We start from the raw sequence: 144,179 nt of genomic DNA, 5'->3' as shown, positions 1-144,179 counted from the left end.
AAAAGGTTGGTGCATAAAATGAGAATGCTTGGACTGGGGGAAAATCTGTGCAAGTAGGTAAGTAACTGGCTCTGTGATAAGAAACAGAGGGTTGTTATTAATGGAACTTATTCTGATTGGGTGACTGTTACTAGTGGTGTACCACAGGGTCAGTCTTGGGTCCTGTTCTATTTAATATATGTATTAATGACCTTGTAGAGGGGTTGAATAGTAAAGTAGCAATCTTTGCAGATGATACTAAACTCTGTAAAGCGGTAAACACAATAGAGGACAGTGCACTGTTACAAATTGATCTGGATAGGTTGGAGGTTTGTGCTGGGAAGTGGCACATGAGGTTCAACACTGATAAATGTAAGGTAATGCTAATTGGGAAGAAAAATCCTGGCTTGGATTATGTATTTAATGGGAGAACACTTGGGAAAACTGAAAATGACTTGGGAGTCTTAGTTAATAGTAAATTTAGCTGTAGTGACCAGTGTCGGGCAGCTGCTGCCAAGGCAAATAAAATCATAAGGGGCATCAATAGGGGCATAGATGCCCACAACAAGGAAATAATTCTACCGCTGTACAAATCACTAGTCAGACCACACATAGAATACTGTGTACAGTACTGGGCACCAGTGTACAAGAAAGATATAGTGAAGCTGGAGAGGGCTCAAAGACGGGCAAACAGAGTAATACGGGGAATGGGAGGACTACAGTACCCAGAAAGATCAGCAGAATTGGGGTTATTTAGTTTAGAAAAAAGAAGGCTTAAGGGAGACCAAATATCTATGTATAAATATATCAGGGGACCTTAAAGAGATCTCTCATGTGATCTATTTGTACCCAGGACTATATCTATAACAAGGGCATCCTCTACATTTAGAGGAAAGAAGGTTTCTACACCAGCACAGACTGCACAGAGATTCTTTACTGTAAGAGCAGTGAGACTGTGGAATTATCTGCCTGAGGAGGTGGTCATGATTAACTTGGTAAAATAATTTAAAAGGGGTCTGGATGCATTGTTGGAGAATAATAACATTGCTGGTTATGCATGTTGATCCAGAGATTTATTCTGACTGCCATATTTGGATTCAGGAAGGAATTTTTACCTCTAGTATGAGGGTTTTTTGCCTTCCCCTGGATCAACTCAGTAGGGACTCATTAGGGTTTTAGGTTGAACTAGATGGACTCTGGTCTTTTTTCAACCTTACGAACTATGTTACTATGGACAGAATGTTGATCCAGGGATTTATTCTGACTGCCATATTTGGAGTCCGGAAGTATGAGGTTTTTTTTTGCCTTCCTCTCTATCAACTCAGTAGGGACTCATTAGGGTTAAAGGTTGAACTTGGTAGACTCTGGCTTTTTTCAACCTTATGAACTATGTTACTACTATTCATACCTGCTTTTCATCACTATTGTTTTCATCATGAGTGATTATCATTGGTACAGTCAGCACTTTGATGCACCACCATTATCTACAATTCATGTTCTTAATTTCAATCTTTTTTATTCACATACAAAAAATGTATGGTTCAATATAGATGTATTATGAGTATGGCAATCCACATAGTTATGATATTTTTCTAAAAAAAAAAAAAAAAAATACATTTTTTATATTAATTGCATTATTTGTTATATTTTTTTATTCTCTTTTTTTTTGTGTGTATTTACAATGTAAGTATATTAATTTCTCACCGAGTTCTCTTTATTGGCACTCTGCACCTTGCACTTACACTTTCTATGTTTAGTATGCATTGTGGTTGGTTTTACACTTTCCACTAGAGGTTAATATAACTGCGCATGGGTCCTTTGAGATGAGGTCCTGCAGAATGTCAGATTCTTACGTCTCCTAGCAGTAGCTCATTCCTGTTCACGTGACATGCGATCATATGACCGGAAAGAAACATCGCAATACTAGCTGTGTGGTCTACAACAGCTGTGAGGTCCTGGTGAACACTCACACCGGATGCCGCTCACGGCACTGGGAAGGTAATTGTCAGCATTTAGGGGATGGTAGATTCCGATGAGATGAGACATTAGCGGTGATAGGTGTTTCAACAGTACTGGGATATAAGGAGGTCAGCAATAGGTTTTAGTGTGATATATTAAAGGGGTACTCCAGTAGAAAACAATTATTTTTAAATCAATTCGTGCAAGAAAGTTAAACAAATTTGTAAATTACTTTTATTTAAAAATCTTAATCATTGCAGTACTTATGCTCCAGAGGAAGTTCTTTTCTGATAATTGCTGATAATTATTAGAAGGATTAAGATTTTTAAATAGAAGTAATTTACTAATCTGTTTAACTTTCTGGCACCAGTTGATTTAGAAAAAAAAAATTGAATTGAATTCACACTTGCGATCTGCGGCTATTCTGGGTCATACGGGTCTATGGTGACCCGGTGACCCGGAATATAACGGGGATCGCGGTTGTCCAAGACACCCACGATCCCCCTGAACTGATAGAAGTGAGGTGGCAGGGGTGCCACCCCTCCTATCCCTGCTATTGGTGGTCTAGACGCGACCACCAATAGCAGATCGGGGGCGGGGGGCTTTACTTTCGGCTTCCCTGTTCTGCCCACTCACAATAGGCAGGGAAGAACGAGGAAATGGCAGAGGATCGGCGCCGAAGATCCACTTACCCCGCGGGCGAGGCTGCGGGCGACCATCGGTGGAGGAGATCGGAGTCCGGCGTTGTTGTGCGGCAGGCTCCCTTTATCCGACGCAAGCCGGTAAGTTGCCTAGCAACATCTGGAGGGTACAGTTTGAGACCACTATACGGTGGTCTCTAAACTGTAACCCTTCAGATATTGCAAAACTACAACTCCCAGCATGCCCAGACAGCTGTTTGGGCATGCAGGGATTTGTAGTTTTGCAACAGTTGGAGGTCCACAGTTTGGAGATCTCTAAATTGTAGCCCTACAGATGTTGCAAAGCTGCAAATCCCAGCATGCCCAAACAGCAAACAGCTGTCTCGGCATGCTGGGAGTTCTAGTTGTGTACCTCCAGCTGTTGCATAACTACATCTCCCAGCATGCCCTTCGGCGATCAGTACATGCTGGGAGTTGTAGTTTTGCAACAGCTGGAGGCACACTGGCTGGTAAATACTGAGTTAGGTAACAGAAAGTTACTTAACTCAGTAACCTAACTCAGTAACAGGTAACAAAGGGTAAAACACTACATATACACCCCCTTACACTGTCCCCCCCCCCAATAAAGATTAAAAACGTCTTGTACGGCAGTGTTTCCAAAATGGAGCCTCCAGCTGTTGCAAAACAACAACTCCCAGCATTTCCGGACAGCCACTGACTGTCCAGGAATGCTGGGAGTTTAGCAAAAGCTGGAGGCACCCTGTTTGGGAATCACTGGCGTAGTATTCCCCTATGTCCACCGCTATGCAATCCCTAATTTAGTCCTCAAATGCGCATGGCGCTCTCTCACTTCGGAGCCCTGTCATATTTCAAGGAAACTGTTTAGGGCCACATATGGGGTATTTCTGTACTCGGGAGAAATTGCACTACAAATTTTGGAGGGATTTTTCTCCTTTTACCCCTTATGAAAAAGAAAAGTTGGGATCTACACCAGCCTGTTAGTGTAAAAAAAAAATACACTAACATGCTGGTGTTGTCCTTTACTTTTTATTTTCACAAGAGGTGAAAGGAAAAAAAGATCCCCAAAATTTGTAACGCAATTTCTCCTGAGTCCGGAAATACCCCATATGTGGGCGTAAAATGCTCGGTGGGGGGCACAACAAGGCTCTATGTACATTTGAGGACTAAATTGGTGATTTGCACAGGGGTGGCTGATTTTACAGCGGTTCTGACAAAAATGCAAAAAAATAAATACCCACATGTGACCCCATTTTTGAAACTACACCCCTCATGTAATGTAATAAGGGGTACGGTGAGCATTTAGGCCCCACAGGGGTCTGACAGATTTTTGGAACAGTGGTCTGTGATAATGAAAATTGTAATTTTTCATTTGCACAGCCCACTGTTCCAAAGATCTGTCACACGCCAGTGGGGTGTAAATGCTCACTGCACCCCTTATTATATTCTGTGAGGGGTTTAGTTTCTAAAATGGGGTCACATGTGGGGGGGGGGTCCACTGTTCTGGCACCACGGGGGGGCTTTGTAAACACACATGGCCCCTGACTTCCATTCCAAACAAATTCCCTTTTCAAAAGCCTAATGGCGCTCCTTCTCTTCTGAGCATTGTAGTGCGCCAGCAGAGCACTTGACGTCCACACATGGGGTATTTCCATACTCAGAAGAAATTGGGTTACAAATTTTGGGGGTAATTTTCTCCTATTACCCCTTGTAAAAATGTAAAATTTGGGGGAAAACCAACATTTTAGTGAAATTTTTTTTTTTCATTTACACATCTGACTTGACAAAAAGTCTTGAAATACCTGTGAGGTGTTAAGGCTCCCTGTACCCCTTGTTACATTCCTTGAGGGGTGCAGTGTTTTTTGCTGTTCTGGTACCATAGGGGCTTCCTAAATGTGACATGCCCCCCAAAAACCATTTCAGAAAAACTCACTCTCCAAAATCCTTCCCTTCTGAGCCCTCTACAGCACCCGCCGAACACTTCACATACACATATGAGGTATTTTCTTACTCGAGAGAAATTGAGTTACAAATTTTGAGAGGATTTTTTTCCTTTTACCTATTGTAAAAATTCAAAAACTGGGTCTACAAGAACACGCAAGTGTAAAAAATGAAGATTTTGAATTTTCTCCTTCACTTTGCTGCTATTCCTGTGAAACTCCTAAAGGGTTAACACACTTACTGAATGTACTTTTGAATACTTTGAGGGGTGCAGTTTTTATAATAGGGTCATTTGTGGGGTATTTCTAATATAAAGGCCCTTCAAATCCACTTCAAACATGAACTGGTCCATGAAAAATTCCGATTTTGAAAATTCAGTGAAAAATTGGAAAATTGCTGCTGAACTTTGAAGCCCTCCAAAAGTAAAAACATGTCAACTTTATGATGCAAACATAAAGTAGACATATTGTATGTGTGAATCAAAATATAATTTATTTAGAATGTCTATTTTCCTTACAAGCAGAGAGCTTCAAAGATAGAAAAATGCAAAATTTTCTATTTTTTCATAACATTTTGGAATTTTTCACTAAGAAATGGTGCAAGTATCGACAAAATTTTACCAATAACATAATGTAGAATATGTCACAAAAAAACGTTTTCGGAATCAGAATGATAGGTAAAAGCATCCCAGAGTTATTAATGCTTAAAGTGAAAGTGGTCATATGTGCAAAAAACACTCGTGTCCTACAGTGAAAATTGGCCTGGTCCTTAAGAGGTTAAGGAAGCCTGGGCCCAGTTTTAGGCATGTCCCCTGAAAATCTCAGTAGGAGTGAAATGATCGTTGGGGTCACAAGTGCCCCAGGAGTGGTATTCCTACACAACAGACATTGTGGTTGGTAATCTTGTTTGGACATATCTTTTTTGCAGGGTTTACCCATATGTGTACTTTAACATTGCATCTCCACTTTTTCATGTATCCCTACCATGTGTCTGTAAATCTATGCTCTGCTCAAATAACGACTTGGGTGTTGACCTTGTCCACCTGATCATATATTGTTTCTTTCTCCTTTGAGTTAGCGTTTGTCTTTGGGGATGGGAGAGGGTTGCTGGTGTTTTTAATGTTTGTATTACACTGTATATGTGTTTTTTTCAATTAAAAGCCATGCTTTATCTATATAAATTTTGCAATTTGTGCAAATTGTTGGTGTATATTTTTGCAAAATGTGTTACACTGCCATTGGACAGCACATTGTGATCTACGCAGATTGCCAACTATTAATATATTTGTATCAATTGTTTAGGGACTGCATATAGCATATTACAACTACACAAATGGATTACTATAATTGTATTAGTCAGATAGGAATTTGTACTTTTATTGTTTGGAGACATAACAGTGGACATTATCAGTGTGTGGGGGCACTACAATTTAAGGGCAACAAGAGAGGCCTTATTACTTCATGGGATACTATGGATAAAGGTTTGTGTAGGTGGTGAATAGGTAAGGCGGATAGCATATATGTGAACTGCCTAAAATGATATATTCCATGGAGTCATCATGGCAGTCTACGCAATGTGGACAAAATGGGAAAAATGGTTAACTCTGATGAAAGAAAATGTTGTCTATGACTCACTGAATGTAACTTTACTGTGATCACTATTACAGTCTGCAGAGCCTCTGTAGTGATTTTATCTACCACGAAATGGTCACCAAATGGGGGTAATATTGATTATATGGTGCTCATATAGTGGTAGCATGCACCTTTCCCTGAAGAGTGAGCACACACATGGCTCTGTATGATCATCTGTTTATATGTACACATTTTTTCCTTCTTGTGTTGAAGGTTTGGTTTAGTCTAGGGAGTGGTAAAGGATGTGATCAAATAATGCAAAATTGCTACAGCCCATTGTGCACCACTGTTTTTCTTCAATATACAGTGGAAGGTGACAACGTATGTGGGCTGATATCTAGGAGTTAAAAAGGGTATAGCTCCTTATGGGACAGTATGTAACAAGTGTAGATCAAAGTGTGCTCAACTTTTGTTTTTATGCGGCAGACATAACACAACTGTAACAGCGTATGGTACGTAGAAAACGGTGTAACCTCCCGGTCTGTGGGCTGGAATCTCTCCAGGTCGGTCTGTAGTACTCACAGGGCATATAGGAAAAAAATCTGGGTTCTGTTGGCGCTACCATATTTGATTAAAAAACACAGATCCAAATGTATATAGGATCCTATGATTTATTAGCCTATTCAGACACAGTTCGAGACATACATCCCTTTTTTCAATGAACAAAGGCATACCTATGTGCCTTTATTCATTGAAAAAGAGACATATGTCTCAAAACGCATCCGAATAGGCTAATAAAACATCGGATCATTTATACAGTTGGATCTGAGGTTTTGTATCGGACAAGGTAGCACCGACGGAACCCGGAATATTTACTGCTTGCCCTGAAAATATGTGGACTGGTGGGGTTTATGTGTCTTGCCATTCCCCTATGCAGGTAGAATATTTGAGTAAGCATCTGGTGATAATCATTATTGCTGTTATTGTTATTTTTTTGCATGTTGCATAAATTCATTTAGACATTCCTCCAGGACAAGTATAAAAGCAGTATATCCATTCCACTAAGTTAAAGGAGACTTCTAAAGTGAATTGCATTTCTCCTGTTGTGTGACTCTCTGTGACCCACTTCCAGTTTAGCTAGTAATTCAAAATTATTGTCTCCAACAAAGTAAGTGAATAAATCCCTACCGGCTTGTTTTACACATACAGAAGACAGAAATGTACTGATAGATGTGGTGATTTCTGTGCAACGGTTGCTCCTAACATTAAAAAAAGAGAATATATCTATGAAATACAAAGTTTGATTCCTTCAGGATAAAAAAATAAAAAAGCACATCTACCAGAATCTTTTCTCTAAAGACTTTTGCTGTAAACAAATAAAAATTCAAGCTAAAGATTTACAGTGTACTGTATTTATACTATATACAAAAAGAATCCGAACTGACACCTTACTGTACTGCCTGCCGTCATGGCTACATTGTGTCTACATATGATCCTAACATTATAGCGGAATACTGGAAATGCCAAACAACCACACACAAAGAAAAGAGTAACTAAAATACCGCTTGAATAAATGCAATATCTTTATTGAATCAATAAAATATAACAACATAAGACCAAAATGAAGCTGGAATGAACAAGGACCTCAAAAACACAGGCCGAGCAACAGTACAGAGACACGGACACTATTGTAATAACACCACCATTCCCAGTAAGATCCATCCCGGATTGGCTTTCCAGCCATACTACAGCAACAGTGTCAGTCTGCATCACAGCACAGACACTGGACAATTATTACTTCACCAAGGCCAGGAGCCTTGGTGACACATAATGACCATCAACCACAATGCCGTTCACCTTCTCACATATCCCCCCTTGTGCAACAGTGGGCTTGTGATAGGGCACCGGCCCTGTGTTCAACCCTAAACTCGAAATTCTGAAAGGACAAAAACCACCTGGTGACCCTGACATTTTTGTCCTTGGCTTGGCACATCCACTTAAGGGGGGAATGATCCGTCATGAGACAAAACTTCCTCCCCAACAGATAATAGCGGAGAGAATTGAGTGCCCACTTAATGGCCAGGCACTCTCTCTCCACTATACTATACCTGGTCTTGGCTGGGGTCAGTTTGCGGCTGAGAAAGACAAAGGGATGCTCTTCCCCATTGACTTGCTGGGAGAGTACAGCACCGAGACCTACCTCAGAGGCATCGGTCTGTACCACAAATTCCCTTTTGAAGTCAGATGTCACCAACACCGGAAACCCACATGGGGCTGACTTCAAAGTGGAAAACGCATGCTCTGCCTGTTCGTTCCAACGCACCATTAGGTACTTGCATCCATTCAGGAGGTCTCTTAAGGGCGCAGCCACCGTAGCAAAATGGAGGATGAATCTCATATAGTGACCCACCATTCGCAGAAACGACTTCACCTGATGGCCTCTATTTTGTTTGCCCTAATACATACCCCAGGAATTCCTACTGACATACCCCAGGAGTCTACCACTGCCTGCCCTTTTAGAAGGTGACTTTCCCAGTCTGTACTGGGAATGATGATATCATCCAGATAGGCTGAGGCATACCGATGATGTGGCCGGAATACAATATCAATTAGCCTTTGAAACGTAGCAGGAGAGTCATGTAGACCAAAGGGTAACACCTTGTACTGGAATAAACCTTCTGGTGTAACAAAGGCCGTTTTCTTTTTGACAGCCTCCGTCAATGGTACCTGCCAGTATCCTTCTGTGAGGTCCAAAACAGAAAAATACTGAGCCTGTCCTAGCTTCTCAATAAGCTCATCAACTCGGGGCATGGGATATGCATCAAACTTGGAAACCTCATTAAGTTTGCAGAAATCATTACAGAACCGCAACGTACCATCTGGCTTGGGTATTGAGACTATCAGACTGGCCCACTCACTCTTCGATTCCTCGAAGACATCCAATTTTAACATCTGTTGTTCTTTTTCCGAGATGGCTTGTTACCACTACTAAGGTATCGGGTATGGTTTCAACCGTATTTTTACCTGGGGTTCAGTGACAATGTCATGGTGGATGACAGAAGTATGTCCAGGAAGGTCTGAGAACACATCGGTGTTCCTACTGACAAACTCCCTGGCCTCCTGAGTCTGTGCAGAGGAAAGGCTGTCAACAATTTTCACTGTCAACTGCTTTCCTCGCACCAGACTGAGGGATGAGAAACTCCACCCCTAATAAACCTGGCCGGGGGCTGTCATCCACACTAGCCTCCCTATCCATTCAAGGTTTCAACAAGTTTACATGGTACACTTGCTCTGGCTTCCTCCGCCCGGGCTGACGTACCCTGTACGTCACCTCCCCTACCTTTTCGATTACTTCATAGGGACCTTGCCACCTAGCCAGAAACTTACTGTCAACCGTTGGTACCAGAACCAAAACCCGATCCCCAGGTTAAAATTCCAAACCTGAGCCTAGCGATTATAAACTCTACTCTGAGCTCGCTGAGCTGTCTCCATATGTTCCCTAACTATGGGCAACACTGTTTCCATCCGCTCTTGCAACTGAGTGACATACTGAACCACACTTTTGTGCAGCGTTGTTCCCACACCTCTTTGGCTATGTCTAACAGACTGCACTGATGTCTGCCGTACAGTAGTTCAAAGGGCGAGAAGCCAGTAGAGGCCTGGGGCACTTCTCGCACTGCAAACAAGAGATAGGGCAGCAAAAGATCCCAATTTTTCCCATCTCTAGCCATCACTCGCTTTAACTTATTTTTTAATGTTTGAGTAAACCTTTCTACCAGGCCGTCCATCTGTGGGTGGTACACACAGGTCCATAGCTCTTTTACCTGCAGTAATTTACTGAGCTCTTTCATTACCTTTGACATAAACGGGGTGCCCTGGTCAGTCGACACCTCTTTAGGTAAGCCCACTCAGGAAAACATCTCCATTAGCTCCTTAGCTATGAGTTTGGCCGAGGTATATCTCAGAGGTAGCGCCTCTGGATACCGAGTAGCATAGTCCAGGACTATCAGGATGTGTTGGTGCCCCCTAGCGGATTTCGGCAACGGGCCTACAAGATCCATAGCGATCCATTCAAACGGAACCTCGATAATCGGGATGGGGACCAGGGGACTACAGTAATGTGGCTGGGGGCTAGTTATTTGGCATGTTGGGCAGGATTCACAATACCTTTCGACCTCCTTATACACGTTGGGCCAGTAGAACGCTGCAAAATTTGGTCCTGCGTCTTCTGCTGGCCCAGGTGCCCCCCCAGAACATGTTAGTAGGCTAATTCTAACACAAGCCTCCGATATGCTTTAGGCACCACCAATTGTTCCACACTCTCATCCTGTACCTGGTTTACCTGGTACAGCATCCCTTGGCGGACCACAAAATGGGGTATACAGTCTCTGCTCCCGGTTGTTGTGGTGTACCTTCGGGTCCTGGTGCTGTGCTGTACCAAAATTTTCTCCTGAGACATTGAGGTCTGCCTGACAGCATTTCCTCCACATCTCCTACCATTACACTCAGTGGAGACGACACCTCCTCTTCCACCTTAGTGGTGGTCACCCCAACTGCTGTCCCTTCTGACTCAGGTTCCCAGGGTTCCGGGGTAACCCCTGAGTATGGTCAGTCTATTGGGGACACCCCTGCCTCACGGGTTCAGGGGACTCCTGTCAGAGGCCACAAAGACATGAACTCTGAACTCTCTCTCACAATTATCAACTCATGTGGCAACTTCGTGGCAATTGCCATCTCATGAGTCCACCTGCCGGTCACCGTTGACAGTTACCAGGGCAGTAGGATAGCTTTCAGGTCCCCGTGAATGCAAACCACCCTGCTTTTTGGCCTGTATACTCGGTGGGCTATACCAGGTAGGATCTCACTAGTGTCACCATGCTACCGGAATCTATCAGGGCCACCATGACACTATCTCCCACCCTCACTTGGCAGAGATGACCAGAGTCCACTGCCCATGGGCTCTTCCTGCTGGGGACAGTTGGCCCTAACATGTCCAGGTTGTTGACCCCCCTAACACAGCAATGGGGCAGGGCCTTTGGGAAACACCTCTGGGGATGTTTAGGGCTTATAGTCCCACTGATGAACCCACTGGGCCCGGACCAACACATTCACCCCCAGTCTTGCCAAGATCTCACCCTTGACGACCTCGTAGTCAACAGCCTGGTTGTCGGACAAGTCAAAGTATGCCTGCTGGGGTCCAGATGTCAGGAACGGAGCGATGACCTTGGCCCACGGTTCTCAGGGTAACGTCTCCCTCATGGCCACTTTCTCAAAGTCTGCCAGGTAGGTCTCGACGTCATCCGAGGGGGTCATCTTGGGGATCATCAAACGTACAGCTTTCCGGGTATCAGGGGCGTTCCTGGTTGTCACTGCTTCTAGAAGTGCTCATTACATGCTATAGTAACAGCTGGTTGGTTTCCTGCTGATGCTTGTTGGACTCCTGCTGTTGCTTGGTGGACTCCTGCTGGTGCTTGTTAGTTTCCTGCTGGAGCCTGTTGGCCTCCCGCTGTTGCAAGTTGGCCTCCATGAGCGCTTTTATAACAGCCTCCATTTTGGTAACACTGCGGTCACTGGAACACTGCTTTGCCTTGACTCACTGGAGAAAACACTCCTACCGTACTGACAGTCATTATCGTAAGGATCATTGACCCTAGCAACAACTCCAACGGGTTATCCCAGGCTTGGTTCTTAGCAACAGCGTGCTGCAACTCAATCGCTGACCTCACTGCATTGCCCGCATCCTCCACCAAATGTGATGACTCGCTCTTGCAGACAAATGCGGTTGCAGTATTGAGGCATGGAAACAGGACTTTTCAAATCAAAGCTCAGTGTCACACTTGGCAAACAACAAACAGTCTTATATGCAGATCAAAGAAAAAGTAACAAAAGTCCCCTGTGTTCCTTAGGTGTTTGTTCATACCTGAGTTCATGCCATGCAGCATCAAGCAAGTCTTTTCCAAGCCTCCAGGCACTCTGATTTCCAGCTTCCACACTCCACAAGGAAGATTAAAAAACTCAGCTTTCTGGCAGTGTGAGCTGCAACAATCAAATCCCCTTAGCTAGTGGAGCAGCCTGCCTTTAAGGCCAACAAAAGGTGGCCTGGATTGTGGGGAATGGCCCCCACCCAACACTTGACCATTCCCAGTAAGCATCATGCCGGATTGGCTTTCCAGCCATACTACAGCAACAGTGTCAGTCTGCATCGCAGCACAGACACTATACAATTATCGACTCTTACTTCATCAAGGCCAGGAGCCTCGGTGACACATACCGACCATCAACCACATTGCCCTTCACCTTCTCACAATATATATATATATATATATATATATATATATATATATATATATATTAAAAATAAATACATATATATATATATATATTTATATATTATTTTTTTCTATTCCTAGACAACCCCTTTAACCCCTTAACGATGCAGGACGTAAATGTACGTCCTATACATAACCGCGAGCATCGGATCGATGCTCGGGTCATGCGCGGCAGGTCCCAGCTGCTGATAGCAGCCAGGGACCCGCGGGTAATGGCTGACATACGCGATCGTGTGGATGTCCTCCATTAACCCCTCAGATGCCGTGATCAATACAAATCACGGCATCTGCAGCATTGCGGTCACTAAAATGGATGATCGGATCGCCCGCAGCGCTGCCGCGGCGATCCGATCATCCAGAACGGCAGACGGAGGTCCCCTCACCTGCCTCCGCTGTCTTCCATGGGTCTTCTGCTCTGGCCTGAGATCAAGCAGACCAGAGCAGAAGATGACCGTTAACACTGATCAGTGCTATGTCCTATGCATAGCACTGAGCAGTATTACCAATCGAATGATTGCTATAAATAGTCCTCTATGGTCCTCTAAGTGTAAAAATAAAAGTTACAAAAAGTAAAAAAAAATTGAAAAACCCCTACCCTAATAAAAACGTCAATTGTCCCATTTTCCCTGTTTCACTCCCAAAAAGTGTTAAAAAAAAAATGTGAATATACATATTTGGTATCGCCATGTGCGTAAATATCCCAACTATTAAAATAAAGTGTTAATGATACCGTATGGTGAACAGCATTAATGTAAAAAAAAAAAGTCCAAAATTGCTTCTTTTTTTTATAACATTTTATTCCCAAAAAATTGATAAAAAATGTATTAAAAGTTTTATATAAACAAATATGGTATTAATAAAAAGTAAAGATCACAGTGCAAAAAATGAGCCCTCATACCGCAGCATATATGGAAAAATGAAAAAGTTATAGGTTTTCAAAATAGGGGGATTTTAAACGCACTAATTTGGTTAAAAAGTTTGTGATTTTTTTTAAAGCGCAATAGTAATAGAAAAGTATGTTATCATGGGATCATTTTAATCGTATTGACCCAAAGAATAAAGAACACATGTCATTTTTACCGTAAATTGTACGGCGTGAAAACAAAACCTTCTAAAATTTTTAAAATTGCGATTTTCTTTTTAATTTCCCCACACAAATAGTATTTTTTGGGTAAAGTGAGTGATGAAATTACAACGGACAACTGGTCGCGCAAAAAACAAGCCCTCATATTAGTCTGTGGATGACAATATAAAATAGTTATGCATTCATTAGTATATAAATGTTACAATTGCCTGGTATCCTTGCCATGATTAAGGGCTACTTTTGAGCCTGAAACACGTAGTCGTTTATCACTCATACTGTTACATGTTGCTTTTGTTTCATTTTTAACCTGGATTATTAAAGTTTAAAGATTTTATAATTTTTTCTGGGAGATGGATATTCACCCTTTTATTGTTGATAAAGACTGATACCCTGCCCTGCCCAATGCACAGCGCTGGTGAACCCCCAAATTTTTCAGGGGAGTACAAACTGTTATATAACAATCATTCGGGAGAAAAACATTCAACTTTCTAAAAATTTTCAATAGTCTGATATATTTTTCCATCTTCTAAAAACAATCTGTATCAAGAGATTTATCTCCTATCTCTCTTTGATGGTTGCTGCCTGTTTAAAGTCTGGCATAGGAGTAATATGATCTACGGCTGTCATGCTCCCTCCCATAGACATGAATGGAGGTAGGCATGACGTGACGTTACGAGGGGGCGTGGCGTGATGTCATATCTCTCGTCCCAGAAACACATAGGTTTCCCAGACTGGAGCAGCATCCCCGCATAGAATGCTGGTGCTGCACGGAGATCGTGAGGGGTCCCAGTGGCAGGCCCCTCTGCGATCAGACATCTTATCCCCTTATAGGGGATAAAATGTATTTGGCCAGGATACCCCTTTAATCATTAAAGGACATCTGCAGCGGAAAACACTTATCCCCTATCCTCAGGATAGGGAATAAGTGTTTGATCGTGGTGGGTCCAAACGCTGGTACCCCCTGCGAACTCCTGCACGGGGCCTTGGCTCTGCCGCGTAAGTTTGTTCAAAATAACTTATATAGGAAAGATGTGCAAAGGATACATGTGTAAAATGTAGCATCATCTGTTTCCGTTGTTTCTACTTGTCGTTGCATTTTTAGATCTAGGAACCTGAATACAGCAAATGTGAGAAACATTGGTTTATTATTCTGCACATTTGAAGAGTGAGCACTTTTTCCCATTGTGGTTTTTAAGAAGCTAATAGTCATTTAAGACAAGTCATTTAAGACATTGGCCCTGATTTACTAAGAGTTTTTCAATGGTATTTTTTGTAAGTTTTCTCTACATTTTGCACTTTTCCCTACATTTTGCTTTTTTTTTTTTTTTTTACACATGCTCTGATCTGTCAGGTTGGGTTTTTGTGAAAATGTTGCGGCCACTCCCCCTTTTCGGCGACCACGCACAACCTGACAAAACATGTTGGATTTACAATAGTAAATCAGGGCCATTCTATTTACTGGTGCATTCTCTTCTCTGATTCTCAAGACTGCAAATAAGAATACTATGACCTGATAGGTGGTTTAGTAAATGCTGTAGAGTTTTGGATCCTTTTTAATTAAAGGGGTACTCAGGTGGAAAAAAAATTTCTCAAATTACTTCTATATAAAAATCTGTATCCTTCCAGTACTTATCAGCTACTGTATACTACAGATGAAGTTGAGTAGTTCTTTCTAGTCTGCCTACAGTGCTCTCTGCTGACACCTCTGTCTGTGTCAGGAACTGTCCAGAGCAGGACATTCCTACTCTGGACAGTTCCTGACATGGACAGAGTTGGCAACAGAGAGCACTGAGGTCAGACTAGAAAGAACTACTCAACTTTCTTTATAGTACGCAGCAGCTAAAGTACTGGAAGACTTCAGATTTGGTTAGATAGGGTCACCTGTGTTGTATTTTGTTGCATATTTTTCTTCATATTTTCCAACAAATTAAAATGAATGGGCACCAAAATTAGCTTAAAAAAATATGCAGAAAAATATGTGACAAAATACAGCACACATAACCTTACCCTAATCAATAAAGTTAATATTTTTGAAAAGGAGATATCATTTTGTAGGGATTTGTTTTTTCTGTCTACACAAGCTAAATCCCCTAGGGATCTCTGGGCCAACTTAGTAATAAACAACCTACTTGGGGAGATCAATCCCCTCAGCGTAAACCCTGACTAAAGATCCCCTAAAAATAATGCTTCTTTAAAACATTTATTGAGTTGTGTAATTAACATTTCTTGCCACAAGATGGCAGTGGTGTTTTAAAATCTTAAACGCTGTGCACAGCTAACTCCATACTATTATACTGATAGTACAGAGTTAGCTGTGCACAGCGTTTAAGATTTTAAAACACCACTGCCATCTTGTGGCAAGAAATGTGAATTACACAAGTCAATAAATATTTTAAAGAAGTATTAATAAAAGTAAATTTTTAGGGGATCTTTAGTCAGGGTTTACCCTGAGGGGATTGATCCCCCAAGTAGGTTGTTTATTATATTTTTTCTGTTAACCTTCCATAAGACCACCTTCTGTGCTGTGTGTTCATAATAAGTAAAGAAAAAAAAAACTTATAGCATAGTGCAGCTGTTAGTCCTAGAGCACTGAGACCTAGGCATTCACTGCATTACTTAGCTTTGGCTAGATACACATTCGTACTGGGGCTCAGTTTGGGGCCTCTGTGGTGGTCCATTGCACAACAAACACATATGAATCCCAATGAATGTGGAGAGATGAGGTCTGTCAGGGTTTTCATCTGGTGTCCGAATGCAGTATTTTTTTCCCTGATCCAATCTTGCAATGTAAGTGGAACCTGCCATCGAACCCCCCAAATGCAACTCTCATAAATTGAGAGCATAAGTGGAAACAGTAAACACACTGACACATCCATTAAAGGGGTTGTCCAGGAAAAAACTTGTTTTTATTTATCAACTGGCTCCAGAAAGTTAAACAGATTTGTAAATTACTTCTATTAAAAAATGCTCTCTGATGACACGTGTCTCGGGAACCGCCCAGTTTAGAAGCAAATCCCCATAGCAAAAATCTTCCACTCTGTGCAGTTCTCGAGACAAGCTGAGATGTCAGCAGAGAGCACTGTTACCAGAAAGAAAACAACTCAACTTCAGCAGCTGATAATTATTGAAAGGATTAAGATTTTTTAATAGAAGTAATTTACAAATTTGTTTAACTTTCTGGAGCCAGTTGATATAAAAAAAAATAAAAATAAAGTTTTTTCCTAGAATACCCCTTTAACGACGAAGGACGTATATTTACGTCCTCCGCCAACTCCCGCGATATGCCGCGGGGTCATCGGCTGGGACCTCCGCCGGCCATCAATGGCTGGGACCCGCGGCTAATACTGGACATCACCAATCACGGTGATGCCCTGTATTAACCCTTCAGACGCGGCAATCAAAGCTGACCGCCGCGTCTGAAGTGAAAGTGAAAGTATCCCGGCTGCTCAGTCGGGCTGTTTGGGACCGCCGCGGTAAAATCGCAGCATCCCGAACAGCTTACAGGACACCGGGAGGGCCCTTACCTGCCTCCTTGGTGTCCGATCGGCGAATGACTGATCCGTGCCTGAGATCCAGGCAGGAGCAGTCAAGCGCCGATAACACTGATCACAGGCGTGTTAATACACGCCAGTGATCTGTGTAAAAGATCAGTGTGTGCAGTGTTATAGGTCCCTATGGGAGCTATAACACTGCAAATAAAAAGTAAAAAAAAGTGTTAATAAAGGTCATTTAACCCCTTCCCTAATAAAAATTTGAATCACACCCCCCTTTTCCCATAAAAAAAATACAACAGTGTAAATAAAAATAAACATAAGTGGTATCACCGCGTGCGTAAATGTCCGAACTATAAAAATATATGATTAATTAAACCGCACGGTCAATGGCGTACACGTAAAAAAAATCAAAAGTCCAAAAAAGCATATTTTGGGTAACTTTTTATACCATTAAAAAATGAATAAAAAGTGATCAAAAAGTCCGATCAAAACAAAAATGGTACCGATAAAATCTTCAGATCACAGCACAAAAATGAGCCCCCATACTGCCCTGTACGTGGAAAAATAAAAAAGTTATAGGGGTCAGAAGATGACATTTTTAAACGTATACATTTTCCTGCATGTATTTATGATTTTTTCCAGAAGTACGACAAAATGAAACCTATATATGTAGGGTATCATTTTAACCGTATGGACTTACAGCATAATGAGAAGGTGTAATTTTTACCGAAATATGCATTGCGTAGAAACGGAAGCCCTCAAAAGTTACAAAATGGCGTTTTTTTTTTTCGATTTTGTCGCACAATGCTTTTTTTTCTGTTTCGCCGTAAATTTTTGGGTAAAATGACTAATGTCACTGCAAAGTAGAATTGGTGACACAAACAATAAGCCATAATATGGATTTTTAGGTGGAAAATTTAAAGGGTTATGGTTTTTAAAAGGTAAGGAGGAAAAAACAAAAGTGCAAAAACTGAAAAACCCTGCGTTCTTAAGGGCTTAAAGCTTTGCTGAGTTCAGGCGATTTTAGTAAAGAAATTACAATACAGTTAACATACAGTAACTGCTCTAAAAGCAACGCTAAAATGCTGATTAAAAGACCAAATGTTTTTCTATTTATTAAAGACAAAGCAGTACTTACAGAAGATTTTGGTATTTGAGTGAAGTGCAGTATTTACACATCTTAAAAAGGGACTAATGTTTTACTGCTCCATCCTGCAAGTGTAATATAAAGCCAAGACCTAAGGATTGACACTTCCTAAGTAAACACACCTTTTACTCCAGTATGCCTCAACTTTAAGTGTAACTTTCTTAAGTAAAGGTGATTTAAGTTTAGACAACAGCAATGCACAGTATATCAATATAGAAATATACCACTTGGTGGCACCCTAGGAAAAGAAAAGAATCCATTACCTTTCTCCCAAAAGTTCAGTGAATCAATAAAATCTATTCTGTAAAAAATTTCCTCAAGTTTTACAAATTTGCACTTAGTAAAAAGAATGTTATAGACAAGGTCTGTACTAACTAAAGTTAAATATTTTTTGATAAAAACTATATTAAAACATGAAAAATGTTAACTTTATTTGAACTTTGGACTACAAGTCAGAGAAATATAAACCTAACAGGTTTTGTTCAAAAGATCTAAAGCACAAGATTGTTACTAGTAATAATAAGATTGTGCTTCTGGTTAAATAGTTTTTATTAAACATTTTCAAAAATACAGAATAAGCACAAAAGAAATATATAAAGCAAATAAAACAACAATTTTATAAAGGATATATTACTGGTTTACTTGACAGATGGCAGAAATCGAACATTAACCTCTTCCGGATGCAGGGTGTACAGGTACTCCCTTGCCAGCTGGGACTTAAAGGGGTATTCCAGGCCACAACTTTTTATTATATATCAACTGGCTCCGGAAAGTTAAACAGATTTGTAGATTACTTCTATTAAAAAATCTTAATCCTTCCAATAGTTATTAGCTTCTGACGTTGAGTTGTTGTTTTCTGTCTAACTGCTCTCTGATGACTCACATCCCGGGAGCTGTGCAGTTCCTATGGGGATATTCTCCCATCATTCCCCATGACGTGACATCATCATTGAGCAGTTAGACAGAAAGCTTCAGAAGCTAATAACTATTGGAACGATTGAGATTTTTTAATAGAAGTAATTTACAAATCTGTTTATCTTTCCGGAGCCAGTTGATATATATATATATATATATATATATATATATATATATATATATATATATATATTTATATATATATATATATATATATATATATATATATATATATATAAAGGTTTTGCCTGGAATACCCCTTTAAGACACAGGGCGTGCCTGTGCGTTAAGTGACTTTGAAGTGAGCTCATGAGCTGTTCTAGCTTAAGAGCAGTGAGTGTCTGCTACTGTCAGTATTCAGACACTCACTGCTAATATCAGGCAGTGGTTATCCAGCGCTGCCCGACATTAAAGGGGTATACCAGGATTTTATTTATTTGACAATGCTACAGGGGCTGTAAAGATAGGGCCGTTTATAATACAATGTCTTTACCTGTGCTTTATGGTAATTTCACAATTCTTGATCCACAATTCTTGATTTCACAATTTTTGACCCAAGGTTTATTTTTAACAGCATACAAAATGAATGTCATCTTTGTTTTTCCCAGGTTGCAGTGCGGCCTAAGACATTACTTCATTAGTCAGGTGTTCAGAGGGAGCCTGTCTTTGTTTCATTGGGTGGAAGGTAGATCATTCTGCAGTGAATTGTGGGTTTGCAACAGCTGGAGGCACCCTGGTTAAAAAAAACACTGGTCTATTGCATTGATGGGAGCACAGGTGTGTTACAATGGGTGGGGTGGCTGATGTGTCAGAAGATAAAAAATTACCTCACACTTACAAACAAGGAATTATGGGATATGCAGTTCAAGGGAGGGAACTCCAACAGAAAATAGCCAGTTAACAAAAAGATAAACACAGCATTATGGTTGACTCAGAACATAGCCGTTTAGCTCCAAGAAAAGCACATATCCTTCCTTTGCATGCCCATTAAAGGGGTACTCCTGTGGAAAATGATTTTTTTTTTTTAAATCAACTGGTGCCAGAAAGTTAAACAGATTTGTAAATTACTTCTATTAAAAAATCTTAATCCTTCCAATACATTTTATGGGCTGTATGCTACAGAGGGAATGCTTTTCTTTTTGGATTTTTCTGATGTCATGACCACAGTGCTCTCTGCTGACCTCTGATGTCCATTTTAGGAACTGTCCAGAACAGCATATGTTTGCTATGGGGATTTTCTCCTTCTCTGGACAGTTCCAAAAATGGACAGCAGAGGTCAGTAGAGAGCACTGTGGTCATGATATCAGAGAAATCCAAAAAGAAAAGCATTTCCTCTGTAGTATATAGCCCCTAAAATGTATTGTAAGGATTAAGATTTTTTAATAGAAGTAATTTACAAATCTGTTTAACTTTCTGGCACCAGTTGATAAAAAAAAATAAAAATAAAAAAGTTTTCCACGGGAGTACCCCTTTAATGTCTGGTAGGTAAGTACTAAAATCCCCTTATGGTGGATAACTCCTTTAACCATTTAGATGCACAATGATGATGATCATTGCTGATCACGACATCTAAACTGAAAGTAAAAATTGCAATTAGCTAAGTGGAGCTTATCTTACATCCCTAAATTGACCACGGAGGTACCATCAGCTAAAAGACGGCTAAGGAGGGTCCCTTTACCTGCCTCCTGCTGCTGATCTACTGATGCAGCCTGGCTTAGATAGGCTGAATCAGTGGATGGCCAATTACACTACATAATGCTACCTATCACCACTGGAAACTGTGCAATACTGTTCAATTAAATGTATTAGCAAGTGGTTAAAACATTTTTGATTAGATTTTTTATTTGTGTCACTAAAATGGTGACTAAATTTGTATTGACTAATTTATGAATTAACTAAAATACAACTGGGACATGTGCTTGCTCTATATTACTATAGAGATATACTTTATGTAGATTTCCCCCATATTGTCAAAAGAAAAGATAAGCAGGCCAAGTCCGTTGTACCCAGTCTCACTCAAAACTTTGCTGTGACAGTGGCATGCGGAACATTCCATCATTGCCAGACTTGGCTCACCTGAGCCTGGCAACAGCCGAAATGATAGCAGAATGGATGAGGAACACATGACCTTTTGGCACCTCAGTGAATGGAGAAAGTACTAGGAACACTGAGATGACATCAGGGTAGCCCAGCATACCATGCAGCTTTCAGCAAGATAACATGACCCCAGGCTATACAATCATTGCTTTGTAATGTTTGCTCCCAGCTCCCAGACCAATAAGGACACAGCATATGGGTGGGTTTAAGAATCTAATACAGCTCGATGCACTGCATTGTGGCCGCCATTTTAACGAGAGAAAGCTGAGAGAGCAAGAACTATTGATCCCAGAAAGCCTTCAAATTTTAAGCAAACTGAGCAAAACATTAATCAGTGTGCGGATCTTAGAAAGAAACCTCCTTTCACCTGCAGTTCTTTGTACAGTTGGTGCACTACAAATCCCAGCCAGCAGTGAAAGAGTACATGAAAGCTATCACATTACAAACAGAGCAAATCATTGATCAGTGGGCTGACCTCGGACAGTGACCTCCTGTCACCTGCAGTACTGTGTAGAAATGGCAAACTACAAATCCAAGCCTGCAGTGAATGAGACAATAAAAGCTTTTACATTACAAGCAGAGCAAAGCATAGATCAGTGGGCTGACTTGAGGCAGTGCTATCATAATCAGGGTTAAATTTAGCTGTTCATGATAAGCGAGCCTGTCAGGATATGATGCTGCTGTTTAGGTATGATACATCTACTGACAGACTCCCTTTAACCCCTTAACCCCTTAAGGACGGAGCCCATTTTCACCTCTAGGACGAAGCCCTTTTTTGCAAATCTGACCACTGTCACTTTAAACATTAATAACTCTGGAATGCTTTTAGTTATCATTCTAATTCTGAGATTGTTTTTTCGTGACATATTCTACTTTAACATAGTGGTAAATTTTTGTTTAAACTTGCATCCTTTCTTGGTGAAAAATCCCCAAATTTTATGAAAAAATTTAAAATTTTGCATTTTTCTAACTTTGAAGCTCTCTGCTTGTAAGGAAAATGGATATTCCCAAATTTTTTTTTGATTCAAATATACAATATGTCTACTTTATGATTGCATCATAAAATTAACAAGTTTTTACTTTTGGAAGACACCAGAGGGCTTCACAGTTCAGTAGCAATTTTCCAATTTTTCACAAAATTTTCAAACTCGCAATTTTTCAGGGACCAGTTCAGGTTTGAAGTGGATTTGAAGGGTCTTCGTATTAGAAATACCCCATAAATGACCCCATTTTAAAAACTGCACCCCCCAAAGTATTCAAAATGACATTCAGTAAATGTTTTAACCCTTTAGGTGTTTCACAGGAAAAGCAGCAAAGTGAAGGAGAAAATTCAAAATCTTCATTTTTTACACTCGCATGTTCTTGTAAACCCAATTTTTGAATTTTTACAAGGGGTAAAAGGAGAAAATGTATACTTATATTTGTAGCCCAATTTCTCTCGAGTAAGGACACACCTCATATGTCTATGTAAAAAAAAAACACATGGCATACCATTTTGGAAACTAGACCCCTTGAGGAACATAACAAGGAATAAAGTGAGCCTTAATACCCCACAGGTGTTTCACGACTTTTGCATATGTAGAAAAAAAATAATGTTTCACTGAAATGTTGGTTTTCCCCCAAATTTCACATTTTTTAAAGGGTTAATAGCAGAAAAGACCCCCAAAAATTTGTAACCCCATCTCTTCTGAGTATGGAGGTACCCCATAAGTGGACCTGAAGTGCACTGCGGGCGAACTACAATGCTCAGAAGAGAAGGCGTCATATTTGGCTTTTTGAGAGCAAATTTTGCTCGGGGGGCATGTCGCATTTAGGAAGCCCCTATGTTGCCAGAGCAGCAAAATAACCCCCACATGGCATACCATTTTGGAAACTAGACCCCTCACAGAATATAATGAGGGGTACAGTGAGCATTTACCCCCCCCCCCCCCCCACTGGTGTCTGACAGATCTTTGGAACAGTGGGCTGTGCAAAATTTTTCATTTTCACGGACCACTGTTCCAAAGATCCGTCAGACACCTGTGGGGGTGTAAATTCTCGCTGCACCCCTTATTACATTCCTTGAGGGGTGTAGTTTCCAAAATAGGGTCACGTGTGGGTGTTTTTTTTTTTTGCGTTTGTCAGAACCGCTGTAACAATCAGCCACCCCTGTGCAAATCACCTCAAATGTACATGGCGCACTCTCCCTTCTGTGCCTTGTTGTGCGCCCCCAGAGCACTTTGCGCCCACATATGGGGTATCTCCGTACTCGGGAGAAATTGCATTACAAATTTTGGGGGGCAGTTTTCCCTTTTACCTCTTGTGAAAATGAACAGTATAGGGCAACACCAGCATGTTAGTGTAAAAATTATTTTTTTACACTAACATGCTGGTGTAGACCCCAACTGTTCCTTTTCATAAGGGGTAAAAGGAGAAAAAGCCCCCCAAAATTTGTTAGGCAATTTCTCCCGAGTATGGCGATACCCCATATGTGACCCTATTATGTTGCCTTGAAATACGACAGGGCTCCAAAGTGAGAGAGCGCCATGCGCATTTGAGGCCTGGATTAGGGATTTGCATAGGGGTGGACATAGGGGTATTCTATGCCAGTGATTCCCAAACAGGGTGCCTCCAGCTGTTGCCAAACTCCCAGCATGCCTGGACAGTCAATTGCTGTCCAGAAATGCTGGGAGTTTTTGTTTTGCAACAGCTGGAGGCTCCATCTTAGAAACACTGCCATACAATACGTTTTTCATTTTTATTGGGGAAGGGGGGTGGTGGGGGGGCAGTGTACGTGTGTATATGTAGTGTTTTACTCTTTATTTTATGTTAGTGTAGTGTAGTGTTTTTAGGTTACATTCACACTGGCGGCGGATTACACTGAGTCTCCCGCTAGGAGTTTCGAGCTGCGCCGAAAAATTTCCCGCAGCTCAAATTTGTAGCGGGGAACTCACTGTAATCTGCCGCCAGTGTGAATGTAGCCTGTACATTCACACGGGAGGGGGGTCAAAACTACAACTCCCAGCATGCACTGACAGACCATGCATGCTGGGAGTTGTAGTTTTGCAACAGCTGGAGGCACACTGGCTGGAAAACCTTGAGTTAGGTTCTATGACCTAACTCAGTATTTTCCAACCAGTGTGCCTCCAGCTGTTGCAAAACTACAACTCCCAGCATGTACTGATTGCGGAAGGGCATGCTGGGAGATGTAGTTATGCAATGGCTGGAGGCACGCAAGTACAACTACCAGCATGCCAAGACAGCCTTATGCTGTTCCTGAATGCTGGGAGTTGTAGTTTTGCAAGATTTAGAGGGGTTCAAGCTGTAAATCACTGTCCAGTGGTCTCAAAACTGTGGCCCTCCAGATGTTGCAAAACTACAACTCTCAGCATGCCCAGACAGCAAACTGCTGTCTGGGTATGCTGAGAGTTGTAGTTTTGCAACATCTGGAGGGCTACAGTTTGAGACCACTTAGTGATCTACAACCTGAACCCCTCTAAATATTGCAAAACTACAAGTCTCAGTATGCCCACACAGCAAACAGCTGTCTGGGCATGCTGGGAGTTGTAGTTTTGCAACATCTGGAGTGCCACGGTTTAGAGACCACTGTAAACTGTGGCCCTCCGGATGTTGCTAGGCAACAACTCACCTAGCAGGACCCGGAAGCCACCGCCGCAAGTGGGGGATCCCCGCATGGAGGATCGCGCTCCGGGATCCAGGTAGGAACCTTTGGAGCCGACCATCCCTGGACGGTTCCCCCGTTTTGCCCTGACACCGATAGGTGGGCAAAGCGGGGGAACCGAACTTTAACCCCCCCCTCCCCCGGTCTGCTATCTGTCGGTCGCTCGGCCGACCAATAGCAGGAATAGGAGGGGTGGCACCCCTGCCACCAAACTCCTATCCCTTTAGGGGGATCGAGGGTGTATCGGACACCCCCGATCCCTCTTATTTTCCGGGTCACCGGGTCACCAGTGACCCGTATTACCCGGAATCGCGCAGATCGCAGGTCTGAATTGACCTGCGATTTGCGCGCATCGCGGTTATGGGGGGTCTCAGGACCCCCCTCGGCGATGTGCCGGGATGCCTGCTGTTAGATAACAGCAGTCATCCCAGTCCGATCACCGCTACCGGTGACGCGGCGCTCCCGGAACCCTGCGACGTACATACGTCGCCGCACGCCAAGTGACACTGTACGTCGTTCGTCGTGAAGGGGTTAAGGACCGGGGTTTTTTCCGTTTTTGCATTTTCGTTTTTTGCTCCTTGCCTTTAAAAAATCATAACTCTTTCAATTTTGCACCTAAAAATCTATATTATGGCTTATTTTTTGCGCAACCAATTCTACTTTGTAATGACATCAGTCATTGTGCCCAAAAATCTACGGTGAAATGGAAAAAAAAATCATTGTGAGACAAAATTGAAAAAAAACCCCGCTGTTTTGTAACTTTTGGGGGGCTTCCGTTTCTACGTAGTAAATTTTTTTGGTAAAAATGACACCTGATGTTTATTCTGTAGGTCCATACAGTTAAAATGATACCCTACTTATATAGGTTTGATTTTGTCGTACTTCTGGAAAAAAATCATAACTTCATGCAGGAAAATTAATACGTTTTAAATTGTCATTTCTGACCCCTATAACTTTTTTATTTTTCCGTGTATGGGGCGATATGAGGGCTCATTTTTTGTGCCGTGATCTGAAGTTTTTAACGGTACCATTTTTGCATTGATAGGACTTATTGATCGTTTTTCATGATATAAAAAGTGACCAAAAATGCACTATTTTGGACTTTGGAATTTTTTTGCGCGCACGCCATTGACCGTGCGGTTTAATTAATGATATATTTTTATAATTCGGACATTTCCGCATGCGACGATACCATATATGTTTATTTTTATTTTTATTTACACTGTGGTTTTTTTTATGGGAAAAGGGGGGTGATTCAAACTTTTAATAGGGAAGGGGTTAAATGATATTTATTCACTTTTTTTTTCACTTTTTTTTTTGCAGTGTTATAGCTCCTATAGGGACCTATAACACTGCACACACTGATCTTTATCTTTGATCACTGGTTTCTCATAAGAAACCAGTGATCGATGATTCTGCCGCTTGACTGCTCATGCCTGGATCTCAGGCACTGAGCAGTCATTCGGCGATCGGACAGCGAGGAGGCAGGTAGGGGCCCTCCCGCTGTCCTGTAAGCTGTTCGGGATGCCGCGATTTCGCCGCAGCTATCCCGAACAGCCCACTGAGCTAACCGGCATGCTTTCAGTTTCACTTTAGACGCGGCGTTCAACTTTGAACGCCGTGTCTAAAAGGTTAATAGCGTGCGGCACAGCGATCAATGCCGCGTGCTATTAGCCACAGGGCCCCGCCTTATAGATCGGGAGTGGACACATGACGTTCCAGTACGTCATGTGTCCTTAAGGGGTTAAATGTCTTTGCCCACTGTAGGTCTGACAGAGGTCATGACAAAACAAAATGACCCCTTTCATCATTGTAAATATTTTATTATATCTTTTCATATGACAATACTGAAGAAATCACAATCTGCTACAAAGTAAATTAATGAGTGTACAGCCTTAATAACAATGTTTAATGTCAACCCTCAAAATAATGCAGCACACAGCTATTAACCCCTTAATGACGCAGGACGTATATTTACGTCCTGCGCTGGCTCCCGCGATATGAAGCGGGATCGCGCCGTGATCCTGCATCATATCGCGTCGGTCCTGGCGCTCATCGCGTCACGCGGCTAATACCACACATTGCTGATCGCGGCGATGTGCGGTATTAACCCTTTAGAAGCGGCGGTCAAAGCTGACCGCCGCTTCTAAAGTGAAACTGAAAGTGACCCGGCTGCTCAGTCGCGCTGTTCGGGACCGCCGCGGTGAAATCGCGGCATCCCGAACAGCTGACCGGACACCGGGAGGGCCCTTACCTGCCTCCTCGGTGTCCGATCGACGAATCACTGCTCCGTGCATGAGATCCAGGCAGGAGCAGTCAAGCACCGATAATGCTGATCACAGGCGTGTTAATACACGACAGTGATCAGCATAGGAGATCAGTGTGTGCAGTGTTATAGGTCCCTATGGGACCTATAACACTGCAAAAAAAATGTTTAAAAAAAGTGTTAATAAAGGTCATTTAACCCCTTCCCTAATAAAAGTTTGAATCACCCCCCTTTTCCCATAAAAAAAATAAAACAGTGTAAAAAAAATAAATAAACATATGTGGTATCGCCGCGTTCGTAAATGTCCGAACTATAAAAATATATCATTAATTAAACCGCACGGTCAATGGCGTTCACGCAAAAAAATTCCAAAGTCCAAAAAAGCATATTTTGGTCACTTTTTATACCATTAAAAAAATGAATAAAAAGTGATCAAAAAGTCCGATCAAAACAAAAATCATACCGATAAAAACTTCAGATCAAGGCGCAAAAAATGAGTCCTTATACTGCCCTGTACGTGGAGAAATAAAAAAGTTATAGGGGTCAGAAGATGACATTTTTAAACGTATAAATTTTCCTGCATGTAGTTATGATTTTTTCCAGAAGTGCGACAAAATCAAACCTATATAAGTAGGGTATCATTTTAACCGTATGGACCTACAGAATAACGATAAGGTGTAATTTTTACCGAAATATGCACTGCGTAGAAACGGAAGCCCCCAAAAGTTACAAAGTGGCGTTTTTTTTTCGATTTTGTCGAACAATGATTTTTTTTTCCGTTTCGCCGTGCATTTTTGGGTAAAATGACTAATGTCACTGCAAAGAAGAATTGTTGATGCAAAAAATAAGCCATAATATGGATTTTTAGGTGGAAAATTGAAAGGGTTATGGTTTTTAAAAGGTAAGGAGGAAAAAACGAAAGTGCAAAAACGGAAAAACCCTGAGTCCTTAAGGGGTTAATGCCTAAACCTTGGAAACAAAAGTGAGTACACCCCTAAGTGGAAATATCCAAATTGGGCCCAATTAGCCATTATCCCTTCCCGTGGTTAGTGTTACAATTCAGACTACACCCATGTTGGGTGCGTTTTTTGTCCTGCAATATGCATATCTGTGTATGTATATATTTTTTCAACAAGGAACTTGACCATGTGCAATATTGGAGCATTTTGTATAAGTTATTTTGATTGTGTCCATGCCTTCCAACACAGTATATAAGAATATAAACATACCTTATAAGCCAGTGTTAATCTGTTACGGGATTTGGGTTTCTCCCAGGTCCAATCCAGGTTTTTGTTTCTGTCTGTGACATCACCAAGGGGATGGTCAATTATTTTAGTATATATATATGTGTTCTTACTTGTGAATAGTTACTCTATGACTAAGCGCAACAGCACAAAACGCGTCAGAGGTGTTCGTGCAATGTAAACTGTCTTCTACTAATAAAGTACCCGTTATTACCGCATCCTGATGCTGGACGTACTTTTTATTGTTCCTGATTAGAGCCAGAAGCCGGGCTGGTGGATCCAGAAGGTGTGGGACTCCTGGGTGAGCGGTCTATCCTTCTTCTTTTGTGTTTGAATATATGCCGCGAGACATAGCTCCCCAGCTATACGTGCGTTAATTTTGAAGACAGATGGCTACTATGGAGGACGCCACTCCAAGCACGATGGAAGCTGCAGTGGGAATAGCCGGGATAAACATACAAGAGATGAGCACGAGGCGTGACACGGAAGCCCGCTTAGTGTTTGAAAGCAAACCGGCGAACCCAGAAAAAGCAGCTCCCGAGGACATGATGTTCTTATTTAAACAAATGGAAATTTCACTGGCAAAGGAGATGAAAGTGTGGTGGAACCACAAAACCTTGTCTACATACTTATCAAAAGACATTGTTCCTAGAGGATTGCGTCTTAAAAAAAGACCTATAAAGATCTACTCTCCAAGATTTGAGGCCAAGTGGGATGCGGCATTACTGGATTGCTCAAAAAAATTTATGCTTTACATCATACAGGAGGAGCAGTTGGAATTAACTCTGCTACAGGAAGAAATGACGAAAGTCAAAACGGAGCTAGGACTGTTCCAAGAACATAAAGATTATAAATCTATGGAAAATAAAGTTCGGGAAAAGCTGGAGGGGATTGAAGATAAAATAATGGACATAAAAAAATCCAAGTTTCAAAGAGACACTGATGACTACCAATATGATAACATTTTTACGTGGTTCTTACAGAGAAATAATGAGCTATCTGATAAATCAAAATCTATTCTATAATCTATTGAGAACCCCAAATCTACAAATGATTCAGAAAAGCAAAAAGTGGAGCCACAAAAAACAAAAACAGAAATAACAATAATAATAAAAAATCGGAAAGAAGAGTGAGCTTCTCAGATAATTCACAGGATGACAGCAATGGAAGACCACTTTCATCATCTTCTATGGAGTCAATCAACATGTGTCATCGCTTGGATGCAAAGGGAGGTGCGATTTCAAAAAACCGCACAAACATGGATGCCGAAGAGCTGGTCACAAACACAGACGTCAACAGATATCCTCTCCGGTCAACTTTGAGCCAGAAACCAACACATCCTGTATCATATCTACTTCACAATTGCAACTCCTAAGCAAAGGACTAAACTTTGTTCCTTCTAATGATTTCAACCTTTTTAACAATATCCTCGACGTGAACAAGTTTGCACGAGACCTTACGCTGCAGAGACATTTTGCACAATTGGAAGAAACCGAACCCGACATAATACCCACATTAGGTCATCAGTTCCCCCAAAATAGTAGGCAGGTTCCCCACAATAGTAGGCAGTTCCCCCACAATATTAGGCAGCTCCCCCCAACAATATTAGGCAGCTCCCCCCCACATTAGGTCAGCAGTTCCCCCACAATAGTAGACAGTTCCCCCAACAATATTAGGCAGCTCCCCCCAACAATATTAGGCGGCTCCCCCCCACAATATTAGGCAGTTCCCCCCAACAATATTAGGCAGCTCCCCCCCAACAATATTAGGCAGCTCCCCCCAACAATATTAGGCAGCTCCCCAAACATTTGTAGGCAGCTCCCCTCCACAATATTAGGCAGCTCCACCCCAACAATATTAGGCAGCTCCCCCCCACATTAGGTCAGCAGTTCCCCCACAATAGTAGGCAGCTTCCCTCCACCCCACAGACATACAGCTTCCAGCCATATACAGTGTATGGCTGGAGGCTGTATGTCTGTACTGCTGCCCCCACAGTGTTCCGGTCACCGCTCCTCCGGCCCGGGGTCACATCTACTGCTATGGCCTATGGACCATAGCAGTAGGTGCCGGGACCGGAGGAGCGGTGACCGGAACACTCAAGAAGATGACGCGGTCACTTACCAGGCCCCGGCCAGCGCGCGTTCTCCTGCGACGATCCTGCGGTCCTCCTGCATCTCTATGGTTGTACGCACAGGACGTCAGTGACATCCCGTGCGTACGACCATAGAGGCAGAGAAGCGAGGGACCGAAGGAGGATCGCAGGAGAACGCCGGGGAATGGTGAGTGACCGGCGGACATCCTTATGTCCCGAAAAGATTTTTTGGGACACAGGGATGTCCGGGATAGGAATACTTCTTTTTATGTGCCTGGGCCGGCTCCCGTGTTTTGCTGCAGGCGGGGGCCGACCAGAGCATATAAAACCTAATACTGTATACTAAAAACCAGGGGGCCTCCAGCTGTTGTGAAACTACAACTCCCAGCATGCCCGGACAGACTTTGCTGGTCCGGGCATGCTGGGAGTTGTAGTTTCACAACAGCTGGAGGCCCCTGGTTTTTAGTATAGAGTATTAGGTTTTATATGCTCTGGCTGGCCCCCGCCTGCAGCCACACATGGGAGACGGCCCGGGCACATAAAAAGAAGTATTCCTATCCCGGAGAGTGCGCCCCCCCAGATGTTGCGCCTGGTGTGGCCGCCCCCCCTGCACCCCCCACGAGTGCCTCTGCCACTGGAAGTGTTTGTAACTTGATCTGTGGGCGGGCAGGGGAGGTGGGTCATTATCGGCACATTTTTTGTTGTTTCGGCATTTCCCCGAAATAGCTATTTTCGGCTGATATGTATCGGCCGCCGATATATCGGTACATCCCTAATTGTAATACATCTTCGTGGTATATCATGCAGCTTGCACTGTATGCAAAAAGCAATATGTGGGCTGCACGGGCAATCATTTAAAAGAGAGAATCAGAAGACATATCGCAGATGCCCGTACGGATAAATATAACATCTCTGCCCTAAGCAAACAGTTCAGAGATGAACATGGGGGAGAGGTCAATTACCTCTCAGTCATGGGCATCGAAAAAGTTAAAGGAGACATTAGAGGGGGAGATTTACAAAGAAAATTACTGAACAGAGAGACATATTGGATGTTCATCCTGAACACCAGATATGCTCACGGTCTAAATCATAGACTGGACCTTATAGTCACATATTAGTTCATATCTCTGGTGGATCGGGCGAACATCCCTATATGCAATAAACAACATCTTGCATATTTAATTAAATAAATAAATGCATAACTAACCATAACTAAGTCACATATCCAAGAGGTGAAGCCTGTATGATCATGCACAAACAAAATACAAGTAGAATAAATAATAATAACTAAAAGCAAAACTATGTAAGTTTGTGCATGCTCACATCCTCCATATTTATACACAGAACAGATTTCAGACTGCATTTATGTCCAATGCGGCTTTGCTGCGATTTTGTACTTATAAATAGAAAATGCACTTTTTATGTAGTCTGGGAGTAATTTGTAGCAAAATGAATATCTATAGATATAGAATTAATAACGAACATATTAAATATTAGTAAATAATTATTTATAAAACATATATCTGAGAAGTGAAGATCATGTGATATGCAAAGATTAAAATAAAAGCATTACCGATCATAGTAATGAAATAAAGTACACTAGTTTGAACTTGCATGTGCTCTTCACTTTCAGATATAGAATACAATTCAGACTACACCCATGTTGGGTGCGTTTTTTGTCCTGCGATATGCATATCTGTGTATGTATATATTTTTTCAACAAGGAACTTGACCATGTGCCATATTGGAGCATTTTGTATAAGTTATTTTGATTGCGTCCATGCCTACATACACAGTATATAAGAATATAAACATACCTTATAAGACGGTGTTAATCTGTTACGGGATTTGGGTTTCTCCCAGGTCCGATCCAGGTTTTTGTTTCTGTCTGTGACATCACCAAGGGGATGGCCAATTATTTTAGTATATATATATATATGTGTTCTTACTTGTGAATAGTTACTCTATGACTAAGCACAACAGCACAAAACACATCAGAGGTGTTCGTGCAATGTAACCTGTCTTCTACTAATAAAGTTCCCGTTTTTACAACATCCTGGTGCTGGACGTACTTTCTAGTGTTACAAGGTCGTGTGAATCAGGAGCAGATTTTTAAGTTTGTGTTATCACTCTCACAATCTCTAATACTGATCACTGGAAGATCAACATGGCACCTCATGACAAAGAACTCTCTGAAGATTAAAAAAATCTATTTTTGCTCTACATAAAGATAAAGACCTAAGTTATAAGAAGATTGCCAAGACCATGAATCTGAGCCGCAGCATTGTGAGCAAGTCCATACAGTGGTTTCACAGAACAGGTTTCACAGAACATACCTTGCCGTGGTTGAGCAAAGAAATTAAATGCATGTGCTCAGCATCCTATCAAATGTGGTCTTTGGAAAATTGATGTATAAGTGCTGCCAGCATTGCTGCAGAGGTTGAAGGGGTGGGGTAAGCCTGTCAGTGCATGACTGTCACCCTAAAAGGAAGCCTTTTCTAAAGCCCACAAACAGTTTGCTCAAGACAGGCAGACTTAGGACATGGATTACTGGATCCAATGCCCTGTGGTCCAATGAGAATAATATTATTTATTTGGCTCAAATGGTGTCAAGCATATGTGGCAACAACCAGGGGTGGGAGTTTCATGGTCTGGACCTGCATCAGTGCTGCTGGCACTAGGAAGCTACAGTATATTGAGAAAACCATGAATGCCAACATGTACTGTGACATATTGAAGCAGAGCATGATCCCCTCCGTTTGGAGACTGGACCAAAGGGCAATATTCCAACAATATTTCAAACACACCTCCAAGGTAACCACTGCCTCGCTAAAGAAAATGAGGGCAAAGGTGATGGACTGGCCAATCATGTCTCCAGACCTTAACCCTATTCAGCATCTGTGGGGTACTCTTGGAAGGTGGAGGAGCACAAGGTCTCTAACATCCACCAGCTCTGTGATGCCATCATGGAGGAGTAGAAGAGTACTCCTGTGGCAACCTGTGAAACTCTGGTGAACTGCATGCCCAAAAGGCTTAAAGGATTGCTGGAAAATAATGTTGGCCACACAAAATATTGACACTTTGGGCCCAAAAAATGTATTTCCACTTAGTGAGATTATATTTACTGTTGCTAAAATTTAGTCATTATGGCCTATAGGCCATAGCAGTAGGTCCTGGGACCGGAGGACAGAGCACTGAAGATGACATGCTGCTGGTAACTTACCATGCACATGTCCTTGCTGCTCCGCTCTGCTCTTTCTAAGGGCACACGCACAAAATGTTAGTGCTCCCTCCCGGAGGCCCTTACGTTTTTAAAGTTAACATGGGCCCGAAGAAAGGTAACTGGGACATCCTTGTGTGCCGAAAAGATCTTTTGGGACACAGGGATGTCCCGAATGTGACGGGAGAAATTAATCTGGGGGGTCAACGGGGCGGGTGCTGTAGTTGGCAGTCCTGGCCAACTGCAGCACCCGACATAGAAGACGACACCCGGCGTAGAAGACGACACCCTACTTTTGGGAAGATTTTCCAGGGTTAAAAAGTTGTCTTATACCCCGGAAAATATGGTAAGTTTAAGCCTGAAACACTGCAGTTTAAAATTGAGCCATGACATCAATGGAACCACTGGCAGCATGAAACAGGGAAATCATAGTTTGCTCAGCCAGCTTAAAGGCTGATGGAGCAGGAAGCTGCTGTGGGGACACCCTTCATGACTATTTACCCTGTTCCTGGTGGTATGAAAAACTGAAAAGCCTGGGCGGTTGAGTTTAAATCTTGATACAACTACCTTTCCCTGTTTCATGCTGCTCCTGGTTTGGGTAGCATGAAACTAATGACATGTTGACAGGTTTCTTTTAAACAAAGAAAAGGGGTAAAAGCATCATACAAAGAAGTGCTAAGGCATCATCTGATGGGAAAAATCTTCCAATTTCTGAGAATGAACATTTTTACCATAAATAGGCTCAAGGTAAGTCTATGGAAAAAAATACAGACAAATTTACCAGCCATGTACATTTTTGGCATGTCACTTATTTACGCGGATATATAAAATATATCAGTTACTTTCCCATAGAGCATATTAATGTTAAAAATGTGGCTGCAGTTATTTTTGAGGATGCATTTTTGCATGCAATGTTAAAAAAGATTGTGTGACCATAACCTTAAGATTAACCTAATATTTTTCTATTGTCCCTGAGATATTGGTATAAAGGCAAAGATTCAAACCTAAACATTTAGTTTTTCTGACCTTATGTCACTCCTTATCTTTGATTCATCAATGTATTGATGTCAATGAGTACATTTTGCAGGAAACAAAGAAATGTAATGTTTTTTTTTCTTTGTAGTAGTCAGCCACAACTGTGCTGTCCCCAAAAAAAGGATACACACAGGACAAACTGTACAAGAACATAAATAGATACACATGAATGCATAGAAAAACATGCACAAGGAGAAGCAAACATGCATTGCATCAAGGCACAAGTTAGCACAGTGTCAACAGTATTGTACATATGAATCTCAATATCCAATGCATATGGGTATAAGGGATCAGATGTCACACACACACACACACACACACACACACACACACACATATATATATATATATATATATATATATATATATATATATATATGTGTGTGTCTGTGTACTGTACATGTACTATAACCCCTATGTAGCCACATACGTATAGGAAAACCACCACAACTAACATGGGTTTGGCATAAACAGTCTTTTAGAAATGTCTAGTAATCTATTATGAGTACCAACTCAGCAAATACTAAAATCATATCTTTATGTATGTACTTCCATGTAATTTTTATGTCTCCCATGCACTGCATAAACAGAGAAGAGAAGATCCTGCTCTATTTCTATAGCACAAAAGCAACAGAAGCCTAGAGGACATTATAGAGCAGTACTGAGACAGTAAAGGTAATCTGTCAGCTGCAATTAATGTTCCAAAACTGTTCAGTACTAAGGTCTGGAACTAAAGGCTCCCCTTTCATCTCTGTTCCTGCTTGATTAATAGTCAGCTGGAAATCGAACCCTGCTTCGAAATCTCACACTTACACACAATTTGTATGCAAAACACAGAAACACGATCTGGAAACAAACCTCAGCAGTTGAAGCTGAGGCTGAGTTAAGCATGGACAGGCAGCAAGGGTACATTCACATGGGCGGATTACCCACATTCGCAGAAAGGAAAGATCCGCAATAAAGAACATTGACCTCAATGGGGTCTGTTGAGGATTTTATGTCACAAAAATTTTGCTGTGGAAATTACACAGCAGCTCAAACAAAAGTGGGAAACACAGGGGGTGGACAGCCCATGTAGATGTACCCTAAGGAGCTCCAAAGCTTTCATAGTGGCTCATGCTGTAAAATATATTTATTAATGCGCTGGCGGGGGGTATATATTTATAAATGCGCTGGAGGGGGTATATATTTATAATGCAACAGTGGAAATATATATTTATAAATGCGCCGGCGGGGGGTTTTATCTTTATTAATGTGTTGCAGGGGGCATATTATAAATGCGCTGGTGGTCTAGATATATAGGCTATATGTCTTCCCCCCCTTGCAGTACTATATATCTTGTCCCCCACAGCACTTTTAATATTCATATGGCCCCCGCTGCCACTCACAATGTTCATTTTAACCTCTTAAGGACCCAGGACGTATGGGTACATCCTGTGTCCCGGTCCTGCGATATAACGCGGGGTCACACGGTGACCCTGCATCATATCGCGGCGGGCACGCCGTCATAGTGAAGCCGGGACCCGCCTCTAATAGCGCGCAGCACTGATTGCTGTTCCCCGCGCTATTAACCCTTTAGCTGCGCGCTCAAAGCTGAGCCGTGCGGCTAAAAACGAAAGTGAAAATGCCCGGCTAGCTCAGGGAGCTCTTCGGGATCGCGGCATCCCGAACAGCTGTAGCACAGGAGGAGGTCTTCTTACCTTCTCCTGTGCTGTGCGATCGCCGAATGAATGCTTCAAACCTGAGATCCAGGCTTGAGCATTCAATCGCCGAAAACACTGATTGATCCATTCCTATGGAGATGGATCAATCAGTGTAAAAGATCAGTTAATGCAATGTTATAGCCCCCTATAGGAGCTATAATATTGCATAAGAAAAGTGTAAAAAAATCATTAACCCCTTAAGGACTCAGGGTTTTTCCGTTTTTGCACTTTCATTTTTTCCTCCTTACCTTTTAAAAATCATAACCCTTTCAATTTTCCACCTAAAAATCCATATTATGGCTTATTTTTTGCGTCGCCAATTCTAATTTGCAGTTACATTAGTCATTTTACCCAAAAATGCACGGCGAAAGGGAAAAAAAAATCATTGTACGACAAAATCTAAAAAAAAACGCTATTTTGTAACTTTTGGGGGCTTCCGTTTCTACGCAGTGCATATTTCGGTAACAATTACACCTTATCGTTATTCTGTAGGTCCATACGGTTAAAATGATACCCTACTTATATAGATTTGATTTTGTCGCACTTCTGGAAAAAATCATAACTACATGCAGGAAAATTTATACGTTTAAAAATGTCATCTTCTGACCCCTATAACTTTTTTATTTTTCCACGTACAGGGCGGTATGATGACTCATTTTTTGCGCCGTGATCTGAAGTTTTTATCGGTATGATTTTTGTTTTGATCGGACTTTTTGATCACTTTTTATTCATTTTTTTAATGGTATAAAAAGTGACCAAAATACGCTTTTTTGGACTTTGGAATTTTTTTGCGCGTACGCCATTGACCGTGTGGTGTAATTAATGATATATTTTTATAGTTCGGACATTTACGCATTTGGCAATACCACATATGTTTATTTATTTATTTTTTTACACTGTTTTATTTTTTTTATGGGAAAAGGGGGGTGATTCAAACTTTTATTAGGGAAGGGGTTAAATGACCTTTATTAACACTTTTTTTTTACATTTTTTTTACAGTGTTATAGGTCCCATAGGGACCTATAACCCTGCACACACTGATCTCCTATGCTAATCACTGGCGTGTATTAACACGCCTGTGATCAGCATTATCGGCGCTTGACTGCTCCTGCCTGGATCTCAGGCACAGAGCAGTCATTCGTCGATCGGACACCGAGGAGGCAGGTAAGGGCCCTCCCAGTGTCCGATCAGCTGTTCGGGATGCCGCGATTTCACTGCGGCGGTCCCGAACAGCCCGACAGAGCAGCCGGGTCACTTTCAGTTTCACTTTAGAAGCGGCGATCAGCTTTGAACGCCGCTTCTAAAGGGTTAATACCGCACATCGCCGCGATCGGCGATGTGTGGTATTAGCCGCGGGTCCCGGCCGTTGATGAGCGCCAGGACCGAAGCGATATGATGCAGGATCGCGGCGCGATCCCGCGTCATATCGCGGGAGCCGGCGCAGGACGTAAATATACGTCCTGCATCGTTAAGGGGTTAACCCTTTCAATTATCTCTTCCCCTAATAAAAGTTTGCATCACCCGGCATTTCCAAGAATAAAAAAAACACAGTGAAAATAATAATAAAAATAAACATATGTGGTATCGCCGCGTGCGGAAATGTCCGAATTATAAAAATATACTGCTTTTTAAACCACTCGTTTAATGGCATACGCGCAAAAAAATTCCAAAGTCCAAAATAGCGCATTTTTGATCACTTTTTATACCACAAAAAAGTGAATAAGAAGTGATCAAAAAGTCTGATCAGAACAAAAATGGTACTGCTAAAAACTTCAGATGACGGTGCAAAAACTGAGCCCTCATAGCGCCATGAACAAAGAAAAATAAAAAAGTTATAGGGGTCTGAAGATGACCATTTTAAACGTATAAATTTTCCTGCATGTATTCATGATTTTTTTCTGAAGTCAAAATCAAACCTATACAAGTAGGGTATCATTTTAACCGTATGGACCTACAGAATAAAGATAAGTTGTAATTTTGGCCGAAAAATGTACTACATAAAAACAGAAGCCCCCAAAACTTACAAAATAGTGTTTTTTCATCAATTTTGTCGCACATTGATTTTTTTTTACCGTTTCACCGTAGATTTTTGGCTAAAATTACTAATGTCATTACAAAGTAGAATTAGTGACGCAAAAAATAAGCCATCATATAGAATTTTAGGTGAAAATTTTTAAGAGTTATGATTTTTTAAAATTAAGGCGGAAAAATTGAAAAGGAAAAAACGGAAAAAGCCCGGGTCCTTAAGGGGTTAAAAACCCAGTGGAGAGCCCCGAATGGCTCCTTGGTACCGGCCATTCAGGGCTCCCCATGGGGGATTAAAAAATGAAAGTTAAAACACATGATACATCGCACGGTTGTGGACCATGCCGCCCGCTCCCCTGCTTAATAACTTCAGATCGCATTGGGTCTCAGAAGTGAAACCTGATGCAATCAATCCCTCAGCCCCTGTACTACAACCCCATTATTGAACAGACTCTGTTCCATGATGAGGGTTGTAGAACAAGCAATAATGTAGCCTCCCCAGCTGTCTGCAGACTCCCGCAGCCAGGGAATTACTACTCCCATCATGGAAACAAGTCTGTTCCATGATGGGAGTAGTAGTAGTCCCTCAGCACTGCAGGAGTCTGCTGGTGTCACCTCTTCTGAGCATGCTTAGAAGTAATACCGGATAATATAAACCAGGTGCAAACGGATGACAGAAAGGATCATCCCTTTGTCATGTTGACTTCAATGTTAAAAATAACGGCCTTTAATGTATCCGTTTCTTGTCACGAAAGAAAAATTTGTGCATGTTCCGGAAATTCTTCCGTCACAACTAACGTATGTTAGTCATGACGGACTATAACGGGTCATAACGGATAATCAAAAAATCCCATAGACTTTAATGGAATTTTGTAACGGATGTTTAACATCCTTTTCTAAAGCTTTTCTAACAAACGTTTATAACGGATCTTTTAACGGATGAATTTTATAGTGTATGTCAAAAGGACACACTTTTAGCATGCATGTAGATGCTACTGGTTCTTGTATACTAAAACATGAAGCTGGGTTTACAGAGCAATAGTGGTGTGGAATCATGTCAAAAGAATATGAATATATGCTGTTTTTCTGCAATTTTACCACAGTTATGATTTGTGACAGAAACGCATGTGCATTTTTTATATGAATTTTATCTCATAAGATGATCTTATGATGTCTCATCTACTGCTTCAAAGTCTCCAGAGGAGAAAACAGTATGGCATACAGTATTCAACATTAAACAATATAGGTCACAGTATGGTACACATTATAGTGTGCTGCAGCAGGCAAACAAGCCATAATGTTATATTAGAGAAATACTTGAAAGGTAATGATAAGCAGGGCCGGTTTTAGGCTTAGAGTGGGCCTAGGCAAAATCAAAAGAGGGGCCCCAAAAGTCGTAATAGTGCACTAACCAGATTTGCAAATTTTTGGTCACTTCAAACACCATAAAAATATCTAAAAAGTCACATAAAAAAAAAGGTCCCGATAAAAACTACAAATCAAAGCGCAAAAAATGACCCTCATTCATCCCCATATACAGAAAAATCAAAGAGTTATAGGGATCAGAATAGTACAATTTTATATTTTTGTATAGTTCCCCCAAATTAGGTTGGCAGTATAGTTCCCCCACATTAGGTTGGCAGTACAGTTCCTCCACATTAGGTTGGCTGTTAGTGTTGAACGGCATAGGCCATATTCGAATTCGCGAATATTCGCGAATATATGGACGAATATTCGTCATATATTCGCGAATATTCGCATATTCGTTATAGTCTCGTTTTATTATCGCATATGCGAAGATATGTGAATATTAGCATATACAAAATTAGCATACGCGAAAATTCGTATATGCGAAAATTAGCATATGCTAATTTTCGCATATGCGAATTTTCGCACGCCAGTCTCACACAGTAGTATTACAGCCTTCTTTACACCACACAAGCTGGAAGCAGAGAGGGGTGATCACTGTGATGTGTACTGTGAAAAAAAAAAAAAAAAAACAACGAATATTCGTAATTACGAATATATAGCGCTATATTCGCGAAATTCGATAATAATATTCGAATTGCGAATATTCGTGAGCAACACTATTGGCTGTATAGTTCCCCCACAGTAGGTGCAGCACAGTTCCCCCCACATTAGGTGCAGTACAGTTCCCTCCATGTTAGGTGCAGGACAGTTCCCCCCACGTTAGGTGCAGTACAGTTCCCCCCGCTTTAGGTGCAGTACGGTTCCCCCCACATTAGGTGCAGTACAGTTCCCCCCCACATTTAATTCAGTACAGTTCCCCCCCACATTTGGTGCAGTGCAGTCCCCCCCACATTAGGTGCAGTACAGTTCCCTCCATGTTAGCTGCAGGACAGTTCCCCCACAGTAGGTGCAGTACAGTTCCCCCCACATTAAGTGCAGTACAGTTCCCTCCATGTTAGATGCAGGACAGTTCCCCCCATGTTAGGTGCAGTACAGTTCCCCCCACGTTAGGTGCAGTACAGTTCCCCCCACATTAGGTGCAGTACAGTTCCCCCCACATTTGGTGCAGTACAGTTCCCCCTACATTTGGTGCAGTACAGTTCCCCCCACATTAGGTGCAGTACAGTTCCCCCCACATTAGGTGCAGTACAGTTCCCCCCATATTAGATGCAGTACAGTTCCCCCACATTAGCCGCAGTACAGTTCCCCCTTCATTAGGTGCAGTATAGTTCCCCACATTAGGTGCAGTATAGCTCCCCACATTAGGTGCAGTATAGCTCCACACATTAGATGCAGTATAGTTCCCCACATTCGGTGCAGTATAATTTCCCACATTAGGTGCAGCATAGTTCCCCCACATTGGGTGCGGTATAGTTCCTCCCACATTAGGTGCAGTATAGTTACCCCACATTAGGTGCAGTATAGTTCCCCCACATTAGGAGCAGTATAGTTACCCCTACATTAGGTGTCGTATAGTTTTCCACATTAGGTGGAGTATAGTTCTCCCCACATTAGGTGCAGTATTGTTCTCCCCACATTAGGTGCAGTACAGTTCCCCCACATTAGGTTGTAGTTCCCCACATTAGGTGCAGTATAGTTCCCCACATTAGGTGCAGTATAGTTCTCCCCACATTAGGTGCAGTATAGTTCTCCCCACATAAGGTGCAGTATAGTTCCCCCACATTAGGTGCAGTATAGTTCCCCCACATTAGGTTCAGTATAGTTCTCCACATTAGGTGCAGTATAGTTCGGAGCTATACTGCACCTAATGTGGAGAACTATACTGCACCTTATGTGGGGAACTATACTGCACCTAATGTGGGGAGCTATTAGCTCCCCACATTAGGCGCTATATAGTTCCCCACATTAGGTGCAGTATAGTTCCCCCACAGACATACAGCCTTCAGACATACTCAGTGTATGGCTGGAGGCTGTATGCCTGTGTACTGCCCCACTTCACAGCAAAGATGATGTGCTGCCAGCTGGTGCTGGTGACTTACCATGCCGGCTGGCACTTGTCCTCCTCGGTGCTCCGCTCCTCCTTTGCTATGGGCACACGCACGGGATGTCAGTGACGTCCCTGCGTGCGCTGCCTCCCGGTGGCCCCTGCGCCTTTAAAGTTAAGGCGGGGGCCGCCGCAGAAAGGTAACAGAGACTTCCTTGTTTCCCAAAAATATCTTTTGGGACACAGGGATATCCAGAATGTGATGGGGGCCCTCTGCGAGCTGCTCAGTGGCAGCCAGGGATCCCCACTGGGCAGCCGGCAGGGGGCCCCCTGGGGATGGGGGCCCTAGGCAATTGCCGGCCCTGCTTATAAGTATTAATTCACACACCTACCATTCAAGAAGAGAATATCTGCTTAGTAGTATGTAATTTTACATTAAGTGTTTTGTCCAAAGAAACAAAACAATGTTATATGCATTACTGTAGCAGTAGACTAACATATCTTCTTAGATTATGTCACTATGTTTAAGTGATTGTTATGTTTTGTATATATTTTGCTTTGAAAAGAACTAAGAAAAAAGAGAGAAACAATGGCCTTATGTGCTGCCTGTGAATAAAAATAGCCTGAAGACCAAAAATAATTTTTTCTGCGTCTCATATGTGACTCAGGATCATTTCCTGGATTGGCTTGAAGACTATGTGCAGCAGACTGTAACTTCTATTTTAAAAGGAAATACCCCAAAGAAACCTTTATCAAGTTAGAAACATATGATAACATATCAATATAATGAAGATTAGAGTTCCTCCACCAGTTACAAATATAAGCTAATGTCTTTATTTGCATTTATTCAGGTCATAGAACATAGATATTCATATAATTTGTAATTCTACACAGTAAACACTAAAGCTGGTAGTTCATTCCTATGTCTTTAAAAAACTAGTTTCTTAAAAATCATATAGCAAAATATTTTAAAAGTACAACGCACTTATAAGGCACGATTTCTGAATTGAATGAATCCGGAATAATTGCATTCATACTAATTATCCACTGGAGTGCTATATGAGACACATTTAAAGGGGTACTCCGGTAGAATTTTATTTTCTTCATATTAACTGGCTCCAGAAAGTTAAAGGGGTACTCTGCTGTAAAAATCTTATCCCCTATCCAAAGGATGGGGGATAATATGTTAGATGAGCGTCACACTTCCTCCCATAGACATGAATGGAGGGGGTGTGGTTGATGGCCGGCATCGCCAGTCATCGGGCACGGAGCAGAGTTCGCTCCGTGCACCAATTAACTGGGGTGCCACAGCGGAGATTGCGGAGGTCCCCAGTGGTGGGACTCCCACAATCTAACATATTATCCCATATCCTTTGGATAGTGGATAAGATGTTTACAGCAGAGTACCCCTTCAAACAGATTTGTAAATGACTTCTATTTAAAAAAATCTTAATCCTTCCAGTACTTTGTTGCTATACACTATAGAGGAAGTTGTATTGTTCTTTTCTGTCTGACCACAGTTCTCTTTGCTGACACACCTGTCCGTGTCAAGAACTGTCCATAGAAGGAATAGGTTTGCTATGGGAATTTGCTCCTGCTCTGGACGGTTCCTGTTGGTATAAGAAAATTAGGGATGAGTGAATCGAATCTGACACATACAAATGTAATAAAAATTTCAGGAAAAATTTGCATTGTAATGAATGTGAATATTGCCACATTTTGATTGCGCAAATCGCTTAATTAAACTCCATTTAGTGTGGTCCAGGCTCCAGGGCATCTAAAATGGTGGATCCACATGTGAGGACATGGGGCAAGGAATCCTGGGAAGGCAGGAACAAGTGTCGGCAGAATGACCCCGAATCACATGCAGCTTGCAGCCTATCAGCAGCCAGCCACCCCTGTGATGTTAGAGAGAGAGGGACAGAGAGCAGTGTATTGCACAGAAAAGCATTTTTTACAGGAGCAATTCACCTCCCAGTCATATCAGCGTTCTATTGCAGAGAGAGACAGAGAGCAGTGTGTTGCACAGAAAACTTTTGTACAGTAGAGAACTAATAGGGCGAGAGTAGGGCCTTACAGGATAATTTTTTTATGCCCACCTGCTACAATGAACAATATGTTGTTCACTTCCACCTTTTCGAGGAAGGTGTTATTCGTCTTTAACCCCTTAACGACGCAGGACGTATATTTACGTCCTGCGCCGGCTCCCGCGATATGAAGCGGGATCGCGCCGCGATCCCGCATCATATCACGTCGGTCCCGGCGCTAATCAACGGCCAGGACCCGCGGCTAATACCACACATCGCCGATAGCGGCGATGTGCGGTATTAACCCTTTAGAAGCGGCGGTCAAAGCTGACCGCCGCTTCTAAAGTGAAACTGAAAGTATCCCGGCTGCTCAGTCGGGCTGTTCTGGACCGCTGCGGTGAAATTGCGGCGTCCTGAACAGCTGATCGGACACCGGGAGGGCTCTTACCTGCCTCCTCGGTGTCCGATCGACGAATGACTGCTCCGTGCCTGAGATCCAGGCAGGAGCAGTCAAGCGCCGATAATGCTGATCACAGACGTGTTAATACACGCCTGTGATCAGGATGAGAGATCAGTGTGTGCAGTGTTATAGGTCCCTATGGGACCTATAACACTGCAAAAAAAAAGTAAAAGAAAAGTGTTAATAAAGGTCATTTAACCCCTTCCCTAATAAAAGTTTGAATCACCCCCCTTTTCCCATAAAAAAAATAAAACTGTGTAAAAAAATAAATAAATAAACATATGTGGTATCGCTGCATGCGTAAATGTCCGAACTATAAAAATATATCATTAATTAAGCCGTACGGTCAATGGCGTACGCGCAAAAAAATTCCAAAGTCCAAAAAAGCATATTTTGGTCACTTTTTATAACATTCAAAAATGAATGAAAAGTGATCAAAAAGTCCGATCAAAACAAAAATCTTACCGATAAAAACTTCAGATCACGGCGCAAAAAATGAGTCCTCATACCGCCCCGTACGTGGAAAAATAAAAAAGTTATAGGGGTCAGAAGATGACATTTTTAAACGTATAAATTTTCCTGCATGTAGTTATGATTTTTTCCAGAAGTGCGACAAAATCAAACCTATATAAGTAGGGTATCATTTTAACCGTATGGACCTACAGAATAAAGATAAGGCGTAATTTTTACCGAAATATGCACTGCGTAGAAACGGAAGCCCCCAACATTTACAAAATGGCGTTTTTTTTTCGATTTTGTCGCACAATGATTTTTTTTCCGTTTCGTCGTGCATTTTTGGGTAAAATGACTAATGTCACTGCAAAGTAGAATTGGCGACGCAAAAAATAAGCCATAATATTGATTTTTAGGTGGAAAATTGAAAGGGTTATGATTTTTAAAAGGTAAGGAGGAAAAAACGAAAGTGCAAAAACGGAAAAATCCTGAGTCCTTAAGGGGTTAAAAGGGCAGCCCCACACAGGAATATTTCCATCTAAAAATAATGGCAGTGTTTGGTGGAAATAGGGAGAGGTTCCTGTGTGGGGCTGCCCTTTTTAGGCCGAGTAACACTTGCCAAGAAGGGAATTAATAATGCGAGAGTAGGGCCTTACAGGGGAAGTTTTTACCCCCACCGGTTACAATGGACCATACTTTGTTCCCTTCCACCTTTTAGAGGTCTTTGCATCACATCAGTACTTAGTGGTGTAGGTGGCACATGGTGTTTTTTGCACTCCTTTCCTTTTGTTTGAGTAAAAAAAAAATGTGGGTATATATATATATATATATATATATATATATATATATATATATATATATATTATCCTAACAATATTATTAAAAGTAAAATTTTACGTAATGCATATTCTCAATGCTTACTTGGACACACTATTACTTTTACAAAAGAGACCGTTTTCTTCTACCTACCTGACTCAGCTACTATTCTGATCGTGCCACCTGCCTGATGCCACACATCTGATGCCAAGTTCTCCTTTTTTCACCCACCTTTGTCACCGGGTACTGGTATTGCCACCCACCGCCCCACCATGTCACCGGGTCACTTTTAGGACTCCTGATGCTGCCGATGCCACCTCCAGGATGTCTCATACTGCCACCATATGTTCTCCTCATGCTGATGCGATCTTCAGGCTGTTTCATTCCGCCACCATATGTTCTCCTCATGCTGCTTCCATCTCCAGGCTGTCTTATTCAGCCACTATATGGTCTCCTCATGCTGCCGCTAACTGCAGGCTTTGTCATTCATCCTCTGTATGGTCTCCTCATGCTGCAGCCAACTCCAGGCTGTGCAATTCAGCCACTGCATGGTCTACTCTTGCTGCCGCCAACTCCAGTCTGTGTCATTCAGCCACTATATCGTCTCTGTATGCTGCCGCCAACTACAGGTTGTGTCATTCAGTCACTACATGGTCTCCTCATGCTTCCACCACCTCCAGGATGTTTCACTGTAACGCCATGTGGTCTCCTCATGCTGCTGGTGTCACGATTCGGCTTACAGGTTGTGGATCCACTGTGTCAGCGAGGGATTGGCGTGGACCATGCTGGTGGACCGGTTCTAAGAGGCTACTGGTGTTCACCAGAGCCTGCCGCAAAGCGGGATGGTCTTGCTGCGGCAGTAGCAACCAGGTCGTATCCACTAGCAACGGTTCAACCTCGCTGACTGCTGAGAAGGCGTGGGACAGAAGGACTAGGCAGAGGCAAGGTCAGACGTAGCAGAAGGTCGGGGCAGGCGGCAAGGTTCGTAGTCAAGATGGATAGCAGGAGTTCAGGTAACACAGGCATTGGACAATACTAAACGCTTTCACTGGCACAAGGCAACAAGATCCGGCAAGGGAGTGCAGGGGCAGTGAGTAGATATAGCCAGGGAGCAGGTGGAAGCTAATTAAGCTAATTGGGCCAGGCACCAATCATTGGTGCACTGGCCCTTTAAGTCTCAGAATGCTGGCGCGCGCGCGCGCCCTAGAGAGCGGAGCTGCGCGTGCCAGCACATGACAGCCGGGGACCGGGACGGGTAAGTGACTTGGGATGCGATTCGCGAGCGGGCGCGTCCCGCTGTGCGAATCGCATCCCCGCCGGCAATGTCAGTGCAGCGCTCCCGGTCAGTGGGTCTGACCGGAGCGCTGCAGGGAGAGAGGCGCCGTGAGCGCTCCGGGGAGGAGCAGGGACCCGGAGCGCTCGGCGTAACAGTACCACCCCCCTTAGGTCTCCCCCTTTCTTTGTCCGGCAACTGCTTCCCATGGGATGAGGACACCGGGAGTGATTGAAGGGTTTCCTCAAAGGCAGGCCGTACAGCAGGAGTGGGAATGGGGAGGGAGGGCAGAGGGTGAAGCTTGGCACGGGGCAGGGTGTCACCAGGACGGGGGCCATGAGGAGGCAAGGCACAGTCCAGATAAGCCTTGGGGGAACCAGGTGTGGGAGGAGGCACTGAGGCTTGCCTGACGGGACTGGGAGGGGGGGAGAGGCATTTCTTGTGGCAAGCAGAGTCCCAGTTCTTGATCTCCCCGGTGGTCCAGTCAAGGGTGGGAGAATGAAGCTGGAGCCATGGCAGACCGAAGAGGACCTCAGGGGTGCAGTTAGGAAGGACGAAAAATTCAATCATTTCGTGATGGGGTCCAATGCACATTAAGAGGGGTCTTGTGCGGTAACGCACGATGCAATCCAATCTAACTCTGTTGACCGAGGAAATGTAGAGCGGCTTGACAAGACGGGTCACCGGGATGCAGAATTTATTCACCAAAGAATCCAAAATAAAATTCCCAGAGGCACCAGAGTCCAAGCAGGCCACGGCTGAGAGGGAGGAGTTGGGTGAAGGAGAAATCCGCACGGGCACCGTGAGACGTGGAGAAGCAGACTTTGAACCAAGAGACGCCACACCCACGTGAGCTGGGTGCGTGCGTGCGTTTCCTAGACGTGGAGGACGAATAGGGCAATCCACCAAGAAATGCTCGGTACTGGCACAGTACAGACAAAGATTTTCTTCCCTACGGCGATTCCTCTCTTCCTGGGTCAGGCGAGACCGATCCACTTGCATGGCCTCCTCGGCGGGAGGCCCAGGCGTAGATTGCAAAGGATACTGTGGGAGAGGTGCCCAGAGATCTAAGTCTTTTTCCTGGCGGAGCTCCTGATGTCTCTCAGAAAAACGCATGTCAATGCGGGTGGCCAAATGGATAAGTTCTTGCAGGTTGGCAGGAATCTCTCGTGCGGCCAGCACATCCTTGATGTTACTGGATAGGCCTTTTTTAAAGGTCGCGCAGAGAGCCTCGTTATTCCAAGATAATTCGGAAGCAAGAGTACGAAATTGGATGGCGTACTCGCCTACTGAAGAATTACCCTGGACCAGGTTCAGCAGGACAGTCTCGGCAGAAGAAGCTCGGGCTGGTTCCTCGAAGACACTACGGACTTCAGCGAAGAAGGACTGGACTGTGGCTGTGGCAGGATCATTGCGGTCCCAGAGCGGTGTGGCCCAAGACAAGGCCTTTCCTGAAAGAAGGCTCACTACGAACTCCACCTTAGACCGTTCTGTAGGAAACAAGTCCGACAACATCTCTATATGCAGGGAACATTGAGACAAAAATCCACGGCAGAGTCTAGAGTCCCCATCAAATTTGTCCGGCAGGGACAAGCGGAGGCTAGGAGCGGCCACTCGCTGCGGAGGAGGTGCAGGAACTGGCGGAGGAGATGGTTGCTGCTGTAGCAGAGGCAGAAGTTGCTGTAACATGGCGGTCAACTGCGACAGCTGCTGTCCTTGATGGGCAATCTGCTGCGATTGCTGAGCGACCACTGTGGGAAGGTCAGCGAGACTTGGCAGCGGCACCTCAGCGGGATCCATGGCCGGATCTACTGTCACGATTCGGCTTACAGGTTGTGGATCCACTGTGTCAGCGAGGGATTGGCGTGGACCGTGCTGGTGGACCGGTTCTAAGAGGCTACTGGTGTTCACCAGAGCCCGCCGCAAAGCGGGACGGTCTTGCTGCGGCAGTAGCAACCAGGTCGTATCCACTAGCAACGGATCAACCTCGCTGACTGCTGAGAAGGCGTGGGACAGAAGGACTAGGCAGAGGCAAGGTCAGACGTAGCAGAAGGTCGGGGCAGGCGGCAAGGTTCGTAGTCAAGATGGATAGCAGGAGTTCAGGTAACACAGGCTTTGGACAACACTAAACGCTTTGCCTGGCACAAGGCAACAAGATCCGGCAAGGGAGTGCAGGGGCAGTGAGTAGATATAGCCAGGGAGCAGGTGGAAGCTAATTAAGCTAATTGGGCCAGGCACCAATCATTGGTGCACTGGCCCTTTAAGTCTCAGAGAGCTGGCGCGCACGCGCCCTAGAGAGCGGAGCCGCGCGCCAGCACATGACAGCCGGGGACCGGGACGGGTAAGTGACTTGGGATGCAATTCGCGAGCGGGCGCGTCCCGCTGTGCGAATTGCATCCCCGCCGGCAATGTCAGAGCAGCGCTCCCGGTCAGCGGGTCTGACCGGGGCGCTGCAGGGAGAGAGGCGCCGTGAGCGCTCCGGGGAGGAGCAGGGACCCGGAGCGCTCGGCGTAACAGCTGGCACATTAACCTGTTAAGGGCCCATGACATACAGGTACGTCATGAGTCCGCTCCCTTTCTATAATGCGGGGCCACATAGCGGGTCGGGCCAGGCCTCTAACAACGGTCGGGACCCGTGGCTAATAGCGTGCGGCACTGATTGGCACTGCCGCGCGCTATTAACCCTTTAGACGCGGCATTCAAAGTTGATCACTGCGTCTAAAGTGAAACTAAAATGTTGCCAGTTAGCTCAGGGAGCTGTTCGGGATCACCGCGGCAAAATTGCGGCATCCCAAACAGCTTACAGGACAGGCGGAGGGTCCCTACCTGCCTCCTTGCTGTCCAATCGCCGAATGACTGCTCAGTGCCTGAGATCCAGACATGAGCAGTCAAGCAGCAGAATCATCTATCAATGGTTTCCTATGAGAAACCATTGAACGATGTAAAAGATCAGTGTGTGCAGTGTTATAGCTCCCTATGGGAGCTATAACACTGCAAAAAAAAAGTGAATAAAGATCATTTAACCCCTTCCCTAATAAAAGTTTGAATCACCCCCCTTTTCCCATAAAAAAAAAAAATGTGTAAAAATAAAAATAAACATGTGGTATCGCCGCGTGCGGAAATGTCCGATTTATAAAAATATGTCATTAATTAAACCGCATGGTCAATGGCGTATGCGCAAAAAAATTCCAAAGTCCAAGATAGTGTATTTTTGGTCACTTTTTTTATCATGAAAAAATGAATAAAAAGCGATCAAAAAGTCCGATCAATACAAAAATGGTACCAATAATAACTGCATACCGCCCCATACACTGAAAAATAAAAAAGTTATAGGGGTCAGAAGATGATAATTTTAAACATATAACTTTTCCTGCATGTAGTTATGATTTTTTCCAGGAGTGCGACAAAATCAAACCTACATAAGTAGGGTATAATTTTAATCGTATGGACCTACAGAATAAAGAGAAGGTGTCACTTTTACCGAAAAATTTACTGTGTACAAACGGAAGCCCCAAAAATTTACAAAATGGTGTTTTGTTTTTCAATTTTGTCTCACAATGATTTTTTTTCCATTTTGACGTAGATTTTTGGGTAAAATGACTGATGTCATTACAAAGGAGAATTGGTGGCGCAAACAATAAGACATCATATGGATATTTAGGTGCAAAATTGAAAGAATTATGATTTTTTAAAGATAAGGAGGAAAAAACTAAAATGCAAAAACGGAAAAACACCGGGTCCTTAAGGGGTTGAATAAAACTTTTTAGGTTCCTCTATTTGAAATTTTCAATTTAAATGTTAAAAAATATCTTTAACCCCTTCCCGCAGAATGTCATATATAAACACCGGGTTGTGCAGTGCGTTCGCGCATCCCGGCGTTTATAAATGACATGCAGTTAACCCGGCGATGCGCAGCATCGCACGGGTTAACTGGCAGAAGTCCCGCTGTTTCCAGCAGGGGACAACTTCTGCTTCACCCCCAGGACCATCAATTGATGGTCCTGGTCAGCGATCACTGTGATTGGTCCCTGTGGACCAATCACAGTGATCTGGGGTGAAAGTTCAGATCCCCCGCACTGCCCGCCCCTGGAAGTCGGGCAGAACGGGGGACGAAGGCTGCAGGGGCTCGCGGGGACCTGCGGCACACGGGGGGAACACGTGGGGACCGGCGGACTTACCTGGAGCAGCAGCAGGACCGAGGAGCAGCGCGGGACCGGCCACGTGGAAGAGCAGCGACGGGACCAGCAGGTAAGTATGTAGTCCTCAGAGGCAGCAGTGAAGATCTTCACTGCTGCTTCTAGGAGTCTGAAAACTACAACTCCCAGCATGCCTAGACAGCCTTTGGCTGTCTGGGCATGCTGGGAGTTGTAGTTTTGCAACATCTGGAGGGCCCCAGTTTGGAGACCATTGTATAATGGTCTCCAATCTGTGCTCTTCCAGCTGTTGCAAAACTACAACTCCCAGCATGCACTGACTGTCCAGGCATGCTGGGAGTTTTAGTTAAGCAAAATCTGGCCCTTCAGATGTTGCCGAACTACAACTCCCAGCATGCCCTCCAGCTGTCTGGGCATGCTGGGAGTTGTAGTTTTGCAACAGCTGGAGACACACTGGTTGGGAAACATTGTTTCTAACTCAGTGTTTCCTAACCTGTGTGCCTCCAGCTGTTGCAAAACTATAACTCCCAGCATGCACTAAAAGACCATGCATGCTGGGAGTTGTAGTTTTGCAACATCTGGAGGGCCCCAGTTTGGAGACCATTGTATAATGGTCTCCAATCTGTGCTCTTCCAGCTGTTGCAAAACTACAACTCCCAGTATGCACTGACTGTCCAGGCATGCTGGGAGTTTGAGTTCAGCAACATCTGGCCCTTCAGATGTTGCCGAACTACAACTACCAGCATGCCCTTCAGCTGTCTGGGCATGCTGGGAGTTGTAGTTTTGCAACAACTGGAGACACACTGGTTGGGAAACATTGTCTGTTTCTAACTCAGTGTTTCCTAACCTGTGTGCCTCCAGCTGTTGCAAAACTATGACTCCCAGCATGCACTAACAGACCATGCATGCTGGGAGTTGTGGTTTTGCAACAGCTGATGCAAGCCCCCCCCCCCCCCCCCGCCCCGCCACCCCCGTGAATGTACAGGGTACATTCATATGGGCGAGGCTTTTACAGTGGGTTTCTCGCGTCTTGAGATGCAGCAAATTTTGCGCTGGGAAACTCGCTGTAATCCCCCGCCCATGTGACTGTACCCTAAAAACACTACACTACACTAACACAAAATAAAATAAAAAGTTAAAAACACTACATATACACATACCCTTACACAGCCCCCCTCCCCCAATAAGAACGTCCGGTACACCACTGTTTCCAAAGCAGAGCCTCCAGCTGTTGGAAAACAACAACTCCCAGTATTGTCGGACAGCCGTTGACTGTCCAGGCATGCTGGGAGTTTTGCAACAGCTGGAGACACCCTGTTTGGGAATCACTGGCGTAGAATACCCCTATGTCCACCCCTATGCAAATCCCTAATTTAGGCCTCAAATGCACATGGCGCTCTCACTTTGGAGCCCTGTCGTATTTCAGGGCAACAGTTTAGGGCGACATATGGGGTATCGCTGTACTCGGGAGAAATTGCGTTACAAGGTTTGAGGGGCTTTTTCTTCTTTAACCCTTCATGAAAAGGAAATGTTGGGGTCTACACCAGAATGTTAGTGTAAAAATTTTTTATTTTTTACACTAACATGCTGATGTTGCCCTATACTTTACATTTTCACAAGAGGTAAAAGGGAAAAAAGCCCCCCAAAATTTGTAACGCAATTTCTCCCGACTACAGAGATACCCCATATGTGAGCGCAAAGTGCTCTGGGGGTGCACAACAAGGCCCAGAAGGGAGAGCGCACCATGTACATTTGAGGTGATTTGCACAGGGGTGGCTGATTGTTACAGCGGTTTTGACAAACGCAAAAAAAAAAAAAACCCACATGTGACCCCATTTCGGAAACGACACCCCTCACGGAATGTAATGAGGGGTGCAGTGAGAATTTACCCCCCACAGGTGTCTGACGGATCTTTGGAACAGTGGTCCATGAAAATGAAAACTTGTACAGCCCACTGTTCCAAAGATCTGTCAGACACCAGTGGGGGGCAAATGCTCACTGTACCCCTTGTTACGTTCCTCAAGGGGTCTAGTTTCCAAAATGGTATGCCATGTGTGTTTTTTTTTGCTGTTCTGGCACCTTAGGGGCTTCCTAAATGCGACATGCTCCCCGAGCAAAATTTGCTCTCAAAAAGCCAAATATGATTCCTCTTCTGAGCATTGTAGTTCGCCCATAGTGCACTTCAGGTCAACTTATGGGGTGCCTCCATACTCAGAAGAGATGGGGTTACAAATTTTGGGGGGTATTTTCTGCTATTAACCCTTGCAAAAAGGTGAAATTAGGGGGGAAACACACATTTTAGTGGACATTTTTTTTTTTTTTTTTTTACATATGCAAAAGTCGTGAAACACCTGTGGGGTAATAAGGCTCACTTTATTCCTTATTACATTCCTCAAGGGGTCTAGTTTCCAAAATGGTATGCCATGTGGGTATTTTTTGCTGTTCTGGCACCATAGGGGCTTCCTAAATGCGACATGCCCCCCGAGCAAAATTTGCTCTCAAAAAGCCAAATATGACTCCTTCTCTTCTGAGCATTGTAGTTCGCCCATAGTGCACTTCAGGTCAACTTATGGGGTACCTCCATACTCAGAAGAGAAGGGGTTACAAATATTGGGGGGTATTTCCTGCTATTAACCCTTGGAAAAATTTGAAATTTGGGGGGAAACACACATTTTAGTGAAATTTTTTTTTTTTTTTTACATATGCAAAAGTCGTGAAACACCTGTGGGGTATTAAGGCTCACTTTATTCCTTGTTACGTACCTCAAGGGGTCTAGTTTCCAAAATGGTATGCCATGTGAGGGTTTTTTGCTGTTCTGGCACCATAAGGGCTTCCTAAATGCAACATGCCCCCCAAAAACCATTTCAGAAAAACGTACTCTCCAAAATCCCCTTATCGCTCTTTCCCTTCTGAGCCCTCTACTGCGCCCGCCGAACACTTTACATAGACATATGAGGTATGTGCTTACTCGAGAGAAATCAGGCTACAAATATAAGTATACATTTTCTCCTTTTACCCCTTGTAAAAATGTAAAAATTGGGTCTACAAGAACATGCGAGTGTAAAAAATGAAGATTGTGAATTTTCTCCTTCACTTTGCTTCTATTCCTGTGAAACACCTAAAGGGTTAAAATGATGACTGAATGTCATTTTGAATACTTTGGGGGGTGCAGTTTTTATAATGGGGTCTTTTGTGGGGTATTTCTAATAAGAAGACCCTTCAAATCCACTTCAAACCTGAACTGGTCCCTGAAAAATAGTGAGTTTGAAAATTTTGTGAAAAATTGGAAAATTGCTGCTGAACTTTGAAGCCCTCTGGTGTCTTCCAAAAGTGAAAACTCGTCACTTTTATGATGCAATCATAAAGTAGACATTGTATATGTGAATAAAAATTTTTTTTATTTGTAATATACATTTTCCTTACAAGCAGAGAGCTTCAAAGTTAGAAAAATGCAAAATTTTAAAATTTTTCATCAAATTTTAGGATTTTTCACAAGGAAAGGATGCAAGTTACCACAAAAATTTACCACCATGTTAAAGTAGAATATGTCACGAAAAAACAATCTCGGAATCAGAATGATAACTAAAAGCATTCCAGAGTTATTAATGTTTAAAGTGACAGTGGTCAGATGTGCAAAAAACGCTCTGGTCCTTAAGGCCAAAATGGGCTTGGTCCTGAAGGGGTTAATATTTTCAATTGTGAGGCCCTATGGTCTCGTCAAGCTGTTGCCACCTTCAGGCTGGGTCATTCAGCCACTATATGGTCTCCTCATGCTGCCGCCACCTCAAGGGCTCTGTCAGTGTGCCACTTTTCAACTGATTCTAATAGCGATGCCTCTAATCTGCATATCATACTGAATAACTTTTATTTCACTAACCCAGCACACACTCTATGTGTGTTACAGCAAGGCAAAGTGTTCTACACCCCTATTGAGTCTCACTGTAGGCCAGAAATAGCCATTTTTAATACAGATTTGCTGCAAATATATTCGGACCGAAACAAATTTTTCCGGAAAATTCAACAAATCGACCAAATCAAATTTTTAAATTTTTTTTCTCAACTCTAAAGAAACTGAAAGACTGGTCCAAAAGAGCCAAGTGAATTTCCACTGGACTCCAGACAAAAGTATACAGTGCGTTGGTTGCCATTACACATGGATTTTAGCCCTATATCTCTATAAAATTACCTCCAAAATGGTCACAGTGAATGGCCTGTAGTGTCTCCAATTCTTCTGAATGGAACAGGTCCTGTTCATTGTCATCTATGGTCCATGAGCCCTTCTATAAAGTATATCACTAAATGCTGTTAAAAAAAATCTCACGCAGCCCTCATAAAAATGCACCATAAGAATGTTATAAAAATTGCAATTGTAAAATAGAAGCAGATTTGAAGAAAAAAAAAAAGAATGTTTTAGTATCTAGCTCTAATATCTTATTGTAAAGATGCCCTTAGTTTATGGAGTAAAGATCTTAATATAGCCTCTGTAACAGACTGGTAAGGAGATAGTGGCACCTCCATGTGAGCAGGGTAGAGAACTACACTGCGACTGAAAGTAAGTGTCTAGAGTGCACCAGAGATTATTTGCTCCTTGTGCAGCAGACCATACCCCTTTCTTTTTACATGTTCAGATAATAACAGTATATAATTTAGGTAGTATTTCTAAGGGTCTCATTATACATACCCAGTTTAAAGGGGTTATCCAGGAATAAAAATAAAAAAAAACAGAGATAATTTCTTTCAAAAACCGCTCCGTCTGTCTGTCTCTAGGTTCCATTCATTGGAACTGAGCTGCAGAACCACACCCAACCTGGAGACAGACTGGGAGTGGTTTTTGAAAGAAACAGGCTCTGTTTTTTTTATTCCTGGATAACCCCTTTAAGATCTAATGCCACTTCGATAGTTCATGTTTTCCTATTGTTCTCCATTGTTAATGCATTCCATAACAGTTAGATCCATACAATGTAAGCTGTATGCATTAACCACACTATCAATAAAGACTTATCATTTTGTTAAATCTGAAAATGATTTAAATTTTTTCATTTACTATGAAAGTTCTTTGTACTTCAAAACTTTTCTAATAACCTTCTGATCACTGAGGTTATGCTAACCAACAGCCATTACTAGAAAGGCAGCGTGTGTTCATAAATGATTCCTTTATATTGTTTTCCACATGTCTATTATTGTTAAATAATTATGTTTGGATGAAGTGCTGTAAGAAAAGAATTACATTTCTGAAGAGGACACTTGTATCATATTTACCAGATTAACTGTGAAACAAACACTCCCTTAAGATAATGATGTCCTTACAATTTTGTTCAATTTATTCCAACAGAAATAACTATTGTACTTTGATTTGAAAAAAAACAAATACATGTGTTATAAAACAAATGTCACATCATGAATGCAATTTCCTTTTAGTGTTGTTTCTTTATATACTGTGGTGTATTTGTTAATTGAAAAGAAATGTATATTAATTAAAATATTTTAATCACATGTATCAATGTTATAATTACAAACAATGTAAAAAAAATCCAATTCTAGTGTGAAGTGGATTCAAAAAAGAGGAATTTGTTAACTATCTAGTTGTCTAGTTCACAAAACTGTCGCAAAACACTGTAAAAAAACAGCCTTAATTCAGATAGGGCTTCTTAATATTTGATAAAATATGATCATTTTTTTTAACCCATTCCTACAAAGGATGTATATTTGTGTTCAAAATATATTTGGGTAATATGGAGTGGGCTCAGGAGCTGAGCCAGTTCCATATGCAGCAGGTGCTGGCTATATATTAAGCCAACACTTAATGGCAGCTGCCAGTATTGAAGGCACATCCAATCGGGGTAGTTAATCCACTACTTGGTGGAATTTAGTCACAATATCTAGATATTTTCTGTCTGACGCCCCTACCGTCAAAGCTAAGATCAGCATGCACCCTGCAACATAACACTAGCTGAATATTTCCATGGCAACAAAGGACCCAATAGTTGCCAAGGTAAATCTGCAGGCAGGTAATAGTAGAAGATTTTTAACTAAAATGAGCATGGATACTTGAAAAAAAAAACTTTGACATGTTTTTGAGACATGTCAAAAGTTTTTATCGGTTGAGGTTGAGCGTGCATACTTTATTCTCCCAGCTCTGTGCTATGTGGATTTACAATGCAAGTTTATGGGATCATTATGAGAGAGTGGGAATTAAAGTGCTCAGTATTCTCTCCCAGCTTTTTTAGCGATCATTTGGGATCTGAACACTCAGACCCTGACTGATCAAAACCTTTGACATACTTCTAGGACTGGAGTTTGCAAAAAGACCCTAACGGGTTCTTGGACTCTGAAAAACAAGATTTTATGGTCTGATGAAACTAAAACTGAACTTTCTGGCCTTATTTATAAGTGTCATATCTTTAGGAAACCAGGCACTGCTTTTCACCTGCGCAATACCATCCCTACAGCGAAGCAGGGTTTTGGCAGCATTATGCTGTGGGTGTGTTTTTCAGGAGTTGGGACAAGGAAAGCTGAATGGAGCAAAGTACATTTTCTTAATAAAAATCTGATGCAGAGAGCTCTGAACTAGGCCAAAGGATCACCTTACAACAAGACAATGCCTATAAGCACACAGCCAAGACAACACAGGTATTTAGGGACAACTCTGGGAATGTCCTTGAGTGGCCCAGCCAATCGCCTACTTTAATCTAGTGGAACATCTCTGGAGAGACCAGAAAACGGTTGTCCACCAACAGTCCCAACCAACCCTACAGTGCTTAATCCCTCAATGACTCAGCCCATTTACACCTTAAGGACCAGGACAATTTTTGTTTTTGCACTTCCGTTTTTTCCTCCTCTTCTAAAAATCATAGCACTTTAAATTTTGCAACTACAGACCTATATAAAAGCTTTTTTTTGCGTCATCAATTTTACTTTTAATGACATCAATCATTTCATAACAAAATCTGCGGCAAAAAAAAAAAAAAAAAAAAAAATAAAAAAATATATATATATATATATATATATATATATATATATATATATATATGGGGTAAACATGCCATTTTGTAACTTTTTGGGGCTTCCATTTCTACGCAATTCACTTTTTGGAAAAAATTACACCTTATCTTTATGATTTTAAAATTGGGAATAGGGGGTGATTCAAACTTTTATTAAGGAAGGGGTTGATTCAGTTTTATTAACTTTTTTTTACACCACATAGGGGGTAATAGTAGATTGCATACAATGTTCAATGCTATGCCATAACATAGATATCGGTGCTCTGATGCTCTAGCCTGTCATCGCTGGCCAGAGCCTCAGAGCATTGATCGGACAGCAAGGAGGCAGGAAAGGGCCTTCCCGACATCCACTCAGCTGAACGGGACCCACAATTTCATAGCGGATGTCCCGATCAGCTGCCCTGAGCTAACCAGCACCATTAACCCTACACTTTAGACGCTGCAATCAACTTTGATTGCCATGTCAAAAGGGTTAATACGAAGCATCGGCCCGATCGGCAATACTCAGCATCAACCGTGGGTCCTGGCTGCTCATAGCAAGCAGGACCCACTGGGTTTGAAGCGTGCTCTGCTCGTGAGCATGCTTTAAACCCCAGTAATGGGACCAGGTATACAGGTACACCCTCATCCTTTAGTACCAGGACGCAAGGGCATACCTGTATGCCCTTCTTCCTGAATGGGTTAAGAGGATCTGCAGAGAAGAATATCAGAAAATGCCAAATCCAGGTATTCAAACTTTTTGTGGCATCATACCCAAGAAGACTGGAGGCTGCAATCGCTGTCAATCAGCTGTTGCTGTCAAGGTGCTTCAACTAAGTACTGAGTAAATGGTCTGAATATTCTGCTAAATTTTAGTTTTTCCTATTAAATATTTGGCAAAACATTATACAATTCTGTTTCCCCACTCTCAGACTGAAGGGAGAAAACTGGAATATTGTTGTTTTAGTACAAAGTTGCAACATAACAAAATGTCAAAAAAGTGTAAGGGTCTGAAGACTTTCTGAATGCACTGTATATCCAGAATCAGTAGAGCACAAATAAACTTTTTTCACTCCAGCAGTCAGCAGTCAAACACCTACACATTACCTATGCAATGTGTCAATCCTGGTTGTGTATCAAAAGAATATTGTACGTATCCATAACCGGTCTAACACTTAACTACAGGGGTAATAGTTTTATACTCTGCTTTATCATCCTTATCTTATTTCGTAGTGAAAGAAGCCTATTTTGACCTTTACTTTAATTGATAAAAACAGTAGCAAAATAAGTATTTTAATTTGTTGTAGTTTTGTTATGTACTCTGGTAATGTTCTACACATTCACTTTTTATATTAAATCTCAGAAATATGTGAAAACTTATTGATAAAGTCATTGTGCCATCTGCTTATTTTTTTTAAGTTCTCGTTTATTAAATGAACTCAGCGACTATAAAATTAACTCACTCCTTTTCTTCCATCTGTTTTCTTATTCTCTTTGAACTAAATAGTGTAAAAACAGCATAGAAAGTGACTTGCTGTAGATGAAACATATTAGGTCACATTACACCCACTGCTGCCATCTTAACAAATGGTACTTTTCTGCTAGCGCCATCCATCAGTTGTGCAGAGAATCTGAAGAGAAAGGGATTGAAATAGCAAGAACACAGTGGGAAAGTTTTGAAATGTGTCACACAGATTCCATTTGTTAAAATAGCTTTTTGAATAATTAGGAAACCTCTTCCAAAATATATTCAAAAGTAGCTTTTAATGTGCAAAAATAAAGCATTAGTGGGGCTGACATTTGGGGAAGGCGAGTAGGGCAATTACACTTATCAATCACTTTTCCATTTTCTTTCGCCTAACTTTTTCTTTTTAAAACAGACATAATTTGAAGTATAAAGAGATACATGAGGCTTTTAATATTTAGGATATTTTTTTGGTAGCAATGTGACTTTTGTGGTCTACAACAAAGAGATTGCTGGCAAGATGCTCGAACATCAATTCTGAACTTGAGACATTTATCCATTAGTGCATTGGCTCTTTGCCCTACAGTTTGCAAAATCCAGTTTATTTGCTGTAGAAGTGAGCAAATGCTTTTCAAAATTATTTTAGAATGGTTTACACATTACACAGCAACAAACTTTACCACTATAAGTAGAGGGTTATTTTAGAGCATTTTTTCTTAAGCTCACTTTGGAATAGTTTTATATTTCAATTCTGGCGAAAATGAATTGGTATACAACCGTTTTTTTGCTTTATTGTCTGGGAAATAGGCTTTATAAATTGAGGTAAGTCTCTAGCATTAATGCTCTTTGGGGACTTTTCTTAGCCTTTCCAGAGTTGTAGACAGTAATAAAAGAGTAGTCTTCAGCATTTTTCTTGCTGTAGAAAATACCAGAATTCCGGTGAATCCCTGATGGGACCCATTAAAGTCAATGAGGTCCATCAGGTTATGTCAGTGCAGGTTTTAAATTAGATCCAGTATAACTTTTATAAATTGAAGCCATGATGTTAGTGTAAACCGTGACTTTATAGCTGCAAACACTCTTGGTCATAGAAAAAAAAAACCTTATATCTACCATGCACCTTACCTACATTTGCACCTTACTTTATGCAATACTGTTTACATGTATTAGAGTAGATTGGTGTTTATATGTGCATGTACTGATTGTTTGTATAGATTTTCTGTTTATTCATACCCCTTTTGACTACCATCTTGGGTGCTGGATGTTCAGTGTTGCTGCTTTCCTTTGATGCTTAGTCTTTCCTCTATGTGTGTTGTTATTTTAATAGAATATCAATAACATGTATTTTTATACCTTTTCTAAGACTCCTTGTGGCTTTTGCTTGTTGGTTAGACATAGATAAAAAAAAAGTAACTTCTTTAACAAATTGTAAAATCATGTTACTAGACATGTAATGATCTGCTGGTACAGTTTGTACTGCTAGCAGATTTGGCATTAGACTGAAGGCAGAGATGATATAGCAGACATGATGTGAACCATGTGAAACATTACATCTTGCTCCACTCTACAAGAATGGATGTTACAATAATAGACTTACAGTGTTGTGGAAAATTTTAATTATCTACTCTTGCACTATAAACCTAACATCAATATTGTGTCTATAGTAGAGCAGTTCTATGTACACTAAATAGGTTCATACAGAAAAATTGTGGACACATTATGGGTGATCTGTAAAAACTTCTGTTTTCAGATAACCTTTAAGTCACGTTTACATATTTCTCCTTATTATAGACAAATTCAAGGGTGTAGCTATAGTGCTAAGGATGATTATGATTATGTTTCATTAAAGAAATTATGAAATGCTTGCTATACTAACAGAAAAACATTATTACCCTTATAAAGTTATCAGCCTGCTAGTACCTAAGATCACGCCTGTTTTCAGGACCATGCCTGGACACAAGAAGATTCACCATGCCATAAAAGGAGAAGTAACATCTAACTGGAATATAGGAAGACAACGTCTAAGCAGGTTGACATAACAGACATGTCAGCAATCTTCTCGACATAAAGTGGAAACTCGCATCAGATAGCTGCAAAACCAATAACAAAAGGGCAAGTTGTCCTATACATTGAATTAAACCCTCTCCTGTTACATAACCTATATAATGTATGTTTCCTGAATAAAGGCAGCCAGTGTGTGCTTCAGACTCGGCTGAGCTATGAGTGTATAGCAACTTTGTGTCTGGTGTCAGTTCCTCTTGCTTACACTAAGATATCCCATCCTCAATTAGAACAACGACAGTCACTCACGATAGAGGCCTAAACAGAGCCACCAACGAGCCCTGACACTCGGCGCCCAACTTGGGGCCACTCTTGAGGGGACGAGGAGTCCATATGACAGACGCCGAACTCTACTGGGTCGACTCAAGGCCTTTCAAACCGGAGACTGATCACCTCCATGAGAACATGAAAAGTCTGCTGAATTCTACATTAAACTGTGACTTATCTTTGTCTTGTGTGGCTTTGTGGGAGTCCGGAAACAGCTCTGTCGATCACTGATCGCTGTTTGGCCCCTAGAACCCTTAGCGGATTGAAGTCGCAAGTGAACAACTGTCTGTTGCAAACTTGAAGAGACTGAGAGAGCCGAGTAAATTTTGTTCATAAGTGGTGTTGCCCGTAGGCAATTTGTGATCATCTGCTGAGTGTTGGTATTAATTTAACCACTGAGTCATTGAGTACTTGTAAGTCGCGCTGGATCCCCCCTTTTTCCAACTCCGGAAACTAGTTCTGAAGAAGGGACGGGGAAAAGACCAAAGACTGCAGTGATCGGGCGTTCCCCTGAGTGAACGCGGTGATAGGGAAGTACACTGTTCTCTCACTTCTCTTCTGTTGACAGTACAAACCCGCAGCTTGATGGAAAACCTACAGTCCTTGTTTAAAGGCAGAGACTCTACCCTCTCTGGACGTGAGGAACCTCGTGACCTGGTCGCAAATCGAGAAGGGAAGAAACGCCTTAATAAGATGAAAAAGTTAATGTATATTTTTGATATTCACGAGGGCGGCAGGTACAGTGGGCTAAAGCTCTGAAAGACAAAAAGGGGAAGTTAGAAGATAATGGAATATTGTTAAGCGCCCTAGCATGGCATAGAGTAGCATGTGCGATTGTAAAGGAAGGATACATTGAAGAGGAGGGTAGAGACAGGATAGGTGCAGTTAGAGTAGAGAAAGGGCCACTGCCCTAAAATGGTGACAAAAGAGTTGTTTGGTGTGTTCACACAGTGGCCAGCAGAATCCACCCCCAGTTGAGAACTGTGTTTCCTGTCGCCAAGACTGGCCCCCAAATGCCCATCTTTATACTCCAAGTGCACCCAAAGTAGATCCCACTCTTGCAGGAAATCCACCTACTGCCACTGGAGGCCCGCCCACTGCACCCGGAAGTTCCAAAACCGGAACCTCTCTGCAGGCCCCTCCCAGTACACCCAAGCCCTCTATGGGCCTATGTCCGGTACTCACTCCCAAAGGTGCCAATTATGTCCCAAGAGATCAGATGATTTGTCTCCTCCCTCTTCTGCCCAGAACCAGAGGCTTCCCATCTCTGGATAGCTTGCTTAACAGCCTGGCCTTCCGCCGGGAAAGGCAGCAATGGAGAAAACCAACTGGAACCAGAAGAGGGCCCAAGTGATGCCCAGAGTAGCCACGGGGCTTCCCCTCAAACACCGCACACCCTGATGCCTACTATAGTCAGATTTAAATCACCCTCCGACACCCCCAGTGGATGAGAATTAGGAGAGAGCAAATTAAATCCTGCCCCACAAAGATGGGAACCAGTACTGCACATACAGCTGTGGCCAAAGATCATCTCAACAGTGGGCCTTGATTCAATGGAGATGCAAAGGGTGTCTGCAAAAGCTAACCCTGCCAATGAGGACCTAGTGCATGGAGGGGGTACAGCCAAGTCGCTGGTGGAAGCGGGCGGGCCCACCATACAACGGGATAGCAACAAAATCGTGGAAGAAACAGGAAGAATATTAATATCCGACCTGGCCCTCACGGGTTCAAGAAGCCTACCATATAACCTTATCATACATGCAGTTGGTCCTCGATACTGCATAGAAACCCATAACCAGTGTCTCAAACAACTGGAACTCACTGTGCATCACATTCTAGACCTGGTGGCCAATGGAGACATCGCTTCTGTCGCTATCCCCACCATCAGGTCTGGTATTTTTTGGTTTCCAGTTGATGCCTGTGCCACTGCCATCATCAGTGCTATCAAACACCACCAGATCATACCTACCTTAGAGGAAATCAGACTTGTTTCCTCAAGCTTCAAGACTGTCCAGGCCCTCAAGTCCGCTGCACAGACCCTAAATCAATCTGGCCTTCTTGTCAACCAGCCCATCCCTCCTGATGACCCAGATGAGCTCCTACCAGTACTCCCCAGACCTGCCACCCAATGGACAACTCCTGTTATCCCTTCATAGGAGAAAGCTGTCAACATTCACATGGCACAGGAGTTAAAACCCAAATATCTTCCTTTCCTGCCAGTTCAAGTGAACAATCTTGTTAGTCAGCTCCCAGAAGCCGATGGCTTTTTACAGGAAAATCAAACAAATCCAGGAGAATTATGATGACTTCATGATCAGTGATTAGGAGTAGAGATGAGCAATTTTTTGTAAAATTTGATTCGGCCGATTTGTTGAATAATAATAAAAATAAAAATGATTTGATCTGAAGAAATCCGATCGGCAAATTTTTATTAGTAATTTATTTGAATAATGTGTTTGATAAAGTGTGTGTGTAATGCACTTTTTTTTTTTCAAATGTTTTACATTTTTTAGATAGTACTACTACTCCCAGCATGGAAAAGACTGTTCCACGATGGGAGTAGTAGTACCTGTGTTATAGACAGGTCGCACCGGTTGTCACTCCTGACACCTGCTGCAATCGTCCTGTATAATGTATAGATGCGGGTGGCTTTCTCGCATCTAGATAGGATGATCGCATTGTGTGTCACAAGTGACACCTGCTGTGATGTATTTTAATTTTTTTTTCACATATACAATATGTCTACTTTATGTTTGCATCATAAAATTGACAAGTTTTTACTTTTGGAAGACACCAGAGGGCTTCAAAGTTCAGCAGCAATTTTCCAATTTTTCACAAAATTTCCAAATTCACTATTTTTCAGGGACCAGTCCAGGTTCGAAGTGGATTTGAAGGGTCTTCATCTTAGAAATATCCCACAAATGACCCCATTATAAAAACTGCACCCCCCAAAAGTATACAAAATGATATTCAGTCAGCCTTTTAACCCTTTAGGTGTTTCACAGGAATAGCAGGAAAGTGAAGGAGAAAATTCACAATCTTCATTTTTTACACTCGCATGTTCTTGTAGACCCAATTTTCGAATTTTTACGAGGGGTAAAAATAGAAAATGTATACTTATATTTGTAGCCCAATTTCTCTTGAGTAAGCACATACCTCATATGTCTATGTAAAGTGTTCGGCGGGCGCAGTAGAGGGCTCAGAACCGAAGGAGTGACAAGGGAATTTTGGAGAGTACGTTTTTCTGAAATGGTTTTTGGGGGGCATGTTGCATTTAGGAAGCCCCTATGGTGCCAGAAAAGCAAAAAAAACACATGCCATACCATTTTGGAAACAAGACCTCTTGAGGAACGTAAAAAGGAATAAAGTGAGCCTTAATACCCCACAGGGGTTTCAGGACTTTAGCATGCGTAAAAAAAAAAAAAAATCACTAAAATGGATGTTTCCCCCCAAATTTCACATTTTTGCAAGGGTTAATAGCAAAAAATACCCCCCAAAATGTGAAACCCCATCTCTTCTAAGTATGGAGGTATCCCATAAGTTGACCTAAAGTGCACTACGGGCGAACTACAATGCTCAGAAGAGGAGTCATATTTGGCTTTTTGAGAGCAAATTTAGGAAGCCCCTATGGTGCCAGGACAGCAAAATAACCCCCACATGGCATACCATTTTGGAAACTAGACCCCTTGAGGAACGTAACAAGGGGTACAGTGAGCATTTACCCCCACTGGTGTCTGTCAGATCTTTGGAACAGTGGTCTGTACAACATTTTTAATTTGCACAGCCCACTGTTCCAAAGATCTGTCAGACACCAGTGGGGTGTAAATTCTCACTGCACCCCTCATTACATTCCGTGAGGGGTGTAGTTTCCGAAATGGGGTCACATGTGTTTTTTTTTTTTTTTTGTGTTTGTTTACCCCTGTGCAAATCACCTCAAATGTACATGGCGCACTCTCCCTTCTGGGCCTTGTTGTGCGCCCCCAGAGGACTTTACGCCCACATATGGGGTATCTCCGTACTCGGGAGAAATTGCATTACAAATTTTGGGGGGCTTTTTTCCCTTTTACCTCTTGTCAAAATGAAAAGTATAGGGCAACACCAGCATGTTAGTGTAAAAAACTTATGTTTTTTACACTAACATGCTGGTGTAGACCCCAACTTCACATTTTCATAAGGGGTGAAAGGAGAAAAAGCCCCCCAAAATTTGTTAGGCGATTTCTCCCGAGTACGGCGATACCCCATATGTGACCCTAAACTGTTGCCTTGAAATACGACAGGGCTCCAAAGTGAGAGCGCCATGCGCATTTGAAGTCTTAATTAGGGATTTGCACAGGGGTGGACATAGGGGTATTCTACGCCAGTGATTCCCAAACAGGGTGCCTCCAGCTGTTGCAAAACTCCCAGCATGCTTGGACAGTCAACAGCTGTCCAGCAATACTGGGAGTTGTTGTTTTGCAACAGCTGGAGGCTCCATTTTGGAAACAGTGGCGTACCAGACGTTTTTCATTTTTTTTGGTGAGGGGGGCTGTGTAGGGGTATGTGTATATGTAGTGTTTTTTTACTTTTTATTTTATTTTGTGTTAGTGTAGTGTAGTGTAGTGTTTTTAGGGTACAGTCACATGGGCAGGGGGTTACAGCGAGTTTCCCGCTGCGAGTTTGAGCTGCCGTGCAAAATTTGCTGCATCGCAAACTTGCAGCCTGATACTCACTGTAAGCCCCCTGCCCATGTGAATGTACCCTGTACATTCACAGGGGGGGACTTCCAGCTGTTGCAAAACTACAACTCCCAGCATGCACAGTCTATCAGTGCATGCTGGTAGTTATAGTTTTGCAACAGCTGGAGGCACACGGGTTGGGAAACACTGAGTTAGGAAACATACAATGTTTCCCAACCAGTGTGCCTCCAGCTGTTGCAAAACCACAACTCCCAAACATTCTCAGGAATGCTGGGAGTAGTAGTTCGGCAACATCTTTAGAGCCAGATGTTGCCGAACTACAATTCCCAGCATGCTTGGAGTTTTGCAACATCTGGAGGACTACAGTTTGCAGACCACTAATACAGTGGTTCCCAATCTGTGCCCTTCCAGATGTTGCAAAACTACAACTCCCAGTATGCCAAAACTGTCCAGGCATGCTGGGAGTTGTAGTTCTGCAACATCTGAAGGGCCAGGGCCAGATGTTACAGAACTACAACTCCCAGCATGTCTGGACAGTAAGGGCATGCTGAGGATGTGTAGTTTTGCAACATCTGGAAGGTCACAGTGGTCTCCAAACTGTGGACCTCCAGATGTTGCAAAACTGCAACTCCCTGCATGCCCAGATGCCAAGGGCTGTCTGGGCATGCTGGGAGTTGTAGTTTACAGGGTCCCATTACAGCAATGCATGTCGCTTTACCGCGACGTGCATTGCTGTAAAGGGCCCGACTGCGGCTGAAGATCAACTCACCTGTCGCCGCCGCCGTCATCTTCATCTCCGGGATCCGGGTCTTCAGGGACGAGGTAAGTACCGGGGCCGGCACTCCCCCGTCCCACACCGCGTCCTCTGGTCTTCCTCCCGTCCTCTCCAGACTTTCAGGGGCCGGGCAGGGCGGGAGGAAGTAACCGCCCCCCCTCCTGCGATTGGTCGGTTAACTAACCAACAGATCGCAGGGTATAGGAGGAGGTGGCAGGCTTGCCACCTCGCTCCTATACTTCAGCATGGTCCTGGCTGTCTGTGACAGCCGGGATCATGCGAAATTACCGGGCGGTCGGGTCCCAGAGACCCGATCAGCCCGGTATCGCCGCAGATCGGAAGGGCGATTTCCCTTGCGATTTGCAGCGATCGCCGACATGGGGGGCCTACATGGCCCCCCTCGGCGTTTGCCCTGGATGCCTGCTGAAGGATTTCAGCAGGCATCCAGTTCTGATCTCTGCCCGGCGCGCGGCAGAGACCGGAAAACGCCAGGGCATATGGTTACGCCCTGGGTCCTTAAGGCCCAGGGTGTGAGGGCGTATCCATACGCCCTGGGTCCTTAAGAAGTTAACCTCTTGGGGACGCAGGGCGTATGCACACGCCCTGCATCCCCGATTCTTAAGGACTCAGGGCGTACCTTCTTACCAGCAGGGAACAGGTTAAACCCGTCATTGCAAAATACCATTGGTGTTGCAAAAAAAAAGTCCTTCTATGGATCTGTAGGTGCAAAATTGAAAGCATTATGATTTTTTGAAAGGAAGGAGGAAAAAGTGAAAATGCAAAAATGAAAATTTTCTGAGTATTTAAGGTGAAAATAGTCCCTAAGGGGTTAAATGTAAAAATAATATTTTTTTTTTATAATTAATTTTTTAATATTTTTTCTTAGTAATTTATTTTAACCCCTTAACCCCATAAGGACTCAGCCCATTTGGGCCTTAAGGACAATTTTATTTTTAAGTTTTCGTTTTTTCCTCCTTGCCTTCGAAAAATTCATAACTCTTTTATATTTTCCTCCACAGACTAGTATGAGGGCTTGTTTTTTGCGCGACCAGTTGTCTGTTGTAATGCCATCACTCACTTTACCATAAAATGTATGGCGCAACCAAATAAAATACTATTTGTGTGGGGAAATTAAAAAGTAAACCACAATTTTGCTAATTTTGGAAGGTTTCGTTTTAACGCCGTACAATTTACGGTAAAAATGTAATGTGCTCTTTATTCTTTGGGTCAATACGATTAAAATGATACCCATGATAACATACTTTTCTATTACTGTTGTGCTTAAAAAAAAACGCAAACTTTTTAACCAAATTAGTACGTTTAAAATCCCCCTATAATGAAAACCTATAACTTTTTCATTTTTCCATATAAGCGGCAGTATGAGGGCTCATTTTTTGTGCCGTGATCTATACTTGTTATTGATACCATATTTGCTTATATAATACTTTTAATAAATTTTTTATTCATTTTTTTTGGAATAAAATGTTATAAAAAAGCAGCTATTTTGGACTTTTTTTTTTACGTTCACACCGATCACCGTATGCTTTCATTAACATTGTCATTTTAATAGTTCGGTTATTTACGCATGCTGCGATATCAAATATGTATATAAAATATTTTTATTACACTTTTTGGGGTGAAATAGGGAAAATTGGACAATTACAATTTTTATTGGGGGAGGGGGGGTTCAAATTTATTTAACTTTTTTTAAAAACTTTTTTACTTTCATTTTTACAATTTAATAGTCCCCATAGGGGGACTATTTATAGCAATCACTTGCTAATACTGTTCAGTGCTATGCATAGCACATAGCACTGATCAATTTTATCGGTCATCTTCTGCTCTGGTCTGCTCGATCGCAGACCAGATCAGAAGACCCAGGCAGCAGAGGCAGGTGAGGGGACCTCCGTCTGCCGATCATCCATTTTAGTGACCGCGATGCTGCAGATGCCGTGATCTGTATTGATCACGGCATCTGAGGGGTTATTGGCGGACATCCATGCGATCACGGATATCCGGGCAGGTTCCTGACATCTATCAGCAGCAGGGACCTGCCGCGCATGACCCGAGCAGGTCGTACATTTACGTCCGGCATCGTTAAGGGGTTAAGGACTCCTTTTTCACCTTAACCCCTTGGGGACAGAGCCCATTATAACCCTAAAGACAGGAGCATTTTTTGCAATTCTGACCACTGTCATTTTAAGCATTGATAACTCTGGGATGCTTTTACATTTCATTCTGATTCTGAGAAAGTCTTTTCGTGACATATTCTACTTTACGTTAGTGGTAAATTTTTGTCAATACTTGCATCATTTCTTGGTGAAAAATTCCAAAATTTGAACTTTGAAGCTCTCTGCTTGTAAGGAAAATAGACATTCCAAATAAATGATATATTGATTCACATATACAATATGTCTACCTAATGTTTGCATCATAAAGATAACTTGTTTTTACTTTTGGAAGACATCAGAGAGCTTCAAAGTTCAGCAGCAATTTTCAAATTTTTCACAACATTTTCAAAATCTGAATATTTCAGGGAGCAGTTCCGTTTTGAAGTGGATTTGAAGGGCCTTCATATTAGAAATACCCCATAAATTACCCTATTATAAAAACGCCACCCCTCAAAGTATTCAAAATGACATTCAGAAAGTTTGTTAACCCTTTAGGTACTTCACAGGAATAGCAGCAAAGTGAAGGAGAAAATTCAAAATCTTCATTTTTTACACTCGCATGTTCTTGTAGACCCAGTTTTTGAATTTTTACAAGGCATAATAGGAGAAAAAGCCACCCAAAATTTGTAACCCAATTTCTCCCGAGTAAGGAAATACCTCATGTGTATGTGAAGTGCTTGGCGAGCGCAGTAGAGGGCTCAGAAGGGAAGGAGCAACAATGGGATTTTGGAGAGTGAGTTTTTCTGAAATGGTTTTTGAGGGACATGTCACATTTAGGAAGCCCCTATGGTGCCAGAACAGCAAAAAAATAAAACACATGGCATGCTATTTTGGAAACTACACCCCACAAGGCATGTAACAAGGGGTCCAGTGAGCCTTAACACCCCACAGGTGTTTGACGACTTTTCATTAAAGTCAGATGTGTAAATAAAAAATAAAAAAATTTCACTAAAGTGCCTTTTCCCCCTCAAATTTACCATTTTTACAAAGGGTAATGGGAGAAAATGCCCCCCAAAATTTGTAACCCCATCCCTTCTGAGTATGGAAATACCCCACGTTAGGACATAAAATGCTCTGCAGGTGAACTACAATGCTCAGAAGAGAAGGAGTCACATTTGGCTTTTGGAAAGCAATTTTGCTGAAATGGTTTTTGGGGGGCATGTCACATTTAGGAAGCCCCTATGGTGCCAGAAGAGCAAAAAAAAAAACACATGGCATGCTATTTTGGAAACTCAACCCCTCAAGGCACGTAACAAGGGATCCAGTGAGCCTTAACACCCCACAGGTGTTTGACGACTTTTTGATAAAGTCGGAGGTGTGAATGAAAAAAAAAAAAATTTCACTAAAGTGCAGTTTTTTCCCCTCAAATTTAAAATGTTTACAAAAGGTAATGGGAGAAAATGCCCCCCCCCCCAAATGGAAATACCCCATGTTAGGACATATAATTCTCTGCGGGCGAATTACAATGCTCAGAAGAGAAGGATCGCCATTGGGCTTTTGGAGACAAAATTTGTTTTTGGGGGGCATGTCACATTTAGGAAGCCCCTATGGTGCCAGAAAATCAGAAAACCCCACATGGCATACCATTTTGGAAACTACACCCCTCAAAGCACGTAACAAGGGGATCAGTTAGCCTTAACACCCCACAGGTGTTTGACAACTTTTCGTTAAAATCGGATGTGTAAATTGAAAAAAATTCACACTAAAGTACAGTTTTTCCCCCAAATTTACCATTTTTACAAAGGGTAATGGGAGAAAATGCCCCCCCAAATTTGTAACCCCATCTCTTCTGAGTATGGAAATACCCCATGTTAGGATGTAAAATGCTTTGTGGGCGAACTACAATGCTCAGAAGAGAAGGAGTCACATTTGGCTTTTTGAAAGCAACTTTTGCTGAAATGTTTTTTTTGGGGGCATGTCACATTTAGGAAGCCCCTGTGGTGCCAGAACAGCAAAAAATAATCACATGGCATACTATTTTGGAAACTACACCCCTCAAGGAACGTAGCAAGGGGTCCGCTGAGCCTTAACACCCCAGAGGTGTTTGACGACTTTTCGTTAAAGTTGGATGTGTAAATGAAAAAAAATTTTTTTTTACTAAAATACAGTTTTTCCCCTAAATTTTACATTTTTACAAGGGGTAATAAGAGAAGATGACCCCCAAAATTTGTAACCCCATTTCTTCTGGAGTATGGAAATACCCCATGTTATGACGTAAAATGCTCTGCTGTCGAACTACAATGCTCAGAAGAGGAGGAGCGCCATTGAGCTTTTGGAAAGAGAATTTATTTGGAATGAAGGGTAGTCAGGGGCCATGTGCATTTACAAAGCCCCCCCATGGTGCCAGAACAGTGGACCCCCCCCCCCACATGTGACACCATTTTGGAAACTACACCCCTCACAGAATTTAATAAGGGGTGCAGTGAGTATTTACACCCCACAGATCCTTGGAACAGTGGGCTGTGCAAATGAAAAATTTTATTTTTCATTTTTACGGACCACTGTTCCAAAAATCTGTCAGACACCTATGGGGTGTAAATTCTCAATGTACCCCTTATTACATTACGTGAGGGGTGCAGTTTCCAAAATGGGGTCTTTTGTGTCGGGGGTCCATTGTTCTGGCACTATGGGGGCTTTGTAAATACATGTGGCCTTTAATTCCGGACAAATTTTCTCTACAAAATCCCAATGGCGCTCCTTCTCTTCTGAGCATTGTAGTTCACCCGCAGAGCACTTTAAATCCACATATGGGGTATGTTCTTACTCAGAAGAGATGGGGTTACAAATTTGGGGGGTCTTTTTTCCTATTTTCCCTTGTGAAAATGAAATATTTAGGGTAACACCAGCATTTTAGTGAAAAAATATAATTTTTTTCATTTTCCCATCCAACTTTAATGGAAATTCATCAAACACTTGTGGGGTGTTCAGGCTCACTATACCCCTTGTCACGTTCCGTGAGGGGTCTAGTTTCCAAAATGGGGTCACATGTGGGTATTTATTTATTTAGCGTTTGTCAGAACCGCTGTAAAATCAGCCACCCCTGTGCAAATCCCCAATTTAGGCCTCAAATGTACATGGTGCGCTCACACTCCAAAGCCTTGTTGTGGTGGTATTTCCGTACTCAGGAGAAATTGCGTTACAAATTTTGGGGGTCTTTTTTTCCTTTTACCGCTTGTGGAAATAAAAAGTAATGGGCAACACCAGCATGTTAGTGTAAAAAAAAATATTTTTTTACACTAACAGGCTGGTGTAGACCCCAACTTTTCCTTTTCACAAGCGGTAAAAGGAAAAAAAGACCCACAAAATTTGTAGTGGAATTTCTTCCGAGTACGGCGATACCCCATATGTGGCCCTAAACTGTTTCCTTGAAATTCGTCAGGGCTCCGAAGTGAGAAAGCGCCATGCGCATTTGAGGACTAAATTAGGGATTGCATAGGGGTGGACATAGGGGTATTCTACACCAGTGACTCCTAAACAGGGTGCCTCCAGCTGTTGTTTAGCTCCCAGCATGCCTGGACAGTCAGTGGCTGTCCAGAAATGTTGGGAGTTGTTGTTTTGCAACAGCTGGAGGCTCCATTTTGGAAACCCTGCCGTACAAGACGTTTTAAATTTTTATTGGGGGGGGGGGGACAGTGTAAGGGGGTGTATATGTAGTGTTTTACCCTTTATTATGTGTTAGTGTAGTGTAGTATAGTGTTTTTAGGGTACATTCGCACTTTCGTGTTACGGTGAATTTCCCGCTAGGATTTTGCGCTGCGGCAAAAAAATTTGCCGCAGCCCAAACTTGAAGCAGGAAATTTACTGTAAACCTGTCCGTGTGAATGTACCCTGTACATTCACAAGGGGAGGGGGGGGGGAAACCTCCAGCTGTTTCAAAACTACAACTCCCAGCATGTACTGACAGACCGTGCATGCTGGGAGTTGTACTTTTGCAACAGCTGGAGGCACACTGGTTGGAAAACCTTCAGTTAGGTTCTGTTACTCAGTATTTTCCAACCAGTGTGCCTCCAGCTGTTGCAAAACTACAACTCCCAGCATGTACTAATCACCGAAGGGCATGCTGGGAGATGTAGTTATGTAACTGCTGGAGGTACCCAACTACAACTCACAGCATGCCGAGATAGCTGTTTGCTTTCTGGGCATGCTAGGATTGGCAGTTTTGCAACATCTGGAGAGCTACAGTTTTTAGACCAGTGCACAGTGATCTCCAAACTGTGGACCTCCAGATGTTGCAAAACTACAACTCCCAGCATGCCCAGACAACAAACAGCTATGTGGGCATGCTAGGAGTTGTAGTTTTGCAAGATCTGGAGGGATATAGCTTAGAGACCACTGTATAGTGGCCTCAAACTGCAGCCCTCCAGCTGTTGCAAAACTACATATTCCAGCATGCCCAAACAGCTGTCTGGGAATGCTGGGAGTTGTAGTTTTGCAACATCTGGAGAGCTACAGTTTAGAGACCACAGTCTCAGTCTGTAGCCCTCCAGATCAATTTACCGGCTTCCGTAGGATCCTGGCAGCCATCCTCTTCTGACTCACATCACGCCGCCCGCCGATCACCGTCGCTGCAGCCTCCGGATCGGTAAGTGGACGTCGGCGCCCGGTCCCCTTTGGTTCCCCGTTCTGCTTCGCATATTGTGGGTGGGCAGGACGGGGAAAACGAAAGTTAACCCCCCCCCGCCCCCGGTCTGCTATTGGTCGTTGCCTCTGACGATCAATAGCAGACAAATAGCAGGGATAGGAGGGGTGGCACCCCTGCCACCTCACTCCTATGCCTACAGGGGGATCGTGGGTGTCTTAGACAACCGCGATCCCTTTTATATTCCGGGTCACCGGGTCACCATAGACCCGTATGACCCGGAATTGGCGCAAATCGCAAGTGTGAATTCACTTGCGATTTGTGCTGATCGCCGACGGGGTAGGGGGGGCTTCTGATGACCCCCCCTGGACATTTGCGTGGGATGCCTGCTGACTGATATCAGCCGTCACCCCGGCCCGGTATGGATACGCCCTGGGTCCTTAAGTACCAGGACGTCAAGGCGTATCCATACGCCCTAGGTCCTTAAGTGGTTAAACATAAGCCCCGCCCCTGGCAAAAGGGGGTTAGTAAGGGTTAAATCACCTATCCTATGTTTGTTGTTGACATATAAGTAACATGTGTGCCAAGTTTCATGTTAATATCTTTAGCCGTTTGGAAGTTTTTGTGGAACATACATACCTACATACATACACACACACACACAGACACGTTGAGTTTTATATATATAGATTACTGTGAATATGGACATGATGTAATGATGTATAAGGTGATTGTAATACCGAATATTATGGAATTTATGGCCAAGGAAGAAAAATTAAAAAAAAGTTTAAAAAAAAAAACAGTACAGAATGTTTTGTTTTTGTCATTAATTCTATTATCATTTGGACACTAATGTAGAAACCAATCATGTTACATTTAATAGATTATAGAGACATCTATAGATGTAATAGAGAGTTTATTGATCTAAAATATGACAAGGACAAAACTGTAATAAATGATTCGGTTACATAATTTATAATGTTTCTAAATAAAAAGTTTCAGCAAGTAATTATGTATAGACTATAACAAAGCATTCTGAGTTATCCTATTTGCAATCCATCAAAACAAATGTGAATTCAAATTAAAAATATCCAGCTAATGCTTCAATATTTTACATTTGTATTCAATCATGCATTTTTCTTTAAATTAAAATCTGTCAGTCACTTTGGTAGACACAATACTATTAAAACTTTCTATGCATTGTTTTAAAAAGCCAAAATCCTATTTTAATGCAATGCCAAAGTAATTTACACAAGCATTAAAGAATAAGTGGAAAAGGGGCATTAGCTTGGTAGGGTTACAATGAACTAGCAAAAATGAAGTTGCTGATTGCATTACTTTCCATTTCAAAAAGTACATTGTATGATGAGTATTTTTATTCACAAACAACTATCTGGGTTGCTTATTGACATTGATCTAAGAAGTATTTATGTAAAAGGAGAAGTTGGTCATTGTGTGCCTTATCCCAATTGTATCAGAAATAAACCAGGGAACTGAAGGAAACTATTATTGTTATTCTCCCTAACTTTTCCTCTTATTACCGTATACACTCGGGTATAAGCCGACCCGAATATATGCTGAGGCCCCTAATTTTACCCCAAAAACCCAGGAAAAGTTACTGACTTGACTATAAACCTAGGGTAGGAAATACATCATCCCCCCATGTCTGAATAGAGTAACAGGTAAGCAGGCACTGCTAAAAACCTCGAATAATACTGCGGGACAGACCGGAATATATCCAGATGACCCAGACAACTAAAGCCGCAAGTATGCAGGTGGTGCTCAGTCCATGTAGAAGATGCAATGGTAGCGTGGAAGAAAATGAATGACGGCACTCACCGGTAAAACTTTCTATATTTCTCCATAAAATCACAGGAACACAAGCAGGTCAGGGGGTGCTAGCGAGGTGGTAGGTGTGCGGGACGTGACGTTTCGTGCGTGAAAACGCACTTCCTTTAGCCGCTCTGTGTGGCAAGAGGAAGTGCGTTTTCATGCACGAAACGTCTCGTCCCACACACCTACAGCCTCGCCAGCACCCCCTGACCTGCTTGTGTTCCTGTGATTTTATGGAGAAATAAAGAAAGTTTTACCGGTGAGTGCCGTCATTCATTTTCTTCCATGCTACTGTTACATCATCCCCCCATGTAATCATCCAGACCCCCAACATCATCCAGACCCCGTCATCATCATCCGCAGTGGTCATCATCACCGCCTGTCAATTCGTTCATCAGTGGTCTTCAACCTGCGGAACTCCAGATGCTGCAAAACTACAACTCCCATCAGCCGATGGCTGTCCGGGCATGCTGGGTGTTGTAGTTTGGAAACATCTGGAGTTCCGCAGGTTGAAGACCACTGCGGCCTTCCTCATCATCCAGCCCCCCTTTTGTTTTATACTCACTTCCCCTCGGCGGGAAGTTAGGGTGAGCTGGTCCGGGCCATCTATGCTGCAGGGACCGTCCAGTGGGGATGTTTAGTCATTGCGGGCTGTCCATTTTCACCGGGGGGGGGGGGCTCTTCTCCACGCTTCGAGCCCGGAGTAGTGACGTTGCCTTGACGACGACGCACAGGGACGTTGCACATGAACATCCCTGTGCGTCGTCGTCAAGGCAACGTCACTACTCTGGGGCCGGGCCCAAAGCGCGGAGAGGAGCCCCCCCCCCCGGTGAAAACGGACAGCCCGCAACGACTAACCATCCCCACCGGACAGTCCCTGCAGCATAGAGGGCCTGGACCAGCTCACCCTAACTTCCCGCGGGGAGGTGAGTACAAAACAAAAGGGGGGGGGGCTGGATGTTGACTAAGGCCGCAGTGGTCTTCAACCTGTGGACCTCCAGAAGTTTCAAAACTACAACACCCAGGTTGAAGACCACTGATGAAGCGATTGACAGGTGGAGAGTATAAGCCGAGGGGGGGGGGGGGGCGTTTTCAGCACAAAAAATCATGCTGAAAAACTCGGCTTATACTCGAGTATATACGGTATATGTCTTACTGTCTTTTTTCTCCAAAGAATATTGACCATGTTCACTAGTTCTGTCTTCATTGTAGCAGTCACTTGCTTTAAAACCTATTATCTATTTATGCCTTTAGTAAGTTATTTTCACACCAGTCCCTCTCTACTGCCCATGTCTTTGTACAGCTAGCATGCACCATTTTCTAAGAAATCTCAAATCATGAGATGAACTGTAAAACATTACAACAAGGCTCACAGATCAGTGATTTATGTGTGGCCTCTCTTTAGTCTCCCATTGTCTGCAGGGACATCTCTTTAAACTCTGGTCTACTTTTTGTTACAGCTTGTTCCATTTTCTCACTTGTCACTCAAATAAATCATGAAAATATGATAACTGTTTGTTGTATGTTTTCTCCGGTCTCCTTATAAGGAAATTTTCAATTTATAAAAAAAAAAAAATAAAAAAAAATAAAAAAAATTTGCAACCACACAGCTTTAAAATAGTAACAAAATATCTACACGCACTAGTCAAATCCTCTTCATTTTGAGCATTGCCGCTCCAGTCTGCCACACTGGCTGTGCCTACATGAGATCACTGAGGCCAGTGATTGCCTGCAGTAGTGGCATGGATACACAGGCACCTCATTACTGCAATTATGCAAGCAAAGTGGTTGGACTGGAGTGTCAGCAATGGAAAGGATTTTTAAATAAGTCAGATCACTTTCTTTATTTGTGTGCTCTGGAACTCGTGGGCTGTGGGCAACTAGATTTCCTATATTGATGACTTATTCCTTTCAAAATCTCTCAACCAGCTACCTCTCAGAAACATGTCTCCCCACATTGATTCTGGTTCTATAACTTATAGTGGGTTACAATTGTATCATTTCTGCAGACTTGAGGTAGGGAGACTTACTTCACAATCTTATAATATATACAATATTTTCTATGTAATTTCTCTGTGCCCTCACTCATATTTCCCTCTTTCAGATCTATTCCCAAAGACAGGGCTGTATTTGCAACTAGGCACCCAAGAGCCTGTGTCTAGGGCAACATTGTTGCCCAAAAAGGCAAACTTATTATCACTATTCTGACTGTGCCATCTGTTTTATTCCAGCACAGCTGTGGTTCATTACTGTAACTGGGAAATGTTATCACCAGTCTGACCTACAGTGTTTAATGTGTCAGAGGAAGAGGTTAGTCCCAGGTCAGATGACTTTCTGTGTACTACAGGATGACATTATCATCTATCACATTTCTTCTGGCTGACTCCTCCTCTTACCTTCTCACACAGCTCCATCTGTAGACTGCTGCCATCTTCATGGGATCAGGATATAAAACAGTTATACATCTCTCCTGGGATGTTTTTTTTCCAAATTTTTGCTGTGATTTTCCCCATATTGGGGCAAAATGGCACTATTTAATGTAACTAAAAACATCACAGTAAAAGTTAAACATTCCACAAAATTGCAGTAAAAACATGGTCAGAAGTTAATAATGCTAACATGTGACATGTGAACGTAGCCTAAAGACTTCATATTTTCATAATAAAAATAACAAAATCTGTATATTCTGAAGGAAAGAGGGGATCAAAACCTTTTAAAATATTATATGGTTAAATAAGGCTCAAAAGTGTTTATAATAAGAAACTGAACACAAAAAAAGGTTAGGTGGGGAAAAGTTTAGAGGCAACATGAAAGCATAGCAGATGCTTGGTAAAATAAAACTTCCAGCAGATTTGGTTGGTAATGTCAAGTGAATGTAAGCATGTATGGGATAAACATATATCTATAAACAATAAAAAGGAAATAAGATAAGGGCACAGTAGCTGGGCCAGTGCTCTTTCTCTACTTCTTATGCGCTTCTATGTTTCTAATGTGTATGGATTTTTTTTATGGATTTCTAGATGCCTGATGCATGGTTGTCATGGAAGTTATGCTGCCACTACAAAAAATATTAGATTAAGGTTACGGCTTAAGAGAAACTTTTTTTATTTTTATTTAAAAAAACAGAAACTGTTTAGCATGCGGTTACATCTCCTTGGAAACTAGAGCAAATAATATTGACATAAACTGTAGATAAACATATGGAACATACACAGTTCTTCAAAAATAATAAATATTAAGAGTGATCCATGGACAATTTCAATTATACAGCTTTTAATCTTATACAACACACTTTGGGGATAAGATTCTTCCTTATATCCACTTAAGAGTTTCCCTGGCTGGTATCTACATGGCAGACTTGAAAATTAGTTTATGTCAGTTCTCCAATCTGTCTAACCAGCAAAACATGACATGCCAGCGTTAATGTTCTCATGAGGCCAGAGGGCATTTAGATAGACTGAGATCTTTTTTAGCTTTAGTGAGTAATAAAGAACACCAAGCTCAATGTACTTTGGCTGCTAGAAATGTGATTCAATAATATCTAATATATTTAAAGTCACAGATTCTATAGCTACTGAGGATACTTGTCCAGTTCCTGACAATCACTGAAGCTGCAGTGTGACAATGTAAAAAGATATAAAGAGGGTCTTCCCTTTCTTAGAAATGATGTTGCATTCCTTCCCCATGCTCACAAATGTTGATTATTATGCTGCAATAGTGGCCCCTATAGGGCAGATTTACTATTGTTGTAGGTTTAAAGGGGTATTCCATGCAAAACCTTTTTTTATATATATCAACTGGCTCTGGAAAGTTAAACAGATTTGTAAATTACTTCTATTAAAAAATCTTAATCCTTCCAATAGTTATTAGCTTCTGAAGTTTTCTGTCTAACTGCTCAATGATGATGTCACGTCCCGGGAGCTGTGCATGATGGGAGAATATCCCCATAGGAACTGCACATCTCCCGAAACGTGAGTCATCAGAGAGCAGTTTGACAGAAAACAACAACTCAACTTCAGAAGCTAATAACTATTGGAAGGATTAAGATTTTTTTAAATAATTAATTTACAAATCTGTTTAATTTTCCAGAGCCAGTTGATATATATAAAAAAGTTTTGGCCTGGAATACCCCTTTAACCCTATGATTTGAATACTTTTTAAAGGGAATCTGACAACATGGTGACCCTGTTTTAAAAACTTCTTACCAAGTGGAAACAATGCAGCCGTTCTGGAGATATTGGTCCTGTTGCCAATAAGTACATTCCTTGTACTGCGCAGAGGCGGACCGCTGCTGTATGTGCAACACTTTTTCTCTCACACTCTTGTTGATGTCACCCCTCCATTATGCAATGAGATTAAAGGAAGGATAAATATTTATGATGGGGGTGGTGATATTGGCTGGAGTAGGCGGAAGTGGTGGTCAAAGCACCGAAGTAGGGCAGTAAACAGACATACAGCATTCACCCATATACTGTTTAGCCACTGTCTACATATAGCCTTCTAACCTAATGTGGGGGGCTTATGCTGCCTACCTAATGTGAAGGAACTGCTGCCTACTTAATGTGGGGGAACTGCTGCCTGTCTAATGGGGGGGGGACCTATGCTACCTTCCTAATGTGGGGGACCTATGCTGCCTATCTAATGTGGGGGCCATAGGCTGCCTAACTGGCTCAGTGGTAAGCAGTGTTGCCTTGCAGCGCTGGGGTCCTGGGTTCAAAATCCCACCAAGGACAACATTTGCAATGAGTTTGAATGTTCTTAAACTCCTATGGGATTCCCGTGGCTATGATTGACATTGCACTGGGGATCAGAGATTGTGCTCGGAGAATCAGGATCACAGCTGGCCTCTTGGCTGTGGCACTAATTCCCCGAGCACAGCATCGCTCACATGTGCTCTACAGTGCAATGTTAATCATAGCCACAGGAATCCTGTAGCAGCCGCCTGCAGTCAGGGCAGTATAGGACTACACGCACAGCATTGATCATTCAGATACTAACACGGGAATATTAATACACCTCATACCACAATGTATATATGTTTTTAGCACACCAGTATGCTGTCATTACAATGAAATTTGTGTTTGTTTATAAACATGTTTGAACTTTTGAGGTCTTTCTGCGCATATATAAGCTACCTATTGGACATACTAGACCACATGACCTGATGAAGAGGGGGTCCTGCCCCTCGAAACGTGTTGTCTGATACTACCATGTTAATTTGTTTTGATTTTGGTATTTTATTTTGGGCCAATAAAGCCTTCCTTTTTGTATCTATATCTGATTTTATCTCAGTTTATTACCAACACAAGAACGGACGTGGAGAAGCGCCTGTATTTAGCAGTCATTTTTCTTCCTTCCTCACACCCTTAGGAAATCCACAGAAAATACATTTTGGTATGATGTTACGTTCGCAGTAGGTCTCGGCTGCTATCAGCAGCCAGGGACCTGCTGTAATGCAACCTGCGATCGCGCTGATGTCCGCATTAACCCCTCAGGTGCCATGATCAATACAGATCACGGCATTGCAGTACTTTAAATGGATAATTGGATCACCCTCAGCGCTGCCACGAGGATCTGATCATCTATAATGGCGGACGGAGGTTCCCTCACCTGCCTCCGTCCATCTCCTCGGGTCTTCTGCTCTGGTCTGAGATCGAGCAGACCAGAGCAGAAGATTGACGATAACACTGATCAGTGCTATGCCCTATGCATAGCACTGAACAGTATTAGCAATCAAGTAATTGCTATAAATAATCCCCTATAGGAACTATTAAAATGTAAAAAGAAAAAGTAAAAAAAATTAAATTTGAAAAATCCCCTCCCCCAATAAAATGTAAATCATCCGTTTTTCCCATTTTACAACCCAAAAAGCGTAAAAAAAATTTATAAACATATTTGGTATCGCTGAGCGCATAAAAGTGTGAACTATCAAAAGATATTGTTAATTATACACTAAAGGTCTATAACTTTCTCATTTGTTTAAGACCTTTAGTCTATAAGTGTATGTTTTATGCATTATCTCAGCATGTATAGTTTGAAAATGTGAAAAATAAAGAAAAGAAAGCTAGATGAAAATGTATTATTATACCAGGCAAACTATTAAGATTATCATTCTATTTATATGTACATTTCTATGTAATTAGGTCTGAGATTGTATCGCCACGTGTGTAAAAGTCTGAACTATCAATTCCACAAAAATGTATAAAAAGTAAAATATAAGCAAATGGGGTACTGATAAAATCTACACATCACAGCACAAAAAATGAGCCCTCATACTGCCCCCCCCCCCCCCCCCCCCCATGTACGGAAAAATGAGAAAGTTATAGGTGGTCAAATTTGGCATTTTTTTTACCGTAAAGTGTACAAATTAAAATTGGTGGTGCAAAAAGCAAGCCCTCACATGGGTCAGTGGATGAAAATATAAAAGAGTTTTGATTTTTAGAAGGCGAGTAGGACGAAAAAAAAATGCAACTGGCTCCAGAAAGTTAAACAGATTTATAAATTACATCTATTAAAAAATCTTAATCCTTCTAATAATTATCATTTGCTGAAGTAGAGTTGTTCTTTTCTGTCTGGCAACAATGCTCTCTGCTGACATCTCTGCTTGTCTTGGGAACTGCACAGAGTAGAAGAGGTTTGCTATGGGGATTTGCTTCTACTCTGGACAGTTCCCGAGACAGGTGTCATCAGAGAGCACTTAGACAGAAAAGAACAACTCAACTTCAGCAGCTCATAAATACTGAAAGGATTAAGATTTTTAAATAGAAGTAACAGAGTAACATAGTTCATAAGGTTGAAAAAAGACCAGAGTTCCTCAAGTTCAACCTATACCCCTAATGAGTCCCTACCGAGTTGATCCAGAGGAAGGCAAAAAACCCTCATACTAGAGGTAAAAATTCCTTCCCGACTCCAAGTATGGCAGTTAGAATAAATCCCTGGATCAATGTTCTGTCCCTATAAATCTAGTATACATAACCGGTGATGTTATTATTCTCCAAAAATGCATCCTGACCCCTTTTGAACTCTTTTACAGAGTTTACCATGACCACCTCCTCAGGCAGAGAATTCCACAATCTTACTGCTCTACAGTAAAGAACCCCCATCTGTGCTTTCCTCTAAACGTAGAGGATGCCCCCTTGTTATAGATACAGTCCTGGGTATAAATAGATCATGGGATAGATCTCTGTACAGTCCCCTAATATATTTATACATAGTTATTAGGTCTCGCCTAAGCCTTCTTTTTTCTAAACTAAATAACCCTAAATTCTGATAATATTTCTGGGTACTGCAGTTCCCGTATTACCCTGGTTGTCCATCTTTGAACCCTCTCCAGCTCCACTATATCTTTCTTGTACACTGGTGCCCAGTACTGTACACAGTATTCTATGTGTAGTCAGACTAGTGATTTGTACAGCCGTACAATGATTTCCTTTTCATGGGCATCTATGCCCCTATTGATGCATCCCATGATTTTATTGCCTTGGCCGCAGCTGCCCGACACTGGTCACTATAGCTAAATTTACTGTTAACTAAGACTCCCAAGTCCTTTTCCACGTCAGTCGTCCCAAGTGTGCTCCCATTTAATACATAATCCCAGCCCGGATTTTTCCTACCCATGTGCATTACCTTATATTTATCAGTGTTGAACCTCATCTGCCACTTCCCAGCCAAAACCTCCAACCTGTTCAAAACCATTTGTAACAGTGCACTGTCCTCTATAGTGTTTACCACTTTACAGAGTTTAGTATCATCTGCAAAGATTGCTACTTGACTATTCAACTCCTCTACAAGGTCATTAATAAATATATTAAATGGAACAGGACCCAAGACTGACTCCTGTTGTTCTCCACTAGTAACAGTCACCCAATCAGAATAAGTACCATTAATAACCACCCTCTGTTTCATATCACTGAGCCAGTTACTTATCCACTTAAACACATTCCCAGCCCAATCCTTCTCATTTTATGCACCAACCTTTTATGTGGCACCGTATCAAATTGTGGTAAACTTGGGGAATAAAGCCTTGTGAGGGTGTTGGGTAGTTGGGGTGTTGCTGTTCAGTGACGCCAGGGTGAGGGTTAAAACTCTGTATTGAGGCTGGGCCTATCGCCACCTTTCCAAAGAGCGATAGGTGAGTATGAAATAAATAGATTATCCACAGCAGTGCTGAATTTAAAACTTGCGGAATCTTTACTGAAGATTTTCTGTATTTGCAATAACGGTAACAGTCCAGATAACGGAGTCTATTTAAACAGCACAGCAGTGATTGACAGATGCTTAGGACCGGAAATTTCCCTTTAGATTTTGAGGATTGTATTTGCATAGATCCGCCAGATTTAGGGGTTGGATTAGGTCCGGAGATCTTGCGGAGATAGCGCGGAATTGTATGAACTATCCCTCTCTAGCGCAGGCTTAGGCCGCAAGGCTTTGGCCTAGTATTTTGTCTTGTAAGCTGCGGAGGTCCTACCTCGTTCAGAATCTGCAACCCAAGAGTGAGATCAAGATGGCGAAGCTCCCTTATATGGGCAGGGGCTGGCCGTTTTGGATTGGTCAAATCAGCTGTCACTCACCGTTACAATGGATTGTGGGTGATCACATGTCCAAAACCACCAAAGGTCCTTTAGCAAAAACCATAGAGTTCTGCAACCCTGTCACATGACCCGCAGGTCCTACGCAAACAAGGTAAGAATATTAAATATACATCTTTACACTTATATTTATATTAATTATAGCTAACTGAGGGGTGACGAGGGGTTAAGTAAGGAAGAGGACCCCCACTGTTCCAAGGAACTCTGACTTTGGGGACCTCACCACAAGGTAATGTATGTAATACGGTACCGGGACACCACAAAATGCTTTGGAAAAATCCAGAGAAACGACATCCAGCGATATCCCCTAGTCCAGTCTGGAGCTCACCTCCTCATAAAAGCTGATCAGGTTAGTTTGACAGGACCGATCCCTCATATACCCATGCTGATATGGAGTCATACATTTATTTTTATCAAGATATTCCAAAATAGCATCTCTTAGAAAACCCAAAAACAACTTACATACAACAGAGGTTAAACTAACATGTCTATAATTCCCGGGGTCACCTTTTGACCCTTTTTAAATATTGGGACCACATTTGCCATGCCCCAGTCCTGGCGAACAGTCCCGGTTACTATAGAGTCCCTGTATATTAAAAATAGGGGTCTGTCTATTACATTACTGAATTCCTTTAGAACATGGGGGTGAATGCCATCTTGACGAGGTGATTTGTCTATTTAGATTTTTTGTAGGCGGCACTGTACTTCTTCCTGGGTTAGACAGGTGACCAGTACTGGGGAGTTTACCTTATCTCACTGTATTTCACCTGGCATTTCATTTTCCTCAGTGAATACAGGAGAGAAGAATTTGTTTCATATATTTGCTTTTTCCTGATCCCCGTTTATAATTTCTTCCTCATCATTTTTATTTAAAGGGCCAACACTTTCCTTTTTTGACCTTTTTGCTATTTATATAGTTTAAGAACATTTTGGGGTCAGTTTTACTCTCTTGGGCAATGAGTCTTTCTGTCTCCATTTTTGTGGATTTTATCACTTTTTCTTTGCATATTTTACTTTTTTCTCTATAGCTTTTTAATGCTTTAATGTCATTTATTGCCCCCACGTGACTGGGATCTGCCTCATGTGACAAAGGCGTTCCGGATATTAGACCGCACACCGGAAGTCCAGGGCAGAGCACCAGCAGACTGGCTCCTAACCACTGTAGGTAGCGCTTGGGCCCATTCATGTCTACGACACACCGGACATCTAAACGTGAGTAGCCAAGCTCTGGCAGTAGTTTTTCTTCCAGATACCTTGCTACTAGGACAATAACCCTAATGGTGGAATATTTTTCTTTACTTTCTAGGCATCCTGAGGACTGGAGGTAATGAAATCATCCTTTGTCAACATATTGCCTTAATGACTATATGGTATCCTGATAGCATCTTGTTTTACTTTATTCCTCGCAGGTTGCCTCCAGGAAACAAGCCTGTCCTGTATTTGTGCATACACATATGATGTACTGTTTCTATATGATTTATTCCTCACTATAAAAAAAAAAAAAAAAAAAAGAGCGCCAGCAGACTGGCTCCCTTCCACTGTAGGTAACGCTCCGGCCCGTTCATGTCTATGACACACCGGACATCTAAACGCATCCTGAAGGGACTGGAGGTTGCCTCCAGGAAACAAGCCTGTCTGGTATTTGTGCATACACATATGATGTACTGTTTCTATATGATTTATACCTCATTATGAACTATGCTGTGATGGACTTTATTGATGACTCTATTTATCATTATCAGTATCTGTCTGTGAGAAATCAAAGCACCACGCATGCTTATTGAAACAGTATAGTCGGAACCTATGGCTTTGCTGTATCTTTGATTATTCTAAAGTTTGACTTATCAGATTATGTGTCAACGAGATATTTGACTGCACCACTATTATTGCTCCCCTGAGGAAGCTGCTACACGCCGCAGAAACATGTTGGGCCATCAATATATTTGGTATAATTGGCACTAGATCATATTTGAATATTTTATTGGGGTCACAGAGTTGCTGTATTTTACCAAGATTCTAGTAAAAGTTACGTTTTAGAGCACTTCCTATATTTTATCCCCCTTGTTATATAAACCAACCAAACAAGGAAATTATACCACAATAAACCCACAGTAATTTTCCCTACTTGCCCAATCCTGTTGGATGTTTTTGACTACATTAAAAAGGACCTGTGGCCAACCCCAAATATTTAGTTTACGTTTTAGGTAGTTAAATGTATTTTTTTTTTGCATGTCCTTTTTTCCTGAGATAGGAGGGTTTCTAGTTTGCCTGATAATTTAGGAAGTCAGTCAGATGGGACTGAAATGAATATTGTTAGTAGCTTTACATGCATAGAAGGTTGTTTGTGATTTCTGTTTTTTTTTTTATTAACCACACAGTGTAAAATAAGATTTTACACCAAAGATTACAATCGATTAGCAATTCAATAAGAAAACATAAAATAAAACATTCTGTACCATGTACTTATTTTAATTGTAATATGGTAAGACTGAGATTATTATGAAGAGATAGGGGGAGATTTATCATCGTTGCTTTGGTAAGCGAGTTCTCTGGGCATTTTTTTCTTGCTTATGGTTTTGCTTATGTGTGACACATTTATCATACTATCACAGGGGGTTGATAAATTTGGCTTACATAAGCAAAAACCAATAAATCACTTTTGAATACCATTTTTTTAGCACACACAAGCAAAAAACGGTAAATGACTTCAGAACAACACTTTGTAACCCCACCTCAAGTCGCAGCTGTAAAAAAAAAAAAATGTGATATGTATATATATATATATATATATATATATATATATATATATATATATATATATATAATGGCCAACATTTATCATTGTAGTGTAAGTGAAGCATTTTTCTACACCTTTTTTTTTGTGTGCTGGTAATGTGTAGGAGCACCAAATTTATTAAATGGTCACAGAGCATTTGATAAATTTTGTGCAGGTCACATACTTTCTAAAATGTCTCTCTTCACATACACCAAAAAGCTACACCAGGTCTGGGCTGGTGTAGTTTTAGAGACTTTTCAGGGGCTTTGCGCCTTTTTTGCACCTTTTTACAAAAAAATCCCTTCTATATCATGTGTATTGCCAAAATCAGTGGATCGCAACTCAAAATCACCAGGAATGTGTAAACAAAAAAGCCCAAAAAAGGCACAAATAAACCCTGCTTGCGCCTTTTTGTGCCTCTTGTAGACACAAAAAACAGTCTAAAGACAATGATAACTGTCGGCCAATATGTGTGTGTGTTTATTACATATTTTTTTTTACAACTTTTTCCCCCCTGAATGTACTAACCCATTTTTTTTTCTTCTCAATTCAGATCCATGTATCCTGTGGACTTCTTCAGATTCGGTGGACTACGATGAACCACCTTTTTTTGGTTTAATATTAATAAAATGTTTAACGAGGGCTTGTGGGGGAGTGTTTTTTTTAAATAAAAGTTATTTTTACATATGTTGTGTTTTTTTTTTCCTTTTTTTTATTTCCTTTACAGGCTTAGTATTCCATTACTAAACCGGGGCTTGGCGTTAGGCCCAAAAACAGCACTAACCCCCAAATATTACCCTGATACCCACCGCCACAAGGGTGCTGGGAAGAGCCGGTACCAAAAGGCCCGGAGCATCAAAAATGGTGCTCCTGAGCCTAGGCGGTAACAGGCTGGCATTATTTAGGCTGGGGAGGGTCAGTAATAATGGTCCTCGCCCACCCTGGTAACGTCAGGCTGTTGCTGTTTGGTTGGTATCTGGCTGATACTGAATATACAGGGAACCCCCTTTTTTTTTAAACAAAAACAAAAAATCCATGGGGTTCCCTGTATTTTCATTCTCTGTTGGTACCGGCTCTTCCTGGCACCCCTGTGGCATTGGGTACCAGGGTAATAATTGGGGGTTAGCGCTAGCTGTTTTGGGGGCTAAGGCTAAACCTAGCTTAGTAATGGATTCCGTCAAAAAGACTGCTTCCATTTTAAAAACTTTTATTCCAAAAAACACTCCCCCACAAGCCCTTGTTAGCATTTTATTAATGTTTAAAAAAAAAAAAAAAAAAAACACTGGTCATCGACGTAGTCCACCGAATCCAAAGAAGTCCATACACGGATGTGAAATGAGAAGAAAAGAATACAGAAATTGGTTTGTACGTTTATGGCCCCCTTCCTTTGGGAAACATTCCTAAACCAGTGTTTCGAAACAAGAGGCCTCTAGTTGTTGCTAAACTACAACCCCCATTATTTGTAATTTAGCAACAGCAAGCCTCCAGTTTAGCAGCAGCTGGAGTCTTGCTGTTTCTAAACTACAACTCCCATGATGGGAGTTGTAGTTTAGCAACAGCTGGAGGAACCCCGTAGCTAAACTACTACTCCTGTGATGGGAGTTGTAGTTTAGCAACAGTTGGAGGCACCCCCCCCCTAGTTAATTCCACCCAGCTCATCTCTCCTCCCCCCCACCCCCAAGCTCATCTCCCCCCAGCTCATCTCCCCCCTCTAGTTCGTCTCCCCCCACCTTCCAGCTCATCTCCCCCCTGCCCAGTAACCCCCCCGCTTATCTTTCCTCCGCCGCTTATCTTTCCTCCGCCGCTTATCTTTTCCTCCACCGCTTATGTTTCCTCTGCCGCTTATCTTTCATTTGCCGCTTATCTTTCCTCTGCCGCTTATCTTTCCTTTGTCGCTTATCTCTCCTCCCCCGCTTATCTTTTCTCCGCCACTTATCTTTCCTCCTCCGCTTAGCTTTTCCTCCGCCGCTTATGTTTCCTCCGCCGCTTATCTTTCCTCTGCCGCTTATCTTTCCTTTGCCGCTTATCTCTCCTCCGCCGCTTATCTTTCCTCCGCCACTTATCTTTCCTCCTCCGCTTATCTTTTCCTCCGCCGCTTATGTTTCCTCCGCCGCTTATCTTTCCTCTGCCGCTTATCTTTCCTCCTCCGCTTATGTTTCCTCCGCCGCTTAGGTTTCCTCTGCCGCTTAGGTTTCCTCTGCTGCTTAGGTTTCCTCTGCTGCTTAGGTTTCCTCTGCCGCTTATGTTTCCTTTTCCGCTAATCTCTCCTTCGCCGCTTATCTTTCCTCCACTGCTTATCTTTCCTCCTCCACTTATCTTTCCTTTGCAGCTTATGTTTCCTCTGCCTCTTATGTTTCCATTGCCGCTTATCTCTCCTCCGGTGCTTATCTTTTCCTCTGCCGCTTATGTTTCCTATGCCGCTTATCTTTCCTTTGCCGCTTATCTCTCCTCCGCCGCTTATCTTTCCTCCTCCGCTTATCTTTTCCTCTGCTGCTTATCTCTCCTCTGCCGCTTATCTTTCCTCCTCCGCTTATCTTTTCCTCTGCCGCTTATGTTTCCTCTGCTGCTTATCTTTCCTCCTCCGCTTATCTTTTCCTCCGCCGCTTATCTTTCCTTTGCAGCTTATGTTTCCTCTGCCTCTTATGTTTCCTCTGCCGCTTATCTTTCCTTTGTCGCTTATCTCTCCTCCGCTGCTTATCTTTCCTCCTCCGCCGCTTATGTTTCCTCTGCCGCTTATCTCTCCTCTGCTGCTTATCTTTCCTCCTCTGCTTATCTTTTTCTCTGCTGCTTATCTCTCCTCTGCCGGTTATCTTTCCTCCTCAGCTTATCTTTTCCTCTGCCGCTTATGTTTCCTCTGCCGCTTCTCTTTCCTTTGCCGCTTATCTTTCCTCCCCCGCTTATCTTTTCCTCTGCCGCTTATGTTTCCTTTCCCGCTTATCTCTCCTCCGCTGCTTATCTCTCCTCCGCCACTTATCTTTCCTCCTCAGCTTATCTTTTCCTCTGCCGCTTATCTTTCCTATGCCACTTATCTTTCCTCCTCAGCTTATCTGTTCCTCTGCCGCTTATCTTTCCTATGCCGCTTATCTTTCCTCCTCCGCTTATCTTTCCTCCGCCTCTTATCTTTCCCTCCGCCGCTTATGTTTCCTTTGCCGCTTATCTCTCCTCCGCTGCTTATCTTTTACTCCGCCACTTATGTTTCCTCCGCCGCTGGTCCGTCTCAGCCAATCACAGCCCAGACCAGCAAATATGAGATTACACTGTAGTTTCATATTCCGGGAGCCGACCGTCCTGCATCTACCACCGGCCCGCTCACAACTGCAACTACAACTCCCAGCATGCCCTCACTGAAAGGACATGCTGGGAGTTTTAGTCCTGTAACAGCAAGCGGCGGGGTGGGAGATGTACAAGCGGCAAGATGAAGCTGACCAGCGGCGGAAGAAAGATAAACGGCTGGTTGTGGGAGATTACCGGGCAGGGGGGAGACGAGCTGGGGGGACCGGCAGCGGGGGAAAGATAAGGGGGGGGGGGGGGAAGGGGGAAAGAGAAGTGGGTGGCACATGACCAGGCAGGGGAGAGATGAATGAGCGGGGGTGGGTGAGAGATGACCAGGGGAGAAATGAATGAGCGGGGGTGAAGGGAGAGATTAATGAGCAGGGGGTAAGGGGAGAGATGAATAAGCGGGGGTGGGGGACAGATGAATGAGCAGGGGGGTGAGGGGAGAGATGAATGAGAGGGGGTGGGGGGAGAGATGACCAGGGGAGAGATGAATGAGCGGGGGGTGGGGGAGAGATGACCAGGGGAGAGATGAATGAGCAGGGGGGTGAGGGGAGAGGTGAATGAGCGGGGGTGGGGGGACAGATGAATGAGCAGGGGGTGAAAGGAGAGATGAATGAGCAGGGGGGTGAGGGGAGAGGTGAATGAGCGGGGGTGGGGGGACAGATGAATGAGCAGGGGGTGAGGGGAGAGATGAATGAGCAGGGGGGTAAAGGGAGAGATGAATGAGCATGGGGGTGAGGGGAGAGATGAATGAGCAGGGGGGTGAGGGGAGAGATGAATGAGCGGGGGTGGGGGGAGAGATGACCAGGGGAGAGATGCATGAGCGGGGGGTGGGGGAGAGATGACCAGGGGAGAAATGAATGAGCAGGGGGGGGAGGGGAGAGGTGAATGAGCGGGGGTGGGGGGACAGATGAATGAGCAGCGGGTGAAGGGAGAGATGAATGAGCAGGGGGGTGAGGGGAGAGGTGAATGAGCGGGGGTGGGGGGACAGATGAATGAGCAGGGGGTGAAGGGAGAGATGAATGAGCAGGGGGTGAGGGGAGAGATGAATGAGCAGGGGGGTAAAGGGAGAGATGAATGAGCATGGGGATGAGGGGAGAGATAAATGAGCAGGGGGGTGAGGGGAGAGATGAATGAGCGGGGTGGGGGGACTGATGAATGAGCAGGGGGGGGAGGGGAGAGATGAATGAGAGGGGGTGGGGGGAGAGATAACCAGGGGAGAGATGAATGAGCGGGGGTGAGGGGAGAGATGAATGAGCAGGAGGGTGAGGGGAGAGATGAATTAGAGGGGGTGGGGGGAGAGATAACCAGGGGAGAGATGAATGAGCGGGGGTGAGGGGAGAGATGAATGAGCAGGAGGGTGAGGGGAGAGATGAATGAGAGGGGGTGGGGGGAGAGATAACCAGGGGAGAGATGAATGAGCGGGGGTGAGGGGAGAGATGAATGAGCAGGAGGGTGAGGGGAGAGATGAATGAAAGGGGGTGGGGGGAGAGATAACCAGGGGAGAGATGAATGAGCGGGGGTGAGGGGAGAGATGAATGAGCAGGGGGTTAGGGGAGAGATGAATGAGCACGGGGGTGAGGGGAGAGATGAATGAGCGGGGGTGGGGGGAGAGATGACCAGGGGGAGAAGGGGGGTGGGGTGGAGTCGGCAGGAGATTACCGTGGGGTGGGGGGGGGGGGGCGGAGCCCGGGGCGGCTGCACAGTGATGTCAGCCCGGGCTCTTTTGTACAGATGTGATTTCATATTTCCCGCAGGTGTCGTGATCTCGGCTCCCAGAGGGAATTATGAAGTTCCGCTCTCCAAAGCAAGTTTTGTAAGCCAGCTCCAGACTGGCTCACATTTGCGGTGCTTTGGAGGCGGGTGCGACTTTTTGTGCGACTTTCGCACTAGATAAATCCCTGACTACTGCAAAGTGAAAACTGTAGTTTGCTTTGGTAAGCTCTTTTGTTCATTTTTGCTTACAGCCAAAAGTCGCACAAAAAATTTGTTTAGGCGCACATGCGACTTTTTGTGTAACTTTTGTAAGCAAAAAAAACTGCTCTAAACCCCTTGATAAATCTCCCCCATAGAGATTTAGAGAAACAAATTTTAAATAATCCATTACAAAAATATTTTAGTAAATTATATTGTTATGCCATCAGTAAGGAATGTAATAGCAACATAACAAATGTAAAATTAGTATCTAAAATTGCTTGTTTAAGACCTTTAGTCTATAAGTGTATGTTTTATGCATTATCTCAGCATGTATGGTTTGAAAATGTGAAAAATAAGGAAAAGAAAGCTAGATGAAAATGTATTATTATACCAGGCAAACTATTAAGATTATCATTCTATTTATATGTACATTTATATGTAGAATGCATTCGGGAAGCGTTCAGACCTTTTTTTTTGTATTTTGTTATGTGGCCTAAAATGAATTAACAAAATCAACTCCTGCTATTCTACATTCAATACCCCACAATGACAAAGTCAAAACAGATTTTTAGAATTTTTTGATAATATATTAAAAAGGAAAGTTTAAAGTTTTGTGTAAACATAAGTATTTACACTCTTTACGATGACACTGTGAGAGGCTCCCATTTCTCTTGATTATCTTTGAGATGTTTCTACACCTTGAATAGAGTCACATATGGTACATTCAGCTGATTGGGCATGATGTAGAAAGACTAAGCCCAGTCTAAGGTCTCATAGCTGACAATGTACTGTATATCAGAGCAAAAACCAAGTCATAAGGTAGAAAAAAGTGCCTGTAGAGCTCAGAGAGAGAATTTTGAGGAGGCACACATCTGGAGAAGGGTATAAAATTACAATTCTCTTGCATTGAAAGTTCCCAAGAGCCAAACTGCAAAGATCGGGTGTGTACAGGGGAAAAAAAATCAAAAAAGTCAAACATTGCTCTAGAAACCAATCAGATCACTTCTTTCATTTTCAAAAAGGCCTCTGAAAAATGAAAGAAGCGATCTGATTGGTTGCTATGGGCAACTCAGCAACTTTTCCTCTGGACAGGTTTTGATAAATCTCCCCATAAGGCTGTGAGAGACAAAATTATCTGGTTCAATGAAACCAACATTGAACTTTCCAGACTCAATTTTAAGCATCATGGTTGGAGGAAACCAGGCACTACTGATCACCTGCACACTGCAATTCCTACAGTGAAGCATGGTGGGGTAGCATAATACTGTTGGGGTGTTTTTCAGCAGTTGGGAAAGGGCGACCAAGTACACATGAAGTAGAAAACAGACTTACTTAAACAACTTTCAGTTTTTATGAAGTGCAGAATTTATGAAGTGCAAATGTCGCACTTAGCATAAGTAGCATTCCCCACCAATAAGCAACAGCACATTTTTCCACAGAAAAGTCACAGAGGAATCATACAAAATTGTATTCTTTGATGTCTAGACGGGTACAGAGAGCTCTCCAGAATTTAGAAACAAACTAAACTCGGCGGTCCGAAACTATATGCAGTGGAAGACCATGTAGACGAAAGATATGTAGCAAAAAATACTTTGCCAGCTGTGGAGCAGATGGGAGACCAGGTGTAGTGTTGGGCGCGAATATTCGCATTTCAAATTTTCATTGCGAATATAGCAAATTTGCGAATTTGTGAATATTGCAAATATATTCACTAGATATTCAAAATTACAAATATTCACTTTTTCCCGCAAATACACATATTTGCATATGCGCATATTAGCATATGTGAATATTCGCATATTCCTGCTTTTCACCTGTGGGCCAATTAGAATGATGCAAATACACTTGTCAGAGGTTATCATCAACATCCCTAGCGACCAATAGTAAAGTTGCTGACCCCCTCACTGTTTTCTTCCTCGAATACGTGAATATGTGAATACAATGAATACATGAAATTCGCGAATATAGGACAAATATTTGTCTGTATATTCGCGAAATATCACAAATTCGAATATGGCCAATGCGGCTCATCACTAACCAGGTAGAGGGATGAAATGAGCCATCTTGGAAAACCGATCAACCATGTCCCAAATGACCGAGTTATTACGGGATGGTGGCAGATCAGTGATAAAATCCATAGCAATATGGGACCAGGGTGTCTCTGGAATGGGCAAAGGCTGTAAGAATCCAGCAGGTTTCTGTCGATTTTGTTAGTTCTTGTATTACTTGTGCCAGAGACAAGACTCATTCTAGTTGCGGCCACTAGTAATGCTGAGAGATCAGAAGTGAAGTCTTATGTACTCCAGGATGACCTGCCAACAAAGAAGAATCAACCTTGCGTCTCAATCTGGCGGGCACAAAAGATTTTCCTGGAGGAACTTGTAGAATATCGGCAGGAGCAGCGGAAATCAAGCGATCTGGAGGAATATATGCCTTGGTGATGAGTCCAAACCCATGATGTCAGAGGACCTGGAGAGAGCATCAGCTATAGTGTTCTTGCTGGCTGGAAGTGGATGAAGATATTGAATCTAGAAAAGAACAAAGACCACCTAGCCTGGCGGGGATTCAAATGTTCAGCAGACTGAAGGTATGAGAAGACTCTTCCAATAAATGTTGCCATTCTTCCAAGGCAAGCTTGATAGCGACAAGTTCTCAATCTCCGATGGAGTAGTTCTTCTCAGCAGTTTTGCCCTTGGCATTTTTCTAAGTAAAAACAGCACTAGCTCCAACTGACAAGGCATCAACCTCCAAGGCAAAAGGTTTCTCCGGATTGGGACTAGAAAGCATGGGAGCAGAGGCAAAGGCAGACTTGAGATGGGAGAAGGCCTGTTCGGCCTCAGGAGACCAAGATTTAGGATTAGCGCATTTTTTAGTGAGAGCCACGATTGGAGCAACCAAGGAAGAGAAATGAGGAATGATTTGGCGATAATAATTAGTGAATCCCAAAAAAGCGTTGTATAGCTCGAAGACCAGAAGGACGAGGCCAATCCAATACTGCAGACAATTTTTCTGGATCCCTCTGCAGTCCTAGATGAGAGACAATGTGGCCGAGAAATGGAAGACTAGACTTCTCAAATAGGCATTTCTCCAGTTTGGCATAGAGATGAGTCTTTTGAAGATGCTGAAGAACCTGACGAACATGAGTACGAGGCTCCTCTAAGTTGGTAGAGAAGATAAAGATGTCATCTAGGTACACGACAACACAGGTATAGAGAAGATCTCTAAATATCCTTTACAAATTCTTTAAACATGGCAGGAGCATTGCAGAGACCAAAAGGCATCACTAAATACTCAAAATGTCCATCACGAGTATTGAAGGCCGTTTTCCATTCATCTCCCTCGCGGAGATGAATAAGGTTATAAGCTCCCCGCATGTCCAACTTAGAGAAGACCTTGGTCCCCCGGAGACGGTCAAAAAGTTTGGAGATCAAAGGAAGAGGATAACGATTTTTGACCGTGATTTTGTTAAGTCCCCTGTAGTCAATACAAGGACAAAGTGAGCCATCCTTCTTCCCTACAAAGAAGAATCCTTCTCCAGTAGGAAAAGAGGACTTACAGATAAATCCCCTTTGGGGGTTCTCCTGGATTTATTCAGCCATAGCTTGGGTCTCAGGAACAGATAGCGGGTAAATTCTTCCATGAGGAGGTGTGGTTCCAGACAGTAAATCGATGGGACAATCGTAAGGGCGATGAGGAGGTAGAGTCTCGGCCTGCTTTTCGCAGAATACATCAGAGAAGTCTTGGTAGGGGGGAGGAAGACCAGGCAATGGAGGAAGATGAGAGATTTTAGTCTGGACTGGCCCAAGACAAAGATTTTGACAGGATTGTCCCCAGCAAGTAATTTCTCCAGTTCTCCAATCAAGTTGCAGTGAATGACGTCGGAGCCAAGGAAGACCAAGAAGAAGCTCAGAGGTACAGTGGGGTGGGAAATAGAATTCAATCTTTTCCTTATGCAAGACATCCACTTGCATGACGAGAGGCTCAGTACGGAATAGCACCTTACAGTCCAGATTTTGTCCATTAACAGAAGAGACGAATAAAGGCTTGGCCAGCCGAGGCAGGAAGATTATATCTATGAGGCATCAATGAAGTCGCCTGCACAACCAGAGTCGAAAAACACAGTAGCAAATCTTGACAGAAGCGTAGATTTTTGCAGAAATGGTCAAAAGAAGAGAGGTAGTATTCACACCTAGTGGCCTAGGTTTGAGCGTTTCCCGGATGCTGAGGACGGACAGATCAGTCTTTGAGGAAGTGATCTGGGCTAGCACAATAGAGACATAAATTCTCACTGCGTCGTCGACATCTTTCTTCCTGCGACAAGCATGAACGATCTACTTGCATATCCTCTTCGGCAAGAGGCACAGGGGACAATAGCGGTGGATGTTGGAACATGGGAGCCAGACAAGGATATTGCCGTGTTGAGACAGGTTCTCTCTCCAGGCGTAGCTCCTCCTGCCTCTCAGTAAAATGCACATCAATAAGTGTAGCTAAGTGGATAAGCTCAGTCAAGGAAGACAGAGGATTTAGTGCAGCAAGAGCGTCTTTTATGTGGCTAGACAGTCCTTTTTTTGAAAGTTGCATCCAAGGCTTCATCATTTCCTGCCAGTTCTGAGGCAAGAGTGTGGAATTGAACCACATAGTCACCGACAGAGGAATTTCCTTTGCAGAGATTCAGTAGAGCCATCTCAGCAGAAGAAGCACGAGTGGGTTCCTCAAAGACGCTGAAGAATTCAGTGAGAAAGGCCGTCAAGTTAGAGGATACCGGATCACCGTGGTCCCAAACAGGTGTATCCCAGGCCAGGGCTTTTCCGGTCAGGAGACTGATGACGAAGCTCGTTCCATCGGGAACTGGTCTGACATAAGCTCCAAATGCATGGAGCACTCTGTAACTAAGCCTCTGCACAACTTGGAATCTCAATCATACTTAGAGGGCAGAGGTAAGCGTAGCTTGTAGCCTGTAGAAACAGGTGGAGGAATTGGAACAGGTTGCGGTTGCTGCAGCATGGCTAATAACTGTTGCATCATGGTGGACAGTTGAGTAAGTGCTGCGACTGACGGGTCACAACGATTCGTGACTACTGGCAGAGGTACCTCAGCGGGATCCATGGCCGGAACTTACTTTAACATTCACAGTTAGGAAGACAGGAACACCAGAGGAAGTGGATCCGTTGACCCTGTGTGGCAGATGACACGGGCTGCACCAGGGTAGGGAGTCTAAGGTGCCTCTGTTTTTCACCAGAGCCCACTGCAAAGCAGAATGGTCTTGCTGTGGCAGGCGGCACTCAGGTCGCTACCCCTGGCATGACTCGACCACACAGGCAGCTGAAGAGATTGGAGGCACAGGCGGGATGTTGAAACTCATAGTCTGGATAACAGAAGGTCAGGGCAGGCGGAGCAGATGCTTAGTCTGGAACATAGCAGGAGGTCAGTAGGTAGGCGGCACAGGAGCAAGGTCAGGTCACAGAACAAAGGGTCAGAAATACCGCAAGGCCAATCACAGTAACGCTTTCTCAATGGCACGAGGCAACAAAGATCAGGTAGGGAAGTGTGGGAGAAGCAGGAATTTATAAGTGAGGGACAGGTGCAAAACTAATTATGGATGCACTGGCCCTTTAAATCTTAAAGCTCCAGCACGCGAGCCCTTGGAGACAGGGAAACGCGCGCTGAAGCTGAGAAGCAGGAGAGGAGCGAGGTGAGTGACGGGCTGGGACTCACATGCGGGCACGTCCCGCAGTGCGAATCCCAGCCCCGCCGGCTGGTAAAGGCAGCGGGGCAATGCGTTCATGGCCAGCGTGAGCGGCCGGAGCGCAGAACATAATAAGGAGTTTTTTTCTACCACTACAGGAAGCCACCAGCTCACTACCCCTGGGGTAGCATCCATTAGCAGGGCCAGTTATAGACTAAGTGTGGGCCTGCGCAAAATGCCAATAAGGTCCCATTTGATGAAATATTATACCAATGACACAGTCACCTGCTATACTATAATCAGTATCACTATACAAAGACCAGCATTACCAATGATTGTACAAGGTGGTTATTACCATTAAATAATAACTCATCAATACCACCATACTGTAACTGAATAAAATCATGGCTCCTCCATGACCCCATGGCCCCTCCATGACCTCTCTTTATCTCACAGACTAATGCTCAGGACCCCTCCCCCTCTCTCAGTTTAGAGTCTCCCCCAAATAGATTAGTCTCCATGTCTACCTTTCTCATAGCTCCACCATATTTTCCCCCTCATCAATCATGGTGCCGTAAATTAGAGCTTAATGACATATTATAACATCACTAGAAATGTCCTGCAGCTTTAGTATGGTTTCTATGTAGTTTTATGAACTTTGTGCATGCAGTAGCTATTGGGTTGCAAGTACATTTATATTTTCTGCCACAATTTGCCCATAATCACTTTAAAGGACACTTATCAAAACCTAGGCAGAGGAAAAGTTGACCAGTTGCCCATAGCAACAATCTCATTAGTTGTTATGGGCAACTGATTAACTTTTCCTCTGCATAAATTTCTGCAAAATATATAAACATTTCTGAGGAAATAAATATCCTAGACAATTGGTACCAAAAGGACATGATTTCTCAGGAATGTGAAGGTGAGAAAAGGATCCTTTTGAAGCCTGTGGATAATGGGCACTGGCTCAAGAGAAAGTCTATTGGCATGTGCTAGCTCTTTAGCATACACAAATTCCCATGTATACATGTGTAAGAGAAACAGGAGTGCAGGAGTTGGCAACAGAATGCTGGGACCAGGGATTCCAAACAGGAGAAAAAAGCAGGACACCAGTTATAGAGGAGCTGAAGCACTGAAGTGGAATGCCAGGCATAGAAGCCTCAAGATTAATGAAGTGTGACACTTAATTGCTCTACATTGTTTTTTAGGAGTGCAATAATAATGAATATATTGCATAAAAGTTGACATTTTTTGCATAGTACCATGGCTATAAATGGTGGAATAAGTCCCAGGAATAAAACAAAGAGCTGCATTATAACCTACAATATAATTTTATAATGCAGTTAGAAAACATGTACATATACATTCTACGAATTAACCACACAAGACAACCTTTATTACAATACCAAATACATGCATGTACAAGAGAGACGCACAACCCCCCCCCCCCCCCCCCCCCTTACATACTAAAATAACCCACCAATAAACCTCACCCTCCCAAAACCCTCCCAAAAAAAGAAAAAAGAGGTGGGGACCACCCAAAGAGATGCCAACAATGAAAGCAAGTAACAATATAATATCACTTCCAAGCCAGTATACAGTGGGGCAAAAAAGTATTTAGTCAGCCACCAATTTTGCAAGTTCTCCCACTTAAAAAGATCAGAGAGGCCTGCAATTTTCATCATAGGTATATCTCAACTATGAGAGACAAATTAAGGGGAAAAAAATCCATAAAATCACATTGTCTGATTTTTGTCTGAAGAATTTATATGCAAATTATGATGGAAAATAAGTATTTGGTCACCTAAAACAAGCAAGATTTCTGACTCTCACAGACCTGAAACTTCTTCTTTAAGAGTCTCCTCTGTCCTCCACTCGTATTAATGGCACCTGTTTGAACTTGTTATCAGTATAAAAGACACCTGTCCACATCATCAACCAGTCACACTCCAAACTCCACTATGGCCAAGACCAAAGAGCTGTTGAAGAACACCAGAAACAAAATTGTAGACCTGCACCTGGCTGGGAAGACTGAATCTGCAATAGGCAAGCAGCTTGGTGTGAAGAAATCAACTGTGGGAGCAATAATGAGAAAATGGAAGACATACAAGACCACTAATAATCTCCCTGGATCTGGGGCTCCACGCAAGATCTCACCCCATGGTGTCAAAATGATCACAAGAACGGTGAGCCAAAATCCTAGAGCCACATGGGGAGGACCTAGTGAATGACGTGCAGAGAGTTGGGACCAAAGTAACAAAGGCTGTCATCAGGAACACACTACGCTGCCAGGGACTCAAATCATGCAGTGCCAGATGTATCCCCCTGCTTAAGCCAGTACATGTTTGGGCCTGTCTGAAGGAGAAATAATGCTGAGTTGCATCCAAAGAACACCATACCTACTGTGAAGAGTGGGGGGTGGAAACATCATGCTTTGGGGCTGTTTTTCTGCTAAGGGACCAGGAAGACTGGTCCGTGTAAAGGAAAAAATGAATGGGGCCATGTATCATGAGATTTTGAGTGAAAATCTCCTTCCATCAGCAAGGGCATTGAAGATGAAATGTGGTTTGGTCTTTCAGCATGACAATGATCTCAAACACACCGCCCAGGCAATGAAGGAGTGGCTTTGTAAGAAGCATTTCAAGGTCCTGGAGTAGCCTAGCCAGTCTGCAGATCTCAACCTCATAGACAACCTTTGGAGAGAGTTGAAAGTCTGTGTTGCCCAGTGACAGCCCCAAAACATCACTGCTCTAGAGGAGATCTGCATGGAGGGATGGGCCAAAATAACAGCAAAAGTGTGTGAAAACCTTGTGAAGACTTACGTCTGTCCTCTGTCATTGCCAACAAAGGCTATATAACAAAGTATTGAGATTAACTTTTGTTATTTACCAAATACTTATTTTCCACCATCATTTGCAAATAAATTCTTTAAAAATCAGATAATGTGATTTTATAGATTTTTTTTCGCATTAAGTGTCTCATAGTTGAGGTATACCTATGATGAAAATTACAGGCCTATCACACCTTCTTAAGAGGGAAAACTTGCACAATTGGTGGCTGACTAAATACTTTTCTGCCCCACTGGAGTAGCAAATAAATGCCACACTATGATTGCGTACATAACAAATTTTGAATAATAAACATATACATATTATATATACACATATTAAATATATTTCCTGTAACCAGAAGCTGTATATAATGAGCTAAAACTGCTCAGATGTCTCAAAGGACATAATATTACCTGGCTGGTGGCCTTGAATGGGAGCCCTCTACCTTCAACCCGATACTTGTTTTGTATCTTTAAAATGTACTTCAAAGATATTACATTTATTAAGTTTAACCTTAAGGACCAAGCGTTTTTCTGTTTTTGCACTTTCGTTTTTTCCTCCTTACCTTTTAACCCCCTTAACGATGCAGGACGTATATTTACGTCCTGCGCCGGCTCCCCCGCTCATCAACGGCCGGGACCCGCGGCTAATACCACACATCGCCGAACGCCGCAATGTGCGGTATTAACCCTTTAGAAGCGGCGGTCAAAGCTGACCGCCGCTTCTAAAGTGAAAGGGAAGCTATCCCGGCTAGTCAGTTGGGCTGTTCAGGACCGCCGCGGTCCCGAACAGCTTACAGGACACCGGGAGGGCCCATACCTTCCTCCTCGGTGTCCGATCGACGAATGACTGCTCCGTGCCTGAGATCCAGGCAGGAGCAGTCAAGCGCCGATAACACTGATCACAGGCGTGTTAATACACGCCAGTGATCAGCATGAGAGATCAGTGTGTGCAGTGTTATAGGTCCCTATGGGACCTATAACACTGCCAAAAAAAAGTAAAAAAAAAGTGTTAATAAAGGTCATTTAACCCCTTCCCTAATAAAAGTTTGAATCACCCCCATTTTCCCATAAAAAAAATAAAAGTGTAAATGAAAAAAAATAAACATATGTGGTATCGCTGCGTGTGTAAGTGTCCGAACTATAAAAATATATCATTAATTAAACCGCACGGTCAATTGCGTACGAGTAAAAAAATTCCAAAGTCCCAAAAAGCATATTTTTGGTCACTTTTTTTACCATTAAAAAATGAATAAAAAGTGATCAAAAAGTCCGATCAAAACAAAAATCATGCCGATAAAAACTTCAGATCACAGCTCAAAAAATGAGTCCTCATACCGCCCTGTACGTGGAAAAATAAAAAAGTTATAGGGGTCAGAAGATGACATTTTTAAACATATACATTTTCCTACATGTAGTTATGATTTTTTCCAGAAGTATGACAAAATCAAACCTATATAAGTAGGATATCATTTTAACCGTATGGACCTACAGAATAATGATAAGGTGTCATTTTTACCGAAATATGCACTGCGTAGAAACGGAAGCCCCCAAAAGTTACAAAATGGTGTTTTTTCTTCGATTTTGTCGCACAATGATTTTTTTCCCGTTTCGCCGTGAACTTTTGGGTAAAATGAATAATGTCACTGCAAGGGTTATGATTTTTAAAAGGTAAGGAAGAAAAAACGAAAGTGCAAAAACTGAAAAACCCTGAGTCCTTAAGGGGTTAAAAATCATAACCCTTTCAATTTTGCACCTAAAAATCCATGAGGGCTTATTTTTGGCACCACCAATTCTACTTTGTGATGACATCAGTCATTTTAACCAAAAATCTATGGAGAAATGGAAGAAAAAACACCATTTTGTAAATTTTGGGAGCTTCCGTTTCTACACCGTACATTTTTTGGTAAAAATTACACTTTATTTTTATTCTCTAGGTCCATACGATTAAAATGATAACCTACTTATACAGGTTTGATTTTGTCGTACTTTTGGAAAAAGCCACAACTACATGCACGAAAATTAATACATTTAACATTTTCCTCTTTTGACCCCTATAACTTTTTTATTTTTCCGTGTACGAGGTATGAGGGCTATTTTTTTTAGCCATAATCTGAAGTTTTAATTGGTACCATTTTTGTTTTGATCAGACTTTTTGATCACTTTTTATTCTTTTTTTTATGGTATGAAAAGTGACCAAAAATACGCTATTTTGGACTTAGTTTTTTTTGTGTGTACGCCATTGACCGTGCGGTTTCATTTATGATAAATTTTTATAGTTTGGACATTTACGCACTTGGCAATACCCTATATGTTTATTTTTATTATGGTTTTATATTTTTTTATATGGAATTTGGGAAAAGGGGGGTGATTTAAACTTTTAATAAGGAAGGGGTTAATGAGTGTGTTTTAAACTTAGGGGACTTTTAGGAGGAATCATTTCATTCCTCATACAGATCAATGGGATTACATACAATACCATTGATCTGTGTGCTCTGCTCTCGATTGATAAAGCCTGATCGCCCCCCCCCCCCCCCCCCCCGATCGCACAGCGGGGGGGGGAGGGGGGGGCGATCCACCCCACTGGACCACAAGGGAAGGAATACAGGCACCTTTAGATGCCGCTGTTAACTTTGACAGCAGCGATCTAAAGGGTTAATAGTTGGCCGCATGTTGGCTATTAACGCTGGCCCCCAACTACAGGAATCAGCTGGGGACCGTCCATAATGACGTCCATGGTCATTTTCGGTTTAAAGTTAATAAAAATAAATAACATTATTGACATCAGCTCCCATTCAGATTAAAGCGTAACTTTCACCAAGGTTTTGCAGCACAGCGGTCACCAAGATAAAGGCCATGCACAGTAAGTACAAGGTGTAGCACAGTAATGCAGCCATACCTTTTTTAACCAATCAGTCGATTCATGATGCTAAAAAATGCTTTTATCCACAGTCATGGACAGCCGGAGAGGTCTGATCGGGGGGTCCACAATGCCATGCCTCTCTTGAACAATGTTACAGCATAGGCTGTGTGTGAGTGACATACAGCTCCTCACATGTGCCATATCTGACCATTACAGCGCTCGCTGAGAATTCCTGCCACTAGAGGCAGGGAGTGAGCAAGCTCTCTGACTCTATTGTTCAGAGAGGACACATGAGTGGAAGAGCTGTATGTTGCTCACACAGACATAAAAGCATTGATGGACCGAAATAGCAAAAGGTGCCTTGCAGACTTTTGTTTTTACATTTTCTTATGTATCTAGTACCCAGTTCTATTAGATGCTTGCATTTTTCTTATGTTGATCTTTAAAGGGAACTTGTCAGGAGAAGTTTATTACCTACCAGCAACACATATTACCTCTTCTGACAATGTGTGGTACTGTGCCGGAGAGCACAGCCAGATCCTGATATGGTATGAAAATAACCTTTTTAAGCCAACACATGATGTATGTCATCTGGTCGAGCAGCTATAATGTTATATTGTAATTCCTGCTAACGGGTAGGGTCACACTTAGTGCCTTGGCAGTGTATTTGATGCTGCGAATGCGGTACTAGTTGTCCTTAGAGTGTGCCTCCAGCTGTGCCTGTGTGTCCTGCTAGCAGCAGCAATCCGCCGCTACGAGCAGACAAAGATGGAGCTGCCAGTCGCGCACGCATGCACAGTGTACTCCAGGCATCGCAATGTCTGAAGAGCTGTGCATCGCAGTGTCTGCTCGTAGAGGTGGATTGCTGCTGCGAGCATTACACACGTGCACAGCTGGAGGCACACTCTAGGGATGGGCAGAAGCACATCCGCAGCGTCAAATACACTGCAGATGCACTACATGTGCCCCTACCCGACAGGTTCCCTTTTAACATGTTCATTACAGTGTGCGATCATATTTTTGGAGGTACTTCTTTTAGAGCTGTTGAAAAACACTGGTCTAGAGAAAGGTTTAGAGAAAATTTCAAAAGTATAATGTAGTTCTTGAAACTTTTGAAACAGCAGTCTAATTTTACTTTATATAATCATCACCTTCCAAGAAGTAAAACAAAATATGCAAATCATACAAACAAGTGATTACTCACATAAGACAAATGCAAAAAAAACTAAGTTTAAAAAATAAGATTGTCATCATACAACTCTCATTACTGCTCAAAGTTATGCCTGGGATAATATATACAAGAAAAGAAATTAAACCGTGGTTGAAAATAAAATCTGCCTAACAACAAGAGGAAACAGTTAAAAGTTGATAAATCTGCCCAGATACACTTAGCGCTTAGCAACAAGACTTCGTACTGTACTTTTGCTGACAACAACATAGTAATATTAAAGCTTTGCATGAAACATATGTTGTTAAAGAGGTGCTGGTAACCGTATTTCAGCGTTATTTTTTTTTACTAACGTTATTAATGCCAAAGGCACTCTTATTTAAGTAAACATTTATGTTTGAGGTTTTAGTTTGAGGTTGTGATTTATAAGTAAATATTTGTGCATAAAGATTGAAAGATTGTAAACAGTGTTCAGTTAGAAAATGCCTTATCTGAGCTTCAGAAACATACCAGACAAAACTGACACACTGTGCTGTGCCTAGTGCAGGGGATGAGGGGGCAGTGCACGATACAGAGATTCAAGTTCATGCTCTTAGTGAGAAACAAAATAGTAATATAGCAGTTATAGGCAAAAAAATTTAAGGGTAGACCAGTTTAAAAAAAACTTATGTATAAGTGCCAGATCATGGCGTGGCCAACGCACTTCATTTTTGGAAGGATATGAAGTGCTGGTCCCAGCGGTTAACCCCCCCCCCCCCGCCCCCCGCGATCTCCTGCCTGCCAATCTGTCTCTTCCCATAATAGAAGGTGTCGACCAAGGCATGAATCGGTGGCCAACACGATCCCTTTATGCATCACTATGGGAGAGTCAGAGGTACAGAAGCACTGTATCTTTGAATCTCCCATAGAGATGTATGGATAGAGCACGTCGGCCACAGCTTGATGCCATGGTATACACACTTCACTAGTTAGGAGACATGAGATGCCAGGCAGGAGATCACGGGGGTTCCAGTGGTCAGACCCCCCACAATTTGACAAATTTTTTTTAAACTGGACTATTCCTTTAACCCCTTAAGGACCAGGCCATTTTACACCTCAGGACCAGAGCGTTTTTTGCACATCTGACAACTGTCACTTTAAACATTAATAACTCTGGAATGCTTTTAGTTATCATTCTTATTCCGAGATTGTTTTTTCGTGACATATTCTACTTTAACATAGTGGTAAAATTTTATGGTAACTTGCATCCTTTCTTGGTGAAAAATCCCAAAATTTGATGAAAAATTTGAAAAATTTTCATTTTTCTAACTTTGAAGCTCTCTGCTTGTAAGGAAAATGGATATTCCAAATAAAAAAAATTTTTATTCACATATTAAATATGTCTACTTTATGTTTGCATCATAAAATTGACAAGTTTTTACTTTTGGAAGACACCAGAGGGCTTCAAAGTTCAGCAGCAATTTTCCAATTTTTCACAAAATATTCAAACTCACTATTTTTCAGGGACCAGTTCAGGTTTGAAGTGGATTTGAAGGGTCTTCATATTAGAAATACCCCACAAATGACCCCATAATAAAAACTGCACCCCCCAAAGTATTCAAAATGACATTCAGTCAGCGTTTTAACCCTTTAGGTGTTTCACAGGAATAGCAGCAAAGGGAAGGAGAAAATTCACAATCTTCATTTTTTACACTCGCATGTTCTTGTAGACCCAATTTTTTATTTTTACAAGGGGTAAAAGGATAAAATGTATACTTATATTTGTAGCCCAATTTCTCTCGAGTAAGCACATACCTCATATGCCTATGTAAATTGTTTGGCGGGCGCAGTAGAGGGCTCAGAAGCGAAGGAGCGACAAGGGGATTTTGGAGAGTACGTTTTTCTGAAATGGTTTTTGGGGTGTATGTTGCATTTAGGAAGCCCCTATGGTGCCAGACCAGCAAAAAAAAAACATATGCCATACCATTTTGGAAACTAGACCCCTTGAGGAACGTAACAAGGAATTAAGTGAGCCTTAATACCCCACAGGTGTTTCACGACTTTTGCATATGTAAAAAATAAAATATTTTTTTTTTCACTAAAATGTGTGTTTCCCCCCCAAATTTCACATTTTTGCAAGGGTTAATAGCAGAAAAGACCCCCCAAAATTGGTAACCCCATCTCTTCTGAGTATGGAAATACCCCATGTGTGGACGTCAAGTGCTCTGCTGGCGCATTACAATGCTCAGAAGAGAAGGAGTGCCATTGAGCTTTTGGGAAAAAAAATGTTTGGAATGGAAGTCAGGGGCCATGTGCGTTTACAAAGCCCCCCGTGGTGCCAGAACAGTGGAACCCCCCCACATGTGACCCTATTTTGGAAACTACACCCCTCACATAATTTAATTAGGGGTGCAGTGAGTATTTACACCCCACTGGCGTTTGACAGATCTTTGGAACAGTGGGCTGTGCAAATGAAAAATCAAATTTTTCATTTTCACGGACCACTGTTCCAAAAATCTGTCAGACACCTGTGGGGCGTAAATGCTCACTGTACCCCTTATTACATTCCGTGAGGGGTGTAGTTTCCAAAATGGGGTCACATGTAGGTATTTTTTTTGGGGGGGTTTATGTCAGAACCGCTGTAAAATCAGCCACCCCTGTGCAAATCACCAATTTAGACCTCAAATGTACATAGTGCGCTCTCACTCCTGAGCCTTGCTGTGCGCCCACAGAGCATTTTACGCCTACATATGGGGTATTTCCGTACTCAGGAGAAATTGCGTTACAAATTTTGGGGGTCTTTTTTTCCTTTTAACGCTTGTGAAATTAAAAGTAAAGGGCAACACCAGCATGTTAGTGTAATTTTTTTTTTTTTTTACACTAACAAGCTGGTGTAGCCCCAACTTTTCCTTTTCCTAAGGGGTAAAAGGAGAAAAAGCCCCCAAAAATTTGTAGTGCAATTTCTCCCGAGTACGGAGATACCCCATATGTGGCCCTAAACTGTTTCCTTGAAACACGACAGGGCTCCGAAGTGAAAGAGCGCCATGCACATTTTAGGACTAAATTAGGGATTGCACAGGGGTGGACATAGGGGTATTGTTTGCCAGTGATTCCCAAACAGGGTGCCTCCAGCTGTTGCTAAATTCCCAGCATGCCTGGACAGTCAGTGGCTGTCCGGAAATGCTGGGAGTTGTTGTTTTGCAACAGCTGGAGGTTCCGTTTTGGAAACACTGCCATACAATACGTTTTTCATTTTTATTGGGGGGACAGTGTAAAGGGGTGTATATGTAGTGTTTTACTCTTTATTAGGTGTTTGTGTAGTGTAGTGTAGTGTTTTTAGGGTACATTCACACTGGCGGGTTACGGTGAGTTTCTTGCTAGAAGTTTGAGCTGCGGCGAAAAATTTGCCACAGCCCAAACTTGAAGCAGGAAACTTACTGCAAGCCTGCCCGTGTGAATGTACCCTGTACGTTCACATGGGGGGGGGGGGGGGGGGGGGGCAAACCTCCAGCTGTTTCAAAACTACAACTCCCAGCATGTACTGACAGACCGTGCATGCTGGGAGTTGTAGTTTTGCAACAGCTGGAGGCACACTGGTTACTGGTTGGAAAACCTTCTGTTAGGTTCTGTTACCTAACTCAGTATTTTCTAACCAGTGTGCCTCCAGCTGTTGCAAAACTACAACTCCCAGCATGTACTGATCGCCGAAGGGCATGCTGGGGGATGTAGTTATGCAATAGCTGGAGGTACGCAACTACAACTCCCAGCATGCCGAGACAGCTGATTGCTGTTTGGACATGCTGGGATTTGCAGTTTTACAACATCTGGAGGGCTACAGTTTTAGAGAACACTGCAAAGTGATCTCCAAACTGTGGTCCTCCAGCTGTTGCAAAACTACAATTCCCAGCATGCCCTGACAGCAAACAGTTGTTTGAGCATGCTAGGAGTTGTAGTTTTGCAAGATCTGGAGGGCTACAGTTTAGGGACCACTATATAGTGGTCTCAAACTGTAGCCCTCCAGCTGTTGCAAAACTACATATTCCAGCATGCCCAAACAGCTGTCTGTTAATGCAAAAATAGGGGGGCTCACCAAATCATACAGTGGGTGCTACTACTCAGTAAGCAAAGAGCTTTCTAGACAAGGGTAAAGTTTTACTGTAAAGAGTGCACACCACAGGATCAATATTCATATAAGTAACATGTTTTATTTTATTAGATATCAAATAAATGTGAAAAAAGACAGAAAGAGCTAAAAACAATTAAAAGGCTCTTAATTGAGCCACCTCTACAACATGGGAGAGGGGCCATGAACCCCCTTCTCACCAAAGTCCCGTCCCTGTATAATACAATACAATGGCTCAAGCAGTGGTGCTAACTAATAAGATAATACACATGCAGCATCAAACTATGTCACCGAATAAATGATCCTATATTAAAATGAAAAGGAATACACGATGTACAAAGAGAAGGTATATAAATGCATATCACCAGTGCACAGCAACCACAGAACAAAGGAGCCAAAAGAATGGAAAGCGGGACGGGACCCCTAAAGCCCCACGCGTTCCGTCACCGTTTGTGACTTCCTCAGGGGTGTTGTAGTCTACCTGCCCTTAGGGTCTTTTATATCAGCATGATGTATTAAATAATACCTGTCAGGTGAGGCCATTGAGGGTCAGCCACGCTGTGTGTAATGGAGCCGGCGTGGACTTCCGCCTCCGCCACCCACTTCCGCTATGCGTGCGTCATAAGTGCAGACCATGTGACCAGCAAGTGGTCACATGATCTCCTCTACTAGATATTTGCTGTCATGCGCAGTAATGCCGTGTCCAGGAATAAGTGCGTCTTACGTGACCAAGGTCACGTGAGGCGTCATGTGATCACAAGTTGTGAAATTTTTTTTTGTACCTAAGCGCATGCGCACCCTTTATGTCAGGACACCAGGTGAGTACATAGCAATGTATATTGACACAGATGGAGCTCAATAATAAAACGGTACTGTGCATGCAAATGATGGTAAGTAAATTAGACCGTAACATAATAGACATTATATATAAAAAAGTAAATAAGAGTATATAGAAATATATATGTGGATGATTGGAAATGAATAGTATATATATATATGTGAATGGAATGTGAAAAATAAAAAATGATAAGTGATAATACACAATATATATGTATGTATGAGGGGCAGAATATTTTATATATGTATTAAAAAATAAGAAATAGCTAGTGTGTGTGTAGTTTATTAATGAGTGTATAAATGATGAAGTGAGTAGGCAAATAACCAGTGTGTGGTCATCCGTTTGAATAAGTGCGAGGTCTCAAAGTAATTAATGCAAAGAGTAAATAAAAAATATAAAATATACCCAATATAATAGAAATTAATAAAAATGTGCAAATAAATATATCGATGTGATGTCTATCTGATCCCAATCATAGAGAAATAGCAATTATAAGAAGATCTTCGTCCAATATATAATCCCACCATGCATGCAGAATCAAAAATAAACGATATATATATCTCTATTAAAATAAAATTAGAGTCACCATTGCTGTATCATACCTGGTGTCCTGTGCGGGTAAAGGATGGCCCATTATCCCCTTAGTTAAAACAGCCTGTGTAACCCTCAAGGGCCTCCCGACCAGGTCAATGTTAAATAAACCAATATTAAGATACTACATAAAGTATTATTGTTCAAAATTTAATGATCATCCAAATTTAATGGTCATCCAGACTGGGCAAGTGGCATCCTCTTCTAATTGAATCAATACAGTCCAGGGTCTCCAAAATGGAGTCCACATCCATAAATGTTCTCGTAGTGTGTGTAGGGGGATGGCTACAAAAAAGTCCATCAATCCCAAAATTTCCCAAATTAGATAGGTTAGTGTCTTCCACATACCAAAGAGGTTGTAAAAGACTTCATCCAGTATCCTAGCCAGAGAAATTTTTTTCATCCTAGGGGGGACTAGTAGCAGTCAATAGGGTCCAAATCCAGGCTGGAAAATCCATTATCCAAGAGTGTCAAGCTGCCACAAATATGTCCAAATATTCTCATACGTTCTCCTTTTTATCATCTTCCTAGACTCCACATTGCACCCGCCATTAGGGACTCAACAATTCTTGGAACAACACGAGGTAAGTACAATAACTCAGGATCAACTTAATCTGGAAAGGTGATGCAAAAACCATTAGTATAATACAACTAATCACTCCGACAAGATGCCCCCATGTCTAAACAAGCCCACCCAGTATAAGTGGATGTGTGTGTGTATGTGTGTGTGTGGCCATGCCTCCTGTGCGTGTGGTGCCTGTGCCCCCTATGTGTGGTGAAATAACTGTTGTATAAGTGGTCGTGTACTGGCTAACCATGTAGTGTGATCAATGTGTGATAGTGAATAGGATGTAAGTGTGTGAATGAGGTGTGGCCCAAGCATGACCCAGGGACTAATGTCCTCCCTAATCTCCATGAATGGTGTGGTACCCCCCCCCCCCCCACAAAGAACCCCCCCCAACACACAAAAACACTAACCCCCCTCCCCAAAAACAGCCTCCCCAAACCAACCCACTACACTGCAAACCCATACTTGCCTGTTGAGAATGAATGACATATAAACTGGATATCGCTTCAAGTCATCCCTACTGGAAAGTGCCTGAATGATCGTCGACCTGAAACATAAAAGTGTACAATCTCTCCATAGGATCTGTGCGTGAGTGTGCGTGAAAACGCACACCCATACCGCATAATTGGATGTGTGAACACACACATGTAACAGAATAGCCACAGTAATGACAACTCCTCACTCACCCAGAAAGCCAGTAAACAATAGGTCCTCGTTCATGCCCCAGGGAGACACTGTTCCCAATTCGAAAATCCATTTGGATTCTACTTGTAGCAGTCTTTGGGTAATGGGTCCTCCTCTCATATTTGTCATAACTCTTTCCAGGCCGATAACCTGTAAGCCATATGGGCGTCCTCCATGATGTTCTAAAAAGTGGTTTGCCACGTTTGTCAGGGTTTTGAATCTGTCTTTATCTCGACGAGCCAATGCTATGGTGGATAGATGCTTCTGTATTCTTTTTCTAAGCTGTTGTCCTGTTTGCCCCACATATAATTTACCACAAGGGCAAATGATGGTATATATGACCTGTGATGTTTTACAGTTGATGTAATTTTTTAGATGGTAGCTTTTTCCATTTCGTGGATTGGTAAATTCTTGCTTAGGTGTCATAAATTGACAGGCAGTACAATCTCCACACGGATATGATCCATGATGTTTGAAACCCCGGCCTAGAGTTCTTGTGGGTCTCTGAAAGTGGCTCCTTGTTAATAAATCCCTCAAGTTTGGCGCTCTTCTTGAGACCAGCATTGGTCTCTCAGGTATCACATTTCTGACCTGGTTATCTGATAGCAAAATGTTCCAGTTCTCACCCAATATCTTCCTGATATCCTGCCACTGGTTGTTGTATGTGGCCACAAATCTTAGAGTGTTGTCCTCCAGTCTTTTAGAAGTCCCCTCAAGGAGTGCTCTTCTCTCAATGCCATTAGCCCTCTGGTAGGCCTGGGATATAATACTTTTCGGGTATCCCCTCTTTTTGAATCTGTTAGTAAGGTCCAAAGCCTGTACTTTGAAATCTTGGGGTCGGCTACAGTTTCTTCTCACACGCAGAAATTGTCCAGTAGGGATCCCCCTCAAGGTGTGTCTAGGGTGAAAAGAGGAGTAATGCAGCAAACTATTGGTAGCTGTGCTCTTCCGGTATAGATTGGTCTCTAAATGCCCGTTGCTCACCTCTATTCGAAGATCCAGAAATTCCACTGCCCAAGGGGAGATAGTGTGCGTCAGTCTTACATTGACATTGTTCTGATTAAGAAAAGAAATAAATTCCAAACATTCTTCCTGTGTACCTGTCCAAAGAAACAAAATATCATCTATGAATCTAAACCATTTGAGTACATGATGAAAATAGGGCGATGGGTACACGTGTGTCCCCCCCCACCAACCCATAAAAAGGTTGGCATAGGAGGGGGCACAACGTGCGCCCATCGCCGTGCCTGATATCTGTAAGAAAAATTTGTTGTCAAAGGTAAAGAAATTATGATGTAGAACAAAATCCAGAAGCGTGATCAAAAAGGAATCAAACTGTATGTCCCGGTTTACCTGTTGTTCCAAGTAGTATGTAATTGCACAGATGCCATCTTGGTGTCCGATATTGGAGTACAGTGATTCTACGTCACATGTAACTAATAATGTTCCTTTCGGGATTTGTATGTCCTTGATCATTTGCATCAGGTGTAGAGAATCTCTCAAATATGATGGTAGTGCTGTTACCAGGGGCTGCAGAGAAAAATCAATATAGGTGGTAGCTCTTTCACATAGGCTTCCTATCCCTGAAATAATTGGTCTTCCAGGTGGATTTTCCCTGTTTTTGTGTACCTTAGGGAGCATATAAAATGTTGCAATATGTGGCTCTTTTACCTGCAGGTATTCTAGTTCCTTTTTAGATATTACTCCGTATTCCAAGGCTGAGTCAAGAATGTGTGTGAACCTCCTTTGAACGTAGTCCGTTGGGTCTGATGGTAGTTGTTGATAATAGTTCCGGTCATTCAATTGTCTCAATGCCTCACAAATATATTTGTCCAGGGGCCACAGGACAACGTTTCCGCCTTTATCAGCTTCCTTAATCAGGAAGTCCTTGTTATTCTTCAGATCATTTATCGCTTGCTGTTCCTCCCTGGTCAAATTCCTCCCTGAAACACAATTATTGGGTAGTTTACATACTGCTTCCATGATCGTCTGGAAAAACACCTGGACAGTAGGGAACAGAGAGAAAGGGGGGGCTGTTCTGGAAGGTTTAATGCAGGGACAGCGACTTCCGGATTGTGTACCTGTTTGGTTCTCCTCCAAAAGGTCCATGAGATCACGCAATATCTCTCGATCATCTCGTTCCAGACTTGACGACATCATAGGCTTATCATGTAGCAGCTTCAATATTATTTTTCTGCAAAACAAATAGGTATCCTTAATGAAATCAAATTTGTCCAATTTCCTCATTGGTGAGAAAGTAAGTCCTCTACTCAATACTGACATTTCTGAATCGGTGAGTCTGTGTGAAGAAAGATTCAGAATCTGTAATTGTTCTTGTTGGTCCTGGTTCCCCTGAACATCAAAGCCCCTATCCCCTTCCACTGCTGCCGCCACCCCCATGGTGCTTATTGCATCTATCTGTATTTCTTGCGGTAGGTGGAGGTGGGTGCCCGATGTCTGGGTGCTCTTTTTTTGGGGTTTACGTTTCCCCCTTCGGGTCCTCCGTCTGTGTCGCTTGCCTCTGTTGATAAAAAATCACTACTACTCGCCTCCCTATTCAAATCTCCCTGTTCTACAATGTTACTGTTCGCTGCATTACTCCTTTTCCAATATCTACGATTGCCTCTATGTTGCCATCTATAGACATCCTGTCGATCATAGTCTCCACGATCTCTGCTGAACTTATTCCTCTTCCCCTCCATGATTTCTTTCTCAAATTTGTCCATCATACTCCTGAGCTTCTCCTGAAATGGTAATACCAATTTCTCTTTATCCCAGGTCAAAAGTTGCATCTCCAATTCAATTAGTTTCTCCTTGGTGTTTTTCAACAACTCTCTATCATGTTTAATAAGCATCTCAATGATAATTACGGAGCATCTAGCCAATCCTGACTCCCATATGGTTTTAAATTCGGAGGTTACTTCCCACGCTGGGAAAATCTGCACCCTAAGCCCCCTAGGGTAAATCCCTAGTCGAACATACTCTTCTAGACTCTTAATATTCCACCATAGACGTGTGATATGTTTCTGTGTCTCAATAATATCTCGACTTAATTGGGCAAAATCCTTGTCCATAGCTTTATCTGGATCCACACTGAAGACTGAGCCAACTTGGCTACTCCATAATGCCTCCCTAGCCTCCATGTTCACAAATCTGAGTTGCGTCGAAAAAGACACACACCACAACAACACGAAGAAGGACTATTGCCACTATGCCTCAAACTAATTTGGTAATAATAAACCAAAACAATAAACGGGAGCTCCCTCCCTAGAAAAAGGTGGATAAAAGATCCACCAAAAACTCTTAGAAGTTAATGCAAAAATAGGGGGGCTCACCAAATCATACAGTGGGTGCTACTACTCAGTAAGCAAAGAGCTTTCTAGACAAGGGTAAAGTTTTACTGTAAAGAGTGCACACCACAGGATCAATATTCATATAAGTAACATGTTTTATTTTATAAGATATCAAATAAATGTGAAAAAAGACAGAAAGAGCTAAAAACAATTAAAAGGCTCTTAATTGAGCCACCTCTACAACATGGGAGAGGGGCCATGAACCCCCTTCTCACCAAAGTCCCGTCCCTGTATAATACAATACAATGGCTCAAGCAGTGGTGCTAACTAATAAGATAATACACATGCAGCATCAAACTATGTCACCGAATAAATGATCCTATATTAAAATGAAAAGGAATACACGATGTACAAAGAGAAGGTATATAAATGCATATCACCAGTGCACAGCAACCACAGAACAAAGGAGCCAAAAGAATGGAAAGCGGGACGGGACCCCTAAAGCCCCACGCGTTCCGTCACCGTTTGTGACTTCCTCAGGGGTGTTGTAGTCTACCTGCCCTTAGGGTCTTTTATATCAGCATGATGTATTAAATAATACCTGTCAGGTGAGGCCATTGAGGGTCAGCCACGCTGTGTGTAATGGAGCCGGCGTGGACTTCCGCCTCCGCCACCCACTTCCGCTATGCGTGCGTCATAAGTGCAGACCATGTGACCAGCAAGTGGTCACATGATCTCCTCTACTAGATATTTGCTGTCATGCGCAGTAATGCCGTGTCCAGGAATAAGTGCGTCTCACGTGACCAAGGTCACGTGAGGCGTCATGTGATCACATGTTGTGAAATTTTTTTTGTACCTAAGCGCATGCGCACCCTTTATGTCAGGACACCAGGTGAGTACATAGCAATGTATATTGACACAGATGGAGCTCAATAATAAAACGGTACTGTGCATGCAAATGATGGTAAGTAAATTAGACCGTAACATAATAGACATTATATATAAAAAAGTAAATAAGAGTATATAGAAATATATATGTGGATGATTGGAAATGAATAGTATATATATATATGTGAATGGAATGTGAAAAATAAAAAATGATAAGTGATAATACACAATATATATGTATGTATGAGGGGCAGAATATTTTATATATGTATTAAAAAATAAGAAATAGCTAGTGTGTGTGTAGTTTATTAATGAGTGTATAAATGATGAAGTGAGTAGGCAAATAACCCGTGTGTGGTCATCCGTTTGAATAAGTGCGAGGTCTCAAAGTAATTAATGCAAAGAGTAAATAAAAAATATAAAATATACCCAATATAATAGAAATTAATAGAAATGTGCAAATAAATATATCGATGTGATGTCTATCTGATCCCAATCATAGAGAAATAGCAATTATAAGAAGATCTTCGTCCAATATATAATCCCACCATGCATGCAGAATCAAAAATAAACGATATATATATCTCTATTAAAATAAAATTAGAGTCACCATTGCTGTATCATACCTGGTGTCCTGTGCGGGTAAAGGATGGCCCATTATCCCCTTAGTTAAAACAGCCTGTGTAACCCTCAAGGGCCTCCCGACCAGGTCAATGTTAAATAAACCAATATTAAGATACTACATAAAGTATTATTGTTCAAAATTTAATGATCATCCAAATTTAATGGTCATCCAGACTGGGCAAGTGGCATCCTCTTCTAATTGAATCAATACAGTCCAGGGTCTCCAAAATGGAGTCCACATCCATAAATGTTCTCGTAGTGTGTGTAGGGGGATGGCTACAAAAAAGTCCATCAATCCCAAAATTTCCCAAATTAGATAGGTTAGTGTCTTCCACATACCAAAGAGGTTGTAAAAGACTTCATCCAGTATCCTAGCCAGAGAAATTTTTTTCATCCTAGGGGGGACTAGTAGCAGTCAATAGGGTCCAAATCCAGGCTGGAAAATCCATTATCCAAGAGTGTCAAGCTGCCACAAATATGTCCAAATATTCTCATACGTTCTCCTTTTTATCATCTTCCTAGACTCCACATTGCACCCGCCATTAGGGACTCAACAATTCTTGGAACAACACGAGGTAAGTACAATAACTCAGGATCAACTTAATCTGGAAAGGTGATGCAAAAACCATTAGTATAATACAACTAATCACTCCGACAAGATGCCCCCATGTCTAAACAAGCCCACCCAGTATAAGTGGATGTGTGTGTGTATGTGTGTGTGTGGCCATGCCTCCTGTGCGTGTGGTGCCTGTGCCCCCTATGTGTGGTGAAATAACTGTTGTATAAGTGGTCGTGTACTGGCTAACCATGTAGTGTGATCAATGTGTGATAGTGAATAGGATGTAAGTGTGTGAATGAGGTGTGGCCCAAGCATGACCCAGGGACTAATGTCCTCCCTAATCTCCATGAATGGTGTGGTACCCCCCCCCCCCCCACAAAGAACCCCCCCCAACACACAAAAACACTAACCCCCCTCCCCAAAAACAGCCTCCCCAAACCAACCCACTACACTGCAAACCCATACTTGCCTGTTGAGAATGAATGACATATAAACTGGATATCGCTTCAAGTCATCCCTACTGGAAAGTGCCTGAATGATCGTCGACCTGAAACATAAAAGTGTACAATCTCTCCATAGGATCTGTGCGTGAGTGTGCGTGAAAACGCACACCCATACCGCATAATTGGATGTGTGAACACACACATGTAACAGAATAGCCACAGTAATGACAACTCCTCACTCACCCAGAAAGCCAGTAAACAATAGGTCCTCGTTCATGCCCCAGGGAGACACTGTTCCCAATTCGAAAATCCATTTGGATTCTACTTGTAGCAGTCTTTGGGTAATGGGTCCTCCTCTCATATTTGTCATAACTCTTTCCAGGCCGATAACCTGTAAGCCATATGGGCGTCCTCCATGATGTTCTAAAAAGTGGTTTGCCACGTTTGTCAGGGTTTTGAATCTGTCTTTATCTCGACGAGCCAATGCTATGGTGGATAGATGCTTCTGTATTCTTTTTCTAAGCTGTTGTCCTGTTTGCCCCACATATAATTTACCACAAGGGCAAATGATGGTATATATGACCTGTGATGTTTTACAGTTGATGTAATTTTTTAGATGGTAGCTTTTTCCATTTCGTGGATTGGTAAATTCTTGCTTAGGTGTCATAAATTGACAGGCAGTACAATCTCCACACGGATATGATCCATGATGTTTGAAACCCCGGCCTAGAGTTCTTGTGGGTCTCTGAAAGTGGCTCCTTGTTAATAAATCCCTCAAGTTTGGCGCTCTTCTTGAGACCAGCATTGGTCTCTCAGGTATCACATTTCTGACCTGGTTATCTGATAGCAAAATGTTCCAGTTCTCACCCAATATCTTCCTGATATCCTGCCACTGGTTGTTGTATGTGGCCACAAATCTTAGAGTGTTGTCCTCCAGTCTTTTAGAAGTCCCCTCAAGGAGTGCTCTTCTCTCAATGCCATTAGCCCTCTGGTAGGCCTGGGATATAATACTTTTCGGGTATCCCCTCTTTTTGAATCTGTTAGTAAGGTCCAAAGCCTGTACTTTGAAATCTTGGGGTCGGCTACAGTTTCTTCTCACACGCAGAAATTGTCCAGTAGGGATCCCCCTCAAGATGTGTCTAGGGTGAAAAGAGGAGTAATGCAGCAAACTATTGGTAGCTGTGCTCTTCCGGTATAGATTGGTCTCTAAATGCCCGTTGCTCACCTCTATTCGAAGATCCAGAAATTCCACTGCCCAAGGGGAGATAGTGTGCGTCAGTCTTACATTGACATTGTTCTGATTAAGAAAAGAAATAAATTCCAAACATTCTTCCTGTGTACCTGTCCAAAGAAACAAAATATCATCTATGAATCTAAACCATTTGAGTACATGATGAAAATAGGGCGATGGGTACACGTGTGTCCCCCCCCACCAACCCATAAAAAGGTTGGCATAGGAGGGGGCACAACGTGCGCCCATCGCCGTGCCTGATATCTGTAAGAAAAATTTGTTGTCAAAGGTAAAGAAATTATGATGTAGAACAAAATCCAGAAGCGTGATCAAAAAGGAATCAAACTGTATGTCCCGGTTTACCTGTTGTTCCAAGTAGTATGTAATTGCACAGATGCCATCTTGGTGTCCGATATTGGAGTACAGTGATTCTACGTCACATGTAACTAATAATGTTCCTTTCGGGATTTGTATGTCCTTGATCATTTGCATCAGGTGTAGAGAATCTCTCAAATATGATGGTAGTGCTGTTACCAGGGGCTGCAGAGAAAAATCAATATAGGTGGTAGCTCTTTCACATAGGCTTCCTATCCCTGAAATAATTGGTCTTCCAGGTGGATTTTCCCTGTTTTTGTGTACCTTAGGGAGCATATAAAATGTTGCAATACGTGGCTCTTTTACCTGCAGGTATTCTAGTTCCTTTTTAGATATTACTCCGTATTCCAAGGCTGAGTCAAGAATGTGTGTGAACCTCCTTTGAAAGTAGTCCGTTGGGTCTGATGGTAGTTGTTGATAATAGTTCCGGTCATTCAATTGTCTCAATGCCTCACAAATATATTTGTCCAGGGGCCACAGGACAACGTTTCCGCCTTTATCAGCTTCCTTAATCAGGAAGTCCTTGTTATTCTTCAGATCATTTATCGCTTGCTGTTCCTCCCTGGTCAAATTCCTCCCTGAAACACAATTATTGGGTAGTTTACATACTGCTTCCATGATCGTCTGGAAAAACACCTGGACAGTAGGGAACAGAGAGAAAGGGGGGGCTGTTCTGGAAGGTTTAATGCAGGGACAGCGACTTCCGGATTGTGTACCTGTTTGGTTCTCCTCCAAAAGGTCCATGAGATCACGCAATATCTCTCGATCATCTCGTTCCAGACTTGACGACATCATAGGCTTATCATGTAGCAGCTTCAATATTATTTTTCTGCAAAACAAATAGGTATCCTTAATGAAATCAAATTTGTCCAATTTCCTCATTGGTGAGAAAGTAAGTCCTCTACTCAATACTGACATTTCTGAATCGGTGAGTCTGTGTGAAGAAAGATTCAGAATCTGTATTTGTTCTTGTTGGTCCTGGTTCCCCTGAACATCAAAGCCCCTATCCCCTTCCACTGCTGCCGCCACCCCCATGGTGCTTATTGCATCTATCTGTATTTCTTGCGGTAGGTGGAGGTGGGTGCCCGATGTCTGGGTGCTCTTTTTTTGGGGTTTACGTTTCCCCCTTCGGGTCCTCCGTCTGTGTCGCTTGCCTCTGTTGATAAAAAATCACTACTACTCGCCTCCCTATTCAAATCTCCCTGTTCTACAATGTTACTGTTCGCTGCATTACTCCTTTTCCAATATCTACGATTGCCTCTATGATATCTACGATTGCCTCTAAATTTTATTTTAATAGAGATATATATATCGTTTATTTTTTATTCTGCATGCATGGTGGGATTATATATTGGACGAAGATCTTCTTATAATTGCTATTTCTCTATGATTGGGATCAGATAGACATCACATCGATATATTTATTTGCACATTTCTATTAATTTCTATTATATTGGGTATATTTTATATTTTTTATTTACTCTTTGCATTAATTACTTTGAGACCTCGCACTTATTCAAACGGATGACCACACACGGGTTATTTGCCTACTCACTTCATCATTTATACACTCATTAATAAACTACACACACACTAGCTATTTCTTATTTTTTAATACATATATAAAATATTCTGCCCCTCATACATACATATATATTGTGTATTATCACTTATCATTTTTTATTTTTCACATTCCATTCACATATATATATATACTATTCATTTCCAATCATCCACATATATATTTCTATATACTCTTATTTACTTTTTTATATATAATGTCTATTATGTTACGGTCTAATTTACTTACCATCATTTGCATGCACAGTACCGTTTTATTATTGAGCTCCATCTGTGTCAATATACATTGCTATGTACTCACCTGGTGTCCTGACATAAAGGGTGCGCATGCGCTTAGGTACAAAAAAAATTTCACAACATGTGATCACATGACGCCTCACGTGACCTTGGTCACGTGAGACGCACTTATTCCTGGACACGGCATTACTGCGCATGACAGCAAATATCTAGTAGAGGAGATCATGTGACCACTTGCTGGTCACATGGTCTGCACTTATGACGCACGCATAGCGGAAGTGGGTGGCGGAGGCGGAAGTCCACGCCGGCTCCATTACACACAGCGTGGCTGACCCTCAATGGCCTCACCTGACAGGTATTATTTAATACATCATGCTGATATAAAAGACCCTAAGGGCAGGTAGACTACAACACCCCTGAGGAAGTCACAAACGGTGACGGAACGCGTGGGGCTTTAGGGGTCCCGTCCCGCTTTCCATTCTTTTGGCTCCTTTGTTCTGTGGTTGCTGTGCACTGGTGATATGCATTTATATACCTTCTCTTTGTACATCGTGTATTCCTTTTCATTTTAATATAGGATCATTTATTCGGTGACATAGTTTGATGCTGCATGTGTATTATCTTATTAGTTAGCACCACTGCTTGAGCCATTGTATTGTATTATACAGGGACGGGACTTTGGTGAGAAGGGGGTTCATGGCCCCTCTCCCATGTTGTAGAGGTGGCTCAATTAAGAGCCTTTTAATTGTTTTTAGCTCTTTCTGTCTTTTTTCACATTTATTTGATATCTTATAAAATAAAACATGTTACTTATATGAATATTGATCCTGTGGTGTGCACTCTTTACAGTAAAACTTTACCCTTGTCTAGAAAGCTCTTTGCTTACTGAGTAGTAGCACCCACTGTATGATTTGGTGAGCCCCCCTATTTTTGCATTAACTTCTAAGAGTTTTTGGTGGATCTTTTATCCACCTTTTTCTAGGGAGGGAGCTCCCGTTTATTGTTTTGGTTTATTATTACCAAATTAGTTTGAGGCATAGTGGCAATAGTCCTTCTTCGTGTTGTTGTGGTGTGTGTCTTTTTCGACGCAACTCAGATTTGTGAACATGGAGGCTAGGGAGGCATTATGGAGTAGCCAAGTTGGCTCAGTCTTCAGTGTGGATCCAGATAAAGCTATGGACAAGGATTTTGCCCAATTAAGTCGAGATATTATTGAGACACAGAAACATATCACACGTCTATGGTGGAATATTAAGAGTCTAGAAGAGTATGTTCGACTAGGGATTTACCCTAGGGGGCTTAGGGTGCAGATTTTCCCAGCGTGGGAAGTAACCTCCGAATTTAAAACCATATGGGAGTCAGGATTGGCTAGATGCTCCGTAATTATCATTGAGATGCTTATTAAACATGATAGAGAGTTGTTGAAAAACACCAAGGAGAAACTAATTGAATTGGAGATGCAACTTTTGACCTGGGATAAAGAGAAATTGGTATTACCATTTCAGGAGAAGCTCAGGAGTATGATGGACAAATTTGAGAAAGAAATCATGGAGGGGAAGAGGAATAAGTTCAGCAGAGATCGTGGAGACTATGATCGACAGGATGTCTATAGATGGCAACATAGAGGCAATCGTAGATATTGGAAAAGGAGTAATGCAGCGAACAGTAACATTGTAGAACAGGGAGATTTGAATAGGGAGGCGAGTAGTAGTGATTTTTTATCAACAGAGGCAAGCGACACAGACGGAGGACCCGAAGGGGGAAACGTAAACCCCAAAAAAAGAGCACCCAGACATCGGGCACCCACCTCCACCTACCGCAAGAAATACAGATAGATGCAATAAGCACCATGGGGGTGGCGGCAGCAGTGGAAGGGGATAGGGGCTTTGATGTTCAGGGGAACCAGGACCAACAAGAACAATTACAGATTCTGAATCTTTCTTCACACAGACTCACCGATTCAGAAATGTCAGTATTGAGTAGAGGACTTACTTTCTCACCAATGAGGAAATTGGACAAATTTGATTTCATTAAGGATACCTATTTGTTTTGCAGAAAAATAATATTGAAGCTGCTACATGATAAGCCTATGATGTCGTCAAGTCTGGAACGAGATGATCGAGAGATATTGCGTGATCTCATGGACCTTTTGGAGGAGAACCAAACAGGTACACAATCCGGAAGTCGCTGTCCCTGCATTAAACCTTCCAGAACAGCCCCCCCTTTCTCTCTGTTCCCTACTGTCCAGGTGTTTTTCCAGACGATCATGGAAGCAGTATGTAAACTACCCAATAATTGTGTTTCAGGGAGGAATTTGACCAGGGAGGAACAGCAAGCGATAAATGATCTGAAGAATAACAAGGACTTCCTGATTAAGGAAGCTGATAAAGGCGGAAACGTTGTCCTGTGGCCCCTGGACAAATATATTTGTGAGGCATTGAGACAATTGAATGACCGGAACTATTATCACCAACTACCATCAGACCCAACGGACTACTTTCAAAGGAGGTTCACACACATTCTTGACTCAGCCTTGGAATACGGAGTAATATCTAAAAAGGAACTAGAATACCTGCAGGTAAAAGAGCCACGTATTGCAACATTTTATATGCTCCCTAAGGTACACAAAAACAGGGAAAATCCACCTGGAAGACCAATTATTTCAGGGATAGGAAGCCTATGTGAAAGAGCTACCACCTATATTGATTTTTCTCTGCAGCCCCTGGTAACAGCACTACCATCATATTTGAGAGATTCTCTACACCTGATGCAAATGATCAAGGACATACAAATCCCGAAAGGAACATTATTAGTTACATGTGACGTAGAATCACTGTACTCCAATATCGGACACCAAGATGGCATCTGTGCAATTACATACTACTTGGAACAACAGGTAAACCGGGACATACAGTTTGATTCCTTTTTGATCACGCTTCTGGATTTTGTTCTACATCATAATTTCTTTACCTTTGACAACAAATTTTTCTTACAGATATCAGGCACGGCGATGGGCGCACGTTGTGCCCCCTCCTATGCCAACCTTTTTATGGGTTGGTGGGGGGGGACACACGTGTACCCATCGCCCTATTTTCATCATGTACTCAAATGGTTTAGATTCATAGATGATATTTTGTTTCTTTGGACAGGTACACAGGAAGAATGTTTGGAATTTATTTCTTTTCTTAATCAGAACAATGTCAATGTAAGACTGACGCACACTATCTCCCCTTGGGCAGTGGAATTTCTGGATCTTCGAATAGAGGTGAGCAACGGGCATTTAGAGACCAATCTATACCGGAAGAGCACAGCTACCAATAGTTTGCTGCATTACTCCTCTTTTCACCCTAGACACATCTTGAGGGGGATCCCTACTGGACAATTTCTGCGTGTGAGAAGAAACTGTAGCCGACCCCAAGATTTCAAAGTACAGGCTTTGGACCTTACTAACAGATTCAAAAAGAGGGGATACCCGAAAAGTATTATATCCCAGGCCTACCAGAGGGCTAATGGCATTGAGAGAAGAGCACTCCTTGAGGGGACTTCTAAAAGACTGGAGGACAACACTCTAAGATTTGTGGCCACATACAACAACCAGTGGCAGGATATCAGGAAGATATTGGGTGAGAACTGGAACATTTTGCTATCAGATAACCAGGTCAGAAATGTGATACCTGAGAGACCAATGCTGGTCTCAAGAAGAGCGCCAAACTTGAGGGATTTATTAACAAGGAGCCACTTTCAGAGACCCACAAGAACTCTAGGCCGGGGTTTCAAACATCATGGATCATATCCGTGTGGAGATTGTACTGCCTGTCAATTTATGACACCTAAGCAAGAATTTACCAATCCACGAAATGGAAAAAGCTACCATCTAAAAAATTACATCAACTGTAAAACATCACAGGTCATATATACCATCATTTGCCCTTGTGGTAAATTATATGTGGGGCAAACAGGACAACAGCTTAGAAAAAGAATACAGAAGCATCTATCCACCATAGCATTGGCTCGTCGAGATAAAGACAGATTCAAAACCCTGACAACCGTGGCAAACCACTTTTTAGAACATCATGGAGGACGCCCATATGGCTTACAGGTTATCGGCCTGGAAAGAGTTATGACAAATATGAGAGGAGGACCCATTACCCAAAGACTGCTACAAGTAGAATCCAAATGGATTTTCGAATTGGGAACAGTGTCTCCCTGGGGCATGAACGAGGACCTATTGTTTACTGGCTTTCTGGGTGAGTGAGGAGTTGTCATTACTGTGGCTATTCTGTTACATGTGTGTGTTCACACATCCAATTATGCGGTATGGGTGTGCGTTTTCACGCACACTCACGCACAGATCCTATGGAGAGATTGTACACTTTTATGTTTCAGGTCGACGATCATTCAGGCACTTTCCAGTAGGGATGACTTGAAGCGATATCCAGTTTATATGTCATTCATTCTCAACAGGCAAGTATGGGTTTGCAGTGTAGTGGGTTGGTTTGGGGAGGCTGTTTTTGGGGAGGGGGGTTAGTGTTTTTGTGTGTTGGGGGGGGTTCTTTGTGGGGGGGGGGGGGGGTACCACACCATTCATGGAGATTAGGGAGGACATTAGTCCCTGGGTCATGCTTGGGCCACACCTCATTCACACACTTACATCCTATTCACTATCACACATTGATCACACTACATGGTTAGCCAGTACACGACCACTTATACAACAGTTATTTCACCACACATAGGGGGCACAGGCACCACACGCACAGGAGGCATGGCCACACACACACATACACACACACATCCACTTATACTGGGTGGGCTTGTTTAGACATGGGGGCATCTTGTCGGAGTGATTAGTTGTATTATACTAATGGTTTTTGCATCACCTTTCCAGATTAAGTTGATCCTGAGTTATTGTACTTACCTCGTGTTGTTCCAAGAATTGTTGAGTCCCTAATGGCGGGTGCAATGTGGAGTCTAGGAAGATGATAAAAAGGAGAACGTATGAGAATATTTGGACATATTTGTGGCAGCTTGACACTCTTGGATAATGGATTTTCCAGCCTGGATTTGGACCCTATTGACTGCTACTAGTCCCCCCTAGGATGAAAAAAATTTCTCTGGCTAGGATACTGGATGAAGTCTTTTACAACCTCTTTGGTATGTGGAAGACACTAACCTATCTAATTTGGGAAATTTTGGGATTGATGGACTTTTTTGTAGCCATCCCCCTACACACACTACGAGAACATTTATGGATGTGGACTCCATTTTGGAGACCCTGGACTGTATTGATTCAATTAGAAGAGGATGCCACTTGCCCAGTCTGGATGACCATTAAATTTGGATGATCATTAAATTTTGAACAATAATACTTTATGTAGTATCTTAATATTGGTTTATTTAACATTGACCTGGTCGGGAGGCCCTTGAGGGTTACACAGGCTGTTTTAACTAAGGGGATAATGGGCCATCCTTTACCCGCACAGGACACCAGGTATGATACAGCAATGGTGACTCTAATTTTATTTTAATAGAGATATATATATCGTTTATTTTTGATTCTGCATGCATGGTGGGATTATATATTGGACGAAGATCTTCTTATAATTGCTATTTCTCTATGATTGGGATCAGATAGACATCACATCGATATATTTATTTGCACATTTTTATTAATTTCTATTATATTGGGTATATTTTATATTTTTTATTTACTCTTTGCATTAATTACTTTGAGACCTCGCACTTATTCAAACGGATGACCACACACTGGTTATTTGCCTACTCACTTCATCATTTATACACTCATTAATAAACTACACACACACTAGCTATTTCTTATTTTTTAATACATATATAAAATATTCTGCCCCTCATACATACATATATATTGTGTATTATCACTTATCATTTTTTATTTTTCACATTCCATTCACACATATATATATATACTATTCATTTCCAATCATCCACATATATATTTCTATATACTCTTATTTACTTTTTTATATATAATGTCTATTATGTTACGGTCTAATTTACTTACCATCATTTGCATGCACAGTACCGTTTTATTATTGAGCTCCATCTGTGTCAATATACATTGCTATGTACTCACCTGGTGTCCTGACATAAAGGGTGCGCATGCGCTTAGGTACAAAAAAAATTTCACAACATGTGATCACATGACGCCTCACGTGACCTTGGTCACGTGAGACGCACTTATTCCTGGACACGGCATTACTGCGCATGACAGCAAATATCTAGTAGAGGAGATCATGTGACCACTTGCTGGTCACATGGTCTGCACTTATGACGCACGCATAGCGGAAGTGGGTGGCGGAGGCGGAAGTCCACGCCGGCTCCATTACACACAGCGTGGCTGACCCTCAATGGCCTCACCTGACAGGTATTATTTAATACATCATGCTGATATAAAAGACCCTAAGGGCAGGTAGACTACAACACCCCTGAGGAAGTCACAAACGGTGACGGAACGCGTGGGGCTTTAGGGGTCCCGTCCCGCTTTCCATTCTTTTGGCTCCTTTGTTCTGTGGTTGCTGTGCACTGGTGATATGCATTTATATACCTTCTCTTTGTACATCGTGTATTCCTTTTCATTTTAATATAGGATCATTTATTCGGTGACATAGTTTGATGCTGCATGTGTATTATCTTATTAGTTAGCACCACTGCTTGAGCCATTGTATTGTATTATACAGGGACGGGACTTTGGTGAGAAGGGGGTTCATGGCCCCTCTCCCATGTTGTAGAGGTGGCTCAATTAAGAGCCTTTTAATTGTTTTTAGCTCTTTCTGTCTTTTTTCACATTTATTTGATATCTAATAAAATAAAACATGTTACTTATATGAATATTGATCCTGTGGTGTGCACTCTTTACAGTAAAACTTTACCCTTGTCTAGCAAACAGCTGTCTGGGCATGCTGGGAGTTGTAGTTTTGCAACATCTGGAGGGCTACAGTTAGAGACCACTGTATAATGTTCTCAAACTGTACCCTCCAGATGTTGCTAGGCAACTCACCGGCTTCCGTCGGATCCAGCCGCACGTCATCGCCGCCCGCCGATCTCCGTCGCCTGCAGCCTCCGTCGCCCGCCCGGATCGGTAAGTGGATCTTCGGCGCCGGTCCCCTTCGTTTCCCCGTCCTGCCCCGCCTATTGTGGGAGGGCAGGACGGGGAAAACGAAAGTAAACCCCCCCGCCCCCCAATCTGCTATTGGTGGTCGCGTCTAGACCACCAATAGCAGGGATAGGAGGGGTGGCACCCGTGTAACCTCACTCCTATCGCTTCAGGGGGATCGTGGGTGTCTTAGACACCCGTGATCCCCCTTACATTCCGGGTCACCGGGTCACTATAGACCCGTAATGACCCGGAATCGCGCAAATCGCAAGTGTGAATTCACTTGCTATTTGCCGCGATTGCCGACATGGGGGAGTCTGATGACCCCTCTGGGCATTTGCACGGGATGCCTGCTGATTGATTTCAGCAGGCATCCCGCTCCGATCCCCGCCTGGCGCACGGCGGGGACTAGAACTGCCCATGACGTAAATGTACGTCCCTGGTCCTTAAGACCCAGGGTGTCGGGACGTACCGTTACTTCATGGGTCCTGTAGGGGTTAATACAATTATGTTAAATAGTAAGCGTTTAATACAAGCCAGTTTTCTTTATTTGACATCATATCTGAGCAAGCAATCTCAGGAAACAAATACATATTCCTTAGACACCTTGTAATATGATGCCTGATGAAGAGATCTAGTCTCAAAAGCTTGCTATCGCTAATATGCCTTTTACAGGCTGCTCTGCGGACATTAAATATATACAGTAGAGTTGGCTCAGGAGCTAAGTTCAATCAGCACCCATGTGACAAACAATTACAGTGTGCAGACTGGTTACCATGGAAGCTATAATTCTTCCTAAGGGTGAATTCACACGTACAGTATCCTGCTGCAGATTTCAATGTAAACAAAATAACTGAGCACAGCTTCTATTCCGCAGTTAGAAATCCTGTGCATCAATTCTGCGCAGGATTCTGTACATGTGGATAGACCCTTAGGAGTACTCCAGTGCAGTGAAACTTATCCACCATCCTTTGAAGTTTTAGGTCACAGGCGGTCCAACTGGTAGGACCCCCCGCGATCTCCTGCTCAGCACCCCAGCAGTCCCTAGGAAAGGGGATACATTTAACTGCACTGGAGTACTTCTTTAATACCTTTATGTCTGCCATAGGAACATCTTCTTTTACAGTCAGTTTCAGGCAAGCCGTTCACCGATAGCAGTTGGTACTGATAGCAAACGGGACCTGGCGCGCATGATGCGAGCACCTTCCGGTGATATATGATGTAAATGTACGTCCTGGTGCATTAAATACCAGGGCATCAGAACGTACATTTGCATCCTATTTTGCTAAGGGGTTAAGTTATCTTTTTTTTTTTTTATCATAAACAAAAAACCATAACAAAAATGACATGAATTGGGTATCACCATAATTGTAATCAACTGCAGAATAAAGTTAGAAAAGAAAACATTGTTGCAGGAACATATCAAATATTTAATTATGTATAGTATTCATTAATTATTAATGTGTGCTACAACGATTATAGTCATGTGGCTGCTGGAAGTGATTTCAAATATCTGTGATACGTCACCAGCATCAGTGTTACTTTTGGTAATAAGATCAAAGTGCAAACACCAAAAAATAAAAAATAAATAAATAAAGATTACAGTACATGCAGTTCAGAAAAAAATGGCATGTAACAACAAATATGGAAAATAGTTGATCTATAAAATGACAGTACATGTCACAAAGTATTCATTTTCTTACACTGCACTTTCATCTTTGAATGCTTGGGATCTGCACAATCTGTTCGGGCTCAGTGCCATGCATATTACCATAAAATAATGCACTCAGTTTTTTTTCCTTTCATTTTTTAAACAATGCATTAAGATATCATTATAACTTCAAACACTGGCAGTCTATATAATTTAAATTTATAACTTGGAATGTTCTTTTCAACTCCAAAGATCTTTTAAACTATTTGAACGAGTTTTTTATTTATTTTTATTTTTAAAGAAGAAGAAAAACCTGCAAATATTCCTCATATTTCTGACAAACAATAAGCAACAACAGCCATCCGCAATTCACATGAAAAATTACACTGACAACACAGCAGCATACCCTAAGTATCACTTGAATTTAAAATATTAAATTACTTGGAACAAAATTACATTTTACCGTACAATACCCAACAGGGGACATTTATTAATGTTGGTGTGAGATAGTAGAGATTTTACCCATGTTGGCCTGGTGTATTTTTTTTGCGCAGTTGTTAATCTAGGATATTTTGTAGGCATCATATCAAGATGCAGAGGCCTTGGGATCCCAAAATATTTTTGTGAGACAAATTGATGTTTTCATTGGTACCATTTTGGAGTACATGTGACATTCTGACATTCTGTTTTTTCCCCCAATTATTTACGAGGTGGTACTAATAAAAAAAATCAGCTTTGCCATTGTTTTGTTTTTAGTTTTTTTACTGTCATTCTCCATGCAGTATTAAGTGATTAAGCCCACAGGGCTGTGTTTGTGGAAGGGGCGTGGGCCTATATAATGCCCACAATCCCCTTCCTCGGGACGTGTGTTGCGTTTGTTCTCTGTTAGCAGAAGCACTACTGTGAGCTATTACGTTCGGAGGAGAGGAGGTTTCGCGTTTTGGTGACGTACAATAAATTGCAATTGGCCAGGATTGGTTAGTGCCGCTACCCCATTTATATGGGGGTAACGGCGTGGTTATTGTTTTAAGCCTTACAGGGCTTTTCACTGCCTGCTGCAGCGCATCTGTATTTGTGCTGCGGGCATCCACAGGTGCCATTACTAGCCTGCTCAGGGCTTTGCCAACGTTATTTGTCTCACTTGTGCTGTTTTCTCAGCTGGGCTAAATGTCAGCATTATTTGGGCCATGTTACGGCAGCATTTCCCCTTTTTAAATTCGGGAATCTTAGTTGTCAGTGTGTTTTATGAAATGTTTAGTAATTAATTGATGTCTTGGTATGTATTGTTTCCTTTAGTTTGGATAAGTTGTGGTTCAGATTATTTTAGAGTGGTATACATTGCCAACATTTTAGCTAATACAGGTGTGTTTACATAAAAAAAAAGATATACTAAATTAATTAATAATATATTATTATGTATATATAATAGCTTATTGTTTGCTGTGTGCCATGTCCAGGTTTAGTTGAGTTCATTACCTTAAGGTTCCACCGCAGTTGATCCTTTATTCAATTTTAGCTATACATATGTCTGTCTCATCACGTCAACACGCATCCATGTCTGTGATTTGCTTCATGTTATTGCACCTTGACTCACTTCAGAACATTTCCTTATGTAGTTTCTAGTACAAATATCTTGCCCTTCATACCTGACTCATTTTTCAGGTGGAAGTTACTTACATCATATTGTTACTGATACGCTTTCAGAGCAATACCACTCACATAGTTCTAGTGTAAGTGACTTGCTCATCATACCTGACTCATATTCGGGTGGGAGTTACTTGCATCATATTGTTACTGACACACTTTCAGAGCAATACTGCTTACGCAGTCCAGTATAAATGACTTACCTATCATACCTGACACACATTCAGGTGGAAGTCACTTGCATCATATTGTTACTGACATGCTTTCAGAGCAATACCGCTCATGTAGTTCTGCTATGAGTGACTTGCTCATCTACCTGACTCATTCTCAGATGGAAGTCACTTGCATCACATTATTACTGCTTTCAGAACAATACCACTCACGTAGCTCTAGTATAAGGGACTTGCCCATCATACCTGACAAACATTCAGGTGGAAGTCACTTGCATCATGTTGTTACTGACACGTCTTCAGAGCAATATCCGTACATGGTTGTAGTATAAGTGACTTGTCATCAAACCTGACACATTCAGGTAGAAGTTACTTGCATCATATTGTTACTGACACGTTTCAAGAGCAAATTTGTTTACGTAGTTATAGTATAAGTGACTTGCCCATCATACTTGCTACACATTCAGGTGGAAGTTACTTGCATCTTATTGTTACTGACACGTTTTCAGAGCAATACCTCAGTCAAAAATATAATATATTAAAATAAAAATTTATATATATATATATATATATATATATATATAATATATAAATATTAAAAATGTTATTAAAAAAAGGGGGGAATATATAGGGATATTTATACATGCATATTCTCATTCGACACTTTTCAAAGGCAAATGTTTACATGCTCACTCATATGTTCTTAGTATGGCACTCTCATTTCAATCACACAGTCGCTTTTACTCCATTGCTACATGGATTTTCTTTGCAATCAACATTTCGTACGAGTTATCAATACATTATATTTTAATAATTTTCAGTACATTTCTTTCAGGGCATAGCTCTTGGTGATGTTGCTTTTGAGTTTCTAGAGTCAGTATCAGGTGTGTTTAAAAAAAAAAAAAATCATATTTTATTGTGCTTTGAGGCCAGCTATTCATTAACATTTTTGTTTGTCTACTGGCACCCGTTACTGGACCTGACAGGTTGTTGGTCAGCATGTCTCATGCTTCGTATATTGATGAGACTTTGTTGATTCCAGAGACTCCGTCAAGAACTTTGGACAGAGGCAGTGTCTCGTCTTATTGCATGTGGACTTTTCCTAAAATTATGGAGGAGTTGCGCAGAAGGGGAATGCCTTTCGCGGCAACTGATTGGAAGGCCGAGCTATGCAAGTTAGTAATGGATCAACCCCTTGTTGGCCCAAGTGAGGTTTCCGAGTCCAGGGCTGGGGTGAGTACTTAGCTTGGCCAGATCCATCATATGATGAGCTCCATGCTGTCGTCCATGGCTGGATTCCAGAGCAGACTGGAATCTCTGGAAAGGGAAAGGTCTGCCCCTAATACTGTGCCCTTGATACCTGCTGTTAGTTCTGTACCAGCAGTCCAGGAAGTTATAAGTCCACCCTGTGCGCCAGGGGCTTCCACTTCGAGTGCTCCAACCACAGGTACATTGGCGATAGATCTAAGCATTGCACCTGCATTTTTTGTGCCTTCCATTTTATGGAAGGAAATCATAGAAGGAAAGGATATCAATTTAGCAGCACTGTTGATTGCATCTCATGATATTACGGATACAAAAAAGGTGCCCAGTGTTGTTTAAAAGCAAAGATGCCAGACTCAATAGGAAGCTGAGCGTCTCTGAATTGGTGGTAGATTTTAGCATGTACCGTGAAGTGGTGTGTTCTGTTAAACTGGAGAGACATCAAGAGATGGATCTGTTCAACATAGCAGATTTAAGTATGAAGTATGGCAGAAATGCTTTTTACGTCTACCACTAGCCTATGTCGTTCAAAGCAGCCGCAGCTTTTATCCAGCATAACAGAGAGCTAAACTGGGCGAACATTGACACTGGACTGTTCTGCAGGCATTTTGCTGGGTTGAAAGCCCCAGTGTGTGGGTAGTGCCAATATTTCTCACTCTACATCATGGTATCAGTTGGCAAAGAAAGAAACAGGTGGTTCCAGAGGTCCAGCTGTTGCCGGCCCGTCAGGCCAGAGACCAGCCAGCACAGTAGATAGGCTGGGCAGGCTGGTCAGATTCCTAGGATGGAATAAGATATGCAACAACTTTAACCTATCCAACTGCAGTTATAGTCAGTGCAGGCTACCACACATCTGCTTCAATTGCTTCAGAGCACATCCGCGGTCAGCCTGTACGCAAAGGAATACACAGTCCTGACTAGGCGTGGTGGAGGTTAATGTTCTGGGGTGCTTACTGAGCTCCCATCCCGAGCCTGAGTTGGTTCAATGCTTATTCAATGGCTTCACTAGTGGCTTTCATACGGGCCTAGTAGCACTTCCACAAAGCACTTTCGAGTGCAGGAACCTCCTATCTGCAATTAATGATCCAGTCACAGCACCAATGTTGCTGAAGAATGAAGTTGATAAGGGGTTCCTGATTGGACCATTTGTTACTTCACCTTTCTCCTCTTGGAGGGTCAGTCCAATAGGAATAGTTTCTGGAAAGTTTCATAAAAAGAAGAGATTAATCTATGATTTGTCAGCGCCTCATTCCTCTATCATTCCCAGTTGAAATTTGCTGATCCCATCAGAAGAGTTCAGCATGAGGTATGCTTCAATTGATGAAGCAATGCAGATGGTCTTAGAACTGGGCCAAGGTGCCTGGTAGTCAAAAGTGGATATTGTCAACACCTTTAAGTTATTACCAGGGAAAAGGGATTTTGTGGCAATGGTATGAGGTGAAGTGGGAGGAGTAATATTATTTTGTCAAGTTGACCTTCGGATCCAAGAATAGCCCCTGGTTGCTCGACCAACTTGCCAAAGCCCTTCAATGGATCCTAGAGAATGTAGTGGGGTATAGGCATGTAAACCACAATTTAGATGATTTCTTCTTGCTAGAAGAATCAGCATAGGTTCCTCATCAATTGACTGACTTACTCAACTTGTTTCATCAGCTACGGGTCCCGGTTTCATCAACAAAGATAGAAGGCCCTTCTAATGTTTTAACTTTCCTGGGTATAGTATTAGACACAGTAAGGATGGGAGCCAGGTTGCCACAAATTAATTAGAATCAGAGAGACCATATCAAACTTCAATAGATCTCAGGTAGGTACAGAGCTACAGAGTCTCTTTCGCCGGTGTCTACAGGTTTTTTGGTCAAACATTCGACCTGAGATAAAGCACTAGCTCTCTTGTACGATGTTTCCACAATGGTTTTAAGATACTTCTTGGCTTTGAAACGGGCTAGTTCAAATGTATTAGGTGTAACTGTACTAATGATCAAGATTTTAAACTTCAGAGCGGGATCCTAAAAGCCTGTTTCAAAGCCAAGAAGTATCCTAAAACCATTGTGGAAACATCGTACAAGAGAGCTAGTGCTTTATCTCAGGTCGAATGTTTGACCAAAAAACCTGTAGACACCGGCGATCATAAATGGACCACTAATTTTGTTACCACATATACTCAAGAACATAGACTCATTAAAGAGATACTGCACAAACATTGGCCTATCCTTCTAAGTGATCCCTTTCTGAAAGAAGTTCTTCCCACCAAACCAGGGATCACATTTAGAAGGGCCAAGACACTACGTAACATTATAGCACCAAGTAGGTTGAAGAATAATACGGTACATAATAATACTTTCCTATCCACGTTGGGGGCCTTTAAATGTGGCCATGCACGGTGCAAATGCTGCCTTAACATCAGTCACCAAGCCAAATCTTTTACGTCTAAAAATACAGGGGAAACCTTTCAGAGCAAATCTCTACTTAATTGTTCCTCACAATATGTAGTATACCTACTGAACTGTTCCTGTGGTGCTCAATATGTTGGAAGAACAATCAGATGTCTCCGCGAGAAATAACCCACAGAGGTTCAATACACTGCGCAGATGTGAGAATTACTGGATTTACAAACTGCAAACCCTGGTTCCTTCAGGATTAAATGAACTCATAGAATGCTCTTTGTGTGGGCGTAGATGGCACACCTGTTGCTACCAACCTTACCCACCCTGTACCTATTGGAGCACGGCAAGACATCCTTTCCCGACTGCTTATATCAGATACTTGTCCACTCAATCTGTTAGGTGTGATTTATTCCTGAAACTCAAAGCCACCATAAAATATGAGGATGATGGCATGCACCTGGAATTATCCCAACCACTCACACCAGAAGAACTTTGTGTTCTGCAAGCCTCTTCACTGATGGTCATGAACATCCAAACGATGCAATGGACAATGCAACCTTTACTCTCTACACAGATGGGTCCAGATATGCTAATGAAAGTGGCTACTTCCACACCGGATACACAGTAGTTAGCCCGTTAGATGTTCTGCTGGCAAGACCACTCCCTCCTCGTGTTTCAGCACAAGAGGTGGAACTTATTGCCTAAGCCTGCCATATTTCGGAAGGACAAACCGCCAACATCTACACGGACTCCGTCTACGGACATGGAGTGGCGCTGGACTTCGCATTGAAATGGGCCTTGAGGGGGTACATGACTGCAAATGGAACCCCTATAAAGAACTTTGAAGTTGTCAGGACCCTGATTAAAGCCTTAAAATTGCCTAAACAAGTGGCGATCATCAAAGTCAAAGCGCATGGAAGATTGGACTCTGAGGAAGTCAAAGGCAATTTCTTGGCAGACCAAGCAACTAAAGAAGCTGCAATACAGCAGGGGTATAAGGGGTGTCAAGAAAACGGAAGAAAGAATAAGAAGGATCCGATAAGAGGTAAATGAAAACCCTGGACTCAAGACACTGAAACAGTTCCAGACTCAAGCCTTGGACAAGGAAAAGGGTATGTGGGAAAAAATGGAAGATGAGCTCAGTGAATCGGACAGTCTATGGAGAAAAGCAAACAAGATTTGCCTTCCTCAAGCCCTTTACCCGGGGGTGACTCAATGGTCTCATGGAGTCACCCACAGGGGAAAAAACCAAATGATTACTTCTATCAATAAAATCTACCTTGCACCAGGAACAACAACACCAGTTGAACAACATGTCAAGGGATGTGACATTTGCAACACCTGTAACCCTAAAAGAACAGAAGTTACTCCTAAGAAGCATTTGGCAAAACCTTGCTACCCATTTCAGAGGATCCAGATTGACCACATGCAATTGCCCAAAAGTGGAAAGTTTGAGTACGTGCTAGTAGTGGTGGACTCAGGATGGCCCGAAGCATACCCGATTACTAATATTACAGCAAAGACTACTGTAAAGAAATTACCACCAGAGCTGGAATGCAGATTTGGAGTCCCTGAAGTAATTGAAAGCTGCCAAGGAGCGGCTTCCATTGCAGATATTACAAGAGAACTTTGGAAAATGGTGGGAGCAGACCTCGTACTCCATACCCCATATCATCCACAGAGCAGTGGGAAAGTTGAAAGACTGAATGGCACCTTAAAGAACAAAATCCTAAAAGCCAGTAGAGAACTCTCCCTTCCATGGCCAGAAGTGCTGCCCATAGCTTTGTACTCTGTTAGAAACACAGACAGCCAGCAGGTCTAACCCCACACTCACAGCAGTATACAGCGGCAGTCACGCACATTTTAGGGCCTAAACAGCAGCCAACCTTGACAGTCCCACCTCTCCTCATGCTGCTGCCACCTCCAGGCTCTGTCATTGTGCCTCCCTATGGCCTTGTCATGCTGCTGCCACCTCCAGGCTCTGTCGGCTCTGTCATTGTGTGGCTCTGCGGCCTACATAGGCTGCCACCACCTCCAGGCTGTGTCATTGTGCCATCATGTGATCTCCTCATGCTGCTTGCACATTAAACTTGTTAATCTCTTCAACATCTTCAATTGACATATAAAAAATATCTTTAATCTCTTCAATTGTGAGGCCCTATGCCTCTTCAGGCTGCTGCCACATCCTGGCTCCAAGGAAACGGGTTGGAGCAATAAAAATAAACCATAACATTGCACATGTGTTCAATCTGGTTGTCAAGTGGTTTCTTATGTCTTCCATCCATCTGCAAGACATCCTAAAAATGGGCAATAAACTTTGCATGCACTTCAGCCACTGGTACACCGCAAAGAACACCCTCCTTAAACTGCTCGTCATCATATATTAGCTCTGGAATTACCACAAGAATCCAAGGAAACAGGTTGGAGCGATAAAAATAAACCATAAATGATTGAATGACACGTTCGCAGTTTCACAGTATCAGCCGTGTTTACTTACACGTGCATGACTTAATATTTTAGACAAGCATATGATACTGGCAGGATCTACCCAGTAGAACTCCCAGGTCAGGCCTGCACCACTGAGGGGGAGGACAAACTGACACACTACTGTGTCATTGTGCCACTCTGGGCCTACATAGGCTGCCACCACCTCCAGACTGTGTCATTGTGCCGCCATATGATACCATGCTGCTGGTGGCACATTAAACTCGTTAATCTCTTTAAACTCTTCAGTGACATCTCAAAAATCTCTTTAATGTCTTCAATTGTGACGCCATATGGTCTCCTGACCCTGCTTCTACATCATTGTGCCGCTCTGTGGCAGTGATTCTAATAGTGACACCTGTAGCCTGCATGTCATACTGAATAGCAGTATTATTTCACTACACCAGCACACTGCCTATGTGTGTCTTACGGCAAGGCAAAGTGTTCTACACAACTAATGAGACTTTCTGTAGCCCAGAAATAGCAGTTTTTACTAGCAATTCGCTGTGAATATATTTGGATCGAACCAAATTTTTTAGGACAATTTGGCAAATTGACAAATCAAATTTTTGAAAAATTTGCCCATCACTACTTGTTAACATGTAACTCAAAAAGGATCAGGCATCGGTTCAGAAATTCTCTGCAGGACTTTAAATAAACTCCATAGGGTGGAGGCAGAGACAGCTGGACACTAGAAACAGGAAGGTGTAAAAACAGTGCATCAGGAACCTCAGGAGTTGCTGGGACCTTGTCACGATGCCGGCTGGCAGGTAGTGGATCCTCTGTGCCAGAGAGGGATTGGCGTGGACCGTGCTAGAGGATCGGTTCTAAGTCACTACTGGTTTTCACCAGAGCCCGCCGCAAAGCGGGATGGTCTTGCTGCGGCGGTAGTGACCAGGTCGTATCCCCTAGCAACGGCTCAACCTCTCTGGCTGCTGAAGATAGGCGCGGTACAAGGGAGTAGACAGAAGCAAGGTCGGACGTAGCAGAAGGTCGGGGCAGGCAGCAAGGATCGTAGTCAGGGGCAACGGCAGGAGGTCTGGAACACAGGCTAGGAACACACAAGGAAACGCTTTCACTGGCACTAAGGCAACAAGATCCGGCGAGGGAGTGAAGGGGAAGTGAGGTGATATAGGGAAGTGCACAGGTGTAAACACTAATTGGAACCACTGCGCCAATCAGCGGCGCAGTGGCCCTTTAAATCGCAAAGACCCGGCGCGCGCGCGCCCTAGGGAGCGGGGCCGCGCGCGCCGGGACAGAACTGACGGAGAGCGAGTCAGGTACGGGAGCCGGGGTGCGCATCGCGAGCGGGCGCTACCCGCATCGCGAATCGCATCCCGGCCAGAGGCGGTATCGCAGCGCCCCGGGTCCGTGGAACCGACCGGAGCGCTGCAGTGAGAGGAGTGTAGCGAGCGCTCCGGGGAGGAGCGGGGACCCGGAGCGCTCGGCGTAACAGTACCCCCCCCCTTGGGTCTCCCCCTCTTCTTGGAGCCTGAGAACCTGAGGACCAGACTTTTGTCCAGGATATTGTCCTCAGGTTCCCAGGACCTCTCTTCTGGACCACAACCCTCCCAATCCACTAAAAAGAAGGTTTTCCCTCTGACCTTTTTAGATGCTAAAATTTCTTTGACGGAGAAGATGTCCGAGGAGCCGGAGACAGGAGTGGGGGGAACAGATTTGGGAGAGAAACGGTTAATGATAAGTGGTTTAAGAAGAGAAACATGAAAGGCATTAGGAATACGAAGAGAAGGAGGAAGAAGAAGTTTGTAAGAGACAGGATTAATCTGGCGCAAAATCTTGAAAGGACCAAGATAGCGTGGTCCCAACTTATAGCTAGGGACACGGAAGCGGACATATTTGGCGGAGAGCCATACCTTGTCTCCAGGGGAAAAAATGGGAGGAGCTCTTCTTTTCTTATCCGCGAATCTCTTCATGCGTGAAGAAGCCTGTAAGAGAGAATTTTGGGTCTCTCTCCATATGATGGAAAGATCACGAGAAATTTCATCCACAGCGGGCAGACCAGAGGGCAAGGGGGTAGGGAGGGGGGGAAGAGGGTGACGGCCGTACACCACGAAAAACGGGGATTTGGAGGAAGATTCAGAGATTCTGAAATTATACGAGAATTCGGCCCAAGGTAGAAGATCTGCCCAGTCATCCTGGCGGGAGGAAACAAAATGTCGTAAATAGTCACCCAAGATCTGGTTAATTCTTTCTACTTGTCCATTGGATTGAGGATGGTATGCAGAAGAAAAATTTAATTTAATCTTGAGTTGTTTACAGAGAGCCCTCCAGAATTTAGACACAAATTGGACGCCTCTATCCGAGACGATCTGCGTAGGCAACCCGTGAAGACGAAAAATGTGTACAAAAAATTGTTTAGCCAACTGAGGCGCTGAAGGAAGACCAGGAAGAGGGATGAAATGTGCCATTTTGGAGAATCGATCAACGACCACCCAAATAACAGTGTTGCCATGGGATGGGGGTAAGTCAGTAATAAAATCCATACCAATCAGAGACCAAGGTTGTTCGGGAACAGGCAGAGGAAGAAGAAAACCAGCGGGCTTCTGGCGAGGAGTCTTATCCCGGGCACAGATAGTGCAGGCTCGCACAAAGTCCACCACATCAGTCTCTAGAGTCGGCCACCAATAGAAGCGAGAGATGAGTTGCACAGATTTCTTGATGCCCGCATGACCTGCGAGATGGGAGGAGTGACCCCATTTGAGGATTCCGAGGCGTTGGCGTGGAGAAACAAAGGTCTTTCCTGGAGGAGTTTGCCTGATGGAGGCTGGAGAAGTGGAAATCAGGCAGTCAGGAGGAATGATGTGTTGAGGAGAGAGTTCAATTTCAGAAGCATCTGAGGAACGAGAGAGAGCATCGGCCCTAATGTTCTTATCAGCAGGCCGAAAGTGAATTTCAAAATTAAATCGGGCAAAGAACAGAGACCACCTGGCCTGACGAGGATTCAGCCGTTGGGCAGACTCGAGGTATGAGAGGTTCTTGTGATCGGTGTAAATAATAACTGGAAATCTTGATCCCTCCAGCAGATGCCTCCATTCCTCAAGTGCTAATTTAATGGCTAGAAGCTCTCGATCCCCGATGGAGTAGTTCCTCTCCGCCGGAGAGAAGGTCCTAGAAAAAAACCCACAAGTAACAGCATGCCCGGAAGAGTTTTTTTGTAGAAGGACAGCTCCAGCTCCCACTGAGGAGGCATCAACCTCCAATAGGAAGGGTTTAGATGGGTCAGGTCTGGAGAGCACGGGAGCCGAAGAGAAGGCAGACTTGAGTCGTTTAAAGGCGTCTTCCGCTTGAGGAGGCCAAGACTTGGGATCGGCATTTTTTTTGGTTAAAGCCACAATAGGAGCCACAATGGTAGAAAAATGTGGAATAAATTGCCTGTAATAATTGGCGAACCCCAAAAAACGTTGGATGGCACGGAGTCCGGAGGGGCGTGGCCAATCTAAGACGGCAGAGAGTTTATCTGGATCCATTTGTAGTCCCTGGCCAGAGACCAAGTATCCTAGAAAAGGAAGAGATTGGCATTCAAACAGACATTTCTCAATTTTAGCATAGAGTTGATTGTCACGAAGTCTCTGAAGAACCATACGGACATGCTGGCGGTGTTCTTCTAGATTGGCCGAAAAAATTAGGATATCATCAAGATATACAACAACACAGGAGTATAACAGATCACGAAAAATTTCATTAACAAAGTCTTGGAAGACAGCAGGGGCGTTGCACAGGCCAAAGGGCATGACCAGATACTCAAAGTGTCCATCTCTGGTGTTAAATGCTGTTTTCCACTCATCCCCCTCTCTGATGCGGATGAGGTTATAGGCGCCTCTTAAGTCCAATTTAGTAAAGATGTGGGCACCTTGGAGGCGATCAAAGAGTTCAGAGATGAGGGGTAAGGGGTAGCGGTTCTTAACCGTGATTTTATTAAGTCCGCGGTAGTCAATGCAAGGACGTAGAGAGCCATCTTTTTTGGACACAAAGAAAAATCCGGCTCCGGCAGGAGAGGAGGATTTACGGATAAAGCCCTTTTTTAGATTCTCCTGGACGTATTCAGACATGGCAAGAGTCTCTGGGGCAGAGAGAGGATAAATTCTGCCCCGGGGTGGAGTAGTGCCCGGGAGGAGGTCGATAGGACAATCATAAGGCCTGTGAGGAGGTAGAGTCTCCGCTTGTTTTTTGCAGAAAACATCCGCGAAGTCCATATAGGCCTTAGGGAGACCGGTTACTGGAGGAAGCACAGAGTTACGGCAAGGGTTACTGGGAACCGGTTTTAGACAGTCCTTGGAACAAGAGGGCCCCCAACTCTTGATCTCCCCAGTGGACCAATCCAGGGTTGGGGAATGAAGTTGAAGCCAGGGAAGTCCAAGGAGAATTTCCGAGGTGCAATTGGGGAGGACCAAAAGTTCAATCCTCTCGTGATGAGATCCGATGCTCATTAGAAGGGGCTCCGTGCGGAAACGTATGGAACAGTCCAATCTTTCATTGTTTATACAATTGATGTAAAGGGGTCTGGTGAGACTGGTCACTGGGATGTTGAACCTGTTGACGAGAGAGGCCAAAATAAAATTTCCTGCAGATCCAGAGTCCAAGAAGGCCACAGAAGAGAAGGAGAAGGCAGAGGCAGACATCCGCACAGGCACAGTAAGACGTGGAGAAGCAGAGTGGACATCAAGGATTGTCTCACCTTTGTGCGGAGTCAGGGTACGTCTTTCCAGGCGGGGAGGGCGGATAGGACAATCCCTCAGGAAGTGTTCGGTACTAGCACAGTACAGGCAGAGGTTCTCCATGCGGCGTCGTGTCCTCTCTTGAGATGTCAGGCGAGACCGGTCGACCTGCATAGCCTCCACGGCGGGAGGCACAGGAACAGATTGCAGGGAACCAGAGGAGAGAGGAGCCGAGGAGAAGAAACGCCTCGTGCGAACAGAGTCCATATCTTGGCGGAGCTCCTGACGCCTTTCGGAAAAACGCATGTCAATGCGAGTGGCTAGGTGAATAAGTTCATGAAGATTAGCAGGCATTTCTCGTGCGGCCAGAACATCTTTAATGTTGCTGGATAGGCCTTTTTTAAAGGTCGCGCAGAGGGCCTCATTGTTCCAGGATAATTCAGAAGCAAGAGTACGGAATTGTACGGCATACTCGCCAACGGAAGAATTACCCTGGACCAGGTTCAACAGGGCAGTCTCAGCAGAAGAGGCTCGGGCAGGTTCCTCAAAGACACTTCGAATTTCCGAGAAGAAGGAGTGTACAGAGGCAGTGACGGGGTCATTGCGGTCCCAGAGCGGTGTGGCCCAAGCCAGGGCTTTTCCAGACAGCAGGCTGACTACGAAAGCCACCTTAGACCTTTCAGTGGGGAACTGGTCCGACATCATCTCCAAGTGTAATGAACATTGGGAAAGGAAGCCACGGCAAAGCTTAGAGTCCCCATCAAATTTATCCGGCAAGGATAGTCGTAGTCCAGAAGCGGCCACTCGCTGCGGAGGAGGTACAGGAGCTGGCGGAGGAGATGGTTGCTGGAGCTGTGGTAGTAACTGTTGTAGCATAACAGTCAGTTGAGACAGCTGTTGGCCTTGTTGCGCAATCTGTTGTGACTGCTGGGCGACCACCGTGGTGAGGTCAGCGACAACTGGCAGAGGAACTTCAGCGGGATCCATGGCCGGATCTACTGTCACGATGCCGGCTGGCAGGTAGTGGATCCTCTGTGCCAGAGAGGGATTGGCGTGGACCGTGCTAGAGGATCGGTTCTAAGTCACTACTGGTTTTCACCAGAGCCCGCCGCAAAGCGGGATGGTCTTGCTGCGGCGGTAGTGACCAGGTCGTATCCCCTAGCAACGGCTCAACCTCTCTGGCTGCTGAAGATAGGCGCGGTACAAGGGAGTAGACAGAAGCAAGGTCGGACGTAGCAGAAGGTCGGGGCAGGCAGCAAGGATCGTAGTCAGGGGCAACGGCAGGAGGTCTGGAACACAGGCTAGGAACACACAAGGAAACGCTTTCACTGGCACTAAGGCAACAAGATCCGGCGAGGGAGTGAAGGGGAAGTGAGGTGATATAGGGAAGTGCACAGGTGTAAACACTAATTGGAACCACTGCGCCAATCAGCGGCGCAGTGGCCCTTTAAATCGCAAAGACCCGGCGCGCGCGCGCCCTAGGGAGCGGGGCCGCGCGCGCCGGGACAGAACTGACGGAGAGCGAGTCAGGTACGGGAGCCGGGGTGCGCATCGCGAGCGGGCGCTACCCGCATCGCGAATCGCATCCCGGCCAGAGGCGGTATCGCAGCGCCCCGGGTCCGTGGAACCGACCGGAGCGCTGCAGTGAGAGGAGTGTAGCGAGCGCTCCGGGGAGGAGCGGGGACCCGGAGCGCTCGGCGTAACAGACCTGTTGTGTGGCCGGACCAAATGCAGGCAAGGCGTCCAGATGGGCAGAAATCATGTTCAAACACTGCAGTAGGACATCTTGGTGATTGCTCTGGCATTGGGTTTGGTCTTGCCAGCAGGG

This window comes from Hyla sarda, chromosome 2 (assembly GCF_029499605.1).
Source record: "Hyla sarda isolate aHylSar1 chromosome 2, aHylSar1.hap1, whole genome shotgun sequence".
Classification (NCBI taxonomy): domain Eukaryota; kingdom Metazoa; phylum Chordata; class Amphibia; order Anura; family Hylidae; genus Hyla; species Hyla sarda.
Note: the sequence above shows the minus strand (reverse complement) of the source record.